A 144,179-nucleotide genomic window follows, 5' to 3' on the forward strand; every position below is an offset into this window, starting at 1 on the left:
AGTCAGAAATTGTATCATTACATAAGCCGAGCCTTAGATAAATGAGAAGGAACTTCAGTGAAAAGTTGCACAAAATATACTTTTTAGGTAGAAAAAAAAACAACAAAAAACAAAACAACACACACTGAGCAGTATAAAGGATTTAGGCTGCGAGGCCCCTGGGTGAGATGCAGGGGGCAGTGTAACAAAGGAGGAGATTGGCTGCACCCCAGGAGGCTGTGCACAGGTGCCCAGGACCAGCGGGAACTTCCCTTTGTAGAATAGGTGGATTATTCTTTTTTAACAAGAGAACACCTCTCTTCACTTTATGTTAATAGACCTGTTAAGGGGGAAAAGTACTGACTGAATAGTGCAGACTAGAGCTTCAAAACCACTTCTGGAAAGAGACAGAGGCCATCCCCTGATGGACTTAACAAGCTATAAGGAAAAATTGTTTCTGACCTATTTGAAATAAATGAATAAACATCTTAGCAAATCAACACTCAATAGTTTTAGAAATATAATCAATTTTATATTTATTTTAGTAAAATGTAGCATGATAAACTATTGGATATTTCCCCACAACTGGAAAATTATTATTTGATCACAAATCATTTGAAACTTTATTTTACCCATGCCTGTGCACATTCAGTCCACATATTGCTAATTTTAAAAGTGTTCAGTCATTTCTGCTGAATGTCCAGGCACTACCGAATATTGTTACTTAAAAATAAGCAGAATAAAGGATTCGAGTTTTAACAGGAACCTGAAAATTTGTTAGGAAATACTTCAAAAAGCAAACAATTATAAAATGATAGTGTAAATATGTTATAAACACTACCACTTACATACAGAATCAAGACACAAGTACTTTAGCTGTTGTTTGTACAGTTTAAAATTCAAACATGTTCTTAGTGGGAAAAGAGATATGACCTATAGAGCAATATTTAAAGTATGAACTTGTGAATGTTCTAGCAAATGATGACAAACAGCTAACATTGTTCAGGAAAAGCACCTAAAAGAAAAAGAGACTAACACACATCCTGTCTTTCAAGATTTGCACCAGGAGGTCTCATTAAAACCCTCCCAGATGAACAGATAACACTTTTAATTTCTTCAAGGTGACTAGCTAATCTGTCACTTTCATAACTATAATAGAAACGTGTGCTGTTACTTAATCACATTTTTGTTCTGGCAGGTTTTTCACTTTTTATTATACTGCATAGAATCAGGTAGGAGACACTCTGAAATCAACAACAAAAGATTTCACCTTTGAAGATGATCCACTTATACTTTGATCATCCTGAAGGACATTATCAGGTAGCTCTTAGCAGTTAAGTTTGCATTAGGGTTTTAAATCAATATCATGATTTCATTCAAGCTTACATAAAAGTGCAACCTCAACATTTCCACGATGATTCACTAAATTTTGCTGAACAAAGATGCAATTGCCAGATTATGTTCATGTTAGAAGATGAAGACATGCATTGTTCCTGCACTCCAGGGATGCGTACAAGTAGCCATTACACATTTTGTTGTTGTTGTTCTGGTACTTTGTGATTTTATTTTTAAATGGCTTAAAATTTTCTTTCATAATTTGCATGTACAACTTTTATGGAAATAAAATTTGGCAATGTTGATCTTAAATTTCCCTGTGGACAGATTCCGGGAACCCCAATAGTGCTATGCCACTCTTGATGGAACATGTGTTCCAGGGAATGCCAAATTTCCCATCATTATCTTCTATTCATTGCCTACCCTTGCTGTGTGATCTGCATAGCCCTGGTAGGGGTGAGAGAGAGCAACTCTTCCAATATAATAACCACCAAGGTAGAATGAAAAACTGGTAAGAGCTTCTTAAATAATACAAACATACTGTTATCAAAATTCTTAGAAGAGAGGGCTTTTCTAGTTTGTTTGTGTGTTTGTTTCTGGCTGACAATGTCTGTTCATCTCAGAGATGACCAGAGAGCTGAAACATGAAAAACAAGTTCAATTTTGATTAGTGAGAATGGATAGAATGGGTAGTCTATGACAAATCTAAGATATAAGGCACTTCCAGAAATGGAAAACACACAATTTGTTATGGTAATCCCTATGTCTGACCCAAATATAAAAATTAGTAAAGAAATGGATGATACATATTCTGGGTGCAAACAGTTCAGATGTAATCACCCACAGGCTTTTCACACCTTTATCCCATGCAAGTATCTTCTAAACAAATTTCAAGCATGTGACTAGAAGATAAAATATAAAGCCAGAATTATGTGGAAGATTAAAACACTCTCAATGAGTAGGACCCAACAAAAGCACTGTTTAAAAACCAATGATCTAATTCCATCCTCTGGTAAGAAAAATGAGACCCAGGGAAATAAGTTATCCATTCAAGATCATTACTAGGATTGGAAACAAGAGGTCCTTTACTTACTTTGCAGTAATATGTATAATGCTGTTAATTCCAGCTGTATTTTCTGGCAAGGTTCAGGGGAAATAAGAAAATAATGTCAAATATCATACTTTGATATGAAGAAATTAAGAATGCTGGATTGTTTTTCAATATTCACTTAAATTTTATTTTATTTTAATTATTGTCTTTATGTTGGATTTGTGATTTTTTTAAAATTTAAGTCTAAAAATCAATAGTAGAGTCATGCTGCAGGATTTAGCCCAAGCTGAGAGCTTTGCTGTCTTTAACAGTTTCAGCATTCAATAGATGGGGTTCCATCATGGCCACAAATGTGTCAGTCAAAATGTGTCCTTCTCAAATGAGAAAAATGAATTTCCCCAAATTTGGACTTAAAGTTTGTTATTAAAAATTGACAAATATTTTTATTATTTTGATTAAAAAACCAAAAATTATCTTCTATACCATGTAAATGAGCAAAAGAGTATCTATTTAATAATTAGACATACATTCAATAAGAATTACATTGTTCTGATACTGTACTGGATTTTTCCCACAACTAAACTGTTATCTAAATACAAAAAGGCTTGGCCCAGGTGACTCACACCTGTAATGCTAGCTGCTCCTGGGAGGCTGAGACAGGAGGATCACAAGTTTAAGTTCAGCCTGGAAAATTTAGTGAGACCTTATCTCAAAATAAAAAGCAAAAAAATAAAAGGACTGGGAATGTGGCTCAGTGATAGAGTGTCCCTGGGTTCAATTGCCAGTACCAATAAATAAATAAATAAATACACAAACAAATTAACAAAAAAAATACTTTGATCATTAGGAATTTTTTATCATATTAATCATTTACTTTTGTAATATGCTTTTCCTTTTTCAGGTAATTTAGTACATCTTAATCAACTAAAATTGTTATGAAAGACTATTTTCCCCAAACTGATGCAAATAAATTTAAAAAATATTGATGAATAATCTTGTAGAAACACATTATTGACCAAAGATACAGAAATTTAAAAGGATATTTTTTTCTTTTTTTTCTTTTTCAGATCTTGGCATATAATATAGTCCTTCTTCATTTCCATAGTAGCTAAACAAATCAAACAATTGTTTTATTTCCTCTTCGTAAATAAACTGTCCAACAAATAAACGCAGCTATTTCTTTATACAAGACACACACACACACACACACACACACCAAAAACATCACTCAGATCAAGTGGTAGAATCTTTTTTTTTATTATTTTTTTATTAGTTGCTCAAAACATTACAATGATCTTGACATATCATACATTTGATTCAAATGGGGTACGTAATCTTATTTTTCCACGTGTACAGATTGCAGGATCACATTGATTATATAGCCACATTTATACATAGGGCCAAGTGGTAGAATCTTATTGACAATGTAGTCCTGATAATTTCTAGACAGGCTTTTATCTCTGAGGAGTCATTAACAAGTGTATGACTCTAAAGACAGTCTCCCCTATTTCAAATCCTGGCCCCACAGAGACTATGGGGCAGGGTGAGGGGGAACATCTCCAAAATAAAGCACTTGATTCCATTCATGTTATCAGCAAAATATACAAGAAATAAAAATTTTGATTTGCACCAAATGCAGATATGTGGATCCTCTGATGGTTCAGGGTCAATCACTTCTATTCCTTTAGGTAAAACAATCATTTTTTTCCCACTCATAAAAAAAAATAAAGATATAATCAAAGATGGCAATCTGTTTTGTTATAGGGTTATATCTTGGTCAAGGACACTTGAGAGAGTCCCCTTTGAAAGGAGAACATTGTGCGTAACAGATATCAAGGGCAAATTCTGAGCCAAGCACTTTGTGAGGTCCTCCATCTCCCTTTTCTCATTTAATCTAGGCTTTTGAGGTATACATTACTACTTCCAGTTTTATAATTGAGTACATTGAGACGTAAAAAATATAGTAACAAGCAAGGGCACATACTACTGACCATTCCAAGATTCTAACCTAAATTTGTCTAATTCCACAATGTATTCCCATGATACCACATCACACATTGGGACTCCAGAATCTAAGGAGCCATCCTATTTAAAATACTTACAGGTTCAGAAAGTAAGTGTTTCTGTCTTGTTTGTATATCCATTGCTCTTCTGTTCCCTATGGATTTGTTTCCAAATTTGGTCAACTACAAATTAACTATTATTCACCTTCTATGCATAAAAAAGACCTAAAGGGTTTGATTTTAGATATAGAGTGCAATAAATAATAGTACTGATAAAGACTAATAATTTTCATTTTCTGTAGTGTGATTCTAATATATATTTTAATACTAAAAGTACATAGCTCAAAATTAACTTAGTGTCTTTCTGAAATATAATGCCAGGCTCTGGCCTCAGCAAACACATATACACATCAAGTCAAATTATTTTCTTTTTAATTTAAGAATAATCCTTAGAAATATATAAAATTGCTGGGTGTGGGGATTTACAACTTTATTCCCTGCTACTTGAGAAGCTAAGGCAGGAAGATAACAAGTTCAAAGCCAGCCTCATCAAGTTAGCAAGAACTTTTCTCAAAATAAAATAAAAAGTTCTAGGGATATAGCTCACTGGTACAGCACTTGCCTAGCAAGTACCAAGTCCTGAGTTCAATCCCTGGAAACACAAATACACACACACACACACACAATTAAAGTTCTTGAAGCATAACTGGCAAATGCTTTTATTTCACTCCTACAAACTCTACTAAAGGTGCTATCAACTAAAATTTCAAGATATTGATAAGATCAGGGGTTTGAAGGGATCTAATTAATTCTGAAGTAAAATAGTCTTCAGATATAGACAAGTCAGGCTTGAGATGGGGTCTTGCTGTGTTGCCCAGACTCAAATACATGCTCCTCCCACCTCAGCCTCCCAAGTAGCTAGAATACAGACACCTGTCACCATACCCTGCTCAACAAAAATTTTATATTTAGGTTTCAAAAGGAATCCACTCATGGATATAGAAATAGGAATACTTGGTCAGGAGACAGTTACTTTCCACTCTGACACTTCTGTTCATGAAACTGCAACTCTTTCTTCACCTCTCTCCACTCACTTATACACCTGACCCTGAAGGAGGTGAAAGGACTTATAGTTTGGCAAATGTGGGAAGATTAAATTGAGATTCCTAGCTCCACCCAGTCCTCTTTCTTTGGGGCGCAATCAGCACACAATTTCCACAGACAGTTACAGAGAAAGGAATCCCTGCCATCTGAACTGAATAAAATATGACATGAATAACCTACTGTATATGCAAAAACAAAACAGAGACAAATTTTAGGAACTACACTTGAATTATATTGTCTCCTCACAGATGCTAAGTGACACAACCAGTTAATTTTTCAGTATGTTCAGCACAAAATTGTAAAAAGAAACATAAATCTACAATTGAATAAGCTGGTAGTTAAACATAAACTCAAACTAAGAAGTTCAATAATCTGCATTCAAAATTGAAAGTAAATTAAAAAGTGATATAGAAATTGCCAGATAGATACACTCAACACGTATTTTATTTCCTTCTCTCTAATAAAAATTGTATTTCTATGGTTTGTTGTAAATGAAGAGTAAGACTGGGAACTGGGCATTTTCTTCTTGGCATTTTAAAATAAAAACAATGAATGAATAAATAAAAAACCTCATAGAAGCTGTAGGTTTTCAGCACTCATCAATATAACTGATCCATGAGCCATTAGTGGGTCATAAAATAAGAAAGCTCAATAAAATAATCATAACCTTGCATGTTTATTTAGTTCTGAGTCTTAAATGATGGACCTTTGTACCTGACCATGCCTAGAGACAGAGTTTTGTCACACACATACACACCAACACACTTAGGTTGTGTTTCCTCTTTCTCTTCATTATTATACAGGCTCACATACACGTGTCCTCACGGGACAACATCTATAATGCTTGCCACTATAGAGTTTCTCCAATCAGCAATAAAGGAATAAGTATAATTTGCTTTCCACTTAAAAATAAATAACTTAAGCTATGGCTTTTTTTAAAAAAGTATAATCACTTATCATTCTTGACTCCTGAATATCAGGCAATACTCAAAAAAGAAAGACTCAGTTTATGTGGACATATTCCAACCCTTTGTAATTAGATTTCCAGTTTTCTGAACATGATTCATCATTATACAATTCATATTAAGTACATTGAGGACTGGAAATTCAGCACTTTCATATAATATTCACTCTTCTTTCTAACTTCCTAATTTACACATAATATGGAGACTACTCAAAGTTATGTGATTTGTAAATAAAGAATATGCTTCTTGAAACAAAGTAAATGTTTTTATACACTTAAACATGTCAAAAAACACACAAAAAAATGTAGGCTAAAACCACATCACTCATTAAAACTGCTGTTTTGGTCAATCTCCAACTTAAAGAAAGATGTTTATTAACTCTTTTTTTTTTTTTTTTAAGTTTCTGATACTTACATCCAATATCCCCACCATCTCCTTTGGTCTTAATCACTGGGTTTTAAGGGAATAGGAATCTCTTTTAAAGTAATTCCTTTAACTGGGATTTTGACACCTTCCCTAGATGTTTTTCTAGTCTGTGTTCAGAGTCCTCTAAGAACTAACTATTCCTGACTGACCATGGAAAGACTCACCTCTTCCCTATCTTAGCAAAAACTCTTCCTAAGTTTAAGTCTTTTTATCTTTTTTCTCCCTGAGACAGAACTTGCATGAAATTGTTTACAGTCCTATCTCCATTCCATCACCCCCAACTCATTTTTTAGCCTTATTCTGAACCATGACCAAGAAATTAGTTTCCCCTACCAGTTGTCACCAGGGAAGACCATAGCAGCATTATCCTGAGCTGCCTCTTTGCTTGCTTCTGTATCTGATCTCCCCAGTTCAAATCTACTCCTGACAGACAATTTTTTAAATCTTAGTAACGTAGTTTCCCAATTTTCTTTTGTATGGAGGGGTGGGGGCAAAAAAAGTTCCTCCCACTTTTTCAAATGAATCCGCTTCTCCTGAATAGACTTCACCTTGATTTCACTCCTTTTCACCTCTGATTTAACAAAATTGGTAAACTGGCTACTTTTCTACAAAGTATTCCCTTGCTACCTCAAACTTTAGTATCCATTTTGTCTACAGCAGTATTTTTTAAAGATTTTAAACCATGACTTAAAGTGAGACATATAATTTAAATTACAACCAAGAATACACATAAGCACGTTTATTGATGTTTTATCTGTATCATGTCTCAACCATTTATGACAAAATATCACTGTAACTTTTTATATGTAAATCATGACCCACTTTATTATTTTCATTGCCCAATAATGAAAAGCAATGAACAGTTTAAACACTCATCTAGATTTTCTAAATCATTACCCTTTTGCCAAGACTAGCCCTATTATATATTTCATTTAGCCATTCCTTCATTCATTGAATTTAAAAACATTCTCTAGCCTTCATGGAGCTTACAACGTACCATTCCCTAAAACAATGATCACTCATGCTCCTCTGGAGGTTTCACCTGTTCTACTCATCACAAAGCTATATCATGCCACTTTAGCTCTCTTCGTCTTTTATATATAAATTCTATCTACACAAACAGACCATAATATTCTTTAAGAAAGGATAATAATTATTCATATTTGCTACCTGGGCCTTCACTTAGGAAAGGAATCAAGAGAATAAAGACAAACAGCAAGTGTGTTCCAGTGTTAGCTTTCCACTTACCAGCTTTGCAAACTCAGGCAAGTCACTCAACTGCTCTCAAGCTCAGTCTCTTCATCTGTAAAAATGAGAAGATTGGGATACATCAGCAATTTTGAAAATCTACTGCACAAAGTTTTCAAGATTCAACGGGGGTTCCAAAATGTACTAAGAAGGGGTCTTCCCTCAAAGGGACCAGCAGGGTACTTAAATTCCCATCTCTTGCCTCCCTGAAATCTATAATTTGCTTGAAGAAAAAAATATCAATGCTATATATTCTCTAAATTGCTGAATCCCAAATTTGTACAATCATGCCATCGCCCCCCACCTTCTCTTTCCAACACAAATTTGAGATGGGAAGAAGAGAGTGGAAAGAAAGGAGACATGGCAGGAGGAAAATACTTTTTAAAGCATATCATCATGTATCAGAACAGGGCTGAGATATGCATACAGTTATCTTATTTTCAACGACTTCACAAGATAGATTTCAATATGCCCTCTTTACCTATAGGAAAATGAAGCTCAGGAAGATTAGGTAACTTGCTCTAGTGCTGTCCTTAAGAAGTAACTAGACAAAGGTTGGCTCTCTCTCCATTATCCCGAATTGTCCTTCAAAGGCAATATGGACCTTACTTCTGCTCTTTCCATCATTCCCATATCTTGCCTGACAGTCCTCACCACTTGGAGAGTATACTTCAGCACTATTATCATTTTGCCAATTAGGAAAACAAGGATTGGAGGAGTAAAAGTGATCTCCCAAATGTCAAAGCAATTCATTGAAGCAAGTACCTGTATTCATATCCTGTGTTCTTCCCACCACACCAAACTGCCTCCTTTAAAAGAAAGAAAGAGAAATAGGGAAATGGTAAGAGGGAAGGAGGCAGAAGGTACATGGTACATGTTGGAGAATTATAAGAATTCCACTGATTGCTTTTTTTAGATGGCTATTGAGCCAAATGAGATAATTTAATGGAAAGCACCTTGAAAAATCTGAAACACTACCAATATAAGGCATTATTATTAACTATTCAAACAGTGAGCAAAGAAGATGACATTTTATGCTTTTGTGAAGTTCTATGTGGTAATTGCAGATATAAAAGAGCTACGACATAATACATTAATTGCTTAGACATCCTACAGAAACGAATAGAAAAGAAGGACAACCTGACATTCCTGAGATTATGATACAGCATTTGGTTATATATGCCTGCTTTCTGTTCATGATATACAGTCCCTACTGGCAGTAGAATAATTCAAATTTTCAATTTTTCTTGAATTTCATCACAAACTCAATCAAAAGCACGAAAGTCAGTATTTTAATATCCCTGCACTGTGTGAAAAATAACAGTATACCCCACTACCTGAACTCTGAAGACATTTTTTATTTTGATTGTCTTCCCATTATACTGAGAGATTGTCAGGATTTTATCAGGAAGATCATCCAAACAAACTAGAACATTATTAAGGTTCCAGCAGTGCTGTAAGTCACAGAATGTATGAGTGATTAAAAGCCATATGCTTTTGACAAGGACCATAAGGAGATCAGACAAAGAAGTTACTTGTCTTTAAAAGAAAGAGGGAGGAAAATAAGTTCAGAATGATTTAACCCCTTATATCTTTTTCCAGTGTAAAAGCTGTAGCATTTGATTAATATTTAAAGACTGTGTGATTGGATTACTTGTAACAAATAAATTCCAAAGGTCAAAACTGTAGAAAACAAGAAGGATTCAGGAGAATAGCATAACTACTGCAATGACACAGTGCCATGATTAAGAAAATGATGTTTAATCTAACAAGATGCCTTGGATAAGTAAAACATTACTTATTCTGTAATTTGTCATTTACTATAGTTATACTTTCTCAGTTCATTGAATCATTTGGATTTAGTGAGAAAGTTTAAAGAGAAAGTCTTGAAATCAGCATCCTATGTAGATTGAGTGGTGAACATGGAAGGAAAGTTAGAGGTTCCCAGGAAAGAAAGCAATTCGGCCAACCTGTGAAGGGTTTTAGATGCCAAAAGACATTTGAATTTTATCCTGCATCAGTGGGCAGCTGAGGTCCCTAAACTTTGGACACATTCAGATTTTTAAGATGCTTTCATATGTATTTCCCGATTGCTAAAGATATGAAACATTTCTTCTTGCTTGCTTTTCTTTTTTCTGGTACTGGGGATTGAACTCTGGGCAATTGTACCACCACTGAACTACATCCCCAGCCCTGATGTTGAACATTTTCATACAGGTGTTAACTATTTGTATTTATTCTTTTGAGAAATGTCAGTTTAGTTTATTTGCCCATTTATTGATTGGGTTATCTATTTTGTATGTGTGTGTGTGTTTAATTTTCTGAGTTCCTTATTTATTCTGAATATTCTCTGACAGAATGAATGTCACAATAAATTCCAGTACCATGTATAATTATAATGTACTAATAAATTTTTTTTTAAAAAAAGCTACCACTGTCTCCAGAGGTTTGTAAAATAGACGTCCTGGTTAAAAGTAAAAACTCTGTAGTGGAACACAAATTGAGTGAGGGGATTTGAAAGGTGTGTTGTGTTGGAACAGACAGAATCTGCTAACTGGAGAAAGAAGAAAAGTTTGAAGATAACTCAGGAAAGGGAGACTTGATGATGGGAAGTTAAGGGGCAGCAGGTTTGGGGTAAACAAGGTAAAATGTTTGATGCATCTTGAAAATCTGGTGCTTGAGCAATATTCAATGTACAGTTTAAAACACAGGTCTGATCCTAGAAGAGAGGATGGGGCCTTTCCCCTGTATTCCACCACTACTACAGGAAGTCAACCAACTTTAAAACATGAGCAAGTGAATGAGTAACATTTTGATAAGTGAAATTCTTTTAAAAAAAATTTAAGGTTGTTTCTAATTATAGCAAAACAAACAAAAAATCATGTATAACAAGAAGACTCACACCTGTATTCATATATTTTACTTCTGATAGATTATATTATTGTCCCAAGTATTCAGTTCCATATACTTGGATTATACGCCCACACCCTGTGCTATGTAATTTTACAGTGTGTCCTACTATGGGTGGAGTCTACTTCCCCATCCTGTTACTGGTAGGCTTGGAAAGACTGCTTTGACTGATAGAAGTCAGTGAACATAATGTAATTACTTGCATGGTTTGGTGTGCCTCTGTGATCTACCACAAAAAGAATTTACCAGTGTCTCAACTGCTCATTCAGCCTGCACATCAGGCCTGAAAACTAATCAGAAGCCTGTAGTATAACTTTGATTCAGAAGAGTGTAGACTGGATCAACCAGATTAGAGACCTGCAAAATTAAAAGTAAATAAACACAGTATACATTGAGAGTCTCACATTTGTTTTGTTATGTGGCCTTATTTTTACAATAGCTGCATAATAGATCTTTTTGTAGAATAAAGGAAACAAAGGTGCTGTTTTTGTTTCTCAAGTCTCTGGTTTTCCAAAAAATCAAAATCTACTCAACTTGCTTTCTAGATCACAGGGAGGTGATAACAGGAAGGAATTGTTAATGAATTAGTTACACAGGAAAAGGAAAAAACAGTGACTATTCAAATAGTTTTATCACTGGAATGCACTAAATACATGTTGTGTTGATCTTAATTCATAAAATTTATGTAAAGTGGGAGATGCTTTTAGCAGTTTCTTGAAAAATTCCTAAGTCACCTCTGCAGAACTTTCAATGTTGAAGAAAAAAAAAAAAAAACAAAGAACAAAACAGGAGTTTTGTTTCTCCCTCCCTGGAGAAAAACAGCATTTAACTTTTAACTGACTGATAGAAAAGTAACCAATGAGAAAGACTGGGGAGAGGGGAGTGGTCACATGGAGGTAAATATACAAACAGGAAGATGATTGTGTATTATGGAATTATATGTAGGGAAGAATGCAAGATGAGGAAATGGGTGAAGTACTAAAAGGTATTTATTTCCTTATTTTTTATTTATCTTCTTTTTGTACTGGGGATTGAACCCAGGGGTACTTCGCCCCTGAGCTACATCCCCATACCTTTTTATTTTATCTTATTTTTCTTAATTTTGAGATATGGTTTCATTAAGTGGTATTGGGGCTCACTAAGTTGCTGAGGTTAACTTTGAACTTCCAATTCTCCTGCTTATGCCTCCCAAATTGCTGGGATTACAGACATGCTTTTGCTATTTCCTTTTAAGTATCATTTTTCTCTCAGGCAAATAACCCAAAGACTATTAATAAGAAACTAATGAGATTATTAATAAGAAAAGGATGTAATCATTATATATATACACATATGTGTACACACATCTACATACATATATTTACATATATTTATTATATTTACATTGTTTATTATTAATATATATTATATTTTCATATGTATATAAAACATTTATAATACCAAGAAAAGGAACCAACCTATAGCAGTAGTTCTTAAAATTCACTGTGAATACAAATCATCTAGAACATTTGCTACAAATTCAGATTCCACAATTCAAGCCAGGCACAGTGACTCAGACATATAATTCTAGTTACTTGAGAGGCTGAGGCAGAAGGATCACAAGTTAAGAGACCAGCCTCCTCAATTTGGCAAGATCCTGCCTCAAAAAAGTAAAATAAAATAAAAATAAAAAGGCTAGGGATTTAACTAGCCCCCTAGGTTCAATTCCCAGTAACAGAATTTTTTTTTTCCCACAAGTCCACCCCAGTAAAACAGATTTGGTGACTGGATTAGAACTCAGGAGTCTCAATTTTAATAGTCCACAAGGGTAGATCTGATAAAAGTGATTTGGGAATGAAGTTTCAAATATACTGATTTTTTTTTTAATCTGAAAAAAGGAGCATATCGATAGATAAAAATTTCTGATCTCAATGTGCTATTTCCTTTTATAAGATTTCAGAGAAGACCCATTTCATACCAGATAACAGGCTCATTGCGCATTGAATGATAACAGGTGTGGTGATCCCAATGAATTGGAGTGCAGGTGAAAATAAGTCATAGATAAAATGTTAGGGAAAATGCTTAGCACATAATTAGCACTCATATATTGCTCGAATACATAAATAAATGCTTTGACAGAAAAATATTCTCAGGAAGATCTGTGAATTGGTCATGGAAACAGGAGTGATCTTAAGCCAAGAAAAAGAATAAGAATGTACCGGGAGATTATTATGAAAGACTAAAAATACTATAAGGAGCGTTTTAATGGAAATATAGGGCCAGGCTGGTTTGTTAAACTGTTATGTGTGGGATGTGAGGTGTACATGCCTGAAGCAAAAGGCATTATAAAATCCCGAAGACAAGATTTGTGGGAGATTTGAAGATACCTCCTGGGCCTTTAAAACCAAACGGAGCTATGAATCATCACCTCATCCATGATAGCTGTGCTAGATAAATATTTATAAATATAAACATAAAATAGAAATATAGAGGTAAGAATATGGTATATGGTTAAATATGTATATGAATATGTTAATGTACATATATATAAAACACAAACCTTTATTCATATAAATATGTCACTATAAATACCAAATGAAATGTTTCACAACACAGGGCAGAAGAAAAGATTTAATTATACTGAAATAGAATATATATTTATATACATGTACAGTTGTATGTATAAAAAAAGATAACAAAATACACAGAGGTAAAAATAAAGAATATAAATACATATATGCATAAAATAATTAAAACTTTAGAAAAACAAACACAATCTCAAATACATATACACAAACTAACATTCGGGTCAGGAATTCTGAAGGCAAAAGACTATATTCCTCCCTCCATCCCTGGGAGGTAAGGGAGAAAAAGTAAAAATGGTCAGCAAAGTCAAACAGAATCAAGGAAGTGGACTTTTTTTACAGAAAGAATGCCATTCAAGGTAAATTTCTGCAGAGCAGTCTAGAAAAATAAGTTAGAGAAATAAGAAAATCCATAAAAATGGCTTTGATTACTAGCAGAACATAAGTAATTTGAAGAAGGCTGTTTCAGAAAAAAAGTTGGAGATTAAACAGGTACTCATCACTTGACAAACATGAGGAAAGAAGATGAGATATTAACGGAATAATTCTTGAAAAAAAGGAAATTTGGGTATGAGTTAGGAAGCATTAAGTCTCAAATGGAGAAGCTAGACAATTTGGTATTCAAAGTCTTACAAACATCTAGATATCAGAACATAATGAACTTCTTTTAAAATTCCTTCCAACTAACCAAATAACAAATATTAAAACTGATAGTAAAAGAAGATAAATACTGTCCAGTTCCTAATTTTCATACATGTTACTTTGTAGACATTATTCCATCAAATGCGAGCATGCACAAACACACACACACACACACACACACACACACACACACACACACACAATCTGACTAGGAAGGAACAAGAGCCTGGAGTGAGCTGATTCTGTTCTCTCAGGCTGCCTTCCTTGTTTTCAGTAAAACAGGGATTTCAGAAACAGAAGCAGAAAGATTGACCGAAGTATTGAGTTCTTAGGAAGGACATAAGTCCACTTTGAAATGGAGGTCCTGATTTACTTGGATGTATGTCTTGCTTTTTTCATTGATGATTTGTTTTCACTTCCTGGTTCTCATTCCTACTAGTTGAGCTTACCCAATAAGTTTGCTTCTTTTGTCTTTCCTTTCTTTCTTTTTAAAGAACTCTTCTCCCTCCCCTCCTCCCTACCCCCCCTCCCTAGTTTTTGGTATAAAAAGTGTTTTGAATACTAACTCTTTGGGTTTCTAGTACATTTCTTTTATCTCACTACTGTGAATTAAATCTAGGAATCGATTACCATTGAGCTGCATTCCCAGCTCTTAACTTTGAGCCTGGGTTTTGCTAAGTTTCAGAGGCAGGCTTCAAACTTGTGATCCTCCTGCCTCAGCCTCCCCAGTAGCTGGGATTACAGGTGTGCACCACAGTGCCTTCTAGTGCATTTTGTTTGGGTTATTATATATTTAATCTATACTTATTTTACTTTATAAAAACTATGCAATATACCATACCTCCATAAAATCAGATACAATATTATCTTCAAGATTATCTTGGATATATTTATTCGAGTAGCATACAGATATTTATTTGAACTTACTAATATTAACTAAAAAATACAGTTTTGATTTTCACTGGAAATGCTACTACTATATGGATAAATTTGCAAAACTGGCAGTCTTGATATATTGAGACATTTAATTCATGACCATGATAGATATAGGTATAGATAAAAGATTACATCCCACTATATACATTATCTTCAATTTTAAAGTTTTCTTCATAGGCACACACACACACACACACACGCACACACACACCTGTATGAGGTTAAATGTATTCTTCTATGATTTCCCATTACCCTCTTGTTGCCCCACTATAAGTCAACCAAAAAGTCACATTAGGTTAGTTCCAATTAGAACAAACACAGTGACCATCCAAATTTTCTCAGATGTCTTGAGAAATTCAGGAAGACTCTGTTGTGCCTCTGTTTCACCTTAATCCAGCCAGGGGTTAGAAGATAAGTTTTGTTTCCTCTGCACAATACTTCTTTCCATTTCTTCTCTCAACATGTCCTATTCTTCCTTTTGCATCTCATTAATGAACCTCCTTCACACTCTGATGGTGGCTCTTACATCTAGAAGTTATTATTCAAACACTTTCTGTCTGATGTTTTCCTGTGACTCCTTCAGGAATAATGGCAGCCTCAGAACCCAGCTCTACTCTGGAAGAGTCGGTGGGCCATATGGGTAGACGATAATAATGGCTACTATATGAAATGACTAACCTATAACCTGATGGGCTCTAGAAAATTTGATATTATAAGTGCACAAAATTATATGAACTTGAGAAAAACAGAGGATCTTATCCAAAAAATAAAACAAAGTGACCTATAGAATCCCAGCCCCGTAGCATGACTGGAGAGGCAACCAACCAATTCTGAATGTAGCAGGAAAAATTATTGAGAGCCCTACAAGGAAGTGTGTGAGACACAGGAATCTGACACGTTAAGACTCTCCGAGGATAAATAAAGGAGAAGAAGGTAAAGGCAAATTTGGTTTAGGAAACAGAAAAGACATCAAAATTTCAGGATAGAAACGAGTCTATATGAACACATCAAGACCAAATAAACCAAAGAAAACATCCTTGAAATGATTATAAAGCAAATATAAATTTAAAGGAAATGTAAACTTGGAATGATTTCAAGCAGCTGAATTTAAAAAAGAAAGGAGGAGGTGGAGGAGGAGGAAAGAAAGGGGGAACAAAAGGAGTGAAAAACATTCTGTGACTCAGCATTGAGTGGCACATTGTTCACACATTTCCAATTTCTGAATTAACATATATATATATATATATATATATATATATATATATATATATATATATATATATATAAAAGAAGAGTTGGTGGTCATGATGGTTATGGGAAAATTATAAATATAAACAAGCTGTTAGCTAACTAAAACCAGAAGAAATAAGTATAGACAGCGAAGAGCATAGACCCTGACCCTCTTGATTAAATGAAATGAACTTTTAACTATATTAAGTTGTAAAAGTAATCAACAGAGGAACAAAAATAAAAATACGAATGTAAGATGTTGAAAGAAGAGGCAGGGAAAGATGCAGTAGGTTAAAACGACATATCTTTAACTTTCACACCAGAGTCAACGATCCTACTTCATAGTAGTCAAGCATGTAATAAAAAATTATAGCCCTAGTAGAGGGGTGCATGCCTGCAATCCCAGTGAATCAGGAAGCTGAAGAAGGAGGATCTCAAGTTCAAGACCAGCCTCAGAAATTTTGTGAGGCCCTATTTTAAAATAAAAATTAAAAGAAATGTTAAAGGACCCCTGAGCTAAATCTCAAGTACAAAAAGGAAATTTTTAAAAGGTTGGAGGAGGCGAGCCCTGTGATTGTAACTCAGTGGCCGAGTGCTTGCCTAGCATGTGTGAGACACTGGGTTCCATCCTCAGGACTACATAAAAATAAATAAATACAAAGTAATTGTGTCCATCTACAACTAAAAAAGAAAAATTATAAAGAAAAAAAGAATCATAGAGAAATATTACAGGAAAATATTTAAAATTTGCCTCTGAGAATGAGATCAGAGTCAATGAAGGATGAAAGAGAGATAATGTTTTATTTCATAACTCCATAAAGTAAGATTGTGATTTATTTTTAAAAATGAATTTTAGAAGGCTGACAGGATGCATTTTTGATAAAATGACTAAATTAAATTTAAGAAATAGTATAAGGGGGGGAAATGAGCAAAGCAGATACTAGAGAAAAAGAACAAGAACATGAAGCAGCAAATACCCATCGTTTAAGAAAAGTAAAACCTACAAAATGTTCCACATATTTAGAAAATGAACAATTTTGCAAGTTTAATTGTAAGACATTATTTATAACATCTGTGTGCAGTATATACTATTTTGTTGGTTTTCTTTAACTTTGTTATTTTCTGAAAATGTGGGTAACAGCACAAGCATTTTTTTAACACATACCAGATAAGTATTTAAATGTGTTGCCATTTGTATTGAGGAATAACATTTGATCTATAAAGACACTGCACCCAGAGTTTCATCTAAGTTCTTACAGTAAAGTAGTGAGGCTAGAATATTTCTGGATTCAAGGCTACTTCTATTATTTTATGTTACTATAATCATTATAGTAATCTTGATTTTAGTGGTTATATTTTTGGTCCACAAAGTTATAATACAAATATCAACATTAAAATATACATACAACTGCACTATACTCTCACCCAGGTCTTTAACTTGTGAGTAAGCAGAACAATGACCTCCCAAAGATGTCCTAATGCCTGGAAGCTGGGAATAAGTTATCTTATATGCCAAAAGTGACTGTAGATGTGATTACAGATCTTAAAATAGAGAGATTGTCCTAGATTGCCTGGGTGTGCCCCCATATAATCACAGAGTCCTTAAAACGTGGAAGAGAGGTAGAATGGGAGATGAGAGGACCACAAATGAGGCTGGACGGATGAAATTTGTTGTCCTAGAAGATGGAAGGGGCCAAGGAATAGAGGAAGCCTGCGAAGGCTAAAAGAAGATTCTGTCTCCAGAGGATGCAACCCCTGTTCAATCCTGATCTTGACCCAAGGACACTCCTTTCAGACTTCTGATCTCCAAAACTAGAAAATTTTAAAAAATAATAAAATAAAGTGTGTGACTTCAAGACACAAGTTTGCGGTAGTTTGTTACAGCAGCTACCAGAAACTAGTACAGGTCTATCATAGAATCAAAATGCTGTGTGATGTTGAGCAAGATTCTAAACCACTATGAGTGTCTGTTTCTTTATCTTCAAAGTTGAGGTCATAAAAACATCTATTCACACAAGTGTGGTAATCATCAATCTACAGTCAGAATACATTAAAAGACAGACATTATTATTATTATTACAAAGCGCTAATTATGGAAGAAAATATAAAATTTGTGAGAAAAAAATGTAAAAATTATTATCTGCTTCCAAACCCCCAAAGTTAGCTAGCCAGTGATTCTTCATAACATATTGGCCACGAGTTGAAATATGAAGGAGGAAAATTGTTCCAATATTGAAACCACTTCATGATTTGAGCTCATTCACTCCACTCCTTTAATATCTAGCCTCTTTGGGGAAGAGGCAATATCCTTGACTGGCTATAAATCTATGAGTGTAGTTGCTTTTATGGCTCTGAATGTAATAGAGTCTAAGTAAATACTGATAAGTTCTCTATTCTTCTGAGAAGTTTCCACCCACATAATATTGTCCTATCATTGGAAATCCCCACAGTTTTGATAAGAACGAAGGCAAGAACTCTTTTATATATAACACTTGTCAATTAGAATCAGAACAGCATTCATCATTTCAGTTGGAAAGGCTATGGGTTTTTGTAAAATCCCACTTGAAGTATGTATAATGAAATTTTACCCTTATTGTCTTCTGAGTGCCTTCAGTTGGTTTGGGAGGTTAATGCTGGTTTTCATGTTTATTTTTTTCAAGCCTCCTTTAACATGGTTTGCATTTAATAATGGTAAAGTGAATTAAAAGAAATAAGTATTTCTATCACCACAGTGTCCCCACGTAAATAGGCCTGAAATAGAACTGAAAGACACGTCCATGTCCTCAGTGCAGGGACAGCTACCATCTGCATTAATGAGGCCTGAAGGGAATTATGTTAACTCTTTAAAACCACTTAATTACTAGTCATTTTCAGGAACTCTGTGTACAAGGTATTTAAATAGTTTTTTTTTTCTTCTGAAGCTATTTATTGATTTAAATTTTCTGTATACAGGATCATCATGTAGCACAAGTTAATTAGTATCCACAAGGCCTCGCAACAAGGCAAATTCTCCTGGAAAGCCATGATTACTGTAGAAGCTATAAAGTATGACTAAGGAGAAATGTTGAAGGTATGTAGACTGCTTATAGAAACAACCTACATTATTTGACAAACAACTGTTTGGGACCCTGTGTGCAGCCTAGAAATGAGAGCATTTCTAAATGGCTCCCACTGTGAAAACAAGTGCCTGTCCCTGTCATCAGTGTCCCAATCACACCAGTGACAGAGGTACAGATAAACGTGTGTCTCACTAAAGAAGTGAACAAACGTTTTCAAATGAGTATATACTTACAGGTAAACACACACACACATACACGTGTGTGTATTAATTAGTTCCTGGATTTCACATAGGAATGTAGCAAAGTCTACTCCTTTTTTGCTAATATGAAGCCAAAGTACACAGGTCATTTATAAACACCACTATACAAGCAGCAATATAAAGTCAAAAGTAGGATAAATCTTTTATTTTCCATAATCCTACCATCTAACATATCACTGTTTTATTTTTTTCTGTGTTTCTGCTGGTTTTCTAATTTTATATAGTTTATTTGTTTAGCATATAGAAATCAAAGGGTTTTTTTTTTTCTACATAGTAAGAAAAAACCAAATAGAAGTTTAAAATCTGACACATATTCTTGACAAGTTGCAGTGACTCTTCTTCTAAGAACTTATATTTCATGACTACAGAAGTAGTCACATACCATATTGAGACATGCTCAGTATTATTATTTAGTCTGCATTCAATTTTATATGCTATTTACTTAGCTAGCAGGGAGCTCTCTCTTACTAGAGCATAGGAATCACATCTCTCTATATAATCCTGTCTTTCCTTGAAGAGGGAGATAGATGACAGATATAGAAACATTTGTTCAACAATATAGAATGAATGTAGACACTGTAGGTGAAGAAAAAGTAAATGGGAAAATATTTTTAATAATTAAGATTTTATAATATTTATCTTGAATATAGGTTTATTTTATAATTTTTATTACTTGAGGTGAAGACCACTGTTATCCCTTAAAATATATATACTTAAGGGTAACCAACATGTTTTCTTAATATCATATCCACTAAACAGTATTTCAAATATCAAAAAGTCATTAGGAAAATATAGAGCTAAAGAGATTATTATTATTCTCTTTAGTTTTCACTTTCTATTTAGGAAGTATCTATGAGATGGAAGCTGTGTTTCTAACTTTGACCCAGTTACAGTGGTGAGGTAAAATGAACTCTACCCCGGAATGCCAACCTGTAAGTGGAGATTATTGCTTCTTCCCACCAGGGTGTCAGTTCAATTTGATAAATCCACCACGTGTACCAGGCATTTAGGAAGTGAAGAAATTAAGAAGGTAGAGTTCCCATCTCCCCAAAGCTTGCAATATAGTGGGGACATTTTTACATTTTTTAATATTTTTTTTTTAGGATGGTCAAAGTCAGCACAGGTTTTTCTCTGTTTGAATGGAAATCATGAAAATTCTATCCCTGCTTCTTTTGGAAAAAGAAAGTCTTTTAAAAATCAGTCTTTTTTTTTTTTTTGCTGTCAGAGTTTTTCTCATTTTGACAACTATCCCTCCATGATAAGTAGATAAAGTTTAGATCCTTAACTATAAATGAACAGCTGTCTCTTCTTTCTTGATTATTTTCTTCTATAGAATTCTATTGTTTTCCTGGCATCCTTAATCTAAGACTTGGTGTTTATTTCTATCTTACAGGCATACTAACTTGATCTATGTACAACAGAAGCAGCTACAATTTTTCCCACCTCAGGATGGAACCCAGTAGCACTTTACCACTGAATTCCATCCCCAGTTTTTTTATTTTTATTTTGAAACAGGGCCTTGCTAAATTGCTGGGGCTGGCCTTGAACTTGAGATTCTCTTGCCTCAGCCTCCCAAATCACTGGGATGACAGGCTTGCAACACCACATCTGGCCTACAAGGTGCCAAATTTATATTTCTAATACAACCACCTACCAGTGAGCAGGTTAGTCTTAATGTGTGTGTGTACACATATGACATACAATTCCTATATTTATGTGTGTGTGTATATATATAATATGTGTTGTGTGTATGTATATATGTGTGTGCATATATAATAAATATAGGTGTGTATGTCATATGTGTGTATATACACACATTTATTTATATATACATACATATATATTACATACATATATACATAGAGATTTATAAGTATATATATGCATGCACATTCATATTTATACATGTGTGTGCATTTTAAAATATAACCACTCCTTTCATTCTGTATGCTGCATCTATTATGACCTCATTTTTATAATTCCTCCACAATAGTCAGTTTTTATTTTATTCAAAATTGCAGCTAATAAATAATGCTACCTTACTTACAGCCCATTTGCCTTTTCAGAGGTTTTTCTCTATAACATATTAAGCCCCATGGAAGTGACTAAATCACTCTTCAAATAATTCATAGTACAATCCAGGGGCATGGCATTAGAGTTACAAAGAGTCATGTTTTAATTCTACTTCTGCTATTTCCTGTCTCATTCTAGGCAACTTCTGTTTCTTCATTTAAATAATAGTGCTTAATGATTTTACCTCAGGACTGTAGAAATGGATAGGCATAAAGCAATGTAACCCATAATAGGTACCAACCTCCCTTCTATCTTGTTTACACCAACTTATGCCATTATACATGTACTCTTTTTTTTTTTTTTGCATTACAATTCTTAATACACATATATACCACAATTTTTCATATCTCTGTATATAAAGTATGTTGGCCCCAAATTCAAATTCCCTTCTATCTTTAGGCCATGACAGGGGACCACATAGCTACCTGACAAGACACAGCACTACGTCATTGTGCCAAATATGGTACAAGGTGCTGGGCATTAATGCACATCCTTATCTTCTCACTTTCTCTTAGATTAATGGTGTAATGGTTAATTTGAATTGTCAACTTGATTGGATTAAGAGATGCCAATGATTAAGAGGCTTCTGGGTATGTCAATAAGGATGTGTCTAGGAATGATTGTCATGTGGGTAGCCAACTGAATGGACACACTCTCTAAGCATGGGCAGACCATCCAATAGGATGATGGCTTGTATAGAATAAAAGTTGGAAGAACAAGGAAGAAGCAGCAGATGCAAGTTCAATTCTTCTTGAATGTGTTCTTGATTGCTACTGCCATCATCTGAGGATACCGGACTCCAATTCTTCACTCTTCCAAAGTGGACTCTGCCAGTGATTCTCCAGGGAGTTTTTCAGAAGCCTTTGGTCAGACTAGAATATAACCATTGATCCTGCTTGTTCTGAGGCTTCAGCCTCTTGGACAGCAAAACTACTAGTTCCTCTAGCTGTCTAGCCTACAGACAGCCATTGTGGACTATCCAGCTTCTGGTCACATAAGCCAACCTAATAAATTCCCTTATTATAATTATACTTCCTGTCAATTCTGTTCTTCTAGAGAACCCTGACATACAAATGGCATATAAGAGTTATCATCTTTCATCATGAAAACTGACATACATGGGTTCTCTTTATGATAGGCCTGCAGATCCATCCATGGCTATAATAGAGTCTTAGAATATGCTCTGAATATTAAGTTGATTGGTAAACTGCTGAATTAATTAGTCAATGGATCTATTCTGGGTATATTAAAGACTTTGAATAAGTTTTTAAATAAATTAGCTAATTAAAATATAATTTCTTAGATGTGGCTTTTATAAAGAGTTTAATTTTATCATTTTCTGAAGTCCAGAAATATATGTGCTATCATCCTGGAAAGAACTATCATTCTTATACTTCCTAAGGACATATTTCTGAGTCAATTCCTTCTATTTAATTTTTTTTAAAATCTATTCCTTTAAAAATGGTCTAGGCATGATGCAACACTAAATATAAAATTGAAATGAAAACTAAATGAACCAACAAAACACGAAAAGGGCAACATTTTTCAGAGGATCGTGCTTTCAGGGAAAATGGAAAGGAAATTTGTAAAGCATTACCTCAGGCATCAATTCTGCAAATGCTTGTGATATTCCCATAATTACCTTCCTGAACCATGTTATATCTGTGACCTATTATCACCTTCAAATATTTTTTAAAATATTTTTTCAGTTGTCAATGGACCTTTATTTTGCTTACTTATATGTGGTGCTGAGAACAGAACAGTGCCTCACATATGCTAGGCAAGCACTCTACCACTGAGCCACAGACCCAAGACCACCTTCAAATATTTTTGTATTTTTGTTCATGGGAGGTACTTAATGCATCTAGGATTAATCCTTTATTTTTTGGTTTACTTCTTCATACTAAAAATACCTTAAATTTTAAATGATTTCATTAAGATTTTATAAAGACAATAAAATGTCAGATGTGCAGAAAATGAAACTTTTAGATACATGAGGCTCTGGACAGGTTAATAAAATTTGGGGTATTTCTGAACAAAGAAGTCCCCAGCCTTGCTTAAATAAGCAGTATATTTTACAACTCCCAAAATGACTAAGTAATTATTTATAAGATGATAAAGTCCTATAACTTGTTGCAACCCAATTTTGCAAACTAGTTCCATAGAATCATTACCTTATTCAATTAATACATTTTGCTTTGCTGGCTTGTGTTTTTTGAGTTTGTTTTGCCTTTTTAGAGATGAGATCAAATTGGTCTCAGAACATATGCAAATATTGCAACTACTAGTATTTTAAAAGGAACAAAATAATATAGAATAAATTAAGTTTGCCGTACATCATGATTTTTAAAAAATGTTTTTATATCCTACTGGAAAATGTAGAGTAAATTATTACTTCTATGAGTTATTTTAGAACTATTTCATTTCTTCAATATATGAATATGTCTGCAATGTTAACAGAAGATATTTTTTCTGTATATTAAGTTTTATTGTATGCTCAACAGACACATTAATCTTGCCATTAAAAACAGATATTTTTAAAGTTATTTTGCTTTACTTCAGGTTTAATTATCCAGAAAACCATATTTTTCCATGTTCAGGGGTAGCAGAAAACACTAGGTTGTAGAAATTGATTTAATTATTCTCTAGAATACATATTACCTATACCTTACTCTGCATACTCATTGTCTTTGCTGTATATGTGTGTAACTAAAGATATTAATACTTTATGTTTTTACCTTCTAAAAACAATGTACTTAAAAAATCTTTCTAGATCTACAACAAATTCTTTTTAAAAAGCTTCCTAAGGTTTACTTTTCAAGACTATATTGTATGTTCTGAAAAGAATATGGTGCCAGGCACATTGACGCATGCCTATAATCCCAGCGTCTTAGGAGGCCGAGGCAAGAGGATTACAGGTTCCAAGCCAGCTTTCGCCATTTTGGAAAACCATAAATTACCTAGTGAGACCTTGTCTCAAAATAAAAAATAAAAGAGCTGGGGATGTGGTTCAGTGGTTAAGTGCCCCTAGGTTCAAACCCTGTTACCAAAACACACACACACACACACACACACACAGGAATTGGTATTCATTTCCTAAGAAGTCAATCCCACCACATCTTACAACCAGTGTTTTATCACTTTGACAGTTGATGCACTTAATATGGAAGATAAATTATTGTTTGTTTTTTGGTGGGATTTATACGTTTAAGGAATATGTTTTTTACAAAAAGGCATGAGAGAAGGAGGGATGCAAGATCTGTATCTCATTATTCATGTATAAATGACAACTGTCCCTACAAAACATTTTACAGTGCAGTACATATAAACAAATGTTTCCAAGAAATTTGATTCTTACTAGCAGCATTTTCTTATACAATTCCTTTCATTCAGGTAGTTGAAAAATAGGTTTGATAATGCTATAGACCATGTACACTGAAGATTGTCTTTGCCCTCAGGGACCTAATTGTTTTTTTTTTTTTTGTTTTTTGTTTTTTTGTTTTTGTACAAGGGATTGAACACAAGAACCCAGGGACTCTCGACCACTGAGCGGCATCCCCAGGACCCCCCCTTTTTTAATTTGTTCTTTTTAGATATACATGACAGTAAAGTATATTTTGACATATTATACATAATACATGGACTATAACTTATTCTAAGTAGGATCTCATTCTTGCAATTATACATGATGTGAAGTTTCACTGGTCATGTATTTATATATGAACATAGGAAAGTTATGTCCAATTTTATATTTTATTTTGAGAAAAGGTCTGAGAAGTTACTTAAGGCCTCTCTAAGTTGCTGAGGCTGGCTTTGAACTTTCAATCTTCCTGCCTCAGCCTCCCAAGCCACTGGGATTGCAGGCATGCACCTGGCTCATGGACTTCATTCTTGACAGCAAAAATAATTAAACTTCCATATCCAAATGCCAGTGACTGCTAATAAAATGAGGAGAAATGAAGCAAAATGGAGCAATAGCATGATTGAGGCTAGTTTGATAGGCTGACTAGAGAAGACCTCCTTAAGACTGTGGCATTTAAAAAGAGATCTCAGTGAATGACTGGGGAGAAAAGGGCCTCTGGAGAGATCAAAGGTAGCAAGATACCCTCACAACAACATCTTCTGTGACATCTGGAAATTTGAGGAAGGATAAGGTGAGTGGACAGAGATAGTGCAAGCTGCTGGAGAGGAGACAGGGCAGTACTAAGTGGCCTACTGTGTGCCTTTTATTAGTGGTTATGCAAACATATGCCAGTCAATCCATTCGAAGCTAAGGATAATAAGAACATCATGTATGCAGTCCTTAGGATGTATTAGGAAATGTACTAAGTATTTTACATTTACTTAACCACCTTACTTAGTTATCTTGAGCCACTATAACAAAACACCAATTGACTGGGTGGCTTAAACATTAATTTCTTTATTTTGATTCTGGAGGCTAGAAGTCTGTGGTATCAATCTGATGAGGGCTCTCTTTCTGGTCTTCAGAGACCTGTTTTCTTACTATATCTTCAAATGGTGTGTGTGTGTGTGTGTGTGTAAAGAGTGAGAGACTGAGAGAGAAAAAGAGATATCAGATTTTCCTATTATTATTATTATTATTATTATTATTATTATTATTTAGACGGACAGCATGCCTTTATTTGTTTAGTTTTTGTTTTTTGTTTTTTTATGTGGTGCTAAGGATCGAACCCAGTGCCTCACACATGCTAGGCAAGCACTCTGCCACTGAGCTACAGCCCCAGCCCATTTCCTCTGGTTCAGAGATATGAAGTAATTTGCTCACCAGGGAGGCAAACTAAGAACCTAATCCATAAAGACCAACTCATTTTTTTGTTGCTTCCAATGAGAAAGTACCCTGACATAACACTACACTCCTGAAAGGAGTCTGTCTGCAGATATTAGAACTGCCTGGTATAGGAAACAAATCTGATGTTGAGAAGGGCCAACAGGGCTACCTACTCTGTTGGGTGATCCTGAGCAACAGTTAATCTCTTAAAATTAGATTTATGTAATAACTCATTTTCTCACTAATTCATTCTGAATATAGATATCAAAGGCTTAATATAGACGAGGCTATGAGCTCAAGAACCCAAGTGAATGATAATAGGATGCAGCTCCAAGAACCCCTCACTGAAATGGAAAAGCAAAACATATCCACTCTGCACAGCGGGGTTCTTATCTTCATCCTCCACTAGTGAGGAGTAGAGGCTTTGAAACAGGAGTCCCTAGATTGGAATGCTGGCTCAAACATTGACTAATTGCATACTTAGGGCTTTAAACTCTTTAAAACTAAGATACTCATTTGGAAAGTATTGACAATAATTGTACTCAACTCTTGGATTATGTTAGGACTAAAGGAAATAAAATGTATAAATTGTTTACCATGATGCTGAGTACTTACTAACATTACAATGATTATTTGTGATTCTTGAAAGTATTCTATAGCCACTGATAACAGGATAGTCCTTAAACAGTTTATTATAAATTTTGCTCTTTGGTGATATTTATTTATATCACTTAACATAAAATTTAAAAAAGCTATTTTTGAACTGATTTAATAGTTAGGTAGAAACAACCACTAGTGCCTTAACATGTTCTCCCTCCCTTTATAACAAGGGATTGGTAAGTGAGCACCTTGGAACTGGGGACAACATTTTCTAGACAACCCTGTGACTGACTGCAGACATGTATGTAAGTTTCCAGGAGTGGACTGTGACCAGAAATGATGTTTGCTACTTATGTGCCTGGATCTTCAGACATTGTGTAAACAATCCTCTATGCTCTGTCCTTCCTGAAAGCTGTAATTCAGATGTGCCTGGGAACAGGCTTCAAACACCAATGTCCTATGGCAAAAGTCATTCACTTACAGAGCTGCATGTTTTTGCAAATAAAGTTGTATTGGGGAAAAAGAAACAAAAATCAAAAACAAAGCTAAAGCACCATAGTATCTTATTTCAAATATTGATACAAAGCTATATTATTCAAAACAGAAAGATACCTGCATAAAAATAGATACCTACAATGAAAAATAAATTAGAGAACGCAGAAATAAATCTATATTTTTATGGTCAACTGATTTTTTTTTTAATAAAGATTCCAAGAATACATAGGAAGAAAAGGAGAGTCTCTTCAGTAAGAGCTCCAGGGAAAATTGGGTATTCACTTGCAGAGGAATAAAATTAGAACCTTTTCTCACACTATAGGCAAAATTGACTCAACATCAGATAAACACTTAAACGTAAGGCCTGAAACTTTGAAATTACTATAAGAAAATGAAAAGGCCCCATGGCATTGTTTCTGGTTAATGTTTTTGTTTGTTTGTTTGTTTGTTTGTTTAGATATGATCCAAAAGCACAGGCAACAAAAACAAAAAATGGACAAATGGGATTGCAGCTAATTAAAAATCTCCTTACAGTAAACAATCAGCCCAGTGAAGAGACAGCCTAAAGACTGAGAGAACACATTTACAAACCATTATATGAGAAGAAATAATACACAAAACATATGAGAAACTCAAATATCTCAATCATAACAAAACAAATAACCTGATTTAAAAATGGACAAAAGACCTAAATAAACATTTCTCAAAAGAAGACCTACAAATGGTTAACAGATACATGGAAAAAGAAATGTTCAGTGTCACTAATCATCTAAGATATACAAATTAAAACCACAGTAAGATATCTCCTAACACCTGTTAGACTGGCTATTATCAGAAAGAAGAAAGGTAAGTATTGACCAGGACGTGGAGAAAAGAGAACCCTTGTGTACTGTTGGTGGGAATGGAAATTAGTACAGCCACTATGGAAAACAGTGTGGCAATTCCTCCAAAGTGAAGAATAGAACTATCATATGAACCAACCACCCCACTTCTGGGTATGTATTCAAAGGATCTGAAATCATTACATTGAGAAGAAGAGGGCATTTCCATGATCACTACAAAATCATATATAAAGGTGAAGTACGGAATCAACCTAAGTGTTCACCAACAGATGAATGGATAAAGAATAGGTGTTGCACATACACAATGATATACTACTCAGCCTTAAAAAAGAAGGAAATCCTGTCATTTGGAACAATGCAGATGAACCCAGGGACATTATGTTAAATGAAATAAGCCAGACACAGAAAGACAGATACCACATAATATCACTTTTATATGTCATCTAAAAAAGTCAAACTCATAGAAACACAGATGTAATGATGGTTACTAGAGACTGGGGTTGGAAAGACTGGAGAGATGTTAGTCAAAGAAAGCAAAATTTAAGGTAGACAAGAGGAATATGTTCAATAGATTGATAATATATCATGGTGACTACAATAAATATTTTAACTATCACTACTACTAATTATTATAATAATGATGATACTAACAGACAAGGAAAATATTAAATAACTTAGATTTTAGCCACCACTAACAATAATAATAATAAATAATGTATATATTAAATAGCTTGATTTAGTTATCAATTATATGTAGACATGTATCAAAATATCATGCACACCATAGAGATATACAGTTTTAAACTTATCAATTAAAAATAAAATTTAAAAAAAGTTTTATTGGAACATAGCTATACTTGTTTATTCAAAGCCACTTTCATTTTACAATTGAAAAGTTGAGTAATTGCAACAGAAACCATATGAACCCTAAATCCTTTAGTATTTACTCTCTGGTCCTATACAGAAGTTTAAAAAAAAATCTAACTGGTATCCTACAAAATGACAAAGAAAAAATGACAGAAGGAATCTGGCTCCCTGAATAACCATGTGAAACAAATTATCATCCAACTGAGACCTGAGATTTGGGGGTTTATGTGAGAATAAAAAAATAAACTATTTCATTTAAACAACTCTTTTGAAACTTTAGTTACAGCAGCATAATCTTTATTCAAACGAATACACCAAGAAAACTCAGTGTTTTCCAAATTATGCTATTTGAGTTTCTTTGTCACTTTTAGTGAGATCATTTCTTCTTAAAATATGAAATCTTTACTGTGTTAGGGATTTACAGCTACATCCAAAATACACATAAAAATAATGACTATAGGTTGTTGTTTGATATGTATGCTTTTCCATAAAGGTTTTAAAATATTTTCTTTCAAATATGTCATTACTACTTCTTATAAAATTGGCTTTGCTTTTATATTTAGAAAGTTTTCCTCGTCCAAACTCAGATAGTTTTCCTTTTCTTTACTTCCATTTTATTTTACTCACATTTACTCCAAATGCATATTCCAAATAGTATCCAAGCGTATTTGTTGAACAGTTTCTCACTATGTGTATTATAACTGATATTAAAACCATATTCACATTTATATCACATAATCATATAGTAAAAATTCATAAGCATTAATATCTGTCTCAGAGCTTTCATATTTTTCCATTTTTCTATTCTTTGTTTCTTACCCAGTATAATAGAGCATTATTATTAGTTTAGAAATCAATTAATATCCAGTATAGCGAGTCACCCTATTCATGCATACTTACAGTTGCTTTTTAGGAGGAATGAAGTAAAGCGTGTCTTTAAAATATATACATATTTTGCAAAATGATAAATATAAAATGAATGCTAATTTATTTAATTCATTAATTCCAACTACAGGAAAGATTGACATCTTTTATGTTACACCAGTGAAAAAAATCAGATGAGACACGTTACAACCACACGTTCTCAAACTTCAAAGCAAACCTGTAAATACTCTAATTTCATAGAACTCTTCATTAGAGTGAAACTAAGATAAACAATTTTCTTCTAGTAATATATAACATGTTTTCAATATATATTTTCTCATATAATTACTGCCATAATTCAGAAGTTATTAATGCTATTGTTATTTATGCTTGTTATGGTTTGGGTCTGAAATGTCTCTAAAAGCTCATATATTAAAGGTTTTGTCCCCAAGGCATTAGTGTTCAGAGATGGAGCCTTTGGAAGTTGATTGGATAATGAGTGCTCTATTCTCATCCATTGATAGATTCATAATTTAATAGATTACTGGAGATGAGGGGAATTTAGGAGTTGGGGCCCAGTTGGGAGTAGGTCCTTAAGGGCAAGTCCTTGAAGGCTATAACTTGTCCCCCGCCCTTACCCATCTCTCTCTTTTTCTCCCCAAACCCCTCATTGCTTCCTGTCTGCCATTAGGTGAGGAGCTCTGCTCTAGAACATGCTCCCTATCATAATGTTCTGCCACACACACCAGAAACAATGGAAAAAGGTTTCCATGATCAGAAACCTCTGAAATTGAGCATAATCAAATCTTTCCTCCTTTGAGGTGATTTTCTCAGGTAATTTGTCATAGTGACAGAAAAATGACTAACACTATGCAGTCAAATGATTTGATTAAAATTATGAAGTCAGTATTGTAGTCTATTTGGACCACTATCACAAAATACCATTAACTGGGGCACAACAGAAAAAGTATATTTATATCCCACAGTTCTGGAGGTTAGAAAGTCAAAGATCAATGCACTGGCAAATCTGGTGCCCAGTAAAGGGTAGCATTAGGTTCCCAATGGTGTCCTTGAATGCTGCAAGGGACTGGCTAGCTCTCAGGTGTCTGTTATAAAGGAACTAATCCCATGCATGAGGGTGCTGCCTTCACAACTTAATTATCATCCAAGACTCCTAACACCATTTGCTTTGAATTAACATTTAAATATATGAATTTGGAGAGCACACACATATTCAGATCAAGCAGCAAAAAAGAAATAGGAACTGAGGCTCAGTACACCTGCTCTTTGTCATGATTCCAATCACCGTCATTTGATCATTAGTTCTAATGGTTCTACCACTTCACTGAATGTGGACATTTTATTATGCAATTTGATTCTAGAACACCTTAAAAAAATTTTATGTTGTTATGATCAAACTTTTATACTGTACCTCAGCATTAAAAAAAATTTCCTGTTTTCTTTGAAGGTTTTAGGAATATATCTACAATATGACCATAGAATAGTTCTACCATATGACCCAGCTATCCTTGGATATATACACCTGTGAGTATATATCTGAGGTATATATCTGAAGGAAATGACATCAATATCCCAAAGAGATACCTGAGTGCCCATGTGTGTTGCAGCACTAGTCTCAATAGCCAGAATATGAATCAAGGTGTCCATGAATAGATGAATAAAGAAAATATGATATATGTACACAATGAAATATACAGTCATAAAAAGAATAAAATCCTATCATTTGCTACAGAATAGATGAAACTGGAGGATAGTATGTTACATGAAATAAGTCAGACTCAGAAAGACAAATACTGCACCTTGTGTCTCAAATGTAAAAGATAAAAACAGTTGACCTGTGCATAGAAGACTGATTCTTAGAGTCTGGGAAGGGCGGGAACTGGGTGACTGAGAGTGTTAGGTAGAAGGAATAAGTTCTATTGTTGTACAGCACAGTGGGGGGAATATAGTTCCCAATTACCTATTATGTTTTTTATGAATAAGTACAAAAGAGGAGTTCAAGGCTCCTTTGGCTAAGTATTGCTATGGACTATGATTATATGTTTCTTCAGGTATATAACATGTATCTTTGTTATTTTAGTCATAACATTTTATTTAGAAGTAACAAACGAATGACAAAAAGTACCAAGTGCAATAATAATTCTTTCATTAACTGCTTATGAATATGCTTTCAAATGAACTATCTATAGAGATTTTATTTTCTTTTTCTCAGTGTTGTTACCTCTGATTATATTTATTAAAAGGTAATTTTTGTTTAGTGAATCAAATGATTAAAAATGAGTTTGAATTTATTTTTTAATTTTTTTCTACAGGTGTCCTATGACATTTCTTTTTTTTTTTAATACTTCACTTTCTCTTGCTATATACAAAAGATTTAAAATTTGTTTTTTTTTAAAAAAAAATAATACTTTGTGCTGGATAGTTGGAGAAGCACCCCTGCTCTAAGGTATACTTAGCAATGGAATTGCTGGCTCTTGGTGCTACTAATTAACTATATGAATTCAAATCATTTTCTAAAGTAACTGTGCAAAGATATAGTTTCATCTACAGCATATGCCAACTCCTGTTGCTCACTAATTTCTGATATTGTCTGTGATGGTTAATCTTGGTTGTCAACTTGACCTGATTGACAGACACCCAGAAAACTGGTAAAGCACACTTCTGGGTGTGTCTGTGAAGTTGTATCCAGAGATGATTAGCCAGTAGGCCAGTGAAATGGTAGTCAGTGCCTGCCCTGAATGTGGGTGGCACCACGCAATAGGCTGGGGACCTGGTTGGAGTAAAGAGTGAGAAGAGGGAGAACCATGCATGCATGTGTGTGTGTGTGTGTGTGTGTGTGTGTGTGTTTTGGACTTTTCTTAAGCAGGTGCAGTTTGGGATGCTGCCATTGCCCATGGAAATCAGACTCCAGATTCTTCAGTCCTTTAATGCAGATTTGCATCAGGGACTCACTAGGGGGTTTCCAGGCCTTCAGTTTTGGAGGGGCAGCATAACTTGTTCTTGTTCTGAGATTTCCAGCTTCTTGGACTGAGTAGCTACTGGTTTCCCTGACTCTCTAGCCCATAGACAACCATTATCCAGTCTCAGTCATGTAAGCCAATCTAATAAATATCCTCTGGTTATTATATATACTATATATAGTTCTGTTGATTCTATTCCTCTGAAGAATCCTAATACATTGTCATATATTTAATTCTTTTAAACATGTATGATGTAATATTTATTATAGCTTAAATTTGCCTTCTCCATATTACAGATTAGTACACAAACATTTACAATTATTTTGAGTCTCTTTTGATTTCTGTTCATTAAAAACCTGTTCCTGACTTATTCCTACTTTTCTGTTGTTTGTTTGTTTGTTTTTTCCTTTTACTCACACCAAAACTTTTTATACATTCTAAATTCTAAGTTTGTTGGTCATAGGCTGTGTATGTATTTCCTTCCAATTTGGGGATTACGTTTTGCTCTTTCTATGGCTCCTCTCCATAAACAAAGTTCTTATTTTGAATGAAGTAAAATGCACAGATCTATAACTTTGTGGTTGTACTTCTTTTTAAACGTCATCCGTTGATGGAAAGAGCTCAGAAAGATATTCTTTTATATATACTTTCAAATTTAATTCATTTATCTAAGTGGATTGAATTTTATATTGAGCTGAGGGTGTAGCTCAGTGGTAGAGCACTTGACCAGCTTGTGCAAGGCCCTGGGTTCCATCAATGTAGGCTTAGAGAATTGAGTGTATAGGTTGTTTATGAATGAAGCATTCTGGTCCATCATTCTGGATCCGAACTAACAACACTGCATAAATATTACAATAAGGTTAAAATAGATCTTGACATCTGATAGGGCAAGAGATCCTTCCTTGTACTATTTTTTTACTATCTATAACCTATAACATCGTTGAATTGAAAAGGTGAGCCAACAGTTGTGGTTCAAATCTCAATGACTTGGAAGCCTGAGGCAGGAGGATCAAAAATTCAAGGCCTGTCTGGACAATTTAGAGAGACTGTCTCAAATTTTTAAGAGCAGAGGATCTAACTTATAGGTAGAAGTCATATATATATATATATATATATATATATATATATATATATATATATATATATACACACACACACACACACACACACACACACACACACATTTACGGTATGGGGCTTATATGAAGGTAAAATTAGGAATTTTCTTCAGGTGAAACTCTCATACACCCAAAAACAAACTCTCTCTCCTTCTTTCTCTTTCCCCCTCTCTTCTTCTCATATACCTAATGAATTCTCATAAAAGTAAAGAATTGCCTTGCAGGGGTCCTATTCATGCAGAGGACTTTCCAGTTCAATCTGCCACCTTTTGCCAAAACATATTCTGTTCACCAAAAATGGACACTTATATCCTAAATGATCTGCCATGAAGTACCACCTATATCTCCAGGGAAATGGGTTTTCGATGGTTGCTCAGGTCTCTTCCTTTCTGATTTCATGCTGGTCCTGGACTTTCAAAATTCCCCTTACTTTCCCACCAACTCAGCTATGCAATTAAACAATCTTTAAAAATACATATTCATTCTGGAATTTTTAGGTTTTTGCTAAAGGGAAGATATCTCTGTATGTAAGTTGATAATATTGTCAGAAATTAAATGAAGTAATAGCTTTGGGACTTCTGATTGGAAGAGAGCAAGGACAGGCCATGATTCTAGTCCTTTTTTAAAAAACTCACACTTTCATCCCTAATCAGCTTTCCTTCTTCAAAGGGAATAAACAACCATGCCTTTTTGAAATGTCAAAGTTTTCATTAATCCTGGAACAAATCTACTTAGATACTATTGGGTTCATTATGAGACAGTATTATTTCAACTATGGTGAGTAGCAAAGAAACAATAATCCTCTACTGTGTTAGATCCAGAGTCAAGGATTTCCATGGTGAGAAGAAAGAGTGATGGTCAGAAACAGACAGACAAAAACACTACCTTTGTATTCAAATGTCTACACATTGTTCAAAAGAAGAAAAAAAAATGAAAGGAGAAAAATAGTCTTATGCTATATTGAAAATTCTATTAAAAATAGTACAAATACTATAAAAACAAACTTGAAAGATATGTGTAAATTAGATCAGTATCTGCAATCAGACTTCTAAAACGTACAGATGTTATACACACAAATCTGATGGTGAACAGTCCCGTTAGCCTGTGGTCTTCTTCCTGTGCTTTCTCTCTCTCTCTCTCTCTCTCTCTCTCTCTCTCTCTCTCTCTCTCTCTCTGTGAAGGGTACTGCCAGCCAGCCATTTAGCAAGTTAGAAACTTAGAAATCACTCTTGTGAAATTTCTTACATATTTGGTATGCCTGATTCATTACTAAATCTCTTATATTTTTATCCTCAAAATCTCTTGAAATCAGTCTATTTCTAATCTATCAATATCTTCATCCATGCTATCATGATCTGTTACCTGGAGTATTAAAATAGCCTACTAATAACTATCTCTGCTTCCAATCATTCAATTGCTCAGCAGTAGTCAGAAATGATCAATTCAGGCCTGTGGATGAAGCACTTATCTAGCATGCATGAGGCCCGGAGGAGGAGGAGGAGGAGGAGAAAAGAGAAAAGAAAAGAAAAGAAAAAAGTAAGAAAGAAACAGTATATTTGCCATATGAATCTGTTTACATCACCTCATGCTTGAAACATCTCAGTAGTTTATCATTGCTAGGGGAAGGTAAAAACGTTAACACTATCTATAAGATTCATATTTTGACCTTTAACTCCTTCTCAAATAATATTCTTCACCAAGCTCCTTTCTCTCTTTGCATCCACTATATTGGCCTTCTTTCTTTCCTTTTTTTTTTTCTTTTTTTCACATTCACGGTGTTTCACCCTGTACCACAAGATCATTGCATATATCAGTCTCCCTATGAGGAATATCCCCCACCCTTTCTCCTTTTCCAAGTTAGTTTCCACTCATCACTTAGGTGTCATTGCAGTTCTTATTGGTGCAGATCTTTTTGTACTTTTTGGATTAGATCATATGACCTGTTGCATAGGCCATGGCATCATGTACTTCTCTTTGATAAACCTGGAGTAGTTGCAATTATTATACTGATATCTCTTTAACTCTAGATGAAAACACCATGAACACATTACTATTCCTCAGAAATTATTACTTTTCATTTAAGTTGTAAAATATATTTGAAATAGGAAAAAATACATATATGTTATATATATATATATATGTGTGTGTGTGTGTATATACACACACACACATATATATGAACATTTGTACAGGTTACAGACTAATAATACACAAAATACAAAGTGACATTTACAAAGTGAAAAAAAGAGCACTGCCTGCCTGTGAAAGGCCCATTTGTGCCTTTCTCTAATTATATGCCCACTTGCCAAGTACACATCAAATCATTTAAATTCACCTTCAATTTTGCTCATCATTTCTACTCTGCCCTTTATAAAACATATGTAATATTATTATCCATTACATAAGCAAAATGTGTTCATATGTTCTACTTTTTTTCTAATACACAAAAGGAGTAATAGTGTATCCTTCTCCAATTTGGTCCTCTCACCTAATGCTATGTCTAGAGTTGACCACGGTGGTGTGCTTCTGTACTCACTGTACAATACAGTTTTCCATTGCATATATAGAATGTAGTGTTTTACTGGTTATGTTATTGATAGAGACTGATGTGATGTGTTGATTTCTTCTATTTAAAACAATGTTGTCCTGACTGATACTGTTTTACATGCCTCTTCTCATTCATGTGTAAGATCTTGTCTAGAGTACATACCTGGGAAAAGAAATGTTGACTTAAAATGCTACATAAACCTTCAGTGTTTATTTAAATTAGTAAAATATAAGTTATTTGATATGTCATACATATATAAGTATATATTTATCGAAGTATTATATAAATTTCTATATTTTCTATGTTGTTCTCAATACAACCTTCTATTATCTAAGTCAAAGAAGCACACACTTTAAAATTTTGACCTACTTCATTAATTTATTCAACAAATATTTATCAAGGCACCCCACATGTGTCTTTTATATGAAAAGTTTAGTGTTGTATACCCTTATCCCAATAGTTAATTAGAATCCGGATACTTTTCAGAAGCTCAACCATAGCCCACTTGCTGATCATCAAAAAGTAAGATTTATTTTTTAACTGAGAACCACAGGGAGATTATGAATAATAAAATACCTACATATAGCCAGTACACTGCATGCTGTAAATTGTTGATAAATCTGTTATTAAAAGATTACTTATCACCTCACTTCTAATGTAATAGCAATATCTCTGAACATTCACTCTAAAACTTTCTTCAAAAATAAAATCGCTTAAATAACAGTATGGAAAAGAACACATAGATTGTAAATGTTTAAATCTGACTTTTGTCTTGCATTAAAAATTAATCATTACATGTCCACCCCAAACCTGGAAATTATATTACATTATGAAGTTTTAACAAGTGACTGTAATATTCCCAAGTACTATACTAAACATTAACTTACTTCGATCAGTGTCAGGGAGTTCCATAGTACTTAACCAATCATTATCTCTTCCCATCTACTCTTTTCACTAAACAACCTTTTATCCTCCAATAAATAAGAATTGCAATAATGGAAACATTGTCTGTTCTGTACCGCACCAATATTATTAAGCTTCACACCTTGGCTATAATTCAGGTGTCTTGGAGAGAGGAAAATATTTATTGCTGGCACACCCTAACAAATAAAAGCTGCTTAATGACTATGCATGACAGCCTGTTGGAATTTTTTGAAACTCACTTCCTGGTTTAGAGGCATAAGATAGTATATAAAAGAAGTGTTGATTAATTTAGAGAAAATTTTACTGTAAGATGTCCTGAAGATATAACTTACAAAAGCTTCAAATTTTTAAAACGTGTTGTTCTCACAACCTTATTTGAAAAAAAAAAAATGCTTTCATAATCATGCTTACTAATATACAGGAAAACACAGGATTGCTGTGTGTGGGCATGCATACCTAAACTACTTACATGAATGTAGTGTTAAACACAGTGCCAGGGTATAGCTTTAATGCATTCTTTAACTTAAAGAAGTAACTGTTTGTCAGTGGAGAATGTGTGCTCAGGACTTACAAAAGGTGAAGCGGGTACAGTGGGGAGGAGATTCTAGGCAGATACAATAGCATGAGCCATATCCATGAAGAAGGGAAATGAAGGGGTAAACCAAAATACTAACAATAATTAAAAATCCAACAATTTAGGAATATATTTTTGTGAATAAGTAATTGCATAGTTGCAAATACAGTAAATTCTAACATAAAGAAATGATCAAAAGTGTGTGTAATTTGTTGAGTTTCTAGATGATTCTAATACCACCTTCTTAAATTATTTAATCTTTCCCCTTTGAATGACAATATAATATCCTTACCAATTTACAAAATAGATTTATATTCATATCTTAAATAGTTTTTTTTTATCTTAACAAATGAATATTAGCCAAACATATATATTTGGAAAATGTACCTTAAAATTTCTGTTAATGAGATCTTAGATCCAATAAAAGAAACATAAAATATGTTCATGAAAGGTTTATTTGTGATAACCCCAAACTGAAAACAATCCAAGGGACCATCAGTGGTAGACATGGTAAATTATTTTCAGTTATTCAACCAGTCACCTACCACAGAACAAAGAGCAGTAACAAGCCGCTGATGCACTCAGTCACATAGTAAAATAGGCAAAGCCTATCTATCCAGGTAGGAGTCCAATGGTACTTTGTTGACAGCTAGAAAATGTCTCTTTGGTATACCAATGGTTACACAGTATATTCATAGGTAAATATTTGTATATACAATTAAATTTAACTACAGCTCAAAAATTTTATTCAGTTAATTGTATAATCTGCTAGGCACAGCGGCACATGCCTGTAATCCCAACTACTGGGAAGGCTGTGGCAGAAGAATTGCAAGTTCAATACCAACCTGGGCAACTGAGGGAAATTCCATCTCAAAATAAAATAAAAAGGCCTGGGAATGAATTTCAGTGATAAACAGCCCCTGGGTTTAATTGCCAGTACTGCCAACAAAACAAAATAAAAAACTAAAACCAATAGAAAAATATGTCAAAGGCAGGAAAAGGCTAATTTTTTGATTTACTAAATTAACCTCTAGAAATTAGTGCTAAAAAAATTGACTTTTTAAAAAAATTATATTCATGACATTTTTTACAAAATTATAAACAAGAAATAGTTAAAATCAAGCTGTATAGGGGCTGGGATATAGCTCCTTTGTCAGAGGGCTTGCCTCACATGCACAAGGCCCTGGGTTAAATCCCCAGCACCACCCAAAAACAATAAAAATAAAAAATAAAAAAATCAAGCTATATAATAATAATTTAAAAAATGGTATATTAAAATATTTCACTTACTCTTTTCCCTAAATTAGACTGTTTTAAGAATATTTAAAACTCAGCTTATCGAAGTTAGTAAGTTAGTACATTGAAATTGATAATGATTTTTCTCATCCCTCAGAAATCTGACATTAATTTTACCTAATATTCACTGAGACCTGATTCCCACAATTCCAGCTTTAAAGAATTCAGCATAATATTATTAGCATCATCCTGTTCATATAAAAAACAATGGCACATATTTCCACACGACCTTCACAGCTAATTTAACACTTGAAACTTGGTAGATATCATGGTCACTCAAAACAGAAAAATCACAATGGGGGAGGCCTGAGGGTAGAGCTCAATGGTAGAGCAATTGCCAGTGGACTCCATCTCCAACACCACTAAAAACAACAACAATAACAACACAACAACAACAACAAATCACAGTGGGGAAAATATTAGCTTTTTGGTTGAGCGTACAACAGAGCTATTATTACTTCACCAAAAGTCTGTCATCTGGATCGGAAAAAAAATAGACATTGTCCAGTAAAATACCTTACTATTTCCCCACCCCTCACAGCATAAGTGGTAAAATACAAGGAACAGGGGAAGTTGATAGTTACCTTCTTCTGTCTACCCTCCACCCATCACACACAGAAATAAAGGAACAAAGAACAAGAGAGTGGTATCCAGGGTCTGCACTACCAACCTTAGGAAGAAATGGAAACGCAGTGCTGCTCAGAGCCATCCCAACAGGCATGTGCGCCTGCAGGGCAGATGGTCTCTGCAAGGAACAGCCTCCACCCCCAGCAGCGGCAGCACCTGGCACCTTGCTGGAAGTGCAGGTGTTACCCCAACTTAGACAAACTGATTCAAAATTTGTGGGGGAGCTGTCCAGAAATTTTCAGGATCACTAACTCCTTTGGTGATTCTGATGCCCACTAAAGGTTTTGGGGTTTTTGTTTGTTTGTTTTGTTTTGTTTTTTGGTACCAATGATGATTGAACCCAGGAGTGCTTATCCACTGAGCCACATCCCCAGTCCTTTTTATATTTCATTTTTTGACAGGATCTTGCTCAATTGCTTTAGAACCTGGCTAAATTGCCTCAGCCTCAGAGTCACTGAGATTACAAGCATGTGTCACTGTGCCCAGAGCCTATCAGAACTGGAAAAACTCGTGTATATGCCATACCACCTCATAACTAAATCTTTCTTTCTTTCCATATTTTTATTGGTGTATAATAGTTATACATAATGATGGGAACTTTTGTTACATATTCTTACATACATACATGTAAACAATAAAATCTGGCCAATATCACTCCCCAGCACTTCCCTCCCACCCCTCCACTCCCTCACTGGTCCCTTTCCTCTACTGATCTCCCTTTGATTTTTCACCTTTATTTTCCTTTTTCTCTATAGCTTCCAAAGAGAGCATTGACCTTCTGAGTTTGGTTTATTTCGCTTAACATAATGATCTTAAGTTCTATCCAGTTTTCTGCAAATGACATAACTTCATTTTTCTTTATAGCCGAATAAAACTTCATTGTGTATGCATACCACATTTTCTTTATCGATTCATCTGTTAATGGACACCTACACTGATTCCATAGTTTGGCTATCATGAATTGTGCTGCTGTAAACATGGGTATGCAGGAGCCACTATAGTATGGTGACTCTAATTCTTTAGGATAAATACAGAGGAATGGCCCAGACAGGTGGTATGGTGGCTCTATGCCTATTCTTTTGAGGAATCTCCACAACTAAATCTTAAATGTAACAAAGTCAGGCTGCACCATCAGCCTGCCAGTATAAACTAACTCCTTCCAATCCTATTTATCTTCAAACATAATTAAGATAGGATGACAGGCTTTCTGTTTTCAAAAATGTGAGGAAGTACTTTCCCATAAATTTATTTGTAAGTCTTTGAAAACACAAAGCTAATGTATATAATCTAAAAGACCAATTCGAAGTTACATTGTCATAAAATTAAATTTTAAAAAATCCCAGACAATGGAGGAGTGGTATAGATTGAACCTCCTTTGCATAATAGCTTTAGATTTGGACTAACCAACAGGGGAACTGCTAGTCCACATGTGGATACAGAACATTTGAACTGTGACTACTAGAAATTGAGATGTTCTGCATGTGTAAACAATGCACCAGATTTTTGAAGATTTACTATAAAGAATATAAAAGATCTCACTAATAATTTCTACATTTAAACTGATTTCACACTGAAATGCTTATATTCTTATTTTATTGGGATACATAAAACAGCATTAAAATGTTTTTCTTTTGTTTCTATTTTATTTTTCTTTTGCAATATAGCTATGAGAAAAACTTAAAAGCACATAAAGGGTTAAATTATACTTGTATAGATTAGTGCTGCTTTAGAGCTCAAAACTATCACTTAGCAATAATGATATTTCAATCCAAATGAAAAATTATGCCCCAAAATACAAATTTTCAAGTTATATATGGAATAAAGAGCACATTGGACATTTTTTTTTTTTTACCTTATTAAACACTTAGTATCCTGATTTCCTTTCTTCTCCCTTGGCCTTTGGTTTTATCTTTTTCTGACTACATTACTCAAGCCTTCTGAAACCTTCCAGACAGCTGGGCCTGTTTGGTTGTTGGCAGTCATCAATAAACATGGAAGATGTACACAAATTAGAGGGAACTCAGAAATTAACAACTAACAGGTGAGGATACACTCGTGTGATGTTTATGTCTAGGAGGTAGGAATAAGTTTGGAAGGAGTATCCAAAGTACAACAGGAAACCAGTTGGATGATTTTAAGTGACAAAATGACATGTTTTTACTTATGTTTTAAGAAAGTCACCTTTGCCAGGTGCTTACCTATAATTTTAGCTACTGGGAAGGCTGAAGCTGGAGGACACCAAATTCAAGGACAGACTCAGCAGGTTATCGAGACTCTATATCAAAATAAATGGTGGCCCACACCCAGCAGCTCAGGAGGCTGAGGCAGGAGGATGCCAGTTCAAACCCAGCCTCAGCAACAGCGAGGCACTAAGCAACTCAGTAAGACCCTGTCTCTTAATACAATACAAAATTGGACTGGGGATGTGGCTCAGAGGTGGAGTGCCCATTCTTCAATCCCCAGTAGCCCCTTGCCAAAAAAGTAAGTAAATAAATACAAAGGGCTGGGGATGTAGCTCAGTGGTAGAGGGTCCCTAGATTCAATCTCCAGTACTGTAAAAATAAACAAACAAATAAATAAGTAAATAATTGTCATTCTTTAAAACTGAGAGCAGATAATATAATCTGCTAGAGTTGTCTAGATAACCCAATAAATGTGGCTTGGAGAATATAGTAACAGGGAAAGTAGAAAATCTGAGGCTCATTCAGAGTCAATATTGGTATATCTCTAAGATACTAAATTAATAGAAGGTATGAGAAAAAGATAAAAATAAGAAAAATCCCAGGTTTAAGTGAAAAACTAAGAGAGTTTTTTTTTTTTTCTTTCTTTCTAATACCTGCTCCCAATGTCATAAGATGAGATTAAAATTCATGGGGAAGAAAAAAGTATTTCTATTTATAGAAACAACTATCCACTATCAGATATGATGATGAGTGGTACTTATTTATTTTGTTTCATTTAAGATTCTCAGGAACACTATGGAAGTAGATGGTAGCACTATAGATGAGATGGGCAACTACAGCCCAAAGGAGTCACACTGCTTGTCAAAGTTCTCCCAGGCAGCTCAGCCTGCAGTCTAATTCCCACTTCCCAAAAGGCTTTACACCAAGGACTTAATGATTTTCTCTAAGTTGATATACTACTGCTCCTAAGATTTTATTGCAAGATGGCTAAAGACATAACCCAGCTCACCATTTTTACTTTTAAAACAGATTCACTGCAGTGAGTGCACTGTTCCAAATAGCTGTGATTTGCAATTACCTATACTGTTAGCAAAATTAAAGTGTTTGAAAGAGTGAGCCACAGAGCTTTTACTGCCATCAGAGCTGTTAGGATTCTACCTGAAAAACTCTATAACAATCTGTTTAATGCATAACTTCAAATACAGAAACTGCCCTTTGTACCTTCAAGGCTGTGTGTATTTGTTTCTCTCAATCAGGGCAGAGGGGATGCCACCATGGGTAAGCATCTCTTGAAATTGGTCTGACATGTTAGCAGTTTTGCTAGCAGCACAAACAGTATTTTGCTGGGGATTTCTTTTCCATTTATTCAGCTTTATTCATCATTCAGTTTACCTGCCTCTGAATTATCATTTGTGTAAATTCAACACTTCAACTCAACCCATAAAAATTAAAGTGATGCATAAATGCTGGCACAAGGATCTGGACCCAGCAGAGTAGGACACACAAAATCTGCAAAAAGGACACACAAAATATTTCTCCAAAATGTAGTCTCTGTCCTATTTTACAGTTCAGATTACTTTGGCATCGCTTATTTTAATTTCTGATAGTTTCAGTAATACAAACAATACCCACTGAACTTCCCTCTGTGCTATTTAATCAAATACTGCATCATTCACTCGAAGGCCAAGATGAGGAAATAGTTGTTCATATATAAGAGGTAGACAGTAAAAACAAAAACAAACAAACAAAATATTAAAAGAACAGACATTTCTAGGTTATTCATGACAGATTCTTTTTATATTCTCTTCAGTATTTTCGGATATCATCTTAAAGCAACATCAGTTTCGCATTTTGACTTAGCTGGAGGAACTGGTCTAAAGGAAAGAGACAGGAAGCCAACAATGAGAGAAATGTAGATCAGGGTGGGTGTTAAGAGAGAGGAAGAGGGTTAGGGATGTAACTTAGGGGCAGAGTACTTACCTATAGCATGTATACTTTGTATAGGGCCTTGGATTAGAACCCCAGCAGCAGCAGGAAAGAAAAAGAAAAAGAAAAGAAAGAAAAACAGAGAAAGGTGTCAACATAAATGTTTTGGGTTCTAAATGTTTGGACTGGGTTGATTTAATATATAGTCTAAAACAAATATATGCATTGCCCATAAGAAAGATTTAAAATATCTAAAATTATAATAAAGACTAAATCACTTTATGGTTACCCTGTAGTTATGGGATGAATGGCGTGTCTCCCTCAACCCCTACACCCAATTCATATGTTGAAGTCTTAACTCCCAACATCTTAGAATATGACTGTATTTGCAGATAGGGCCTTTAAAGAGATAATTAGGGTAAAAGTGAGGTCATATGAGTGGGCCCTAATCCAACCTGACTAGTGTCCTTATAAAAAGAGATTAGGACACATACAATCACAAAGCAAAGAAGGCCATCTGTAAACCAAACAGAGAGGCCTCAGAAGAAACCAAATCTGCTGACACCTTAATCTTGGACTTCCAAATCCCAGAACTGTGAAAAAACAAATTTCTATAGTTTACGCTGCCCAGTCTATGGAATTATGATTGACAGCCCTACTACACTATTAGAGCTACCTAAGAAAATAATTTAACTTATTCTTTTTCTAAGTAGGATAAAGGAATGATTTTGAGGTAAGTTCAGTATATTTTCCCCAATATCTGTAATAAATTATACAAAAAGATGATATGACATATGATCTCCTCAGCTACAGAAAGGAACTGACATAATTCTAAATTTTACTAATGTACCACATTATGATCCTATTTTCTTCATTTTTTTAAATTATCTTTGCTTGTTCTGAGCATTATCTCCCTTTTGCTTTTGTTTCACTTTATTTTAAATAGACAAATTGTTCAAGAAATAATAATTGTCAGAAAGCTACTTATAATAAATAATGAAAAATATAAGGTATCATCATGAATGCTTAGACTCTGTTTTTAGTCTAATTAAATTTGGAATGAAAAAGCTCATATATTTGGAATCTAAATATAAATGTGGATATAATAATACATTAGTGTATTATTTGTATGTAATAAACACATGTATGTATTTTTATTAGTATCCTAGATAAGTGATTTGCATATTACAACTTACCATAAAGCAACTTAAGTCTGATTTTTTTTTTTGTATTTTTTCCCAAACAGTATCCTAAACTCTAAGGATCCTATTAATTCTTTAAATCTCTTAAACCATTACATATTTTGAATGTAACACTCATTCGGAAACTCCCACCTAATTGAATTATAATCTTCTTTTATCAAAAATGCATTTTTATCATACCTATTTGTTTCAAATTAATCAGTTCAATTTTACAAACCAAATGGCAGGTTTTGAACTCATTTATTAAAAAAAATGTGCTTTGTGTAGATGGAAAAACACAAAGTTATTCAAAATTATTCTGGCCTTAAATGTTACATATTATATATAATACAACATACTATGCACGCAGAATATTTATTCTCCATTTCAAGTACAGTGTTTAAGGCTGTTTGAGGATATATATCAAAAATATACTCTACTTAGATGACAATTACTTTGTGAGTTACACAAGTTTTAACTTTCTGGGAATCCATGCACAAGTAGAAAAAAATATGATCATTAAAATTCATAAAGCCACATGGTAACAGAAAATAGTTCAATATAAATTACACGTTATACACAAATATACTCACTTTTCCTGTTTAATGTACCCATAATGAGGAGAGTTTCAGGGAGCAGAATTCTTTCTTTGGAAAGGTGTTGACTAATTAATATAAGAAAGAAAGAAAAATCAGCTTTTAAGACTCCTAGGCTCTTCAATTGTAAATGTTATTTCCTATTAAATTTCTTGATTAAGCAATTACTAACCAGAAGGCTTTTAAAACTAGTATTTATCAGTGATTTCTAAAAGAATGAATAGTTTATACACATTTATAATTAACTGACTATTCAAAACACTTCATTTCCGAAACTAGATGAAATTATTAAAATCAATACAAAAAGCATCATATTTTATTTCATCAAATGTATGACTATTATGATTTTTATTCCTGGTTCAATAAATTAGTTTCAATTGAAAACTCAAGTTCAGTGTTTTACAAACTATGCTAACATGCCTCCTTGATTCATATTAAATGCTGACACTAGCTATGAAGTCTGATGAGTGCTTAATTTTTCCTTGACTCTGTTTCCTCATCTATGTTATAAAAATAGCAATGGTTTATATCTTATAGTTATTGTAAAGATTAAGGGATTAAACATATGTGCAGACCTTAGAGCCTACTACACAGAAAGTACTTAATGTTAACTGGCCAAAGTAGTTAATAATCATAGTAGTGTGTAAGCATATCAAATTAACATACATAGGTCTAAATACACAGGAATACTAACTTAATATAAAGAGTCAAGATAACAATCTTAATATTTATGAAGCATGTTTGCCCTTATGCCAGACTTTTTGCTTAGCAGTCTAAATGCTGTATTATTTTTTTTCAATCTTACACATTCTATGCACTGAGCAAGGTGATGCTCAGAGAAGTTGGCAAATGTGCCCAAAGCTCTACAGATTTGAACAAGTCTACTTGACTCCTGTGCCTTCATGTTTTGTTTTGTTTTGCTTTTTCATCGCCCCAAATAATCTAAAAAATGTGTACTTGAAGAGAATGATTTTGCACATAGGTTTTTTTTAAAAAAGCTCTGGCCTACAGGGCTCATCTGTAAGAAAATAGTAGATTCCATGCTAGATTTGCATGGGTATACCATACTATAATTGAATCGTTTTAAAGTGATTTTGAAATAATTTCAGTAAAGACATTCAAATAACATTCATTAATGTGTGTGTGTGTGAAGCATAATCAATTATGAATTAATTTTTTACTTTCCTTGTAGGATAATATTTGGATATGAGTAAGCCCAAAAGTTGAGAGTGTGATTATTTAAGTTACTCTGAATTACAACGTCCTTGTTTTTTTTTACCATGGGGGGAAAAAATGGGAGTTAAAAATGGGTGAAATTTAAAAAAAAAAAATTAAAAGGAGCAAATGAGAACATTTGGAAATTTCCAAGTGAGAGGAAGGAAAGTTTCCAAATCATGAGCCCATTGAGCATGTGATTTTACTCATGTTCCTTCAGTTGACCTAAGGTACAAATTTCATGTCAGTGATTGGGAGAAAGAAGTCAGGCCCTGAATAGAACAATGAAAACAGATTATGTTGAATCAAAAGTTTATGTTTGAAAAAGCAAGTTCTTAAAACTCCCCATGAAAAACTATAAAATTTAAAACTAAAAAAAAGAACGAACTTGGGTCAAGTGTAGTGGCACACCTATAATCCTAGCTAATCAGAAGGCTGAAGCAGGAGGATGGCAAGGTCAAGACCAGCCTTAGCAACTTAGCAAGATCTTTTTTGTATCAAAACAAAAAAGAACTGGGGATATAGGTCAGTGGTAAAGTGCTCCTGGGTTTTTCCCCAGTGCCAAAAACAGAGAGAAAGAAAGTTGTGCTATATTTTTCTTCTAGCAAACACACTAATGAAAAATATAATTTTACTGTATTTATCCATTTTCTAAATGAAGGACAACTAAAAGAAAATCCAAAGAATCTAGAATTTCTTCTTGGATTTTGGAATTTTTGTAAACCACACTATTATAGCTGTGAACTATCATTTTCAAAGTTCAGCTATGTACCCCAAACTTTATCACGGCCTATTGTAACATCTGACAAGTCTTAACTGAGCTCTGCACCTTGCCCTGCTGGGTAAATGCCCTCTTGAGCATGAGCAGACCAATCCAGCTGTCACTCTTTCCTCACCTCCATTAAACTTATACACACACACACACACACACACACACACACTCACACACAGTAGTTGAAAATTCAAAACCCCAAAACCTGCATTTAATATTGACCGTGCATGTGAAAGAATACTATCAAATATATAGCTTAATTACAGGCATCAACATTGTTATCCTATCTATATTTCTTAGTATCAGTACTCATAAAAAAGAATCTAAAATCCATAACATGACACAAAAATATCTTCATGTTCAATCTTCTTATTTTTGTAACCTCACTTTTTACCACCTTGTCATATTTCATTAATGATTGGAGCTTCATAAAATCAACTTTATCTTTTTCATTTGCAAATACTATTCCTATTTATGATCATAACACCCTTTACTCTATTTTTGTTGTTGTTGTTGATCAAATCTTACCCTTTGTCCAGAAAAAAAATCCATGCAGGGAGAAAACATTTTCAAAGTCCATATTTTATAAAGGACTTCAAACTATAATTGTTTAGCAATAATAAAACAGTTCAATTTAAAGGGTTTGGGGATGCATAGAATTGGAAGAAAAGTTCACTAGAGAAAATTCATTCATATTATCTAAGCTCAGGAAAAGATGCTCAGCATCATTATTCACTAGGGAAGTACAAATTAACATTGCATTGAGATATCATCTCATACCTTTTACCATATCTAAAATCAGAAGATTGACACTACTAAGTGTTGATAAGGATGTGAGGAAATAAGAACTCTCAAACAGTACTGGTAGAAAGATAAAAAGGTACAACTACTTGGGAAACCAATTGGATGACTTCTTCCATATGACCTACCTAGTCTATTCCTAGCTAACTATATGAGACAAATGAAAGCATGCGTCCACATAAAAGCTTTGTACAGGAATGTTCATAGCAGTTTTATTTATAATAGCCAGATTGGAAATAAGCCAAGTGTTCATTTACAGGTAAATAAACAAATTATGGAATATCTATACAATGTCATGCTGTTCAGAAAAAAAATATTTTAAACATCAAAAAAGAACTATTGATATATGCAATAATAGTAATGTATCTCAAAATAATTAGGCTGAATGAATGAAACTAACAAAACAAGAAAGAGTTCTGTAGATATAAGACAGATATAAGATGAATGAATTCCAAAGTAATTATGCTCAATAAAAAAAAACAAGACACAAAATCCTTTATCTGAGGTATTTTACCTGAATAATCCATATTAAATTATTCCACTTGTATATTATTCTGGAAAAGGCAACACCAGGGACAGAAACAGATAGGTGGTTGCCTGGGGTGTTTAAAGGGTGCTGACTACAAAAGGGCCCAGAGAACTTGAAGGGTGGGGGTGCAAAATGTTCTCTATCTTTATTGTAGTAGAGGTTACATAACTGTGATATTTGTTAAAATTCATTGAAATGTGTACATAAAAATATTTTTACAGAATGTAAATTTTATCTTAATAAATCTGACAAAAATAAAGAATCCATAATTTTCTCTTATATAAAATGTCTCCAGGAAAAGTGAGTGGGCCTTCCGTTACACTTCTCCAATACTTCCCCAGTACACAACAACTCCATTTGTCACAATGAGTAATCATTATTTGTATACATCCCCTATCAGACATGAGGACCATAGTAGAGAATTTAATAATTGTTTAATCCACTGTTATAGAATGAAGTGCTTACCCAATAAGATTCTTAATAAATGTTTTAATTCTATTATTGCTATTTAATTTCCCTTCTCCATCACGACTATTCATTCAGTGTACACACACATACACACAAACCACATTTCAATAAAATGCCCATCTAAAAAGGAGGACAAGAATAATAACAGACTACCCTCAGCCACTTAACAGTCAATGAAAGATCATCCCACATGAAACCATGATGTGTGATAAGTTGATAAGAATCATGATAGACAAGGAATAAGATTCAATTAAATTGGAATATTCCAACAGAAGATAAAGGGAACTTTTAAAAGAGGTATTTTGAGCAAGATAAGTGGAAATTGGCTTGGAAGGATGGAGGCAGGTGAAAAAAACCAGAGGTGGTAGTTGAAAATCTCCAGTCAGTAGAAGTAGCACGTTTGACGTCGCAGAGCATAGGGCTCTGAGGAACTAAAGAATCATTATTCTACTTGAAGCCTGAAGTAAGGAATTTCAAGCAAAGAGAGATGAGGCGTGGAAGAGAAATCATGGACTGCATTCTAACAGGTCTAGTGATGTGAACACACTTGGATTTGAGACTCTGGGTATTACAAAATTACAGATAGTTTTAAACGGAGAACAGATAAAATGTTTGGGTTTCTTCTCTGCATATCACTCTGCTATCTCAAGAACTGACCAGAGGCTGGTAAGACTAGAAAGGGCAAACAGTAGGTGACTGTAACAATTCTGGTTAGAAATGATAATAACTTTGCTGAAAATAAGCCAAAAGTAAAAAAATAATATTCTTCCTAATTACTTTACAACCTGGCTCAAATGACCAAACCAACTTTAGTTTTGCTATACAAAGTTTTAATACATGAACAATCTCTAGGAATATAATAATTGAAAAACTACAAATCATGACTGACTATGGTCAAATGCACAATCTTAAAGAATATATGTGGCTTTAGGGTCAGTTTCAACTCCTCCTATTCCCTCCTCTTGCATCCTCTAAATCCTTAAATTCAGTTTAAAGACCTTCAAACATCTCTAGATTCTATCTGCTTCTCACATCTGCATCACAAATGCATTGCTGAGAGAAATTCCTATTCTTTCCCTTGTCTCTTCTCTCTCCCTCTTTAATCCAACCACCAAAAGGCTGCCAATCTTAAAAAGAAAAAGAAAAAAAAAATCACAACCCAGCCTACTTAAAGACTTTTGATTTTTGATGGCTTCTCATTGCCTAGCAAACATAGCTCCAATCATTGTCACCTGCATTCAGGATTGTCAGAATCTAACCCAGTGTTCTTTCCCCATTTCATTTCTGGTCATGAATCCCACTCCAGGTGCAATCTCCTCTGCCTCAAACATGTTTCTGATTCTTCCCTACTCCAAATGTTCTAATCAGAAAACTATTAACCCTTCACTAAATCTCCCCAGGCTACTGTAGCTACATGCATCCTTTATGCTTCAGTTTATCACAGTACTATGCTAATTATCATCATATATACTAGGTCATTTTATGTGTTAGACTTCCCAGTAGATTATTTGTGTTTGAGGCTGGGAACACTGCTTTATTTATATTTGTCTTCCAGGTACCTAGTACAATCCCTATAACTTAATTCCTGCCAAATTAATATATAACTTTATTTGCAAACTGTAATCATGACTTTTGAAAAATAAAGATGCAAATAAAAAAGAAGGAAATTGCAGATTTCACAATTTTTAATCACAATAAAAAAAATTTTACAACACATTAAGCAAGCTTAGAGGAACAATATTCCAAGAGTCAGAGTATTTTTATTTTATTTTTGTAGTGCTGAGGATTGAACCCAGGGGTGCTTAACCACTGAGCCACCAACAGCTTGGTCTGGTTTCTAGGGATCCAAAAATTCTTAAAGACATATGACTTCTTCTGTAAATATAAATATAATAATCTCTAGAGGGAGGACCAATAAAAGCAGGTAATACTAAAAACTTACTATAAGTCAAGCAGTACTTTGGATGTATTATTTCAATCTATCATAACAAAGCAACACAGAGCACATATAGAGTGCTCGATATATGCCAGGCATTGTTCTAATTAATTTCTACAGATAACAACAATTCTACAATCTAGGTATTATAATTGCATACATTTAAAAAATGAGAAAACTGGGCCTCATAGAGGTTAAAAAGTTAACTCCCACTCCATTTAGTAAATAACTGAGCAGGGATAAAAACCTTTCCATCCAACAAAAATGTCTGGTTTCTTTACTTATATGCCGTGTAGGTACCTGTGAAATTGGTCATCCTCAAAGGCCTCTTCATTCCCCAAAATGATAAGTGTCATGAGGAAAGAAAAAAAAATTGAACTTCTGAATTTTCTAGCAAACTATCTTGATCAAATGCAATGCAATCACAGGAATATAACATGAGCAGTTATCAGTTAATTCTACCATGTAAAGAGCATAGACTCCATGTCTTAAAATACAGAAAGGAAGTCTAGACAGTAAGGCAGGTTTGCTCTTTAAGGTATAGTCATGGTGAATGGGCTAGATGGTATTGAGTTACAAAGGTATTCACACTAGCACCCTAATATGTATATACATGTAGCTCCTCCAAAGGGAACATCCCATATGATCTGGAATACTCAGCCACAAGCAAGGGGACAGACATGGCTTTGACTGTGGGGTGTTAAGGTTTTAGTCCTCACTCTCCCTCAGTTGGGCACCCCTATGCCATAAACAATCCAATGACTTACAGGGAGCAGCCATAATTACTTACATGGCCTGGAGCCATGTGCCTGCACTGGAACCTCCAGCTCTACTTCTTATAAAATGTGTGACCTTAATCAACTTATTTAAAGAATCTAAAAAAGAAAAAGTATGTAAATGGCTGAGAAAGATACCTAGTACATGCTGAGTATTTAGTAGGTGCCACCTAAAATATATAAACATACATTTGATTTGATTTGTCCAGCTATAAAAGCATGCTATATCTTAAGTGTTCCTTGTATCTATTCATGAGTGGCAGGACTGATAGCAACAGTTCAACTCTACATATATGAAGGATGAAGGTGAAGTGAAACAACTTCAGAAGGCTGTATCATTATATGCCCAGTGTTGAGTTTGCACTGATAGCTTTTAAAGAATACAAAGCTATTTACCTCATTTCAAAAAATTGTGCTTCCACCCCAGCAATGTGAATCCTCTTTCAGCAAAGTGGCAAAACACTTTTTGCAAAGTGGCAAAACACTTATTACCTCTGGAAACTGTGATGGAGAACCACAAAAACACAACAGCCCCTACTAAACCAAAAATGGTCCATGTGATTGCAATATAGGAATTCTCATTTATTATCTACCTCCTGCTGTCATGTACCATATCTCCAGCTATTCAGTACACATGCAAATGGTAACAAATTCAGTAGAATCTTTTACAAGTTCAACATAAAATGGCATCTTGAAATTTATTTTAATTATCTTTCCATTTTTAAAGCAAAATTCTTGAATTCCTCAAGTCAAACATTCCAGGACGGGGTTATCTAACTTTCCAATATTAAACTCCAATATTGAGAAATCAATTTTTCAACAACAGAATTGGCAACTTTTAATTCAATCATTCTTATTCAGTATTGCAAGCATGCTAAGTATACTGTGGTTACCAAGGAAGTTTTTTAAATTTAAAGTTTTTTCAAATTTAAAGTGAACATCCCTTGGAGTCAACAATTCTCATCTCAGAATAAATGTTCAGCTGTACCAAATCAAAGATAATCACAACATCATTGTTTGTGATACTAAAAGCTTTAAAAAGCCAAGTGAGCATTCAGAGAAGATTGGCTTACTACAAGAGGTACAAACACCGAAAAATGAATCTTCATATACAGACACAGAATTATTTGAAGGATATTAAAAATATATAAGTTTCAGGGTACTAGTATATGAATCATTTCAATTTTTGAAGCAATGAAAGAAATATTTCTGTACTATATATACACCGATACTGGAGTAAAACAAACCCAAACATCAACAGGGGTTAAATACACAGAAAGTGAAATGAGAAGGAATGTCTGCTTTATATTTTACTAAAATTTGCATGCTGTTTTATAAACTAGTATTACCTCTGGAAACCAACCATAAATATAACAAGGATTTTAAAACTAAATGGGCTGCTAAAAATGAAAATTATTGTTTGCAGGATATGTACGTAAAAATATCTCAGTAATTCCTGAAAATAATCTGTACTATCCCATTTGCTTTTAACCACAATTGCAGAATAAAATGCCTATAAAATCATAATAGACACACCTTAGTAAAAGGGTGTCCCTTCATAAAGCCTGTTAAGAACATTTCCATATTTATAAGACTATAAATTGGGGTTAAGAGGAACGAGTAGAAGACAAATAGCTCTCAATTTCCACAACACTTTGAAAAGTGAAAAATGAGTAATTTAGTAGCACTCACTACCTCTTTCTTCTCTGCCTTCCTCTCACCCCAAAGAGTACAAGAGAGGAGCCCAACACTATTTGGTCACTGGTTTCAAACACACCCATCAGGTGGCCTGAGTGAAACTGCACAGGAGATGAAAACAGGGAGGTGTGGTTAGAGTAGGGACAAGAGGACTATTCGGGAAAAATGGTGATAACTGAGGAGGAAGAAGAATTTAATGATGAATCAATGCTCCGAAGAGAGAGAAGAAACATGTAAAATGAGACAAACAGCAGGGGAAAGTTATTTAAGACCAGAAAATATTGCTACCTATGAGGTGCTTAGTTTGCAAGACATTCCATGAACTTTGGAGCTTCTGTATTCTGTATTCTCTAGAGCCCTTACCCTCAAGTGAAAACTTGTAAAGTTATTGTGGGTGTCGGAGAGGAGTGCTTTCACTAGCTTTTCAAACAGTCTTAAAAGCACAGTGCATCAGGTATAAATTATTACATTTAATTCTAAACTCTTTTGACATGCTGGCTTATTCCCGTTAGACATAGAATGATAACTTGTACTTATTTTAACTAAGCTTCCAAAACCACATTTCCTACCAAAGGAGGCTAAGATAGCTTAATAATATATATGAAATCTCCTCCAACAGCATCAGGGGAAGATGCCCAGACTTCTAGGAGAGAATGGGTGGACAGGGACTTGAGCAAAGGCCATGAGGTGATGCTCCTGGACCAAACACCACCCCCACAAATCCATATAAATATATATCCTGGCCTTGTCCCAGTCCAAAAAAATATTCCACCAAAGCCCCCACAGAATCTTGGGGGTCACGTGACTCTCGACAGCCACCACAGCTTTCTCTGCACCCAAACAAATACAACTTGTATTTTTCTTTTCCTGGGTGAATGACTTGCATATCTCCCCATCCCCCCCCCCATCCCCCGCAGCCTCCCTTCCAACGCTTTCTGCTTCCTTCCACCTCGGGCTAGGAGAGGCCTCAGGGTATCTGCTTTCAACACTGCCTGGCCTAGGGGTCCTAGGGCTCAACCCCTCCTGGGCGGACGCCCCTCCTTCAGCCGCCCGAGGGGAACGGAGACTCTTCCTGCTAGACACCCGCGGGGGAGGTGGACTGCGGTCAGCCCCGGGCATTGGGCGCAGGCGGAGAAACTTACCTGCGCGGAGCCGCTCCCGGAGCTCCCGCGTCGCAGTCAGCTGCGCGGCAGCCACCGCATCTCCCAGCAGCAGGTCCCTACCCACCCACCCCAGCAGCTGGGGTGTCCTGCGCTGCACTTTTCTGAGCCTGGGAAGTTTGCTGAAAGCCAGGAGGTGGGAAGTGGGGGTGGGGCTCTGGGAGAGGAGGCTTAAGGATTTTGTTGTTTTTTTTATTATTATTTGTTTGTTTGTTTTTTCCCCGATCTCTAGAAAAGATTTTAGACCATATGCTGGGAGAATATTAGCTTTGCTCAATGGCGACAGGGCAGCAGCCTGACTCTCACAGTTTGATCGATTTACTAAACAAACTGAAACGTGGGTGTGGATGTTAAACAGTAACCAGCAGCTTCAATGAAAACTGAAAGCAGTGAGGCCGCCACCGCCTCAGCGCGTTCATTTCCCTGTTCCCGGGGCCCCAGGGCGACTGGCAGGAGGGTCAGTAAGTCCCAAACCCCAGCCTCCTTTGACTACAGCCACTGTCTTGGGGCCTCTGCGAGGCCTCCAGGCGGTAACTGCCACACGCCGCATGCTGAAATGTCCAACAGAGAGAGGTGCACCGCAGCTGGACGGCTCCCAGCCACAGTTGACCGCTTCCCCCGTTTTCCACATCCAGTGGAACCCCGCAAGGTTCCTCCCCGCAGCCTCAAGACACCGCGCCTTTCCCGCGACACGGGTGCTGTCAGCACCCCCCCACCTCACCCCCGCTGGGTCACGCCTTGTCTTGGGCGGTGTCACCCCTTGTGTTTCAGCACAAGCAGTGGCAGAGAGAAGCCTGCTGACCCTAGAATGCGGATCTAATTCTTAGCCAATGAAGTCCAGAAAGGGGCGGAAATATCATTAAAGGGATTTAAATGGTTTCCTAGGGGAAGGACTGCGGCCACACCGCTAGGGGACCGTGCAACCATTTTTTAAAATCGCACTTTGGGCCACTGAGGTTAAATTTTCTCTGATGATCCTAGCCACCTTGCTCTGCAAGAGTTCTAGGAAGAAAAGGCAGACTAGTTTTTCGTTCCTGGCCCTTCCAGCTACCTGTGGTTTTATTCATTAAGTACGTTTTCACATATGTATCTGATGGAAAACTTCCCTTTCTCCCTCCAATCCCCAAGACGCCTTCTAGAGCCTTCTTCGTCCAGAAAGGATGCTCAGATTCATCCATGGTGCGCTGGTCATCTTGTCAGACATTTGTTAACCAGAAACGTAGTTAGAGCTGTGGCTTTTAAAAATATCTCAGCAATTTAACTTCGTGGTTTTAGGAATGAATGACTTCGGGTCAAACAAGTAATTATCCTCATGAGATAAATAGTTACTTAATCCGTAGGGTATTTCTTTACCAACCAGGGGATTGGCTGTTATTTTAAGACTGTAATAATGCCAGGGAGATCAAAGAACTAGGTGATTTTCTTTTCTTTTCTTTTTTAGGTCGGGTTTACGAAACTTTCTCAGTTTCCTTCTTCTGAATATCTTGCTGAAAGACTCTTTTAAAAACATGTAGTTGGCTCTTTTAGAAATAGAAACAAAAGAGAGAGATCATATATTATTTTTTTAATCGAGCTTCTAGAGAAAACACATTCTTGGGATATCATAGCCCACGCGATCTGCAAATCATGTCAGAAAAGTGGCCTCTGTCCACGTCTCTCCGGAGAAATGGTCTAGATACAGCGGAGAAGGAAGAATTACAATTAACGGGTTGCATTTATTATGCAAATCTTTCATTGCTGTGTTGTTTACAGATCACCAGTGGACATTCTCTTTACAAATATTTCCTGATATTTGGATACTTGTCTTATTGTATGCCAAAATGCAAATATGTAGATCCCATAAAAGACTGAGTTAGGAGACAGACGTGCTCCCTCCCCATTCATAGAAACTTTAATGACACCTGACATCTCTTGTTCCCAGCAGAGAAATCATATTTTAACTCAAAAGTCTTTTTAATTTGCGATGTCAGTAGGTTTGGTTTGGGATGATCAATTTATTACTGATGTGTGCTGGGATCACTGATCTACCAGGAAATAATCACATGTTCTGTGTTCAAAATGATTTTGACCTATTATGTAGAATATTCGCTAGAGAATCTTACCAACATTTTTTTTTTTTTTTTTGCACTAATGATGACAGAATGAGAGAAATTGGTGGGGGAGGGCATTGAAGAAAGGAAACTCTGTTGGTTCTCCGTTATAATCTATGAGAAGGATTGCATTTGTTCCATCTCGGAGAATCTCCGTGAAAAGTTTATGCAAAACGGCTGGGTAAGGAAATAGAAGGGAGTGGTTTCAGATGGATGAATGAATGAATGTCTGATATTAAGAGAAAAAAATTAAAAAAAAAAAAAAAACCCTACAAGTAGATAGCTTTGGTTTTGGAGGTTGGTAGGTTTTACTAGATAAACCAATGCCAAAGGACCCAGCTTTAGAGCATCACTTACTTTGTTCCTGAAACTAATTTATTACGATTCTCCATGGCATGGGTTTAAAATGCTTGAAGATGAAAAATGTGCTGTATGGATAGTTGTCTCCTGCTGTTTGGCAGTGTGGGGGTAGGGAGTGGATAACAATGAGAAGGAAGAGATCAGGATAATTTTTCAGGGAGAGGTTCTCAGAAAATATAAAGTTTCATTTCGCTCGTTGACGCTTAGGGATGAATTATACACACATGTATTTATGTCCTATCTGCTCTTTTAACCTAAAACCACACACACACACACACACACAAAATGTGGCAACAAAAAGCCCTTTACCTCACTTTCCTATTAAATGTTTCCTTTAGCTTGTGCTTTTCCTTCCTGCTTTGGTAATCTTTTTAATGACATTTATGTCTTTCCCCCCACCCCAAGCCACCCAGGTTGTCTGGATAAGAACTCCAGGTTCTCCCACTAAGGGTTCTAATACTATTAATTAAAAGCAGTGGCCTCCCGCAGAGCGCTCAGGAGGTGGGGTTAGCGCGGGCAGCAGCGATGAGCCTCAGGGAAAAACTGTCTTCCTGATTTAAGCATCCAGAGACTATTTGTGAGAGCAATTCTGGACCCCTTGCCCTGTACACAAAATCATCCCAAGATGATATCTAGGCGCGGTTGGAAAGCTACCACCTCTGCTAACCAGGTTCAAGAACGCGATCCTCTCCGATCTCTGTGGTACCCAATCTAGAGTCGGCCACCGCCCCGCACAGGCGCAATCAAAGTGGATAACCACCCACCCTAGCTTGTTTATCGGAATGAGAAAAAAGAAAAATGAACAGCTCAGACAGTTCTCTAATTCCCGTTTTATTTATTTATTTTTTATATTTTCCTTCAAATTTGGGCAAAGCCTAGTGACATCTTCAAAGTCACTCGTTTTTGCAAGAACGCAGGTGAATTAAGAGTCCCGAGCTGTTTTGAGCGCGTCCCGCAACTCCACTGACCGAGCTGTGTTTGACCCTGGGGCGAAACAACGGATAAAACAGCCTCCGCCAGAATTTCAAAAACTCCCTGGAGGCCTCTGAATGTTTTATGCATCAGAAGGGAAGGCCGGGATTCCGGTCACAGGAGCTGGGAGTTGGGGGGAAGGGCTAGACCATCAGGGAGAGGGAGAGGGAGAGAGGGTGAGGGTGAGAGTAGGGTGGGGGCGGGTTCGTAGGTAAGACACCCGACAGGCCGCTTACAACCCAGCTTTTTCTCCTGACCCTCGCTCTCTTTCAGCGAAAGCACAATCCTTTGGCTCCCTAGCGTAGCCCAAAGTGAGGGCACAGATTACTACTGGTGCTGTAAAACTGTCCATTCGCGCCCTTAGGAAGGAGGATGCCAGGCCATGTCATTTCATCTCCAAACTTGTATAGTAAGATTCCACTGAGGTCTCCTTCCCTCCCTCTCTCTCTCTCTCTCTCTCTCTCTCTCTCTCTCTCTCTCACACACACACACACACACACACACACACACACAGGGCCTGAAGCAATAGCAGATTGTGACTCAGATCCAGGGACTCTGGTACCCTCTCCTGCCTGTTATTTCCCTTCTCAGGTTTTTCACTAGGAGCCCACCTTTTAGCAAGGTAAAAGAGAAGGAAATTTAATATGGTAAAACAGAAGGAAAAAATCAGAATAAACAGATTAAACACGGCACAGAGTTTGATTTTTGCTCTCCTACCACTAGTATCATCCTGTAAAGGGAAAAAAGTCCAGACACTTGCCTGGCCTTTTGAGAAGAGAAGCTTAAAATCACTAAAACTTCAGGCATGGCATTTAGAGGGCCACCTACTTGGCACCACATTGACCCAGATAAAAATTACCATTTTTTTTTGTGTGTGCTCAAGTCGCAGATCAGGAGCACCAGTTTTAGTTCATGTAAGGAGGGCCAAAGGAATGTTCCCAGACTCCGTTACTTGTTAATAAAAACGCAAAGCCAAGATTTCAAATTGAGCATCTAAATTGAAACTGCGCTGTGTCTGTTATACATCTGACTGAGACACTGTGGAAATCAAACACTTAATAATTCTCAATGTCAACGTATGATTCTTGTGCCAAAAAAGCAAACTCCTGGGCTGGGTGCTTTCCCCACAACCCTTCCCTTTGTAAATTTCCTGCTGAAGTATTGATTGCCAAGGTCTCTGCAAGATTTGCAAACTTTTACAGTCATTTATGGTGCATGCAATAAAAAGAGGTGATATGAGCACGCTAGTTCAAGGTGTAATGCAAAGATGTATTCCGTGCCCTTGGCAACTATCTGTGGGATCTGTTTGTCTTTGTAGAACACACCCTTCTCTGCAATGAACCCCTCTGTAACAAAGATTGGCTCTTTACATTTCCAGGGCCTTGCCCTTTAGTGGAAAGGTGCACACGTTCAAAGCAGAAAACTCAGTTATTTCAACCTCATTTTAAGCCAACAAAAAAAAGCTCCTAAACAAAACCGGAAAAACAGGAAAATGAAACTCTTTAAAATTCCCTACTTCTCTACTTTTTCTTTAATTAAGAAAATTAAAGTAAATCGATTACCAATTTACAGTGCAATCTCTAACTATCCCTTGCATAACAGGGTTCCACAGGAACTTCCCTTGTGAGAAAATAAAAGGATTAAGATTATGCCAAGTCAACACACTAGTTTGGATTGTATGTGTCCAAAGGGGGGGGGAAAAAAGATCTTTGAATGTTTCACTTGAAAATATATGAAAGTTAAATACTATTTACTATTATGCAAGTTTGCTGGATTTTATTTTTACAACTTAAAAAAAAAAGAAAACGAATACTCAAAAGCCCTCTTGTTTTCTCTGTAATTGTAGATAGAACTTAAATGCTTTATTAGAAACCGTATACCTTTACCAGTTTTACCAGTCTTTCTTTTTTTTAAGCTACGTTAAAAGATTGGTGGGAGGGGGCGGGCAGCAGATACTCATTTCTAAAATTCCCTACTTTGGACCAAATCGGTTTTCTCATCTAGTGCTGCAAATAAGAATGGGTGACATATAACTCCTGAAAGGTATTCAGAATCCTATACCTGCCATCTAGTGGGCATAAGAGAAAAAGGCTGATTCCAAGTATCAATCTAGACAGAATCTGGCTGTTTTCTTATTTACAAACAAAAACAAGTCAAAGAAATATACGGGGGGAAAAAGTAAGCTTATAGCTAAAGAAAAGGAAATAAATTATTGTGTTATGGAGCTTTATAACACAATCATTCAATTGTACTCCGTTTTCTTTGGTTTTTAGTAATAGGGTTACTGATCCTTTCTCAGATATTCAATTTATTATTATGCAAGTTTTCTCCTGAATATCTTATATTTCTTTTAATTTTTTTCTTTTTTTGCAGTACTAGGATTGAAACCACAGCCTTGCACATGATAGACAAGTGGTTTACTACTAAACCACATCCCCAGTTCTTTTTATTTTATTTTGAGACAGGGTATCCTTAAATGGGCCAAGCTGACCTTAAACTCATCAGCCTCCTGGGTAGCTAGGGTGGGTAGCTGTGATTACAGACCTATGCCATTGAGTCTAGCTCTGTATGTTCTGTTTGTGTAGATTTTATTCTGTTTGTCTTCTTTTAAATTAAATTCGCTATCTGCTTTGGATCTAGTTGAGATGCAAATTATAAAAAATTTTAAAGAAAGCTAATAGGTATATCCTATTTGAACTTTTAAAATATAGCATTGTATTTTAAAAGAGCTATTCCCCATTTTTGCAAGAGAGAAAGAGAAAAAAAGAGAGTTAATTCCACTTACATACTTGTTTTTGATGCCTTGGTATAAGTATTATAATCCAAATTTGACTTCACTGAATATTAAAAAAGTGGTTCCAAACTACTTGGTATGGCGAATTAAAACTATATTTTGTTGAGGTTCACACTATAAAATATAGTACACATCAAAAGGTGCTGAATGCAATGGTTATTTGAATGATAGCTGACTCCCCAGTTCTCATTTTGGAGTGCTTACTGTGGGATTTTAATTAGTTAACACATTAAGTACTTAGGACAGCTCTAGAAGATTTGTATCATTGACACCATTTTTACAGGCAGGCGAAGAAGCTGAGGATAGAAATCATCAAGTTGTGCAGACCAGGTGAGGTCACATATGTCTTTCATAAGCCACATTTTCTGCAAAATATCCTACATACAGCTAAAAATAAAACAAGGTCAGTTAATTTCCACTCTTTGTAAAAACCAAGTACTAAGAAAAATATATTGTAATAAGCAAATGACATTATTTGCCTCTTTTATTTAATAAAATTGTGGAGCAAATTACAATTCAAACCTTTAACAGATTAATCATATAGTCTATGATGCCCTCTTGTACTTGAATTTCAAGTTACTGACGCTAAGGCAGACAGTTCTTGAAATCCCTCCAAAAGATTGCCAAAGACCTATCCCTGAATTGAACTGGCTCTGTCAGCTCAATTCTCTTCTCTTCTCTCCTCATTCTAATTTCATATCTCATTTCCTAAGCAAAATTCACGTATGTTCTGAACATATTTTTCTATTCTCCATGCAATCTATTCTTCCTTCTCCAGGACAGTTACTTTATATATATGATCTAGTCAAAGATCTTAAATGATCACAATAAATATAATCAAGTTACCTCTATTAATTTGAATTTGTTCTCTTTGTCATGTGGACAAGTTTGATCTTCTAGGTCATATTGATAATTTTAGAAACTGTAGGTGAGTGATCAGTCAATGCCACCAAGTGCATTGTTTTAATCTACAATATTCGAAACATTAATGATTAAGTAGTACAGTGTTTTGTAGCTATTAATTTAAGAGATGTGAATGCTCTCAAAAGCTGACAGACAGCAGCTGCCTCTGGATTCCTGCCATGGTTTGATACTCACAAGTGAGGCCACCAGTTCTGCCTTCCTGATCTCTTGCATGCCTCCAATCAAGATCAGACAGCAGATAAAAGCTGAGAATACAGCAGTCAGGTCCTTTGTATCTCTCCTGTGTATCCATGTAGATCTAAGTGCACTTTCCCCTTTGCAGGAAGAAATATTGATGCTCTCACAGGAAGAGGAGATTCAACTCCTGTTTAAGGTTAATCCCTCCACCTGTGTTCTTGATCCCGTCCCTTCCTGCCTGTGCTTGGCCTTGTTCTCTCAATTATTTCTTTTTCTTCTATCTTCAAACTCTCCCTCTTCAATAGCATCTTCCCTGAAAACTATAAATAAATTCAAGTCTTGCCAATAAACCAAAAATATTTTAAAAAGCAAGAACAAAATTTCCTCCCTCTATTCTGTCCCTTCTGCTGTTTCCCTATTTTTTTTTTTCTTTTTATCCATTGCAGTTAAGATTCACTAGCCAAGGTGATGTATGGTTTCCTTATCGACACCTTCCATTCACTCTTCCAATGACCATAATCCAGCTTTACTTGGTTTCACTCCATGGACTCTACTCTCTGAAATAGCCTTTGTGGCATCCTCATTGGTAAATCCAATAAGGACAAGTTCAAACTTTATATTAAGCCCACCAGACTCTATGATTAACCTTCTCAATATTCTTACATCTGTATTTCTTTCCTCTTTGCTCTAACCAGCTCATAACAACTGGTATTTCCTGAGATTTTTTTACTTAGATATTTATTTCTTCTTCTCACTCTTTCTTGAAAACCCATACATTCAACATTTTACCTATGGGGTAGGGAGGGAATTGGCTGTTGACTCTTTAAATTGTATTCAAACCCAAGTCTTTCTCCTAAGTATCATTATTATAGAAGCTTTTGCTTATCACTTTAGACAACTTCACTATCAGATTCAATATTAGATGAATATTTACATCTCCTTGGCCAGAACTGGATCCTGAAGACATCATTACAGCTGTGGATTATAGGAAGGTGTCTTTGGCTGAAAGACTGCCAGATCAAAAGCATTTGGGGTTTTGTTAATTAGTAAGTTGTATTTTACTGCATAATAAAACACCTTGCAACTTAAGACTTTACAACAATAACGATCACTATGTCTTAATTTGGGGGGAGGTTTACAATTCTGAGACAAGCTGGGTGATGTGTATGATCTCACACTCATGGTTATGATCTCATCTGGGATGCCTGGAACTCCCTCTCTTTCAATATGAACTTCCTATCCTCCAAAAGGCTAGGGCTTTTTCCCACAGTAGGCAAAGAGTTACAACAAACAAGAGCAAACAAGCTTCAATGCACTAGTCATTAAACAAACAAACAAACAACAACAACAACAATTTATTTATTTATTTACTTACTTACTTACTTGTTTCTTTGTTATTTATGGTACTAGTGAACCCAGAACCTCTTGTATGCTAAGCATATGCTCTACCACTGAGCTACATCACCAGCCCAAGTATCTATTTGTATCCCATTTGTTAATGCACTATTTACCAAGTCAATCATAAGGCCAAGCCAAGAATCAAGGATTAGAAAGATAGATCCTATTTCCTGGTGGGAGACTAGCAAAGTGACAACACTTATGAGTGGGAAGTTATAGTGTGGATCGGGAATGTCCCCCAAAGTCTCATGTTTTGAAGGCTTTGTTCCAAGCTGGTGGTTCTGTTGGGAGGTGGTCAAAACTTTAGAAGGAGGATCCTAGGTGGAAAAGGTGGATCACAGTAGGTATGACTTTGACTTCAAAGTCATTTGGTCCCTGGATTGATAGATCGAAGGATCTATCTATCTATCTACCTATTATCTTTCTCTCTATCTTTATCTGTATCTCTATCCCTCTATCTCTCTCTCCTTTCTGGTTGTCATGAGATGAGCAGCTTTGTTCCACCACACCCTTCCACCTGGATGTTCTGCCTCATGTGTAGGCCAGAAATAATAGAGCTAACAAAGCATGGATGAAAACTTCTGAAACCATGAGACAAAATAAGTCCTTCCTTCTTTACAGTGATTTTCTCAGGTATTTTGTCATAGTAATGAAGAGCTGACTAACAATAATAATAGAAATTTGTGGCCACCCCCTGCCCCAACTATTGTAATAAATAAATACAGGTGAATAGGTATTGAGTAGGCAGAATTAGTGACTATCTTATCTTTCAAATTCTAACTTATAGTATCTTAAATAATAATAGTTTTTCAAGACAGTCTATGCACTCTAAGCAGCCCTTTAATTTTCTAGTTCATAATTTATCTTCATATCAGTGATTGTTAGATTTTCTTAGGTTTGGATCACTCTGAAAATCAGATGAAAATTTTGGTACCCTATAAACTAAATGTTTGTGTTTCCTTAAGTTCTTAGTTTGAGTACAATAAACTGGGGATTAGATTGGCCTAGTGTGACTTCATTTGCAAATGGGCTCTCTAGCAAAATAAGCTTAAATGAGATCATAAGAGTAGGACCCTAGTCTGATAGAATTAGTGTTCTTAGGTAGCTATCTGCGAGTCAGAAGATAGCCCTCACTAGAAATCAAATTGGATGGAGCCTTGAGCTTGGACTTCTAGGCTCCAGAACTGTGATAAATACATTTCTATGCATAAGGCTATGGTATTATGTTATGGCAGCTCTAGGAGACTAGTACAGCTACCTTTTATCTGATTAAGAATTCTTAATGTTCATTTTTGTTGTTAAAATTTCAAATAGGGTTTTAATCTCATGAGTGGATCATGACTGATAAAGGAGAATATGGTGGCATGAAGGGCAACTGGGGATTTATGTGTGAGTTCTCTACTATTTACAACTTCCTGAAGATTGAAGTTTTCAAACTACTATGTTTGGCTCATAGGAAGTTATACCTCTCTATACATCCATTTGGTATTTCCCCTTCATCTTCAGGAACATTTGGGTAAGCCATATTATTCATAGGAAGAATTAGAATGTTGGCAGTTATCTTAGGTGGCAGAACTGTGCTCCTGTGTCAACTGGGCTATGTCCCATTTACAGTTGGTTGCCTTCATGGTGGCTGGGTGCATCCCTGTGGAGTTGGTCATTCATCATGGTAGTGGCAAGGATTGACCCATATAGTTGTGATGCAGATGGAGAGTACTCCATCAGCCTGGTTGCAAAATCAACACAGTAAGGAAGAGACTCTCAGATGTTCCACTAAAGGATATTTACATAAGGAAGAAAAAGAAACCCTGGTTGTTACTCTGAAACATTTGGGTTTGTTTGCTAATGTGGAATAAGCTAGCCAATTTTAACTGAAACAGAAAGTGGGGTTCTACTTTGCAAAACACTAAAATCTTCTTAAGTATATGGCAATAGCAGTTAGAGGGCTGGACATACATAGTTGGAGAGAAAACTGGATTCAAAAACTGGAATCCATTAAATGTGTCAGTGGGGCATTTGGTAACTGTTGACTATATTAGTCTTTTCTTTTCTTTTTTTTTTTTTCCCTGCAGAAATGAGGATAGAACCCAGGGTCTCATTCATGCCAGCAAACACTCTATCACTGAGCCACATCTCCAGTCTTGGCTTCATTAATTTGAAAGTCAGATTATATACTGAGTTAAATTGAGCTCCAGGAAACATGTCCTGAAAATACATGTTAGCGGAAATGTTTGTTGCCATTAGCTTTGTTTGGCAAGATTACAATAGAAAATATTAAAACATGATTTTACCCATGTATAAGCAGAATCAAAGGGGAATAAAATTAGAGTTGGAAGATTCAAACATTTCTTAACTCCAGCAAGTAGAAGATACACATAGCTCACCCATCATAGGCAGGTGAAGAAGACACCTTCCTGGTGGGTAAGTGGAATGCAGATAGTTAGTGGCACAAGCTTTGCAAAATGACCGCTAAAGGTATCAATACAGATGACCTGGGAAAAAAGTCCCCTCAAAGAGAATTTCTATAGAAGATATGATAATGATGCAGGTATTTGAAAAAAATATGGGGGTACCAATGCCTGCAAGGAAAGCTAAGTTCATTAATTACTGTTGCATTTGATTCATCCTGCAAAAGAATAATGAGAGAGTGAGGGCTGTTGACCAGCAGAAAATAAAGTCGTGTACTGCATGATGACATTCAGGAAAAGGATAGGGAATATATACTATGGTGGATAGGGAATATATACTAAGGCAATGGAGCTGAAAATTTCCATCACTAGTGACATCCTGGACAACACAACATCATACTGCAACACATTATGCGTTTGTGGTGATTCTGGTGTAAATGAACCTACCGTGCTGACAGACATAGAAAAGAACAGTATAATTATTTACAGTACATAATACTAGATAATGATTATAAATGACTATGCTACTAGTTTCTGTATTTACATACTATACCTTTTATCCTGATCTTAGAGTGTATTCCTTCTAGTTACACAAAAAGAGTTTTCTGGAAGACAGAATGCCATGGGACCTTGGCAGATCCTCATACATCTCCTGTTTGCCTGTTTTTGATTGTATCAAGAGGTCACATTGCCTGATCCACCCAGACCATCTAGTTGTGTGCATAAACACTCTGTAGGGTTTGAATTATGACAAAATTCGCTAAAGACACATTTCTCAGAACACATCCCCATTGTTAAGTGGCATACACATCTCTAAGTTTGGAAGCCTGAGATTTTTTTGTTTTACAATCAGACACTTATTACCTGTAGAGGCAGGGCAGACACAGTGAAGGGTAAGCTGAAGACCTCAGTGTCAGAATACGGTATTCCATAGACATTTCAATGATTAACCATGACAGGTTGGTTACAACAAAGTCAGGGCACTGGTTGAGAAAACTTTGGACTTGAGTCATACCACACAGTTAAGCAGACAGATTACCTAACGGTTGTTGTCCCATGACTCCCCTGGACCTTCTACTGTTACAGAAGTTGCTCACTCTGCTCTAATAAGAGCTAGCATTTCCTTTATGCTGCAGAAACCTCGCCTATTCAGGGCAGCCAGCACCTCTCTTCCTGCTTAGGAGTTGCTCATCCTCCCTGGTCTGTATGCCAGGTTGATAACTAGAGGTGTCTCCCAGCATAACACAAAGTGCCAAAACTAACTAAGAATGCGGGAACAGGCCCATAACTGGATCTCCTGTCATATTTCATACTGCACAACTGGAGGCAGCCAGCTTCACTAAACTATAGATAATTGAAATACCACCTTGGAGGAAATACCTGGAAGGATGGGATGCCATCCTTCAGAATATGTGTATTTATTAGACCAAAGACTTTTACATGGTGCTGTGTCCAAAAGAAGAAAGATACCTGGGTCCAACAGTCAAGAGGTAAAAGCAGAAGTAACTTCTATACCTATCGTTCCCATTGATACACTAGGAAATACTGCCCTCCCTTTAACATGGTGATGACACTATCCCCACAAACTCTGGGATTCCTTTCTTCACAAACTCTGCAGGGTTGAAAGTCTTGGTCCTTGAAGGGGTGTACTTTTGAGGGAAACATAGCAAGTTACAGCTGCTACCAGGGCACTGTGAATTTCATGTGTCCAGGGACCAGCTGACCAGGAGAAGAATAACCCATAAGGAATGATTCCTGATCAGCAGGAGGAGGTAGGGGGTGTGTATACAAGTACCTGCCAGGAGATACTGAAGATGGGAGGAGTTAGAGTACTTGGAGAAGAAGGGGGAAAATAAGTACCAGTGCTGTCCCCAAGATCAACTGCAATGCAAGGGTTTGTCATTCATCTCACTACTCTTCATTTTCTAGGTTCCTCTTAAAAAGAAGGATCTGCAAGAATAGAAGCTGCTCCCTGAACCAGTGTGAGAAGTGCATCTATCTGCATGACAACGCGTGTTGTGTTGGCCTTGAGAATGTGCCTCACAGAGGTCCACCTGCAGGGAGCTTAATTGACCAGGCTGCTTCACTTTGGTATCTATCTGTCGCTGTTTGTTTCAGGAGCACACTTCCCACTGGCTCTCAAGGTTGTTGACTGAGTGTACCATGAGTGCTAAAGTGGAGCCATTTCTCCTAAGGCAGGCTCATTTGAGATAGGAGATTACTCTAATGGCTGACATGAGCTCCAGAAACCCCTGGCAACCTGGTTTGAACCTTCCTTTGGCTGCCTGGCCTTTGAGGATGCTTCTAACCAGCCTTCCTTTCCTGTTTACTCAAAATGGGACTCACGTCATACTCGGATGTTTCTCCCAGTCTTCTCTGGCTCCTTTTCCATATTCTCTTGCAGGTATTTCTCATAATAAGATTACTGCATGTTCACCCCAATCATGGCACTTGCTTCTTGGAGGACCTGAATGAACACACTATTTGGGGGTAGAAGTCCCTTGCAGAATTTGCTCAGCAGGATTTCACACTTGTTATAGACCAAGGACTTCTGTGGGAGCCTTATTCCTTTTTCTAGATTGAAGCATTTCTTATGGATAAGCATCCTTTCCCATCATTTGTTACTAGGATGAGAGTAACTGATCCTTCTTTCTTGGTTATCTGGATGAGAGAGAGATACACCCAGGCCTGCTATAATGTCTCCCACAGCTCACCCCCAACTTTATAAGATATTTCATCCAAACTATGTGGCCTTTGAACTCAGTGCCACATTGGATGGGACTTTTGTTTTATTTTTCTTGGATAGTGGGTGTTTTATCTGCAGAAAGGAGAACAAACCAAATATTTGGTTATCAGATTTATACACTGTTGGGGTTAAAAAAATCCTTCACTATTTCTGATCTCCACCTTCTAGAAATATGTTAGATAATATTTTCAACCCTCCTGGAATTGAATGAGACATAGTAACCAGATCTAACTAATGAGTTCTAAGTGGAAGTTACATGTATATTTCTAGGATAGGACATTTAATCACCAGAGGTTTCTTTTCCCCTTTAAAATGAGAGCAGCAATGTTCTTTTAGCATAATTCGCAAGTGAGACATCATAGAAAGGAGCAGCCAGGTAGCACATGAAAATATCCTTCTGGATGACTATTAAAGCTCTGCCTCCTAAGTCATAAGACTTTTGTTATCTGAGCATAATGCAGCCCACAGATTTTCCAACTAAGTATGCATTAGACTTACCTGAAGGATTCATTAAGACACATATTTGGAAGCCCCAACTTTTGAATTTCTGATCCAGTAGGTCTGGGATGGGACTCAGGAAACAGAATTTCTAAGAGGTTCCCAGGTGGTGTTGATGCATGAACTTTAATCCTGATGCATGAACATATTAACCTTAACATTCTTTGGCAGCCTATATAACTATGAGAGTGAAGCAGTTAAGAACATACACGACAGAGGCCACTTTCTGCTTAATGGGAATTCTATTTATGTCTGAAACAATTGGAAATTTTCTCCCCCCTCAGTGGAAATTGGATAGAATCCCATATGCAGTCTACAGTGGGGACATTCTATTGAGTCAGTCAAGGCAGATGTAGAAACAGATAATAATTTAGTTCATGCAACTAAAAAGGAAAGCATTAGTAGCTGTATCAGTCAACAAAGAACAGGATCTAATAAATTTAGCAAGAATAGATTTAGTACACAGTATTAAATGGATTACAAAAATGTCAGACAAGGTAAAGAAGGATTGTGTATGTCCAGTGTCTTCAGTATCTACAAATGCTTTGCACTTGATATATATTTTTGATTATATAATAAAAAAACAATTTGTGATTGTTATTATTCAAGCTGCTGCTGCTGCTGCCATTTTTTTTTTTTTTTTTTTGGTACTAGAGATTAACCCCAGGGGTGCTTTACCACTGAGCTATATCTCCAGTTCTTTTTATTTTTTTATTTTGAGACAAGGTCTTGCTAAGTTACTGAGAGTTTTGTTGCTTTGCTGAGACTGGCCTCAGATTTGCAATCCTTTTGCCTCAGCCTCCGGAGTCACTGGGGTTACAGGTGTGTGTCACCATGCCCAGTTGATTCTAGCTTCTTATCACTCTGCTCCTTATGGCTGAAGATCAGCAGAAGGTGGGTGGGCAAATGTGTGGAGCCTATTATTTATTCTAACCAAAAAACATGTTTGACATTAAATTGTTTTCACAAAAAGTTCATCATTGTATTTACTCTACACTTGTGTGGGTGGTGGGTAGGATATGGACTGTACTTGACATTAGAGTAACATTTCTCAAGGGGTGAGTTTAGAGATTCCGTGGATAATTTTATAGAAGAATTTTACTGAAAACATCCTTTTTAGAGAATCACTAAATATACCTTATATGTTTTTTTTTAATGGGAATGCTTTCACTGAACTATATATTTAAAATAAATTTATCTATCATGCATCAGGTATACCTCAAAGGTTACTTTTGAAAGTAAAAAAAAAAAAATTCTTTTTTACTTTTCCAGGGATTTGCAAAAATATTTACATATAGCTGAAGACCTTAAAACTTAAGTGAAAGTAAAAAACTAACAAAATATTACAAAAAGAAATCATTTTTTATTTAACAAAATCATCTTTAAATGAAATTTTGTTCAGTAATGGAAATTGAATCCATGGTTTAATTTATTTCTCTGCATCTGTTTTTTATATATCTCATTTATAGAAAAATTTCACTTATTAAAAAATGAAGTCAAAATGAAGCCTGTGTTCAAGAGCACAGTTTAACTGTATTAGTAGTATAACATTAAATTAATTTTGTTAAAAATGTCTAGCAGTCAGGGATTTAAAGCATGAATGATTGAGAAAGAGTTAGAAGAAACCCCAATCAAGTTATCAGGTTCATTTTTAAGCAGCAATAGAACAATAAACATGAGAAGCATACATTTTTTTCATCCTTTTTATTTATGTGAATAAGTCAGTACATGAAAATGTCACTTACTATATGCCATTATGTAAAAATGTGAGTGTATAACTGATGTGATTCTGCAATTTGTATTTGGGGTAAAAATGGGAGTTCATAACCCAATTGAGTCAAATGTATGAAAGATGATATATCATGAGCTTTGTAATGTTTTGAACAACCAATTAAAAAAAAAGAAAATGTCACTTACTATCCAGCACTATTCTTACATTATTATGTGATGCAGTACTCAGTACACATAATGCTAGTTCACTTCCACTCTCTGTTAACATCAGTAGAACATAAATTGGTAATTGTGTGGTAACTATGCAATTAACTCATGTCACCACTGTACCTTTTCATTAGCATCAACCAAGAGTAGTATTACCCTCTCAGTGACCTCTACATAAATGATAATATCCTTAGCTGTTAAAGAGAGAGAGAGAAAAAAAAAGTGAATCTAGTGTTGTGAAGGGTGATGGAGTGACAGCCTGAAGCCTTTTTTTTTTTTTTTTTTTAAATCTACCACATGGTACAAATAGTGAAAATGCAAACCTCTCTAAGCAGCCTCATTAGTACATCTCACCTCTTTTCTTTAAGAATAGAAGATTTCTTACTTATTCCTTTGCTTGATAAGATGTCTGAAAAGTTACACATCAGTTTGTAATTTTTTCCATAAAGGTTAATCTCTGTGAGAGACCTTCCAAAATCATGGATTCACACATTTCCTGCTCCCAGATAGTACTCATGCTCACCAATACACTTGGTATATCTTAGGCACAACTTAAGCTTTGGAAATTCTTACTATTAATTATCAGTAAGTGTCTGCTTTGAGTATTACAAAAAAACTATTGAATGTTAAATTACTCAGAAAAAAATTCATTCTTATATTCAATTTCTTGTCAAGTTTTTTGTTCTTTAGGTTCATGTTCTTATTGAAAATAAAATTGAACAGATTACATATTCACAACTATAGGGCAGTGGATAAGGAAACTCTTAAGCTATAGGGTGAAAAGCATCTTAGTGATTAGAATCATGAGCTTGGAAATCAGACTCACCTGGGTTTTGGTACAGGTGTTAGCATTCCCTGAACGTTTGAAAAGATACAAGAACTTGAAAGGAGAAGAAAATGCTTCCTTGAAGAAATACATTTTTACCTGTGATATGAATGAGAATCAGCTATCACAGAGATAAATATTCTAGACAGACAAATTAAGAAATTGGCACATGGCAATGGCCATATATTGAGAGAAAACTTGGCATATCCAAAGGAACAAAAGAAAACCACTGAGATGGAAGTGATCTTGAGGGTGAGGGGTCTTTGTGGGCAGAAACGCTGCAGAGATAGAGAGTTATCATGCTCTGGATCATGCAGAGCTGTGGTGAAGCTACAGGTCTGTATGTTTTGAGCAGTTGGAAACCAACTGTGGGTTCTAAATATGTAGAATTTAGGGTGTGTGTGTGTGTGTGTGTGTTATGTGTGTTTAATCTTAAATGCAGTGGGAAGTAATTTAAGGGTTTTAAACAGGAGGAGGAGAAGTATTAAAATCAAATTGGGGGATTTGTAAGATGATTCTGGCTTCACTGTCAAAAATGGATTAAAAGCCCAGGTGTGGTGGCACATGCCTGGAACCCCAGTGGCTCAGGAGGTTGAGGCAGGAGGATCGAGAGTTCAAAGCCAGCCACAGCAAAATCAAGGTGCTAAGCAACTCAGTGAGACCCTGTCTCTAAATAGAACTGGGGATGTGGCTCAGTGATTGAGTGTCCCTGAGTTAAATCCCCCACAGCTGCCCCCCTACCCGCCCCCCCGCAAATGGATTAAAAGGGACAAAAGTGAATGCAAATTACTAAAAGAGTTGATACAAGATACTGTGGACTCATCTCCTCTCAGACACCTGAAAGTCATCTTGAAAAGTCTCAGGTCTTCTCACACAAACCTGTCTTACTTTAGTGTCCCCCAAGTGAGTAGATAAAGGTAAGCTTTTCAAGTTGAAACCTAGAGGCTTCCCTCTCCTCAGGTCCTCACAGGCAAGCCCATCAGTTTTGCTTCCTGGGATCTCTGTATTCATTTGCCCATCTCTACTCACTGCCACCATCTAACACAGGCTACTCTCATTTCAAGACAAAAGTATTGTAATAGCTTTTTAGCTGACCCCTCACATAATTTTGGTCCTCCCTATTATTCACACTACAATCAAAGTGATTTTCTAAAACCACAAATTTTATCAAAAATGTTCTAGGGCATTTTGCTTTCCAACTTTTAAGTCCGAAAGCAGGCTACACTTACTTAGTCTGCATTACAATACAAAGAGCTACAAATTTATAGCTGCATGTCTGCAAGTGGCTAACCTGGATGTATTTTCTGTGCTGGAATTTAGGTCAAGGTCAAGTTTGCTCTCCCATCACTGCCATTTTATTTTGTGTTCTTGGGTCTCTATATTTGCAATATCAAATATCATTTTTTACTTATTTTGGTTTATTTGACTCTTACAGAAGTGTTTTATAGATAGAAGAATTATGTGACCTAAATTTGAAAGTATCATGGGGTATAGAAGAAAGACATATATGATAGTTAGTAAGAAATAGGCTTCCTCAATGTGGTTATGCAATTTCAGAATTCATCTGGAGAATTAGCAAGTCCACAGATCTCAGGGAAGATGGTAATGACCTGGCATCTGTAAGACTAAATGAGAATACATATGTAGTAGACATTATGCCATTTTCTTATTTTATTTTTATTTTTATTTTTTTTTTCAGGGATACTCAGCCAGACACTGAGCTACATCCCCAGCCCTTTCTCTTTTTAATTTTGAGACAGTGACTTGCTAAGTTGCACAAGTTGACCTCAAACTTTTGATCCTCCTGCCTTGGCCTCCAGAGTAGCTGGGATTACAGGTATGTGCCACAGTGCCTCCCTATTCTTTTTTTTTCTTAAACTACCTTCAGAGCAGTAAGGAGATAAATCCTGCTGGAAATTCCTAACATTCTATTTTGCTTCTTTGCTGTCCACAAACATCAACTGAAGAAGTGTGTATTTAGAGGTATGATTGGTATTATATAATTTTAAAGAGAAGCAAGAGGGATGTCACTTTTCATTAAAAAATTTAGAATCTGAGACAGCAAAAACATCCTCCTAAGAAATTATTAAGGGCATAGATCTTCATTATTCTGTGATTTTAAATAAATTATCAAATGGCTACCTTGTAGAAAAAAAAATTTAGTAAACAGCATAGGGTTACTGAAAGGAGAGGTCGATGATGATTAGAAATCTACTGGTGGTGGCAGTTGAAAGGGAGGCATAAATTATACTTGGAATTATGGATAAAATTTAGAGAAACAGAGAAGAGAAGTCATGCCAACTCTATCACTAAACACAAGTGTATTTTTCTATTTTTATAATATTCAGGTATTCTGAATTCAATATCTTTACCTCACCCTCTAAACATTCTTTCTTCCTTTGATTTTTCAACACCAGTGTCTATTTCACCAATCTGGAAAAAACATAAGAATACTATTCCTTCATCGAGCTAAATATAAATACAAAATAAAATAAAACAAAAAGCCATAAATATTTCCTGTGATCTGACAGCTCCTGAAACCACTATTTTTTTTTTTTTAAAGAAAAGAAATACTTGGTTGTGAGGCAGATACTGAAGGATGAGCTGAGATTTCTACTTTCTAGGAGATTGTAGTTTTCATTTGTTCATCGCTCTTCCCTTTTTCAGGTAACTTCCAACTCTACCCACACACATCCTTTGGGACCTACTTCACCCCACCCTAGGAGGTCTAGAAGGTTGCCATGGGTAGCCAATCACCGTAATCTGCCCAGTGTGTTTATTCTCTATGTGTTGAGAGGCACATGTGTCAGGCTGGGCTAATGATACTTGCATATCCCTTTGATCACAATATCCAAATGGCAGACATGTGACTCAAGTGGGCAATTAGTGTCCTTCCTTGAATGTCCATGGTAGGGGGAAAACATAGTTCTTTTGTCTTGAATCACAAACTTGTAAGACATGAACACTGACAGGTTCTGTTATATAGAGACACCTGAGAGAGACATACAAAAATAAAAGCCTAGACTAGTGATGAGGTAGTAGGTGAAGAGAGAAAGGAGAAAAATTTTAAAAGAGAGTTCTGATGCTCCAGAACTCCAGCTTTTACTGCTGAAATATACTCTAATCCTGTCTTTCCATTATTTGGTTTTGTGAGTCAGTAGATTTCCTTTTTACTTAGGTTACTTTGTGTTGAATTTCTGTCACTTGCGACTGAAATTGTCATCATACAAAATTTGAGAGGTACATGGAAGAGTTCTAGGATGAAAGAACATAATAAAATCATGCAATTAAATAAAAGTTCATAGAAGTGAGGGATATATGTGGATTGGTATCTTAGCTCATTCCAGCTTCTATAGCAAAATGACTTATAATCTATTTCTTACAGTCTCCAATGCTGGGAATACCAAGATGAAGGTGCTAGCAGATTTGGTGTCTGGCGAGGATCTGCTTACTGGCTGTCTTTTCATTTTGTCCTCAAAGGGCAGAAAGGGGAGAGGGATTCTCCAAGGCTCTTGTAAGAGCACTATTCCCATTAGTGAAGGTGGAGACTTCCAAAGGCCCCACCTCCAAATGTCATCACCTTGGAGATTAGGTTTCAATTTAAGGATTTGATAGGGTTGAGTGAAACCAACATTCTGTCTATAGTAGATGGAATCATAACAGAAGGAATCATGGTGTCCTAAAATCTTGATTAGGATTCTGAATAGTAAGATTTTGTTGACAAAGAACCAATTATTTTACATAAGTGTGAAAACAAAGGAAGAAGGCAGAAAGGCAGTTGAAATATACATATGAATTACATCCACACAACTAACTATGACTACAAAGTGTTAGTTTATTTTGTCACACTACCTGAAAATTCATTAATCTGAATCTCATTGAGGGAAATTATCTCTTCTTTTAAAATAGTAAGGTTCTTATAATATTGTTAGTCATTTATACTATAACATAATTAATGTGGCTACTTCAAGTCCTCCAGAGCTTTGTCATCAATCCAAAAGCTTTGTCCCCTTTGAATGCTATATATGTTTATTTTATTTGTTGAATTTTTTTTTCAGTGCTGGAAATTGAATCCAGAGCCTTTTGCATGCTACGCAAGTGCTCTACCACTGAGCTGACTATAGTAAATTTAAGGAAAAAATAATATTCACTTTACATAAAATCTTCTTTAGAGTAGAAGAGAAAGTCTGAACATTTCACTCTGTATGTATTATACCTCAGGTTAAAAAAAAATTGTATGTTAAGAGACAACTATAAAAAGAAGTAAAACAAGCAAGCCCCAATATGATACACGATGTTTGCAACATGCTTTATAAAGCTCTAGTATCTGTACTATATGGGCAATCCCTATAAATCAGTAAGAAATGAAGAGATATTTTATAAAAGAGAAATTACAAATAGCCAGCAAGCACACTGAAAGATGACTAACCCTATTTGTAGTCAAGGAAATGTAAAATTTAACCACAATGAGAAGATAACTCGCTAATAGATATAAAAATTGAAAAGTTTAATAATAGCAAATTTTGAGGAAGGTATTTAGCAAAGGAAACTCCTCCCGTGACAAATGTGACTGCATACTGGGGCAACTACTTTTGGAGAAAAAGTTCTCTGCCATACAGTTGAAAACACACATATGGAAACCAGCAATTACCCCCCAGGTACATGTCCTGGAGATAATCTTGCACGTAATCTTCATATTACATGCACAAGATCCTTTATAGTGATTTGTTTGCAATGACTCTAAGCTGGAAATAACACACATGGCCATTGATAGTAGAATGAACAAATACATTTATATACATAGTCATTCAACTCTATAGAGCCATGAAAATTAACCCACCACAGCTACGCACAACATAAACAGATCTCACAAATAAATGTGAGAGAAAGAATCAGGACACAAATAAATGCATATGTTATGATTCCATTTATATGAAAATCAAATCCAGGGGAAAATATACTGTGAAACATTCATGCTGAGATGGTAAAACTGGCAGAAAATGAAAGATAATATGGGAAGGGTAAATGGTGGAGCTTTGCTTATAGGTAAAGTCCTTTCTTGACTTGTGTGATAGTTATTTGATTGTTCACTTTATAATCATTAACTTATATATGATGAATGTGTGCATATGTAAAATATTCTCTAATTTCATAACCAAAAAAGGACATACTAAATTTAAGATAATTCTCAACATGGGCTATTTCTTAAGCAATAAATTTGACATTCAGACAGGGAGTGTCTGACTCTAGAATCTGCACTTTGATCCACTTATTAAAACATGCACAATACATTCATACACACAAATATCCCATGGATCCAAGAATAGAATTAAATGCACAAAACTCTTGTGATAGAAAATTCAATTTGTATCATATTCTCGACAGAAAGCTTAGCTATTTGTGGACAATAAATCTCTGTTTTATACATATGATTTTAGTTCTTCCCACACATATTTGCTTATGCTTGAATCCTTAAAATTTGATGCTTCCCTATTTTTCTTGGCTTGAGAATTGCACGTAGAAATCAGGAATTCAGGAAATGGGGGTTGAATGATCTCTGTTCTGTGTGACTTCCAGAGATTGAATCTAAAGTCCCAGTTTTAGTGAGGAAATTATTGTTAAATTAGCATAAATTAGCATATTAAAAACATTAGAATCCAGGCCCCACTTCGGCTGTTGAGCTTTGGAGGCATCGCAGCCTTTTCCTGGGCTGGCAGTTAGCCATGTCGCTGAAGATGGCGGTCAGCACGGTGAACAGGACGGCCACGGCCGGCATCTGGAGCTCGGGCTCTGCAGTCCTGCAGGCGGCGGCCAGCAAGTACGAGCAACTCAAGAGCGAGTGGAACCGGAAGAGCCCCAATCTCAGCAAGTGCGGAGAAGAGCTGGGCCGCCTCAAGCTGGTTCTGCTGGAGCTGAACTTCCTGCCCACCACGGGGACCAAGCTGACCAAACAACAGCTCATCCTGGCCTGTGATATTTTGGAGATTGGGGCCCAGTGGAGCATCCTTCGCAAGAACATCCCCTCCTTCGAGCGCTACATGGCCCAGCTCAAATGCTACTACTTTGATTACAAGGGGCAGCTGCCGGAGTCCGCCTACATGCACCAGCTCCTGGGCCTCAACCTCCTCTTCCTGCTGTCCCAGAACCGGGTGGCTGAGTTTCATACAGAGTTGGAGCGCCTCCCGGCCAAGGACATCTAGTCCAATGTCTACATCAAGCACCCTGTGTCCATTGAGCAGTACCTGATGGAGGGCAGCTACAACAAGGTGTTCCTGGCCAAAGGTAACATCCCTGCCGAGAGCTACACCTTCTTCATCGACATTCTGCTGGACACCATCAGGGATGAGATTGCAGGGTGCATTGAGAAGGCCTATGAGAAAATCCTTTTCACTGAGGCCACCCGGATCCTCTTCTTCAACACACCCAGAAAGATGACGGAGTATGCTAAGAAGCGAGGGTGGGTCCTGGGCCCCAACAGCTACTACAGTTTTCCAGCCAGCAGCAGAAGCCAGAAGACACCACCATTCCCTCCACGGAATTAGCCAAACAGGTCATGGAGTATGCTCGGCAGCTGGAGATGATTGTTTGAGCCCATTGGCCCTGGGGCAGGGCAGGGCATGGTTATTTAAAATAGTCACAGTGCAGGCTGCCCGCCAATAAGTTAGATTGACATTCCTTCTTCCAGGGAAAAAAACCCCAAAAGTGTTGGAGTTGAAAAAAGTTGTTTGGATTATTTTAATATTTTTCTTTATTTACCAGATTTACTGTCTTCAAAGATTTAGTCATCACAGTTCTAAAATGTTATTGCTTCTATACACTCTTGACATAAGAAAATTCACCATTCATAAATTACGTGAATGAAATTACATGAGAAAAATATTACACATTTGAAAATCAATTCTGAGCAAGGGTTTCATCTGTGTAGACAATTGTGTAGACAATTCTCCCTGTTTAAATAAACATTGCATTATATCTCATGTATAATGATGTCACAAGTATCTAGCAAAAATACTTTACCAACAATAAAAAAATATTGTTCTGTGCAAATGTACTGCTAACTTTGTAAACTTGCTTTTTGAACAACCCTTTTTTAATTTTAATACATTGAGAATATTATTGCTTTTGGGGGAAAATATACCACATGGATTATTTTTCATATCTATTTCTTTTCTTTTTTCTTACATAGACATATAGCAAAATATCCTTCAAGGAAATTTACACATTTCTTTTGTTTTTGCCTGTAAAACTTCAGTAAGAATATCCATAATAAGTTTGTCATTTTGTTATGGTCATGTTGGATTATAAAATTGCTTTTATTTCAATGTTTAGAAATAGCTGTCTCAAAAAGAAAGTGTTCTTTCAGAAAAACCATATTCAGAATATTTGTGGAATTTTGTAAACAGGCTACAGTATCAGAAAGCAATATATGGCTAGATTTGGTTGGGGTGGGGAAACTACCTGTCTTTTAACAACATACTATTTCTCTCTTTTTTCTTTTTCTTTCTTTTCTTTTTTTTTTTTTAAACTGAGAATTGAACCCAGGTGCACTTTACTATTGAGCTACATCCACAACTCTTTTTCTTTTTAATTTTGAGACAGGGTCTTGCAAAGTTGCTTAGGGCTCGGCTAAGTTACCTTGGCTGGTCTCAAACCTGCAGGCTTCTCCCTCAGTCTCCAGAATGGCTGAGATTACAGGTGTACCACCATGCCTGACTGAGCTGTTTACAAAAACTGGCATTTGCATTTTCATATGATCATGAATCCCAGTGCTTAAAAGTATTTATGCATTAATGTTTGTATATTAGTTGGAAGGAACTAACTGCCTGGGAGTCATATATAATGAGTATTTATTTTACAAATTCAATAATTATATAATTTATATATGGACATTCTGGGCTTACACTTTAAAGGAGCTATTACCTTGAAAATGTGATAGTGACTTGATTTATAATATCAAGGACAATGATGTATTGTGCCTGATAAGTACATAATAAATTGAGGAAAGCTCTATGCTTTTAAAAACATACACAAGCAAATGAGCATTCTTAAGAAATTGAAATATATGATTTTTAGAATTATTTAAATATTAAATTAGTGAAAGAATTACTATTTATTTTTTAAAAATACCAATTTTCAATTATTTGATGGAAACACAGGTGTATTTCCTGAAGTAGCCACCAGATGGCTATATGGACCCTTCCTTAGTTAAGGGTTCATTTTTTGTTGTTTTTTTTTCCCCCGCTGCACAACTAAAGATTCTTTACATAATTTTTATGGGACTTTGAAATGACTTAAAATATAAAGATATAATAGATATTAATGCAGTGACATTTGTGTGTATAATTGTTTCCGATGATTTTAGTGTAAGTAATGAAGACTGACAAGGATGAATCTCACAGAATCCCTAAATCACAGAAATTTCAAACGTTTAATATTTAGCTATCTTTTACTCCAAAGTCTTAATTTTACAGATTAAGAACATGAGATCTAAAAGGCATTCATTTTTCCCATCATTTTGGGCTTAGTTTCACTGGCAAAGTCTAAGTACATTATTCAGATAATTCAAATGCAGGATTAGGAAAAGACATCAAAATTACCTCTAAAACTACTCTGCAAATAAATGATAAGAAGTCCATCTCTTTGAATTATTAAGGAAATTATATTTATATATGTTGCTTCCATTCTGTCAATGCACTTACAAGGAAAAAATAGGTAAAATAAAACAAAGCCTAAACACTTTTTCTTTTTTTGTTTTTTAATGGTACTGGGGATTGGGCTCAGGGCCTTGTCAATGCTAGGGAAGAATTCTATCACTTATTTACATTCCCTGGCCTTTTTTGAAAAATGTTATTTTGAGACACGCTGTCACTAAATTGCCCATGCCGGCCTCCAACTTGCCATCCTCTTGCCTCAGCCTCCTCCGTCCCCTTCCCCACACCCAGATAAAATATTATTTGATGATGAAGCCTTACCACATATTTTGTTCTGGAATATAGTTATCTTAGAAATAATTAGATTTATGTTACCATAAAAAGAGCTAAAATAAGAGTATTGCAACTCTGTCAAGTATGACTATTTAATGCAATTGGTATTTTAAAATATTGGTATATTATAAATTTAGTATTGTGTTATTTTCCAAAAATAAGATTCATTTTGATATGATTTTTCTGGACTATTTCTAAACACTTTTATTACTTTGTATTGGACATATAGTTCTGAATATGTTCTGACATCTTTATAAAATTGTGCTTAAAACTATAACCATTGATACTGAAATTTAGCATCAACAGCTCATATTCTCCTTTTGGTGGGAGAGTATAGCTGTGCATGCTAACAACTATGAAATTTAACAAACAAGTTACCTTTTCTCCTCCATAAAAGCAATTGAATGCTAACCTTGGAATGTTAGGGCTGCCTTACTCTAGTCTCCCAGCAATGAATGGAAACAGAGCTCAGGGAGCATCACAGAATGTCTGTCTTATGCCACTTCAGTCAGAATTTACACATTACAACTCAGAGATGTTTAAATATGGTGAGATTTGTTTTCTATAACTGATGTCATCTTGATCTCAGTGACTCAAACAGGAAAAAAGAGAAGAGAGAAATAAAGCCTTAAATGTGATGTAAGTCAGTGTTTATTTCTATTGCTAGTTTTTTGTTTTGGTACTGGGCATGGATCCCGGGGTCACATAACCACCAAGACACATCCCCACTCCTTTTGATGTTTTATGTTGAGAAAGGGTCTCACTAAGTTGCTTAGGGCCTTGAGAAATTGCTGAGATTGGCCTTGAACTTGGAATACTACTGCCCCAGCCTCTGAAATCTCTGGGATTACAGGTGTGAGCCACTGCACCCAGCTGTTCCTAGTGACTTTCTTTCTTTCTTCTTCTTCTTCTTCTTTTTTTTTTTTTTTTTAACAAAGAAGCCTTTTTTATTTTTATTTATTTATTTTTTTGTGATGCTGGGGATTGAACCCAGGGCCTTGGGCATTCAAGGCAAGCACTTTACCAACTGAGCTATATCCTCAGTCCCTCCCCCGCCCCACACCACCAGTGACTTTCTTATAGTCATTTCAAACTTCATCCCATTTGGAAGGGTTTTTTCTTGCCCTTTTCTTTTCCAACATGGTGTATTCAATGCAGGGCAAAGATTACCTATCTTTTAGTGGGGAGGAAAACTCTTCTGGTTATTTTCTGTTTTCTCAGTCCATGATGTCTCCAAAGAGTTGATCCTGGGACCTTCATACCGTTGGGTGTTTTACAGTAGTTCCATATTGAAAATCATGGTCTGTCAGACTTCATGTCATCTCTACATACCCTCTCTAAGCCCTTAAGGACCTGGGAAGCTGGGTGCAGGGGAGCACACCTCTAATCCCAGCAACTCAGGAGGCCGAGGCAGGAGAATCGCAAGTGCAAAGCCAGCTGGTTAAGAGAAAAGAAAAGAAGAAGCAGCAGCTATGAGTGTGCTGTCTAGGTCTGTCTGCTTCTGCTGAACCATGTTGCTACAATGTGCTTTCTGATGGTCTCCTCTCAGCTCTCTTGTATCTCCTCTCTCGGGGCTGACTTGAGCGGTCGATAGGATGCTGCTTGAGTATCACAGTGTGCTCTCCTCTAAATCTTTCCAACTCATGCAGATGCCGATGGTTGTCTTTCCCTTTTGATTTGCTCTGGGAAATTTCTTACACTCTTCAATCCTCTTAACCATGGCTTTTATAGGAAATTGTCTCAAGATTTGCTCTGGTTTTGCAGTAAGAAGTTTGTGTGTGTGTGTTTCCTTTTTTTTTTTTTTTTGGTACTAGCAATTGAACCCAGGGGTGCTTAACCACTGAGCCACATCCCCAACCCTTTTTATATTTTATTTAGAGACGGGGTCTTGCTAAGTTGCTTAAGTCCACACTAACTTGCTGAGGTTGGCTTTGAACTGACAATCCTCCTGCCTCAGCCTCCCAAGCCACTGGGATTATACGCATGGGCCACCGCACCCTGTTGCAGTAAAAAAAATTTAAGAATTCACAAAAAGATGGTTTCTTTCAACATTGCTTAATATTTCAAGCTTTCAGTTCTCTATTAATGTATGTACATATAAACATATAAACATAAATAAGTATAATACAAATATTAACATATATATAAGTTAATTTGAGTTTCAAAGTTGAACAATAATCATTTCATTTTAGGATCTGTGCACCTTCCTTATTTGAAGTAAGGAATTAAAGAATTGAAGAATTGAATTGGTCGGAAGACATGGGAAACCAGAGAAAAGAGGAGAAAAAGTATTGATTTAATATCTCAAAGACACTACCATTATTGCATTATTAAGACCAAGTGATAAGAATTCTCATGCTTAGTCACTGCATTCCTGATACTGTTCTCCAACTCTTTAGTATTAAACACTGAAGTGGCTTAAAATTTGTGTTTGATTGCTGCTGTGTTTTGGTGTTTTGTTGTCTGACCATTTAGTAAGGCAAGGGAAACCGGAACAGTCTGGCTTATGTAAGGGCTCATTCACTTATTCATTCATGTATTCAGTCAGTGAGTGCTTGATGAGTCTGAAAAAGAAATACTACAACAATAGCAATACCACACAGTCCCATTCTTATCCCAGATAGTCCCACTATACCACATCATAGTGTTTAAAGAAGTTTCCAAGACATTCAAAGGGCAAAATCAGGGCATTTGTTTATGGTTATTTTTTTTTCATGGTGCAGTTAACTTGAGAAAATTCTCTGGGAAAGAAACTAGTTCTGTCGCACTTCTTATTACTTTTATAATCAGGAAAAAGAGCATCATAAAAAGACATGATTTTGACCTCACACTGGCCCAGAGTTTGGCAGCTCTAATTAAAAAGTGAATGTACCCAATGTCTTACAGAATAAAGCCCTTTTATAACAAATAACCTTTTGATGGGGAAACCACACTGTTTGTACACCAAAAAGTAATTTTAAGGCTTATCTTGAGTTAATGCCAGGGTAAATAGAAGCGGAGGCTTCTTGCCCTTCTTTTCTCTTTACTAAGGAATCAAAGCAGATCTATTTCAGCATTCTGCTTTTACAAATATTCTACTGTAAATTTTATGCAGTTTGTAAGGACAAAATCCCTTCCAGTGACATTTTGGAACAAAAACGAAAATTCTGGATCTATGTTTGTGTGGTGACTAGATTTTAACAATCTGTACAGAAGAAGCCTTGTTGTGAGCAAAGCCAAATTTAATACTGCAGTGTTCCAGAGACTTGTCAACAGTTCATTTGAGGAAACATTAAGGAAACATCTCACTCTTGAAATTTAATTTTGACCCATTCTATAAAAGTTGGAAAGCCTGAGTATTTTTGTTTTAGTTAAGGAACATTTCTTTTGGAAACCCGAGTTTATCTCCATAACTTACTGTATGGAACCATGGATATATTAAAGGTTGGTTTCTTTGGGTAGGGACTTCAAATTACACACCCTCCAGTTACAAGTTAACAGATTGGGGTAATTTCAACAGCCATCAAAAAATAAGTTTGACAGACTTTAATCTTCAACAGTTGCTCATTTTCTTGTGATAATTGAATAACAAAAGATGATGGGAAATTCATAGAACTGTACTCCTTGATGTAATAACACTTCAAACAAACCTTCACTAGTGCACAATCATGGGTGAAACTCAGAGTTTAAACAGTTAGCTCTTCATATAGTACTTTGTTTATATGACACCTAATATCTCTGTCGTCCCTTACAATTTACAAAAATGTTTTCATGCATTTTATCTTATTTTATTTCACCTATTTGTCACAGGCTGACAGTTCTTCTTCAAATTTATATTTTTTTCTCATTTTACAGAGAAGTAAATCATGAGAATTAAGTATGTCGACCAAGGATATATTACTAAACAGTGTAAGAATGAGAATACACTCAAATGAAGGAATTTTGATCTCAAATTCTTGGCCAATACTTAATTTTCTCTATAGTATAAACACATAATTCACTTATAAATGCATTTCTTTCTTCTTTTTTGATATTTAGAATACCAAAACATCACCCCAGTTTCATTTATTTAGGCTAGGTGCTTTGAAGCACTTTTTAGCCTTTTACAACCAGGGAGAGCAAGTTCTGGGAGGATAGGAAATGTATCCAGTTTTGCTCACATTAAATCTGTACACTCAGTGAAATATATGGCATAAAGTAATTAATAAATAGCAGCTAAATGATTTATTGGATGAACAGGAAAAAAAAGACGGGATACTTCTTCACCTGGAAAAAAAATTGTGTACTTGTTCTCAGATTTCTACTCTTAGTTGTAGTGGGAAATTGTGAAACTTTGGAAAGGAACTTGCCTTATCCCTTCAAAAGAATTATAATTTTTTTCAAGATTCTGAATTTTCTGCTTTTTAAGTAAGTTCATAGTCAGTTTCTGTTTAGGTCTTAATATTTCAGAATTTAATAATCAAGTGCATTATTTTGATAATCACCAGTTTCATAGCTCTGGTAATCTCAACTATCAATTCATGAAAAAATTCATTAATTTTATAAAATAGAAACATTCTACTTTAGAGGTCCAACTCACACACAATCATAGTTAAGATTTTATTATCTGGTTATTTTTTAGTCATTTACTCTTTAAAATTTTAAGTTACTCTCTGTGGGCCCTTTCCTCTTTCTGTGTTATGCAGACTGAAGCCTTCTTAAGCCAAAATTTTGTAATTTTTATTTCTATAGGTATGGCTTTTGTGAATCTCCTACTTAGTCATTCTTCCTCAATGATTCCCCTTTTCATTATGCTTTCAATTATTTTTAAAAAATGAGCAAAATTTTAAAAACCTTTAATCACATTAGTCTTTTGTTCTTAAATGTTCAGTGCTTTCTTATTCTCTAGTACCGTGATTCTAAATTTAGGGGACTCAACAGCAAAAACTACAGGTACAATTTTTAACAATTCATAGGTGATCTTGAAACATACATATTTTTTAAAGTTAATTTTTAAGAATGTTATTGGTACTTTTTAGTTACACATGACAGTAGAATTCATTCTGATATAATTATACAAACATGGGCTATATCTTATTCTAATTAGGACTCCATTCTTATGGATGTATAGGATAGTAGGATCCACTTTAGTGTATTTATATATGTACGTAGGAAAATTATTTCTATCCTCCCTTCCTTCGCTTCAATTTCCCTTTGTATAATCCACTGAATATCAATTTTTACCCTCTCCCCACTTAGTTTGGATTCGCTTCCACATATCAGCAAAAACATTCAACCTTTGGTTTTGGGGCATAGGCATATTTCACTTAGCATGATAGTCTTCAGGTCCATCCATTTACTTGCAAATATTATAAAGTCATTCTTCTTTAAAGCTGAGTAATATTCTATGGTGTGTATAAACCACATTTTTAAAAATTTATTCATCCGCTGAAGAGCACTTAGGTTGGTTCAATTAGCTCTTATGAATTGAGCTGCTGTAAACATTGATTTGGCTGTGTCACTATAGTATTCTGATTTAAAATCCATTGGATATATACCAAGGAGTGGGATAGATGGGTCAAATAGTGTGAAACACACTCCTATTTGAGAGCAGTGTTCTGAAGAATAACATCCACAACTCAAGTAGGTTCTTCCAAGACCTTAGCCATTTGGACTCATCCTACCTCTATCACTTATGTCTACCCTATCTTCTGTTTCCCTTCATGTGACCTCTCTTTCAATCAAACCAACTCTGTTGCCATCCATGGAGTTTACCAAGACCCCTCACCACCCGAATCTGTGCCTTCCTACATGCAGTTCTGACTTCCTGAAATTTTGTGCCACACAGATTTCTTTTGATTTAGTATATATTCAGGTTCTCCTCAGTATCTAGCAAAGTAAAGAAGACTTAATAGAAATATAATAACTAATGAATTTGAATGCTTCCTGTCACTATGCAAACTTTATAGACTTTCCTCTGTTTGGAATTCAATGAATTATAGAGTTTGTACCAAAAAGCTTCACACTTTAAGTAAATGCATGTTATTTTCAGACATTAGATTTATTTTGCAACATCAAGTATTTGGAAACCAAACAATAAGATAGGGGGAAAAAACTTAAAAATCAAAACAGAATTTCTAAGCTGATGTTTATAAACTTAACTTACTGGAAATGTAATAACCGAATTTGGGAAGAATTTTAATAAAGTCATTTGTCTTATCTCCTAGTACACATAAAATTACAATCAGAATTTAGAAAAGGGGTTTGGATGAAATACAGACATTGTGGTAGGTACTATAAAGCCTAGATATAAGAGCTGACTGCCAAAAAGATAGAAAATTTATTTTAAAGAAATTTTAAGAGCTCAGAAAACTCACTAGTACTATAGGGATCTTTAATACAATGGAAGATATTCTTTGCTCTTTAATTCAAAACTTTTTCAATGAATGTATATTCCTAAAATATATGTAAATGAGTAAGATTTGTTTCTGCTATAGGAAAGCTGAGTACTATAATTATATCAGAACATCCAATGATGTTTACACATGCTGATATTAGGTATATATTGTTTATATTAAATGTATTCTGTTTATGAAGTCAGGAAACTAATACATTTGAGAAAGGTACTAATTGAAGTTATTTAAATAACAATAGAAAAAACATGCCCTTTATATTTATTTTATGAGTGCAATGATCTGATCAACTTGACCACACAAGAGGCCCTTGTTGGATTTGTTAGATTCTGAAGAACCATCATGGGCTGAAAATGTTATAAGCAATCCATATATACTTTTCCTTGACTGCTAAACTGATTAGGAGCTCTGAGTACTTCAAAGATAAATTTAAAATATTAAAAAAATTATTTGGATGAAGATGGTAAATCAAATTCCAGCATTCTCTTCAGTTCTTTAGATGAATATGTAACAAGTAGGCCGGTCCTAATTAATCAGAACCAGTGTTCATGGTTAAAAATACCCAAGAAAGCAATCAAGCACCACTTGTAGTACCACATGTACTATTGGTATTACTGTAGGTCCATTTCTCATGTTTTCACTTTAGACCTTCTCACTTTTCAGCTGATCTACTTTCTCTGATCATATTTTGCTTGTAATTTATCTCCTTTGATTGTCAATCTGTTATAGACCCTAACTTTTGGTATTATTTCTAAATGTGATTCCCACTTCTGAGAAATGCAGTGCCTAATGAATGAATGGTGTCATGTCTTGGTCTCGGTGTATGTCTACATACACTGCAGGACAGGAGATCACCCTCTAATTGACTGGGGGAACAACTTATTCCTAAATCTACTCCAGCTCCTCATCCTCTTCACCACCAGCTACATTTTCCCCATCTTTTCAATTCTTATGCAATTAAGGAGAGAGACTGAGGAATGCAGAGTTTTCGTTTCATCTTCTAACCAGAACTTCTCTTAAGCGTACTTTACAAAACTTGGTTTATATAGTCACGTAATGGAATAATTATTGCATTAAACAACAATGATAATGGCAAAAACAAGAAGAAACCAAATTCTCTAAAGCATTCCATGTTCCTGGAATAGTCACTCATTTACTTCTTCATGCACTTCCTTATTTAATCCTCACAGTTCTCCGAGGTATAATGCAGTTTTGCTGTTAAAGAGATTTGCAACAGCAAGTAAGGAAAATATATGCCATAGGGTAAAGAAGTGTGTGATTATTCTAAGATTAATTGTTTTATAAAGCTTTAGTTGAGAAGATTGTAATTTGCATCATGAAGATGTGGTGACATGATGTGTGTGAATAGGTATAAAGAAAAGAGGAACAATTGCAGACCAAGAAGACTGCAAGATATCAAGCAAATACACTATACAACTAATGGACTCCCCAGTCACAAAGTTGTGCAGCTGGCCCTCTGGTCCCTTCGGAGAAGCCACAGATGAGCAACAGAGTGCAACAGAATGGTGACCTGGGCAGGCTAGAGCACACCAGAGCCCTGCCATATCATGGACTACTTCCTTCCTTCCTTAGCCAAGCAAAAGTGGGTGTCCTGGGTTGCTGTACATACACAGGGGGATGCAACCCCATGGAGCTCACCATGCTAGCCCAAGGCTGAGGCTCATCAGCCTGAAGCAAGAGGGCCAAGACAAACTAGGGCACACCAAACTGTCATCCCGACATGGCCTGGTCAGGAGCAGATACCTACTACATGCAGTGCTACAGCTCTTGACCCCAGAGCATGCAGGATCCACTGATTGGAACCTCCTGGGAAGCTGGGATAGCAGATGAGCAGCAAGAAAGTGGAAGTGGGGCAAATCTAAATGGAAGTTTGGACTCAAGTGTTAATCAATAATAGTGGTTAGTACTTTTCCAAACCCTATTTAGCATAACTTTGGACCAGTAGCATTGGTACTTTTTCAAACCCTGATTAGCATAAGTTTGGACCAATAGCATTGATCCAAATGTTGTACAAACCTCTAGACTAGCACACCCACACAGAAACCTGCTATGAAGTCCACTCTTGCCCTGTGAGAGCACTGTTTCTATTCTTGAATAAATCCTACTCCTTTCACGTTTGACTTCTGTTATCCATAGAGTTTCATTCTTTGTATTTGTGAAACAAGAACTCAAAAAGAAGAAATTGGTGGTGAGCTGCTGGGGTTTGCTGCAACACCAGAGTGTGTAGCCCACCATTAAGAGCTGTAACACACTTCTCACCTGTAGTGTAACAGACCCCATCCACCAGCAGAAGCAGAGAAACTGGGGTTTTACTACAACTCTGTCAGCTAATAATTTTATCCATGGCAGACACTGATATTAGAACCCTCCAGGATAACAGAGGAGTTCTTGCAATCTTTCTCAATAAAATGAATACTATTCAATCATGATTGACATAGGAGGTGAAGCTAATCTGCCATGGTTGAGAGACTATTGTGTTAATATTATAACATGATAAAAATACACATTTATTCTTTGTTCCTGGTTCCTGACACAGAGGTCCTAATTCCTCTGAAATTTCCTGGGTGATAAGAGGATCTTTTGTTATAATGAGGCAACTCTTGGTGGGCTTTTGGATAGCTTCAGGATAGAGGCCAGTCACCAGAAAGTTTAGGCCATGGGCGGGAACTAGAAGGTTCCAGGCCCGCTGTCCATTCTCTGAGGAAAGAGGGCTGGAAATCAAGTTAATAATCACTATTCCAAAATGATGAAGCCCCCATGAAAACCCCAAACTGATGTACTCTCTTGTTATTCCAGATTAATGAAGGCATCAAGGCACACTCCAACCCCATGGGCACAGAAGCTCCTGTTCTTTGGACACTTTCACATTTTATTCACATCTTACTCTATGTATCTCTTCATCTATATCATTCATTAAATATTTTATTAATATAACAAACTAAGTTTTAATAAATCTAAGTTTTTTTTCCTGAGTTCTGCTATATCCTAGCAAATTAATCACAATCAAGGATGTGGTCATGGGAACTTGTACCTATAATTGGTCTGTCAGTAACATAGGTGGACAACCTACTACTGAGAGAAGCATCTGAAGAAGGGAGCAGTATTGAGAGATTGAGACTTAGGCTTCTGCCATATGACTCTAACTACAGGTAGACAGTAGCAGAATTGAATGGAATTATAGACCATTCAGTGTGTGACCATTGGAGAATTCTGTGTAGGAAAATACATCTTGGTGACCAGGAGTATTTTGTGTTGTGTTGAGGGTTGACTATGTAAGAGAAAAATGAATATTTGTTTTTCTGATACTATTTTTCAGGAATAATAAAGGAAATATCCAGTAATAATATAGCAACATGTTGGGCATGATGACACATAACTGTAATCTCAGCTACTTGGAAGGTTGAGACAGGAAGATTGCAAGTTGGAAGCTAACCTGTACAATTCAGTTTCAAAATTAAAATAATAAAATAAAAAAATAAGAAGGACTGAGTATGTAACTCAGAGATAGAGTACCCTTAGGTTCCATCCCCATTACTGGAAAAAAATATATAGCATTATGTTTAAAAACCATTTTTAAAAAGTAGTTAAAAGAGGAAAGATACTGGAGCTTTAAGGGTGGATTTCAAATTGCACTAAAAGATTTCCTACCTTTTAATATTATATTTGTATTTTATATTGGAAATACAATATTTTATTCTCTGGTTAACTCAAAACTTGATACCATAATACTGGCATTATTTTAACTTTTACAACCTCGTCATATTTTATAGTCTCCACTTACCCTTCTTTCTGGATATTAAAGATAAATACTAATTTAGCAAACACTTTTTTCAGTGCCCAATATGTATTGAATACAGTGCCAGAGACTAGAGATGTAGCCATGTGGTAAGATGGGGTCTGTTTTCTGGAGACCGATGATATAGTAGAACAGAATTAACCAAATGATTACATGTAAGATGTTTTATAATGAAGAAAGTGCAGAGTACTTTGCTTTTATCCAAACTTACTATTGCTATAATTCCAAGGCACTTTTAAAATCTATAATTTTCCTGATCTTTTGTACTCATTTTTTTGTTCCATAAAATTTTTTATTTGTCCCAGAATATTCAGCTGTACCTTATATTGAAAGACAAATCCATTTTTTGAACTTTGTGATCGTTCTTAAGGTTTTCAAACACAATAGCTCCTTATTCTTGCTTAAGAAATACAAGGATACTCTATTTCAACTGTGTTTTTATTAGGGTGGTGAGACTAGCACTTATAAAATTCAACTGGACTCAGGCTGGCTGGAAAATTATCTTACATATTAGGAGCAGGTCCTGGTATCCATGAGATAGAGTGCATGTGAATGCTTAAGCATAAGCAGTGACAATAGGACAAGTGACCCAACCAAGCAGAAACATTCAAGTTTCCTTGAAAAAAACAGTGTGATAATATCCTGCTTTTCCCCAACCTCCTTCATGATTTCCTGTGGTTACAGAATAAACTTTTGTGCTTTCTAAATTTAGAAGAAACTTTTCACATCTCAGAGATGAAAGTGAGATTGGGGGTTACTATCTTATTTCCAATGAGCCATCCATATTTCAGAACCATGGTTTAATTTTCATTTATTACTAGACAGAACAGGCAATACCTTCAGAAATATGAATGTAAGTGGAATCTACAAGCAAACATAGGTAGCAAATGTTTTAGTACCCTACACATCTTTATATGAAATTGCATTTCAGAATATATTGAATGTTAAAATCCTGATTCCTTATTATCATGATGAGACAGGAATGGAAAATGGCAGAGGACTACAAGCAATTTATTTTCATGACAAGCCTGCAATATCATGAAGAATTGTAAACATAAACCATTCTCATTGCCATCTCAGGACTGTAATCTTGCCCTCCAAAGATGTCACACCTGGGCCTCAGTTTGTTTTAAATGACTCATTTCATATTTTCAGATATTCTTGACCAGTCTAGTTATCAGGTCCAACCATTTCTAAAATAAATGAGTATTATTCTTGTCGACTTTATTGAAGAAAATAGTGTCAACACAGAATACTAGTTTTGAATATTTATGAACCATCCAAGCAACTTGAAAAGAATTAAAGTGGCCTTGTTAAAGTATGGTTTTTGAGTCCACATTTTGATGTGTATATAAGTAAGTAAATTCTAGAGAAGATATTATGGAATATATTTTTCAAATGATTAGACCCTAGAAGTGTACATGTGAACATATGTGTGATCTGTGTGACATAATTAAAGCTCTTCTGACCTCAAGTGCCTAAATTATATCTGCTGACATGCCAAGATAGTACCAAATAAGTGTTAGAAAAAAAAGCTCAAATAACCTTACAGTAGAGACTTAAATTATTTTTATAATTCAAAAGACATACATATTCATTGTCATATGTATTCAATATAGAAAAATCTTCAATTTTAAAGGTAAAAGATTATTTTAAGTTTCCATAAATCTACTATTATTCTAGCTAAAAATATTGACCTAGATCTAATAATACATATATTTGTTCTGGACCTTTGAGAAATACAATTTTATTATTACTTTGAGATAAATATTATTATATGCCTATGAATTTCTAAATTTCATTTATTATTACAATTCAGCTGGAGTGGTTAATGAAGGAACAGTAATTTCATTTATTTCTGCTTGGTTAATTTACTTGCTCTCTTATTACCACCTCCAATTCTTCTTCTCAGTTAAGAAAATATTCAGCCAAATAAAAAATACTAGCTGGATTCCTAATGTAACAGTAAAGAATTTTTTAAAAAGTACATTTTTAGATCACTAGGGAGCAGTACTTGATACACAAAAGCATAGCTGGTAACCATTTTATAGAACAAATAATACTTTTAAAATACATCATAAGGATGGAGATCCTACATTTGTACACATGAACAAAATTCTGCATGTACTTTCTGCATGTACAGTTTCCTTAAAGTATAATGTATGTCCTGGTTATAAAATTCTACATGGACTAACTGTATAAATGTGGGTAGGCTACTAAAATTCATTGTGCCTCATTTTCCTCATCTGAATATACTAGAAAATTTTAGTATTTGTCTCTTGAGATTTGGAAAGATTGAGTTATCATGTGTCAAAAGGTGAAGTTCAATACTTGGCATAAAGCAGTTTTATAAAAGCTTTTTTTTTTTTTTTTGAGATGGAGTCTCACTGAATTGCTGAGGCTATCTGGCCTTGAATTTGGGGTCCTTCTACCTCAGAAGAGATAGAAGTCACTGAGATTACAGGTGTGACTCACCATGGTTGGCTCTAAGATTTTTCTTTTTACAGTCATTGTAAAATGTTATAGAGAGAACAAACAGGTAAGTTTAGCTTTTGGTAAATTCTACTTTATTAAGGTATTAAATTTGGGCTAAGCCTTGAGACTCTATGTTGATTTGGCAAAGAAAGAAGAGTGTTCTCAAAAAACTGTTTTGGCACACACTTGTAATCCCAGCTACTTGGGAGACTGAAACAAGAGGATGGAGAGCCTGCCTCAAAATTAAAAATGCAAAGGTCTAGGGGTATAGCTCAGTGATAGAGCCCCACTGAATTCAGTCTCCAGAACTGCATAAACCACCACCACTACTATAAAAAAAATCCAAAAATTGTGAATATATTTTTGGAATTAGACAAATTTTGTGGCATGAGTCACTAAATTGTACTCAAAAGTAGAAGACTCTGTTAATGGAACGAGGGATAACAGGTGTAGTGGGGAGGTGTCTCTGGAGCATGAAGGGCCATGTTGAGGAAGTTTAACTGGGTGAGTCAAAAAAGGATCCATGTTCCTGTCACATAGCTTCCTATCTTCAGCCCCTTTTATTTCTATTTCTAACTCAAACCAGCTGCAACAGTAAGGAGCAGAATACTCAAGCTCAAACTTGTTAAAAGTAGTAGATACTAAGTGGTAAAGAGAAATATTTCCAAATGTGTATTAAGGAATCTATGGAAAATGTTGCTAAAAATAAAACATTACATTGAAGAATATTCTAGTTATGATGAGTACAGGGGAAGAAAAAGTTCCAAGATAGAAAAATAGTTTGGCCTCAAATGTGAAAACTTCATGTCAAGAGTAAAGTCATTGAAGGTACCACGTACCACTGCATCCCATGCATTTAACTGTCAGGAACTTTTTTTGTTCTGAAAAACCTTAGTGTCTACCTCTTTTTCTCCCTTGAGATAGACATCATCTTGGCAAGCCAGTGGCATTTATTCATCTCCCAGGTAGAGTGGAGAGTGGAGAAGAATTACAGACTGGAGAAGAATTACAAAGTTTGAGGCAGAAAAGAATGAGGTGATGTTCATGGTTTGCTAATCAAAATGGAATTCTCCAGCAAGGATACAACCTGGAGAGATTTCCCATGGCTCCTTTTTCTCCTTCCCCCCATCCAGCATATTGGGAAGGAATCCAGAAAGAAGCGTTGTCTCATAAGTGGAAAAGATATGTCTTCTGTCTTTTGGGACTGCTTTCAAGGTAGTTAAGAGGGTAGGACAGAAAAGAAAAGAAGGAAAATCTCACCTGTTATCCTGGCATTAGAAATGGAAAGAGAAGCAAATGGAGGAAGAATTAAGGGATTTTCCCTGTTTTATCCTGAAGTTTTGATGTAGAAAGGAGACATGTGCTAGATAAGGGGAGGGAGGGAGGGAGGGAGAAGAGAGCAGGAACCCAGTTCTGGCTTCTTGTTTGGCTTTCTAAGACAAGACCATATTTCTATCTTCTTCCTGTGCACATCAATGGGTAGAGAGCCTGATCCAGGTGATATCTCTCTTCTTGGGACTGTTTTAGTGACCAGAGGAGTAAGTTTTATGTTCGATGGACCTTTTTTTTTCTTTTCTTTAGAGCAAGTGGGTGGAGTCCTAGGAATGAAGACAGATTACTTAGAGACTCAATAGAAGGTATGATATTATTTTTATGTGTATTTGAATATTGATGTGAGGTAAAGTTACTCAGTCTCCTTTTATATCCTCCATTTAAAATGCAAAGTTGAGGATATTTATAGATACTGCACTTATGAGGTTTCTCTATTCTATATTCCATTGCCAGCACACAGAAATGTAGCTGAAGTCTTAGAAAATGGATGCCCTCTGCTGGAAGAACTTTCTCTTAGTACATGTATGCTTAAGCAATAAGCAAATTAATAGTAACAAAATAAGCTGCTTTAATGATAAGTTTATTCAATTTTGGTTATATTGATTATTTTCCTACTATAATAATATATTTTATAGTTTTATTTTTTTCCAGATTATGGAATTTTCTACTTTAGGAAACAATGTTTTTAAATAAAATTTTCTCCTAGTGCTCGTTATGTGCTTTACTTTACAAATTCTGTAGGTAAGTCTGGAAAATTCTCTATAGAAAACAATGAGGTAAAAAAATCATTTTGGACATGGAATTTTTCCACAAACAATACTTGAAAAAAATTATTTCAAGTTGTTGGGGGAGGGTGATATAGAACACCTCTGAGGTGTAGATTATAAATAGACTACATACGAATTTCCCATGTTCTTAGCAACCGTTATACTGGAGAAGAATTCTGATTTTGCAAATGTATGAAAACAAAATATTGATACTTTGGAACTGGGAAGAATTCCCAAACTGAATAAAAACTGTTCATATTGTCTATATTGTATTATTGTTTTTCACATAGTAGGTTATTAAAAAGTGTTTATTGAATGGATCAATTATCGTTGAAATCACCTGGAATCTGTTAGCCTAATACAATTACCTGGACTAAAGTGCATTTTTCCAGAGCTGAAGATTTGTCTATAGCACATTTGAATAATACAGCCATTTCATTTCCTCTGTTTCATTTCCCTTCTCCTCCAATCTGGGGTTTCTGAAAAATTCCTTCAACTGTGCTGACAACTTCACCACCAGCTACTCTGTGCCAGCGTGGAGTTTTGAGCAGTAGTCCAGACCCAGGCCAATTACTCCTAGGCATTTCCCTCCAGTAGCTTGAACATTCAGTTCTAGAGTTGGGATTAAAATATCAGCCAACAATATACTTAAGGTACAATGGGCCTTTGAATTTTTTTCTCTCTCTCTCTTTTTTTTTTCCTTGAAGTGATTTTTTTTATACACTAGTTACATTGTTTTTAAGAGTTTGCACTCTTTTCAAAATTCTTCCTCACTGAATTTATTTTATTTGATGAACCTAGAAAGAACTCAAAGCAGGATTGCAAAACATTCTCAATTTTATTTTATTAGTTTTGTTCCTGTAGATACAGAAAGAGCTCCTAACATAGTTTTTTCTATGTAGATTACTGTGTTGAAATTTCAATAAGAGATTCTATATACAAAACTAGGTTTCCCTCAGTTCCTCAATTTACTAATTGAAGACAACCTACAACAAGGGGTCCTTGGAGTGAATTTCTACACTATTTTGTAAAAGTTGTGGTCATGGAGAAGTCACTGGATCCCTCAAGTTCAACTCCCTTTCCCCTCCACCATTGTTACTAGGAGAAAGCAGTTATCTGCAGACATGAGACAGTGTCTAAACATAACCCTGGGCATGTCCAGCTACTGAGATTTTGTTAAGTGTACCAGTGGTATGCGGAGTGGTATTCTCATCTGCAGTAATTGCATCTTTCAAAGCAACACAGTGTTAAGTACTTCCTGAAGACGAAAGAATCTGTACCTTGTCCACAGGTAAGTCAATTGGCAGTGATGATTTCCTTCTGTTGTGGATTTTGAGTGATTTTTGTTGTTTCCTTAGAAAAGGCAAGAAGAATAAGTCCCTTCGCTACTTCTTTTTCAAATGTTTAGTAAAGTGTCAACCCAAAGGTGGGCAGGAGTTTGTATTACTCAAAGGTGATAGCTATCAAGACAGGGAAAATGATGGGTTTTCAAGAGGCAAATTCAGATTCAGGTCCTTCCACCAGATAGCTCTCAGACTATAAATAAGTCCTTAACCTTTCTGAACTTCTAACTTCATCTGTAAAAGATAGTGATATCTCCCTTAAAAGTTATTATAAATAAAAATTGTAATTTACAATTTGTTAGGACATGGTAAATTCTCTCTGCAGGATACTAAACATTAAAACCAGAAAACTCATAGTGTGTGTGTGTGTGTGTGTGTGTGTGTGTGTGTCATTGAAAAATTGAAATCTAACAAACCTAAATGGCTAGTCCAAAAGTCACATAATTACTTAGCTACAAAGACAGTTCAATAATCCACTTCTCTTAATAAGATGTATGTAATGCCCCTTTTATTTCACAATAATGCCTCCTTATAAAACTGAGTACTACCAAGATCATATTTGTGACCTGGAAAATGATTACATTTCCCGGTGTGATAAGGGTGCATTTCGGTAATCATATTTTACATAGGAGATTTATATTAAAATCTTTTGTCTAGAGACAAATTTTGTTCAAAAACAAATGCATTAGCAAAGCATAATTTATTTAAAGACTATATAACAAAATTCAAAACAACTTGATTCCCCTGATGGATACTCTGAGCTTCACTCTAGCAATCAAGGATAGTATATTTAAAAATGATTTAATAGTATTTAGTTGATACAATATTCAATTTATTGTGTAATGCACTCACACAATTCCATCATTATAGTGCAAAAGTGAATCTACTGAAGTACCATGGTTTCAGGTACTACTTTCATATTATAATGTAGTTTCCCCTACTTTATTATCCATTTCATTTGCTACCATGATCATTTGGAAATAAAATGATATTTCTTACTTTCTTACCTATAAATGTATGCTCATATCATGTCCAATATAATCAAGATAAAGCAGTGTTTCATACAAAAGTCCTTTCAGGTTCTAAAGACATAACTTTGTAGAATAAAGGTCTAACCAAAGCTATGCACTATGTATATGAGGTCCCAATGGTTTTCTTAAAAATATTTCTGTCAGAAATCATTTTGTTAGAAACAACTTTGAAAAATTAACCACACTCCTAAAAAAAAAACTGTAGTTGTTGTAAGGTATAGGCCTTCTGGTAAAGAAAGTTTCTTGGCCTAATATTCATGTGGAGAGGTAAAATATTTAAAATGGAATTTTAATAGTCATTGGTGCATTTGCAATGCCAGGATCTTCTTACAGTAATTAGCCATTACAACTTTGAGTAAATCACTTAACCTCTCTGAACCTCTGGTTCCTCTTCTCTATCATAAACTATAATCCCTGCTAAGAATAATGAACACTTAAGCTTTTTTTTTAATTCTTGAAGGAAATCTGTGCCTAATTCATTTTTCCCCTGGGCCTTGTTTCATCAGTGACACTTTTTGCCTAGTCACTTCCAAACCCTTCTTCACCTCATCTCTTTTAATATTTCATCAAACCATAACCCTAGTCTATCTTTCCTCCATTAGCTCTAACTTTCTCTTTCCTCTTTATAGCTATTTTTTTTTTTTAGTTTTCCCAAGTCAGATGGAATCACACATGAGAGCAGAGAATGTTAGAACAACTGTAACTCATATTTCTTATGCCTGGAGTAGAAGTACAGACAGAGAAAGTAAAACTAAAAATATAACTAAGAAGATTTCCAGTTTCCAGTGCTTCATGTAAAGAATGTGGGAGTTATTCTTCCACCCTAACAGTAAGTGAAATATTGACCAAATCAACAGCTTTCTCAGATCTTTGGAGAAATGAGGTCACAGGGCAAACCACCCTAACCCACAAGCTAGAGAGACGGTCACATGGATACAGAGAATCACAAATCACAGGAGCTGAAACTATCAAGTGGAAATGTTCAAGGGAACCAAGTGAGAGCAGGAAAACCTGAACTGTAAATGGGGAATTGCTGAAGGCTCAGGGTGGACAAGTCTGAGAGGTAAAAACTTCAGAGTAATATAGTCACTGTGGGGAAACCTTCTCTTTTGCGAGTTTAACTTCTAGGAGGTCCACCTGGTTTTCACAGCAAATGTCACAGAAAAATTCCTTGTGGTTCTGAAAGACAGAAAGGAAAAGGAATCATTTTGAATTATAATAGAGCCTTCTATTCTTTACAGGTCCTATCCTAAGGAGAGACTACTTAACTAGAGCCTAAAATATCGTGGTTCTATGAGAGCCCAATCCATCTGGAGCAGACAAATGCCCAACTCTTGTCTATTGTAGCCATCCTGTTTCACCTATGGAGGTCACAAAATTGAGAAGCACTTGTGGAGCTCACCATCCAGAGTCACAGGCTCCTTAGAAGACAGAGGCCTAATCACAAGACTGAAGCACTCAGCTCTCCCACATGGGACCACTACTTGGCCTGCTTGTCACAGTTCATTCTACCTAGTATATCATGTTCAGAGATCAGGAAAAAATTAATAGTCACTCTAAAATACAAAGCACAGTTTGAAGTGACAGAACAAGTGCCAGAATCAGACTCAGCTCTGGTAGGGATGATGAAATCACTAGACTGAACATTGAAAAACCACTGATTTTTAATGTGTCAATGGCTTTAAAGGAAAAGTGGACAACATGAAAGCAGAGGTAGAAATTATAAAGATTTTTTTTTAATACCGGGGATTCAACTCAGGGGCATTCAACTACTGAGCTACATCCCCAGCCCAATTTTTTGTATATTATTAGAGACAGGATCTCACTGAGTTGCTTAGCACCTTGCTGTTGCTGAGGCTGGAGTTGAACTCATAATCCTCCTGCCTCAGGCTCCCAAGATGCTGGGATTACAGGTGTGTGCCACCATGCCCGGCTAAAGAAAATTTTTATAAAATGGTAAAGATGAAAAACACTATAACAGAAATGAAAAATAATTTTGATGGGCTCATTAGTCAACTGTCATGACTGAGGAAAGACCCTCTGAGTCTGAGGACATGTTAATAGAAACTTCCAAAATGGAAAAGCAAAGATTAAAAAAAATGGAAAAATGTATTCAGAAATTTTGGAAAAACTACAACAGCTATAACATGTATCTAATGATAATAGCAACAGAAGGAAGAGAAGAAATATTTGAAGCAATAATGACTGAGAATTTTCCCAAATTGATGACAGACACCAAATCCCTAACCTAGAAAGTCAGAGAACACCACACAGAATAAATTAAAAAAAAAAAAAAGCATATAGGAAAGTCAAATAAAGAAAAAAATCTACAAAGAGGCCAAAGAAGAAAATAAGTACTTTGACTATGTTTCAACATAGATAAGAATTACATCTAACTTCAAAAATCATGCAGCTAAGAAGGAATAGAGTGAAGGTGTTGTCAACCAAGACACCATAAACCTGGACATCTGTTGTCTGCAAAATTAACTTTAAAAAGTGAAGAAGGAATATTTTATCAGACAAACAAACATTGAGGGAATTTGTTGCCAGGAGACTTGACTTATAATAAACATGAAAAGGAATTCTTCAGAGACAGAGACTTTTTGATAGAAACTTGAATTGCATAAAGTAAAAAGAAGGAATAATTGAAGGAAAAAAACTGTTGTTTTTATTCTTATTAATTGATCTATCTAATGTTTGTTCAAAATAATAGCAGCAATGTATTGAATTACACATGCCTATGTGTATACTTGTGTGTTTGTAGGCTTAGGTGTAAGTGAAATGACATGGATAAAGCAATGATTCAAGGGACAGAGGGAAGAATTCTATAGGAATGATGCTATATGTGAAGCCGTATAATGTTATTTGACAGTGGACTTACATTACTTATTATTGTAAAATCTACAGCAACCATTAAAATATGTAAAAGAGAAAGTGTAAGATATGCTAAGAAAGGAGGAAAACTGGAATCATAAGAGATGCTCATTAAAATCATAAAAGGCAAGAAAAGAGTGAAAGACAAAAACAGAAACAAACATCTAAATGCTAGCAAGGATGGGGAGAAATAGGGCCTTGTTCATTGCTGGAGAGAATGTAAAACATTGCAATAAAGTTTGAGTTTCTTACAAAACCGAGCATACTCCTAACATCTAGTAATTGTACTCCTTGGAATTCACCCAATCTAGCAGTTGTGCTCCTTGGAATTTACCAAAATGAGGTGAAACCATAGGTCCACACCAAAACCCCCACACAGATGTTTATAGCAGCTTTATTCATAATGCTAAAACTTATATGCAACCATGATATCCTCTGTAGGCAAATGGGTAAACTGAGGCTCATCTAGAAAATGAAATATTAGTATTAAAAAGAAAATGATCTATCACGTTATGAAAAGGCATGAACGAATCTTTAATGCATATTACTAAGTGAATGAAGCCAATATGAAAAAGCTGCATACTGTATAATTACAAGTATATTATTTTCTAGAGAGAAAAAACAAACAAAAAAAAACCTCTGGAAATAGGAAAGAACCAGTAGTTATCAGGAATTACTGGGGGGGGGGGGGAGAATAGGTCAAAGACAGATTTATTTATTTAGATATACATAACAGTAAAGTATAGGATTTTTAAGGCAATGAAACTATTCTGTATGATATAATTATGGTGTTGCATATATGTTATGACACATTTGTAAGAATTTGTAGGATGTACAACTCCAAGAGTGAAATGTATGGTATGCGGTGATGATATGACATAAGGCATCTGTAATAATACTGACTTCTTTCTGCTTGACAATTTGGGAGAAAGAATAAAGTTATGTGTGATCAAAATGAGTAAAAAGAACTAAAAATAACTTGTACATATTCACATACTTGCATATACATCCATGTTACTTATGCTGCCCTGTGTCTTTGTAAATATTCTTTTTTTAACACTATGGTACACAGCTTGAAGCATGATTATTGTGTTCATTAACATTTCCAGTTATATTCTTTGTTGATTCAATCAACACTGTCCTCAAACATTTATGTGTTTCTACACAGTCTGATGCCTTTTTTTCCTTTCTCTTGTCTTCCACATCACAATCTTCAAAGATATGATTGCCTATTTGAAGGAAGATTTCAACTTCCAGATAGTTTTGGATTTTAAAGAGATAAACTATTCTAGAATGCTTTGAGAGGCTGAAATGTATGATGTTGGACAATGTTTTGCTACAGGCTTTCCTTAGCACTCTCTGCAAGACTGGTCATTCCCTCATGGATATAGGCCAGAATGTTTTAAAAATATTATTTATTTTCTTGAACATCATTTGCGCGCTCTCTCTCTCTCTCTCTCTCTCTCTCTCTCTCTCTCGGATGACCACAATCTTCTTCTCACACTGGAATTACAATTAATTTAAAATAAGGTAATAAGAACATTTCTTTTGGAGGGATAATTTCATTAAATTCAGCTACCCACATATTTTTTTAGTTGCTTACATCTTATGCACATGTAATAATTACATATGTCAATACTGTAAGATTTTCCCACTAACTGTTTTTGTTAGTGAAAGCAAAAACATTGAAGTTAAAAAGTCCACACGAGAAATGCTACAGTTGTTTTATTAAGGAAAAATAAAATAGTACTTAAATTAAGGAATATTGCTAGAAAAATAGTATTTCAAAATGATAAAAGGCTTGATATACCAGAGAGATAAAATGGTAATAAAGATACAAACACCTAATAATAGGTCTACAATGTATATATGAAACAAAACCTGAAAGAACCAAATGAAGAAATAAACAAATCAAAACACATAGGTAAAAATTCTAATACTCCTCTCCAGTAGTTAAAATAACTAATAGAGAAAAAAAATCAATTTGAATATCAAAAACTTAACTAATGAATCAACTTATTCTAAATAATGTTTATAAAATATTTCATCCAACATCAGAATGCACTCTGTTTTCTGTCAGTACTTATGGACTATATTCAAGGCCATAAATCTAGTCATATATTTTTTTAAAAAACTAAAATATTATATAGTATATGATTTTTGATTATAGTAGACTTAAATTAGAAATCAGCACGAATAAAGTGAAAAATATCAAACTATTTTAAAATTTAAAAACATTTCCAAATAGCTCACAGTTACAAGAAGAAATCACAAGGAAAAATATAAAATAGTTACAAGTGACTAGAGATTAAAATGAAATCTATTAAAATTATTTTATACAGCTATAGCTGTGCTTAGAGGGAAATGTATAGCTTTATATTAGTAAAAACAAAAATGTTTAAAATTAAGTTATATGAGTTTCCACTTTAGGAAGCTGAAAAAAAAAGAAGAAAAAATGAGAACAAAATTAAACTCAAAGTATTGAGAATGAAGGAAATAATAATGCATATAATTTAAATACTGACATAATCTCTGACCTATGATAGTTCAAATTGCAATTTTTTGCTTTTTGATAGAAAGTAATACATATTCAGTATGAAATATATGGCAAATTTTAAATTTTGAACTTTCCTCAGTCTAGTGATATGCAATATGACACTTTCTTGTGATGCTGAGCAGTGGCAGTCAGCTCCTTGTCCCATCCATGTCATCACAAGGGTAAACAACCAATATTGTTCATTTTACTGTTTCTGAGCTATGTTTGGTGTGTTAGGCCTGCTAAATGCATTTTCACATTATGATATTCGGAATTTACAATTCATTTTTGGGACCATAACCTATCATAAGCTGCAGAGAAATATGTAAGTAAAATGGAATAATACATAAAGAATAGAGAAAAATCAATGAAATAAATGTAATCAATTTATTGAAAGGACCAATGAAATTAATAAAAAATTTAACTAGATCAACAAAAAAATTACTAATTTTATCATTGAAAGGAGGAACATCTCTGTTGTTTCTTCAGACACTTGAGTTACAATAGATTTTTGTGAGTAGCTTCTAATATGACCTTCAATGTTTCCTGCCTCCTGATATTCATGACATTGTATAGTAAATATTCTCCTCTTGAATAACTTACTTCTAACCAGTAAAGTACTTCAACATTAAGATGTATCATCTCATTATATTATTGTATAATAGGAAATTGTAACTTCCATCTTCCTAACAAAGAATATTATTTGTTTCTGGCTTAGATGAGATAAATTGCTATATCAGGTAAGTCCATGTGTCCCTGTCGGCAGGCTGTGGTCAACAGTTCGAAAGGAGCTATGTTTTCCCAAAAACCGCGTATGTAAACTTGGAAATAGATCTTTCCTCTGTCAGTCTTTCAGATGAAATCCTAATCGACACCTTGATTAAAGCCTTATGATCTAAGCAACAAACATCAAAGACATGTCTTGATTTCTGACCAACAAAAACTGTGAGAAAAGTGTTTTTTAAGTTTGTAGCAATTTATTATTCAAAAGGAATTAGCATATAAAGTCATACTGTGAACAAGTATATGCCAGTAAACTTAACCTCTATTTTATTTCTTGAGACAGGATCTTTCCCATAAAATTACTCAGGTTGGCCTTGAACTTGCAACTCTTCTGCCTCAGCCTCACAAGTAGCTGAAATTACAGGAGCATGCTAGCATGGCTGATTTATAATGCATATTTAACTTAATTTCTAAATCTATTCTTTATCTGTTCTCCTCAGATCAATGTGAAGAATTTAGTATGCTTTAATGATGATCTACATTGCCTGCTTTATACTATGCTCTTTTCTATTGTCTTGTTTAATTTTAATCCCACATTTTAGATTATCATTATTTTATGTAGTCAATATTTAGATTCACCCATATATTTACATTAATCTCTTCTTGCATCTAAATCTTTATGAGCTGGCAAGAAAGAACATTTCATCAATTCTTCCTTCATTCATTATACCCAAGTTGATTGGTGGGTTATTAACTGAATCAACAGTTTATAATCATTTAATATCATTTTGATGCATAATCCCTTTGATATGATTTCTATGATTTTACATATATCTTGATTATTCTTTGAGTATTTACTTATATTATGGCTCAGAAATATTAAGCTGTTTCAGTCTTATTTTATTTTCTTTTTCTTTTCTTTCTTTTTTTTTTTTTTCATGAACCAGAAATGTATTTGGACAGGGCTTTCAAAGAAACCTTAAGTTGCCTGAGTTTAACTGATTTTTTTAAATATCTCCTTTGACATATCCTAAATTCCCAGGTATACTTAAGTTTGTTTCTTGGTCCTCTGCTGGTTGGTTGTCCCTCCACAAGTACTATACTACTGCCTTAAAGATTATTGATTTAAAATTAGCTTATTCTAAAAACGCTGATGACATTGTGTTATGTACCAGGTCCTATTAGAGAAACAATGGATGGAAGTGTGAGAAAAAAACAGACAAAATTCACTTGCAGAAGATCACCAAAAAAAAAAAAAAAAGCAAGTCAAACAGATGGCAATAAGCCTATCTTGGAAGGCCAACTCTACTCCTTTTTCAACAATCTGTTCTACTCGCTATGAATTTCAGATGATTTTTCAATCTCCATTAACATTTTGAAGGTATTTCTTGAGCGTTTCTTTGGCTATATACATAAATTTGAAGAAGAAATGACAATTTGATATTCAGGTTTGTTTGCCATCAACACATATAGTTCAGTAATTTAAAAGACATGTTGTTTCTCAGTCATTAGTAAACCTCTTGAACTATTTTTTTGTTTTAAGGCAATGACTGCATCTTTTTTTTAACCTTTATTTATTTATTTTATGTGGTGCTGAGAATTGAACCCCGTGAGGTGAGCCCTCTACCGCTGAGCCACAACCCCAGCCCCCTCTTGAACTATTTTATAATTCAATTTTTATGAAAGTCTGTTGGAATATAATATACTACCTTCTAGAATACAAATGCCATTGTCTGAAGAGCAATCAAAAATTCTATGTTGCTCAGTGATTATAGGAAAGTAAATACTGCATAGTGTATAGTTATGTAATAAAGTAAGGTGAGTAATAAATAAGTTGAGATCCCGATTGGAAGAAGGACAAGTAGGAGAAAGGTGAAAGAATCAACAGAAAAGTAACATAAAGAACTCCAGGAGTCTATGTTATGAGATGTAAACTTAGGAATCTTTATGTGGCTTAGTAGAGAGTATTGAGGACATCTGATGTGTTAAAGAAATGAAATGTTAAATTAAATTCTTTTTAGGCAAGAATAATGAATAAAGTGTTTGGTGTTTTTTGAGTAATGCCAATTTGGTTTAAAAACTAAATTTTGTTTTAGGTTGTTTTAACTTTTCAATATTATTACAAAGAGAAAAACCATGTTCCCACACCCAGTTTCCTCTCTTGTTAACATCTCACTTTACTATGGTACATTTGTTATACCTAATTAGTTAACATTGATATGTTATTATTAACTGAGCCTCAAACTTTATTCAAGTTTTATTAGTTTCTCCCCAATATCCTTTTTTTCTGTTTCGGGATCCCATCAAGGACCACTAGACAATTTATTTAAAATTAATCTGCTGCTATTGCTGGGCTCAATTCTTTTAATAAAACACTGTCCTAAGGCAGGCTTCCAGGCATGAGCAAAGCAATCTGGCTTTATGTAGATTATTCAAGGACATGATAATTTAATACTCTTTATGATTTTCTTGCTTTATAATCAGATGCTATTTTTTTTTTCATTCCTAGAAGGCACCACATTTGTTTCAGGGTGTTGGGATGATCATCTAAAATTATTGAACATAAGCAATTAAATTGAAAATCAGAACGTAAGCCAGAAAAGCCACTTTCATTGACCTCTGAAGCCAGTCATTGTGCTCTCTTTTAACCTGTGGTTGAAGTGCGATGAATATATTTCTAAGTACTAGTGTAACTTCTATTGCTTTTAGATTTTTGGTGAATAATGTGAAATGCTCATGAATGTCACAGATCAAGGTTTGAGTACTAAAACTAAGGATCAGAAGGTCTGGAAACTGCCTGGAAGCAGCCAATGGTGATTCAGCTACATGCTTGAATGCAGGGGTGAGGAACTAGAAGAAGCCGTTCTGATACCTGTGACGTGTTCAGCAGCCCCTAGCACAGCAGACCCATTGAATTCTTCACTCAGTTTTTCTCCACTGAACCAAGTCACCTGTGGTCGTAGAGCCAGAATCTGGGGAGATATTTCCCTATGGTAGACATCCAGTGCATTAGAATACTAAAAAAAAAATAAATAAATAAAAAAATAAATAAATAAATAAATAAATAAATGGAGTAAATTTCCATAGGCTTTTTGTGTCAAAATTCTTTCAATATTTCACTAATGTTGATTCTAACAAGATCTTCTGGAATATATCAGAAAATATGCTACCTGGATATTAAAATGTTTGGTGTCATTCAGATATACATATATTGTGACCTTTTACAATATGTTCTGACCACTGTATAAGCCTTGGAGTTTCAATGATGAATCATCACAAGAAAAAAAGGATAAAGGTGTTTGTCTTCATGAAGCATGTTTTCTAGTTGGGGAGTCTGCAGTTGAACAGATACCTATAGCACCTGTGAGTCTGAGAAGTGTATCAAAGAACCTTGGTAGGGTATGGTGTCCACCTTGATTTATACCCAAGTAATTATCATCACTCCCAGTATAATACAGATTTTATTAAAAACAAAAATTATGAACTAGATATTCTTAGGTATATTTTCTTTTTTTTTTTGGGGGGGGTAGGTAACCACTTATACTTCAATATTTATAGAAAAAAACTTCTCTTATGGCCATGAGCATCAAAAACCCTTTATTTTCTTTATAATCTTATTACATTAACTGTTCTAAATTTTCAAAGGATGACTTACAGCTACAGTTTAGGGGAGTTTAATGAGCAAGTTGGTGTTTAGCAAGTAAACAAGTATTATAACCTGGCAGCAAGTCTTACCAAACTTCAAAATGTGAATATTAGATGATTTCCACATAAGTAGATAATTTGACTAGCTCAACAGTCATAACCAAATCAAACCAAATCTTGTGCATCTATCGATGTTGGCTGTATATATTTTGGCGTACTTTTTCAATTCCTCCACTGCAGAGCACTTCTAAAAGCATTGAGGATGGGTTACAAGTTGATTCCATCTTAAAGAACATGTTTTTTCAGTGTACAGAATTATGTTAATAGATAAGTACAGCTGATATATTAACAGTATAATTATATTATTTTGAAATGACTGAACACAGAATAGTCTGCAGTAGTTGAACTCTTAAACTAGAAGATAGCTCCTATAGCCTTATGAATATTTACTTATGAATATTTCTGCTCTTTAATGTTCATAAATTTTAAAACATCTTTTCAATATTTCCCATTGAATTCTAAAATATTATGACCTTTGTAATTTATAGTTTAAAGTTAATTTACAAGACTGAAAACATAAACAAAGTGAATTACCTTATGTACATTATAAAATTAGAACTCCCATATAATGAAGCGTAGTTTGCCTATTTCAAACTATTCACAAGCAAATCTGATAGTCTTGTGGGTCTTTCTGAGTTTTAAGATATGATATGTCCACAGATGATTTACCATCCCAAATAAAGATTGCATAGAGGTTTTGCTTATGCTCTGAAGGCTGTATTTGTAGAACTTTTCTAGGTGAATTGAATAGGTCAAGAGAAAGAGATCCTGTGTATCTAGGCATGACATAACACTAGTAGTTATAACAGATAGCATTACAATTTTAAGATGTCATAATTGTAGCTCAGAACTACAAAATAAATAACATGTAAGTGCACGGAGACTTCAAAAATTTAGTTTTTGTAAAGAATGTTTATATATTTAATTAATAGTTCTTTATATCAACAGTTCCTAATTTTGTTTTAAAGATTGTACACTCAGTGAAATAAAAAATCACATTTTATTTCTTAAATATTATAAAGAAGGTGAAATGATTTAAATGAGAAAATTAAATATGCTAATAGCAAGTCTAGAATACCAAAAATCTCCGAATTGTGTGGCTCCCAAATACTCAGAATTTCACATAAAAAGAAATTGTGAAGGAAAAGAAAAATAAAATGTAATAAAGAACCCAGGGATTTGTACAGATTCACATTAATCTCTCTCTCTCTCTCTCTCTCTCTCTCTCTCTCTCTCTCTCTCTCTCTCATACATACAACACTGAGTTCATCTTTTTACATGTTGTGCACCTACCACAGACCACAGGAATACAAGAACTTCAAAAATGCTTGTAAATAATTTGACTTCTCTATTTGAAAGCAACTGATGAGCAAATTTTCACAGAAATTATAAGTTTAAATTAATGCATTTGTTACTATAAATAAATGCAATTTTAACAAGCTGTTGTTGGTACTTTGTCACTGTCCCCTGAGTTTTATAGAATCACTTGTTTGCCTCAGACAGTGAACTAAGAAATGAGTGTAAGAAATACAGGGTGAAACACAAAAGTCACCACTGAGCAAATGTATTCTCTGACTATATTATCTCAAGTTCTGTGTTTTTTCTATTGTTTGTTTGTTTTGTTTCTTTGCTGTTCATTGAAGGCTTGCTTCTCCAAGGCAGACTTCATCTTCACTTCGTTCAGCTTTCATTCTTTTTTGCCAGACCTGTTTCCAATGCTCTTTACTGGCCTGATTTCTCTTTCAGTGTAGGGTTTGGTGCTGCAAGAAGTCAAACAAGTGCTTCAAAGTCAACGGGCAAGGCAAAACTTGACCTCTGCCAGAAGGGTGTGCTACCTGAACCTGGCTAGCAAACTTGTTGGGCAGGCAGTCTCACCGGTTTATGGACCTAATGCAGTGCTGCCCTTGGCCCTTATTGGAGGACTCAGGGGTACAATCTACTCCAATGGCTAATTTTAAAATTAGGGCGGGCAAAAGGAAGGGCTAAAATTTAAAATGACTACAATTAGATCCAATTGAAGTCAAGTACTATATTCTGAAAAGGAATCACCAATCAATATCGGATCGGCTTTGCTTCTCCTACACCATGCAGTTCAGAAGCATCCCTGACAAATGCAGATACTCTGCTAACCCCGAGCTTGCCCTATAGAATGCTCTCTGAGGCTGAAAGTCAGAAAATGTGAGTGTTCTCCACCATTTCTCTCTCCAGCATCCCTGGACAGCTGCTTCAGAGGTCCTATTCCTTCTCATTCTGACAAAATGGGATAACTAGACAGAATGAACTTCATTGACAGGCATCTGAAAACTCTGCTGCTTCCTCTGAAACCAAAATACTTTTGTTGCCCATTTTATTCATTTATTTTGTGTTTCTTTCAGTAATGGATGCTTGAGTTTATTCATACATACATATATTTATTTATTTTTAATTGCTTTTCTTTTTTAAATACATGACAGCGGAATGCATCACAATTCTTATTACACATATAGAACACAATTTTTCATATCTGTTTGTATATAAAGTATGTTCACACCAATTCATGTCTTCATATATGTACTTTGGATAATGATGTCCATCATATTCCTCCAACATTGCTAACCCCCTGCCCCCTCCCTTACCCTTCCACCCCTCTGCCTTATCTAGAGTTCATCAAGTTCTCCCATGCTTCCTCTCCCTACCCAACTATGAGTCAGTCACCTTATATCAGAGAAAACATTCATCATTTGTTTTTTGGGGATTGGCTAACTTCACTTAGCATTATCTTCTCCAGCTGCATCCATTTACCTGAAAATACCATGATTTTATTCTCTTTTATTGCTGAGTAATATTCCATTGTGTATATATGTCACATTTTTTAATCCATTCATCTACTGAAGGGCATTTAGTTTGGTTCCACAATTTAGCTATTGTGAATTGTGCTGCTATAAATATTGGTGTGGCTGTGTCCCTGTAGTATGCTGTTTTAAGTCCTTTGGGTATAGACTGAGGAATGGGATAGCTGGGTCAAATAGTGGTTCCATTCCAAATTTTCCAAGGAATCTCCATACTGCTTTCCATATTGACTGCACCAGTTTACAGTCCCACCAGCAATGTATGAGTGTACCTTTTTCCCCACATCCTCACCAACACTTACTGTTGTTTGTCTCCATAATAGCTGTCATTCTGACTGGAGTGAGATGATGTCTTAGACTAGTTTTGATTTGCATTTCTCTAATTGATAGAGATGATGAACATTTTTTTAATATATTTGTTGATTGATTGAATATCCTCCTCTGAGAAGTGTCTGTTCATGTCCTTGGCCCATTTATTGATTGGGTTATTTGGGTTTTTTGTTTGTTTGTTTGTTTTGTTTTGTTTTGTGTGTGTGTGTTTAGCTTTTTGAGTTCTTTATATACCTTAGAGATTAGTGCTCTATCTGATGTATGAGGGCTAAAAATTTGCTCCCTAGATGTAGGCTCTCTATTCACCTCACAGATTGTTTCTTTTGCTGAGAAGAAACTTTTTAGTTTGATTCCATCCCATTTATTGATTCTTGGTTTTAATTCTTGTGCTATAGGAGTCTTATTACGGAAGTTGGGGCCTAATCCCACATGATGAAGATTAGGGCCTATTTTTTCTTCTATTAGACAGAGAGTCTTTGGTTTAATTCCTAGGTCCTTGATCCACTTTGAGTTTTGTGAATAGTGAGAGACAGGGATTTAATTTCATTTTGTTGCATATGGATTTCCAGTTTTCTCAGCACCATTTCTTGAAAAGGCTATCTTTTCTCCAATGCATGTTTTTGGCGCCTTTGTCTAATATAAGATAATGTAATTTTGTGGATTAGTCTCTGTGTTCTCTATTCTGTACCTTTGGTCTACCAGTTTGTTTTGGTGCCAATACCATGCTTGTTTTTGTTACTCTCGCTCTGTAGTATTATTTAAGTTCTGCTATAGTGATGCCACCTGCTTCACTCTTCCTGCCAAGGATTGCTTTAGCTATTCTGGGTCTCTTATTTTTCCAGATGAATTTCATGACTGCTTTTTCTATGAGTAATGCCATTGGGATTTTGATCCGAATTGCATTAAATCTGTATAGTGCTTTTGGTAGTATGGTCATTTTGATAATATTAATTCTGCCTATCCATGAACAAGGTAAATCTTTCCATCTTCTAGGGTCTTCTTTGATTTCTTTCTTTAGGATTCTGTAGTTTTCATTGTATAGATCATTTACCTCTTTTGTTAAGTTGATTACCAGGTATTCAATTTTTTTAGGCTATTGTAAATGGGGTAGTTTTCCTCATTTCCCTCTCAGAGGATTTGTTACTGATATACAGAAATGCCTTTGATTTATGGGTGTTGATTTTATAACCTGCTACTTTGCTGAGCTCATTTACTAGTTCTAGAAGTTTTCTGGTAGAGCTTTTTGGGTCTTCTAGGTATAGAATCATATTGTCATCAAATAGTGCTAATTTAAGTTCTTCTTTTCCTATACATATCCCTTTAATTTTTTCCATCTAATTGCTCTGGTCAGTGTTTCAAGAACCATGTTAAATAGAAGTGGTGAAAGAGAGCATCCCTGTCTTATTCAAGTTTTTAGAGGGAATGCTTTCAGTTTTTCTCCATTTAGAATGATGTTGGCTTGAGGCTTAGTGTAGATAGCCTTTATGATGTTGAGGTATATTCCTGTTATCCCTAGTTTTTCTAGTGTTTTGAACATGAAGGGGTGCTGTATTTTGTCATATGCTTTTTTTGAGTCTATTGAGATGATCATATGATTCTTATCTTAGAATCTATTGATGTGATGAATTACATTTATTGATTTCCTTTTGATGAATCAACCTTGCATACCTTGGATAAATCCCACTTGATCATGATGCACAAACTTTTTGATATTTTTTTATTTGATTTGCCAGACTTTTATTGAGAATTTTTGCATCTATCTTCACTAGAGATGAAATTGGCCTCATATATCAGGGTGATATTGGCCTCATAGAATAAGTTTGGAAGTGCTGCCTCTTTTTCTATTTCCTGAAATAGATTGAAGAATATTGGTATTAGTTCTTCTTTAAAGGCCTTGTAGAATCAGTTGTGTAACCATCCGGTCCTGGGCTTTTCTTGGTTGGTAGGCTTCTGATGGCATCTTCTATTTCATCACTTCATATTGGTCTGTTTAAGTTGTGTATATCCTCCTGATTCAATTTGGGCAAGTTGTATGACTTAAAAAAATTTGTAGATGCCTTCAATGTTTTCTATTTTATTGGAATATAAGTTTTCAAAATAATTTCTAATTATCCTCTGCATTTCTGTAGTGTCTGTTGTGATATTACCTTTTTCATCATGTTTGCTGGTAATTCTCTCTCTCCTTTTCTTTGTTAGCATAACTAAGAGTCTGTCAATTTTTAGAATTTTTTCAAAGAACCAACTTTTTGTTTTGTCATTTTTTCAATTATTTCTTTTGTTTCAATTTCATTGATTTCAGCTCTGATTTTAATTATTTCTTGCCTTCTACTGCTCTTGCTGTTGATTTGTTCTTTTTCTAGGGTTTTGAGATGTAAAGTGAGGTCATTTATTTGTTGGCTTTTTCTTCTTTTAAGGAATTAATTCCATGCAATGAACTTTCCTCTTAGAATTGCTTTTATAGTGTCCCAGGGATTATGATATGTTGTGTCTATGTTCTCATTTACCTCTAAGAATTTTTAATCTCCTCTTTGATGTCTTCTGCAACCCATTGTTTATTCAGTAGCTTAGTGTTTAGTCTCCAGGTGTTGGGGAGTAATTTTTATATTTTATATTTTTGTAGTATAAGTTTTAAAAATAATTTCTAATTATGCTCTGTATTTCTGTATTGGTTGTTGTGATATTACCTTTTTCATCACACATGCTGGTAATTTGAGTTCTCTCTCTCCTTTTCGTTAGCATAGCTAAGGGTCTGTCAATTTAATTTATTTTTTTTTTCAAAGAACCAACTTTTTAAAAAATTTTTATTGTTGGTTGTTCAAAACATTACATAGTTCTTGACATATCATATTTCACACTTTGATTCAAGTGGGTTATGAACTCCCATTTTTACCCCGTATGCAGATTGCAGAATCACATCGGTTACACATCCACTGTTTTACATATTGCCATACTATTGTCTGTTGTATTCTGCTGCCTTTCCTATCCTCTACTATCCCCCCTCCCCTCCCCTCCCATCTTCTCTCTCTACCCCCTCTACTGTAATTCATTTCTCCCCCTTGTTTTTTTTCCCTTTCCCCTCACTTCCTCTTGTATGTAATTTTGTATAACCATGAGGGTCTCCTTCCATTTCCATGCAATTTCCCTTCTCTCTTCCTTTCCCTCCCACTTCTCATCCCTGTTTAATGTTAATCTTCTTCTCATGCTCTTCCTCCCTACTCTGTTCTTAGTTACTCTCCTTATATCAAAGAAGACATTTGGCATTTGTTTTTTAGGGATTGGCTAGCTTCACTTAGCATAATCTGCTCTAATGCCATTCATTTCCCTTCAAATTCCATGATTTTGTCATTTTTTAATGCAGAGTAATACTTCATTGTGTATAAGTGCCACATTTTTTAATCCATTCATCTATTGAAGGGCATCTAGGTTGGTTACACAGTCTAGCTATTGTGAATTGTGCTGCTATGAACATCGATGTAGCAGTGTCCCTGTAGTATGCTCTTTTTAGGTCTTTAGGGAATAGACCAAGAAGGGGAATAGCTGGGTCAAATGGTGGTTCCATTCCCAGCTTTCCAAGAAATCTCCATACTGCTTTCCAAATTGGCCGCACCAATTTGCAGTCTCACCAGCAATGTATAAGAGTACCCTTTTCCCCACATCCTCGCCAGCACTTATTGTTGTTTGACTTCATAATGGCTACCAATCTTACTGGAGTGAGATGGTATCTTAGGGTGGTTTTGATTTGCATTTCTCTGACTGCTAGAGATGGTGAGCATTTTTTCATGTACTTGTTGATTGATTGTATGTCCTCCTCTGTGAAGTGTCTGTTCAGGTCCTTGGCCCATTTGTTGACTGGGTTATTTGTTTAAAGAACCAACTTTTTGTTTTGTCAATTTTTCAATTGTTTCTTTTGTTTCTATTTCATTGATTAATTATTATTATTAATTATTTCTTGCCTTCTACTGCTTTTTGCTGTTGATTTGTTCTACTTTTTTTTAGGGCTTTGAAATGTAAAGTGAGGTCATTTATTTGTTGACTTTTTCTTTTTTTAAGGAATGAACTCCATGCAATGAAATTTCCTCTTAGAACTGCTTCCATAGTGTTCCAGAGATTTCAATATGTTGTGTTTATGTTCTCATTTACCTGTAAGAATTTTTTAAATCTCCTCTTCAATGTCTTCTCAACCTATTGTTTATTCAGTAGCATATTGTTTAGTCTCCAGGTATTGTAGTAATTTTTATTTTTTACTTTGTCATTGATTTCCAATTTCATTCCATTACAATCTGATAAAATACATGGTAGTGTCTCTACTTTTTTGTATTTGCTAAGAGTTACTTTGTGGCATAGTATATGGTGTATTTTAGAGAAGGATCCATATGCTGCTGAGAAGAAAGTGTATCTGCTTGATGCAGATTGAAATAAACTATATATGTCGGTTAAGTCTAAGTTATTGATTGTATTATTAAGTTTTATAGTTTCTTTATTCAACTATCTAGTGGTGAAAGAAGTGTGTTACAGTCACCCAAGATTATTGCATTGTGGTCAGTTTGACTCTTGAACTTGAGAAGAATTTGTTTGATGAACATAGCTGCACCATTTTGGGGGACATATATATTTATGATTGTTATGTCTTGTTGGTGTATGGTTCCCTTGAACAGTATGTAATGTCCATCTTTATCCCTTTTGATTAACTTTGGCTTGAAGTCTCCTTTATTTGATATGAGGATGGAAACCCCTGCTTGCTTCTGCAATCCGTGTCAGTAACATGATTTGTCCCAACCTTTCACCTTTAGTCTGTGTATGTCTTTACCTATCAGATGAGTCTCCTGGAGGGAGCAAATTGTTGGGTGCTTTCCCCTATCCCAATAACTCTTAAATTTGGTCTTTTTATTTTATCTCATATTTCTTGAATGTTCTGTTCATGGTTTCTTACCATTATCACTCTGTGGTCTATGTTCTTTTCAAGATTACATATTTTGTCTTCATTGTCTGATATCCTATCTTCTAAGTGGTCTACTCTATTGGTGATGCTTTCATTTGAGCTTTTAATTTGGTTTATTATTTTTTTCATCTCAAGGATTCTTTTTCTTTTCTTTTTTTTTTTAGAGCCTCTAACTCCCTGTTGAGGTGATCTTTTGCTTTCTGTATTTGTTTATGTAGCTCCTTGTCAAAGTGATCTTTCTCTGCCTGCATTTGCTCTCTTATATCTTCCCTGATTTCACAGAACATTTTAACCATGTACATCCTAAACTCCTCTGTCATTTTTTCTGTTGTGGCTGACAATGATTCTAATGATGTGGTGTCTTCATTTGTTTGGGGCACTTTCATCCCTTGTCTTTTCATGTTGCTCATCTGTCTTTCTTTCCAGCTCTGTGGGTCTGGAGTGTTATTGTTTTCACCCTATAGGTTTGTAGTGCTCTTGTAGGGTTCCTTTGTGGGGAAGGACAATGTTAACAGATCCCAAAATCAACAATATACCACCTATGAACACTTTGTTGTTATCAAGACGTTTACAGTTTAGTCTCAATGTACAGAAATGTTGGATTCAATTATCTAAAATATAATCAGTAGTTTTGTAAAAAGGTTTACAGTTTCTATGGTGGACAATAAACTGGGAGTGGGGCATAGGTGGATACGCTGAGGAGGTAGGATGTGAGGATATAAAGTTAATATCTTAGGAAGTGTGAAGGAGAAATCTAATGAAGAGGGTTAGTAGCAAGAGAATAGATAGGAAGTAATTTAGGGTAGGCAAGTACGTGGGATGACAGTAGAGTATATAAAACAAACACACATATGTATTTAGAAAAATACAGATGTTAAAACAGTAAAATTTGGAGGGGGAAAGAAAAATGAAAGAATAAAGAGGAAAAGAAAACAAGGGCATATACAACAACTGTATATATTATATTATTCAGCTGACTCAGTCCTCCAAGTCCTATTTCATGCAGAGTTCTTGCCTTCATATATGTTGGGGATGTGAGGGTTGGAGGATAAAGGGTTAGAAGAGAAAAAACAAACAAACAAGAAACTCAAAAGAAGAAACCAGGGTTGTAGCTAGCTTTAGAGATCTGTATCTCTCCTTCTTCTCTTCTCATCAAATAGGTGGGGTCATGTGTTATAAGCTGGTGACTCTGCTCTCTGGATGGTGGAGGTAACCAGGGTGGAAAGACTGGTCCTGGCACAGGGCACTTGGATGTGGGGAGTGGCACCCACCAATCCCTGCAGAAAGACTGCATCTCACGGGTCTCTTTTTGGGACTGCTCATATGACCTGAGTGCCCGGTATTATCTCCCTCTCTTGCCTGGAGATTTCCCAGTTCCTGGTCTCTCTGTTAAGCTCCAGACTTTAACACACTTCCTGGTCTCCCTCTCCCCCTGGGGCTCCTGTGAGCAGCTCCCTGGTCGCACTGCACACCTGTGTTGGGCAGCTACTGTGTTGGGTTACCCATGCTGGGGAGGGGGAAAGTTGGAAACCTGGTACCTGGCCACTGGAAATCTGATCTTGGAACTGCTCCTAGCTAATATGGCTAGAATGTTGAGTCAAGATGGCGGCGGTCTGTCTGCCTTAAGCTCTGGGGTGTTTGGTGAGGTGGGAGGAGTCTTCTGAGGGGGGAGGAGTCTGCTGAGTTGGGGTGAGCCTAGTGAGGTGGGGGAGCCTGCTGAGGTGGGGGTAGCTGGACTATGGCGTTGCGCTGAGGATAGGAAGCAGCTGAGTGACCTGCGTGGGAGCGGAGCAAAGTCTTGGTGATCTGCAGATGTGTTGGTAGGTGATTCTTCTAAGGGGCTCCCAGAGTCTTTCATGGGCTAGAACTTTGGGCTTTGTGTCCTGCTCGAATGCAACCACACTTCCTACTCAAACGCTGAGACCCGGAGCCCCACACGGGGTCACAGCGCTGGTGATTTCTGTGGAGAGCAGCTGGATAGGCAGCCTCTTACACTCTCAGAGATGGAGTATTCTGACTAGTTGAGATCTGGGGACCCGGCAGCGTGGGGCACAGGGTGGCTCACTTGCTTCCCACCGCTATGTTTTTCTGTCTCTTAAAGTTTGTTCTAATTAGTTATCCATAATAGTAGAATGCATTTTAACACACCATACATATATGGAATATGTAACTTCTCATTCTTCTGGTTGTATGTGATGTAGACTCACATAGGTTGTGTAATCATATATGCACGCAGGGGAATAATGTCCTATTCATTCATTCTACTATCATTCCTACCCCCCAAACCCCTCCCCTCCCTTAACTCACCTCTGTTTAATCCAGAGTACCTCTATTCTTCGCTACCCTTCTATCCTTATTATGAATTAGCATCTGCATATCAGAGAAAACATTCGGCCTTTGGTTCTTTGGGGCTGGCTTTTTTTCACTTAGCATAATATTCTCCAGCTCCATCCATGTACTGGCAAATGCCATAATTTAATTTTTCTTTAAGCCTGAGTAATATTCCATTGTATATATACCACAGTTTCTTAATCCAGTCATCTGTTGAAGGACACATAGTTTGGTTCCATAGCTTAGCTATTGTGAATTGAGCTGATATAAACATTGATGTGGTTGCATCACTGTAGTTTGCTGATTTTAAGTTCATTGGGTATACGAGTAGGATAACTGGATCAAATGGTAGTTCTATTTCAAGTTTCCTGAAGAATCTCCATACTGCTTTCCATAGTGGTTGTACAAATTTTCAGTCCCACCAGCAATGTATAAGTGTACCTTTTTCCCCACATCTTCGCCAATATTTATTGTTGCTTGTATTCTTGATAATTGCCATTCTGATAGGAGTGAGATGAAATCTCACTGTAGTTTTGATTTGTATTTCTCTAATTGCTAGTGATGTTGAACATTTTTTCATATGTTTGTTGATTGTATTTCTTCTTCCGTGAAGTGTCTGTTCAGTTCCTTAGCCCATTTATTGATTGAGTTATTTATTTATTTATCTATTGGTGTTAGTTTTTTTGAGTTCTTTATATATTCTGAAGGTTAATGTTGTGTCTGAGGTGCATGTGGTAAACATTTTCTCCCATTCTGTAGGGTCTCTCTTCAGGTTATTCAGTGTTTCCTTTGGTGTGAAAAAGCTCTTTAGTTTAATTCCATCCCATTTATTGATTTTTGATTTTACTTCTTGTGCTATAGAGATCTTGTTAAGGAAGGCAGTTCCTAAGTAGATATGATAAAGATTTGGGCCTACTTTTTCTTCTATTAGGTTCAGGATCTCCATTCTGGTGCCTAAGTCCTTGATCCACTTTGGGTCGAGTTTTGTTCAGGGTGAGAGATAGGGTTTAATTTCATTTTGCTACATATGGATTTACAGGTTTTCCAGCACCATTTGATGAAGAGGCTATCTTTTCTCCAATGTATGTGAAACAAAAACATTTCCCACCACTTTTCTGCTTTTCCTCCAATATCAGAGGACATTATTTCTTTTTTTAAGCTTAACCATATTAGAAATACTCAAAATCAACTGTCTCCTTTTCATCAGTGTTTTCTAAAAAGTCTAAAATTATTTTTTTATAATTTTAACACATTCCAAATTCTTTTCTTAAAAACAAAAAAACTTTACTTTTCATTTCCATCTCTTCTGGCAAATTTAAGGAATAATATCTTTACAAAGTGTTTGAATTCACCATCCTCTTTTTGTTTTCCCTCTTCATTATTTTTCTTTAGCAGCTAGCATTTTCTCATCACTAGTTAATCCATTAATTAAGTGGATTAATCCATTTGGAGAATTAATAATTTGAAGGGATTTACTGGGAGGTGGTAAAAACTACAGGCAGGTGGGACATGGCTGGAGGAAGTAGGCCACTTGGGGCTTGGCCTGCGGACTACATCCATCATTAGAGCCCTCTCCCTCTCACTGTTTAAGCTTCCTGTCTGCTATGAGCTGATATTACCTCCACCATGCCATTTTGTCATGATGTTCTCCCTTGTCTCAGACCCAGAGGGATAGAAGCAGAAGAACATAGACTAAATCCTCTGAAATCATGAGCCAAAATAAATCTTTCCTTCTCTAAGCTGTTCTTTTCAGGTATTTTGACCACAGAGACAGAAAGCTGACATAACCCCAGTGCTTCGCAATGTTTTATTTATCCCCAGTTCTTTAATTCAACATTGTTTTCTGAGGTCTATGTTGGGGCTGACCCTGTTCCCGAATGCAGTGCACAAAGCACAACTGAAACAAAACAAAAGACCTGCCTTCATGTAGCAAATGCTTATGAAATAGGTTTAGTAGTACATGATCAAGTGATCAGGACAATGTAAATATAAAGATAAAGCAGAAAAAGGATAGAGAGTAAAGGTTAAGTGGTTTTGTGTTTAGTGAAGTTTTTAACAATGGTCAATAAAAGCTTCATCATGAGGATCAATTTGAGCAGAATTAAAGGAAATAAGGAGAGATCCATAGAGAAACCAGGGGGAAGAATCTTTGAAAAAGAAAAGCCAGTGTCAAATCCTGAGATAAGAACATACAGGCAAGCCTGACTAATGGAGTAAACTAGGAAGAGGGAGGGTGGTATGAAGTCAGAAAACTAAAATAAAGATCACAGATCATTAATAATAGATGGGATCCAAGTGCTGGACCACACAGATGGGAGTCACTTGTTGGGGACAATCCAATTCTGTTCTGAATAGTAAATTGGAGTGTACTGGAAAGACAAAACAGTATGTACAAAGGTGTGTCCATGCCAAAACTAGCCAAAGAGATTTATATAACTGCCAGATCTCTGCTCTTTTGAGGAAGGGAAGGAAAGATAAGAAAGGATGGAAGGAAGATTATGAGGGTAAAATAGCCAAATTTCAATCTGCAGGCAATGAGTAACCATCAATATCTTAACAAAGGGATTAGGTAAGTCAAGTGACTTTAATGACATGGAGAGAGAAGTCTGGACCAGATGTCAAGGTTCCCTGAAGGACAAAGGTCCTCCTGGGATTTCCCAAGTATCATCCGCAGATGGATTCGGATCACTGCACACACCCAGACACTTCTCCAGTCTGTGGCCCATCTTGCCTGCTCTGTTTGTTCCCTCTACTCTATTGTATTAGCTACTGAGCTCCTGTCTCTCACGGCCTTGTAATTCTGTTTTATGACTGTGGACTTGGGCCTCTGCAAGCTACATCTCCTGTTAGGTTCTGTCAAAGGAAAGAGATTGGAAGGCTGGAGGAAGAAGAGGGGGAGGTTTTTTCCTTTTTGCTTGCTATCTATCAGCAACAATTCTTCATCCCTCTTAAACAGGAGATGTCTGTACCAATGATACCCACTGCTTTGTTTGTTTTACATGTAGACCCTAAATATCAGGGAGACGAACAACAGTCACATGGTGCCCAGCTGCTCAGAGGTGCAGGTTAAGCTCCATGAGCTTCCTCCTCAGAGATCCTAATGTACCAGGACAGGTGAACAGAGACAGCCTCTCTTTAGAGGTTACCAGGTACAACCCTCTGAGGACCACCGCCAACTTCCATAGCCTCGTGGCCAATCTTCCTTTTCTTTCATTAGTTCTGCATGTGAATCTCAATGTAATTTTTTTTGCCCTTGTAGTACTTCAGTACTTGTTTAACCAATTTCCTATATTAAATTTTATTAAGTTAACTGGTATATTTATTCTTTACCTGACCTTACTCTGCTGGTACATCTCTTCATTTTTCTTCTCTTGTCAAACATTCTCCCTGAAATATTACATAGATCTTTGTTATACTGAAACTTCAAGGACTCCATTTGTTTTGTTATTTTTTTCCTCAAATAAAAACTCACTTCAAATTAATGAAAGTAGTGCTAGAGAGACTGTAATGGTCAAGACATTGTGCTAGATTCCATAGTGGTACACAATACTAGTCATGGTGGACATGGTCTTCTCTTTCTCTCTTTCTTAATGGAGTAATAACAGAAGAATTCTCACATAGTATATACCCTTTTGTATTCTTAAGTCAATCAAAAAATCACTTATGTCATTTCAACAATTGGTAAATTTTATTAAGTACCATTTTTGTTAATATGTTTTCCCTTTTTAATCTTAAGATTAAAATAATGCAGTTATTTTGTCTTTATTATTTATATATACTTAGCTCAATTATCTCATTCATACAGTGGCACAGTAAAACTTTAACATTAACCTGATTTAAATATAATAATTTTCTTCACACAAATGTGCTTTAGAAACTAGAGTTTTCTCTGTCTCTTTTCTCCATGCCTTTTCCCTCTTCTGTTGGGGTGGAAAGGAAGGTGGGTTTTTAGGGGTTGTTAACTTGCATAAACAAAGCAACTACAGTTTAAAAATTGGCAGAGAGAACTTTGCAGGCCTAGAAGAAAAAAGAGAAAGAAAGAGAGAAAAGACAAAAGGGAAAAAGAGGCTAAGACTGAGGAGTCAGCAACACTGTAAAGAAAGAACATTGACACTAGTTAGAAACCTGGAAAATCAAATTCCAGTTTAAAGACAGTTGGTACATTGGGCCTCTTAGGAAGTGAAGAAGCATTATTCACATCCTTTGTTTGAGATGAATAAATTCTCAAACTGCCAGGTTTAAATGAACTGAAAGATACATTATTTGTGGGACATGTTTAAGAATTCCTAAGGATGATAAATCAACAGGAACTGGCATAATTTATTATATTCCTGCCGATGGAGTGAAGAATAAAGACAATCCTGTGTAAGGCTCACATGAAAAAGGAAGTCAACTGTAAAAGAAATCGGATCTTATTTTTTTCCTGATCTTTAGCCAAACATTCAGTTAAGAGGTGAACTTTTCTTCCAGCAAAGAAATGTTTCTTGCCAAGAATGTGGAGGTAAGCTATCTTATTCCAGGCCAAACTGGTAATGAATTATGAAAGCGAAACTTATATCTTTTGGGAAACCAGATCAACTAAAGATCTGATGCAAAATGTAAAAAAGGAATTGAATTTAGAAAGATCTGGATTCTAACTCAATCTCAGAGGGAATTCAAGGACTTTGTGGTTTCCTCCATTTTATTTTTTGAATCAAATTTTATAGCTCTTCTATTTGTAGGAAAAAATATGTTTTTTGAAGTTTGTATATGCTATGCGAAGCTTTTAACCATTATTTTATTTAAACAACAGCAGATGGTGCATTTAATTTATGACAGTTCTCCTGTACCATGTGGGACAGGGTTCTCTGGATGTTTTTGTAACATCACCAACAATTCCATTGACTTACCAATCAACAACGCCTTTGAGAGAAAAAAATGATCAACGATTCAAATCAAGCACAGTGCTGTTCTTCTTTGATGCTAAGAGTAAAGATTAGAGAAGCAATATGACCCATTCATAATTTGATTGCATAATTATTCAAAGTTGTCTTTATGATTTTAAAGGAAACAAATAAAGGAACAAGTCCAACTATGTTTTTAAAGAGCTAAATAATCACTGTTATTTGGAAGCTGTTTATAACAGTCATATATTTGTGACTGGCCAGCATCAGATTCTTTTAAAATAAGTAAAGCATGTCTGCTAAGACAGTATTATCTAATGTACATAATGCATTTTAAATCTATTCAAATAAGTGTTAGTTTACATACCAATCCTATTTTTTTATGAGTTTCTAGTAATTTTACAGCAAGTTTTGCATCTATGCCTTAATTGAGAACCCTGTAAGAGTAGAAGATTGCACAACAATGTGGATATTAGGAAGCTGAGATCACTGGAAACCATCTTAGATGCTGCCCTCTGGCCACACTCCTCAGTGGCCCCTCTGGCAAAAAAACAAAAGAAAACAAAACAAAACCTCTTATCTGCTTACCTCAAAGCTATGTGACCGTTATGAATGTTAAGTGCTTTTTTTTTTTTTTGTAGAAAATAGGTAAATACTAATAAAGTGCCATTAGATCTATTTCCTGATCTTAAGACTATTTTACTGGAATGGAGTTTGTTAAGGAAGATGGCACTGGTCAAACACAACACAACAGCAGCACACCTCGAGTCCAGGAAGTGAAAATAAGAATGCAATCATTTTATAACTTTTCTTTTACTGATTATTTTGAAAATTGTATTGGTTTTAGTGGATAGAGTATTCGTGTTATTTAAGGTGTCTGCCTATGGTTAGACAGGATTCTGACAGAGTTAGAAACCATTCAACAATATTTAGTCAAAGATTCTATATTAGGACTATTACATGCATCAATTGGTAAACATAATGAGAATTAAACACTGTAGTAAACAGATAAGATGTACAGCAGAGTTCAATTAAAAAGATAAAGATGATTAATGGCACAAAAAAAGAAGCTAATCAACTAGTATGGGAATTCAAAGAATGGTTTGTATGGTCTGAGAGAAACAAAAAGAAATGGCAACTGAAGAGTGTGGTTAATGAACAGCATCTTTCAAGGCTCCTAGAGATCTTGGCTTCCTAATAGTCACATCCTTGTACTGTCTCCCTTTGAGTGTCTCTCAAGTAGTGGAATCTGTGAAGGTGATTAGATGTTACGTTTGAGATTATATTACAAAAAGATGGCAGCTTCTATCTTGCTTGTCCTCTCTTAATGGCTCATTTGCAACAACCCATGTTGCTATGAGCAGTCTTATGTAGGGAAAGGAATAGACTGTGGCCTCCACTCAACAGCCAGTAGGGATCTCAGATTCAGTCCAGTAGTTCAAGGTGGATTGAATCCTGCCAATAGCCACATGTGTGACTTGGAAGTGGGCTCTTTCCTCAATCCTGCTGACACCTTGACTGCAGTCTAGTGACAGTCCTGTCTTTGGGACAGAGGCACCTAACTAATATGTGCCCAGCTTCCTGAAAATAAAGAATGAAATAACAACTATTATTTTATTTCAGCTGTTAAGTTTTGTGGGTCATTTGTTACAACGATAGCCAATACTGAGAGTGAAAAAAAGAGAAGAAAACTCCAGGAAAATATACTTAAGTAGGAGTTTAATTAAAGTGTATTCCCAGTGGAAAGAATAGTATGATAAATGCACAAATCTAGGAAAATTCATGGACTGTATGAAAATAATATTTGAGTTTTCTAGAATGAAATTTGCATGATGATTTTGTAGAGGTCAAAGTTTAAAAGAGTATATTAAAACAGTACACAGAGGTCTGGAAAATCAAATTTAGAAAAAAAAATGTATATATTTTTCCTTTTTGATACCAGGAATTGAACTCAGGGGCACTCAACCACTGAGCCACATCCCCAGCCCTATTTTGTATTTTATTTAGAGATGGAGTCTCACTGAGTTGCTTAGCACTGCCATTTCTGAGGCTGGCTTTGAATTAGCAATCCTTCCTGCCTCAGCCTCCTGAGCCACTGGGATTACAGGCATGCACCACTGTGGCCAGAGGGATTTATATTTTATTTAGTTGAATTATATCTCTGACCTGAGCAAACAAACTTTTCTATGAAAGCTGGTGATGTTTAAAAATTCCATAATTATCATAAACTAAATGTACCACCTTCTTAATAATAACTATTTGAATGATCAAAATTTATTGAATTTAATGATAATTTATCCATATAATATTCTGTATTTATTGGTTTAGAGCATGTTACATTATCTTTAAGACATGAGATTGAAGTCAGGTGTGGTGGCTCCATCTTATAATGGAGCAGGAGGATCACAAATTCGATGTTAACCTCATCAACCTAGCAAAGCCCTGTCTAAAAATAAAATAAAAAGGGCTGGAGATATAGCTTATAGGTAGAACACCCCTGGGTTGAATCCCCAGTACCTAAAACAACAAAAAACCCATGGGATTGAGTATTTCTGAATGATGTAAATCAATATCCCTAAAGATCAATATTTTCTTCTCATGAGAATTCCTTAAGAATCTTACATGACCATATGATTGAATAACAAGAAAAGAACTTTGTTGACCAGCCATTTTTAAAAATATTTACAAAGTTCTTAAAATGTAAATTCAGCTAAAATTCTAGAAACATATAGAAAAAGATATCAGATAGTATCAGTGCCCTCTATCCAAGTACAGGATATTTACATGAAGGAAACATCTGGTTTTTATTTTATTGTTTACTTTTTAATATGTTTTACTTTTTGTGGTACTCAAACCCAGGGCCTGGTGCATGATAGGCAAGTGATCTACCACTGTGCTCTATCACCAACCCTGGCTTCCATTTTAATTTCAAATACTTTCGTTTCATGTACACTTTCTTATATTAGACCATATTGAACTAAGAGGCTCTGTAAAATTTAACACAGTCACTGCTCTTGATAAACTTAGGTGTTTAAATGATTTACTGGTGCTTTGTTTTAGCTGAGTCCTCTTAATTTTTGTTGAGCTCTCTCTTCCCTAGTTAGCATTGTTCATCAGATAAAAAGTAATAAAAAGGGTAGATCCTAAGTTTCTTCCACATATGGAAGAATTTGATTTGATTTATGGAATTCTGTAGTTTCAAACCAAAACTAAGCCATGGTCAGCAATGCCAGCAACTTACCAATCAATGAATAGAGCCTGACCCAAGACCTGCTTCCATGTGTCCAGAATTGAGGAAGCTTTCAGAAGGATGAACTCAACACACGTCTTAATACATGCTAGAAGACACGGAGAGGCAAGACAGCAAGCAAAACAGAGGGACAAATGTTTCATTACAACTGGAAAAATGGTTCAAATCAATGGGTCACAAATTCCATCTTTATTATATGACAGCTCATTATCTTTTATAGGTAATTTTATCCAAGTGGTAAACATCTGCACTTTATAATGATCAGCATTAAGAAAAGCAGAACATTGGAAATTTTCCAACGAATTGGGAAAGACAGGCAATGCACTTTCAACTAATTTGGTCCAACCCAGAGATTTTTTTTTTCTATTCTACCCTTACTGTTCCTTTTATGTATAGGTAAAAAACTGTCATAGACTTTTAATTTTGATGGTGACAATGTCATTAATATTTACCCTTGCTGTTGTCATCTATTCTACATTAAAAAAATTATAATGACAATAGAAAGAAAAACCTGTGAGCTTCTCTGTCTCCGTCTCTTTTTCTCTCTTTCATAAGTAATCACCTTTCCCCATCTGAAACAAATTAATTCCTAGGGAGGGGATGTTCCAAGAGCTTTCACATAGTGGTTTCCAAGGAAACAGCTTCTATTGTCCACATGTGTCCTGCAGCTCAGACAGTAGATTGCTTTGTATCATCAGACAAGGGTCTAGGGAAGCCAGCTAGTTTACATATACTTTGAGAGTGCAAAAATCAAGCTAGAAATCCCACTATAATAAAAATTGGTTATATGTACAAACACACATTATAAAGATACATATATATTATATATGTACCTTTACTTTTTTAGTCTCAATTTACTGTATGGGGTTAAGGAAGATGCTTGGGCTGAGTTTTGAAATATTATTTACTCTGCTATATGTCATGATAAAAATGGCTTCACTTCAGGGACCTCCTTAAGGCTGAGTGTTAACATCCTTCAGTCTTGTGGAGCCCTCTACTGGAACACTGTGTGTACAACTCACAAAGAAGCTATTTTGCTTTCCCAAATCCATCAGTTTAATTAGACTGGTCAATATTATTTAATTTTTCCTTTTTTTGATAAGCTTTGGGAATTTATCTTTAGTTCAGTAATTTTGAGTTACTTTAAACATTTCCCTCTTAACTCGTTCACTGCTGATTTTATCTTCTGTCTGGAGAAAATATTGTTATTAAAAGGTATTCGATCCAAATTCCTTCAAGTAGCCATGAAACACCATTCTAATTTAATCCTTTTAATCTGAAGAATTGAGAAGTTCTGTTTTACTAGGAATGCTTCAAAACAAAAGTGAAATTTAAATTATTTGGATGCTTCATGTGTGTAGTTGTTAGTTATTCTGAGCTACACTTTAAAAACTATATCAATACAACAAAAACATGTTAAAAATGTAGAATAAGAATAAAAGATCACAGTGTTTTTATTTGATTATTTTTGCAGTACTGGGGATTGAATCCAGTGGTACTCTACCACTGTGCTACCTCCCCAGCCCTTTTTATTCTCAGGCAGATTCTCGAACTTGAAATCTTTTACCTCAGTCTCCCCAGTAGCTGAGATCACAAGTGTGTACCACTGTACCCTGCAGTACTTTTTTAAATGACATGATAAAGCTGCTAGTGCTACAATATCAGCATTGCATTTACCAGGGCAAGAGAAATTACAATATTTGCCTGTAAAGAACAGCACTAAGGGAAAGTTCAAAATCCAAAGTAAAGATTAAAGTCTAACAACAACAAAAAAAATGAGTGAAAAATTTTAAGACAGCATTTTATTTTAGAAAATGTCTTATTAGGGATAGGTTACTCTAAGTTATACTGTATTATCCATGTAGTTGAAATTAACTTGAGTGACATTTGATATGACCAATAAAATATTATATTTAATTGTGCCCATATAAGAAGAGATGAATGCAACTTACATTTCCTTATAATTTATGGTTTAGATTTATTTTCAAAAAAATTGACCGAAGTACCTACTAGAAGAGTTGTAGAGCATAGAGAGAATTCTATAAGTATTTCATTAAATTCAGAGGATAGCCTACTGACTTTGAGCCTGTACTGTGTGGATGAATGCAGTGGGTCCATAATAGGTAGGGCAAGGGTAAAGCCTAAGCCCTTTGGATTTTGTGAGAAACTTAGTGTGTTCATGTAATTTGTTTTCCAAATCAGGACACTTTTGAGAGTGAGCGTTCTGAGATTTTTTGACAATGCATAGCACAGATCAAACTGTCTTGGGGAATCAGAGACAAATCACTCAATATGTGACTTGGTACATTTATTCTGCACAGAGGTTTGATTACATGGCACTAAATATGCCTAAAAGATAATATTGGAAATAAGGGTTGTCCTAGGTTTTACTGTATTTTTGCATTTTCATGTCAAATAGCCAGGGGTACTACATTTTGGGACCTGCTATACTACTGGGATATAATAATTCTGCTCACTGTTACATGGTAATAATATTTACCTGAAGTATTTTTTGGTAAGTATTAAGAGAAAAATACATAATAAAAATGTCACTTTGAAGTCAGGCAATCTGTTGGAGATCTTACCTCCATGACTTAATGTTTGGCACTAGAGTCTAGTTTTCCACATCTATAGAGTAGAGATCCTATAAAGACCCCTGTCTAAAGATTGTTATGAGGATTTAATGAGAAACATGTGTCAATAATAATAAAATGCTGTATACATCACAAGGATTCCAAATATGAAAGCTATTATTATTTATTAATAGGAGGAACTTTTATTTATTTAGGTTTTTAAGTATTCTAATAGTTTTCATATGCCTGTTTGATTTCTTTTCCCTGCCTCTGAAGTTTGCATTATTTACTTTTATTTTACAAGTGAGGGTACTAATATTTACAGATATTGCCTGATTTAATCAACTTGGGCCCATGACATATGATGTAAAAATCACCAACAGTTATTTAAAGAAAGCAGTTGTGAGAAAAGTAAGCCAAATAATTGGGTTTGATGTACAGCTAGATTAGAATTCTTTCAAAGGTGTTTGGATTTCCAAAATCCATCATTGGAGAAGGGAGGTCAAAGATTTCTTTGTAAATCTTTTACAAAGAGGGTAAAGTTTCCTAAAATAACTAATTCTCTTGCTACATTCTGGTATAGAGAGTAGGAGTCTCTATCTACCCCACCCTCCATCACTAAAATACCCGCTCACCAAAAAGTTCCACAAAACCCTAAGGAAAAAATGGCTGTGTTCTGCAGGTTTTGAGACCTGGTGGTTGCACGCTGACACTTGAATTTGGTGTGGACTATGATGACCTGAAAAATCTTTTGTATTTGATATGTATTGTAATTTTGTGCTATTAGCCAAATTGTATTTCTGGTTTTCCTTTCACATCCATAGTTAAATTCCTAAATTTGTCATTGTTTTCTCTGTCTTAACCTGTATCTTTCCCTCATTATTGGCTTTAGATAGGTATCAGACTTTCTGGCTTGAAACATTGGCTTTCTCTCTTACTATCTGCACAAGCCTGGGCAAATTGCCTAGCCCTTTGATGCCTCTGTTCTCTCATCTGTAATACAGGCAAATGGTGTATACCTCATGGGTTCTTGTGATGATTGAAAAATGAGATAGCATGATATGTAAAATGCTGAGAAGTATCTAGATCATAAGAAGGATCTACAGTATTATTATTGACACTACTTCTACCTTCCAACAATTTCCTGATGTAATTCAATTCCTGCTGAGCCAGATTTAATTCAATTCTGTGGTACAGAAATTCTAACTTATTCTAAACCTCCTCAGTCTCTTATTAAGATTAAAACTGGAACCACTGAATCATTTGGCTTCTTCTGCTCAATCTCTAAATAGATTTTCTTTCTTTCCTTCTTCCTTCCTTCCTTCTCTCCCCCTCTCCCCCTCCCTCCCTCCCTCTTTCTTTCTTTCTTTCTCTCTCTCTCTCTCTCTCTCTTTCTTTCTATTAAGGGAGTTGCCTAAGGTTACAAGGTAGTAGAACCTGACTCCAAACATTACTTGTTGTTTTTATTAGAGCATTGTACTCATAATAATAGTTGGATTTGTTTTGACAAAATCATTCCTGCATGGAATTTTTTAAAAAAATTTTTTGGGAGGTACCAGGGAATGAACTCAGGTGCACTCAACCACTGAGCCACATCCCTAGCCATATTTTGTGTTTTATTGTGAGACAAGGTCTCAGTTGCTTAGCACCTTGCTTTTGCTGAGGCTGACTTTGAACCCACAATCCTCCTGCCTCAGCCTCCAAAGCCACTGGGATTGGAGGCAAGCACCACTGTGCCCGGCTAAAATGATATTTCTTATTGCTCAAAATCCTGTATTTTGCAGACTAGAAAAGAGGGAAAAAGTGTTTAAATTCTTTTCTTTTTCATCCCACTCAAACATTTTTTCTTATTTTAGTTCATGTAATTATATTATTTTAACACTCCATTTCAGGGCTGGTATCAACTGGCTTCATGGTAGGACACTGCTAATTACATGTGGCTCACAGTGTTCTCTTGCTCACAAATACTACTATCACCCTAGATTATTGTTCTGTCTAGCAACCTGTTGCCCATCCTAACACCACAGCTCTACAGCCAACCATAAATACTTTCAGTCATACCCTGGAACTGCTCAACACTAAAAATTGCCTAACATCTCAAAATATAAACACAAATGTTTCACTCTGTAACATGACTCCACTTCCTTCAAGCTCCTTCACATCTTTATATTCATTGTATCTATTACTTTGACCTTATGAAAATATTGAACTCATAATCCTCTCTTCCAATTCCTCCTGTTTTCTTCTTTTCAACCTTTTTGCACTCTCTTTTCTCACTTATTATTTTCACAAAACCTTATTATTTAAACTAAAAGATTGTTCATCTTTCACTCTCTTATCTACAATTCTCCTGTACAAACTGAAAATATTCTCTAATACCCACTGCCAAAATTCTATCCTTGCATTAGTTCACTTATTGAGACTCTAACAGCCAGATTGCCAAGAATTTCTATGCAAACAAGAGTTTGGATGAACACCATGATAGAGTCATGGTCTTTAATCTCAGCTGGAAATTCAATGATATCCTACTAAAATTTCTTAGGTCCCCATTGAGACCCATCTCCCATTATGGAAAGAGCCACGTCTAACCATCTTTACTCTTATTAAAACTTACATAACATTGCCACAGTGACACTCAGCAGGAAACCTTGCTTACTAACTCAAGGAAATAGAGGCAAAGAAAAATTCTTTCAATTCTTGTCTCTTCCTCACTAACTAACTCATCTGTATTTTGATAAATGATTTAGGACAGGATGGAAGATGTTGGATATTTACCTTCAGGGATAGGTTTTTGTCGCTGAAGATCAATGGCATAATCTTTACTGTTTCCCTGGCCTGAGTGAGTGCATCAGCACATCAACTCAACTTGGTATAATTAGATGATCTGTTCCAGGAATTTAAAACATGGTTTCAGAGATCGTGAAACCATAGTTGCTGAAGATGGTGTAAGCAGACACATGTAAATTCAGGAGTTATGTGCACACAGAAAAGTAGGGGAAGTGACACCAAAGCAGAGGCATCCTTTTCTGTTTCCATTTCCCATCCTTAGGGAGGCATGATTCCTGCTCCAAGGTCCTAGGAGAGACCTCTGAACCTTACACTCTCCCTTTTGTTTAAACTAGTTCAAATGGGTTAATGATTTGCAACCAAAAAACAAAACAAAACAAGAATTCCAATTAGGCAAGTGATTATATCAATTCATCCCCCTTCTCTGAAACTTCAATGGGTTAATCTGCCTTCTTTCATAGTCCAGTCTCCATAGGTGCTCTGAATGGACCCTTCTTCTGCTTTCTGAGAGATCTTATCCATAGGTCATCACACTTTGTTCCCCATTTCTTCAGGCTCACCTGCTATCTCCTTCCACTTGGGCTATGGATATTCTTACACCTCTCCCACCTTGAAAAATAATCCTTCTTGACCTTGTGCTTCTCTTCTGTTTTGCCATACTGTCATAGTCACACTCAGGAGCAAACCCATTTTTCGCCTCCCCCCTTGGAAATAAAGTCTAACCTCTATCTCCAAGCATTTATCTCTTTTTTAAATACCTTACCCACTGTAATTTCCTTTCTGTTCTCAATGAACTCATTGCTAATTTCCAATTCTTAACTTTTTTTTTCTGATATAGCATAGCATTTGAACACAGGTTCCCTCTTTGCTTTTAAAACCAACTCTTTTTCTTGTTTCTGACATATTATACTCTATACTATAAATATTATTTTTTTGTGTGTGAAATCCATCTTATTCATCTTGATGACACAGAAATGTTAATAGAGTGCTCAGACTTCTCTTCTAAGCTTCAGTCACATACAAATACACACATATGTATATGTGTATGTATACATGAAAATATAATCTAAACACACATACACACACACACACACACACACACACACACACTCCAGAACATTTTATTCAGGTATCTCAAAGTCAAAGTTGCCCAAAGTGTATTTCATTGGCTTTATCCACAATCCTCTAATCCATCAGATTTCTAGCACCTTGCCAAGTCACACTGCTATACATTCAATCATTCAAGCCAGAAATCTCAGCCATTAGATTGAGATTGTTGCAGAATCACCTTAACTAATCTCCCGTCTCTGCTATCATTCTTCTCCAATCCAGAATTTAAACAATTGGCAGACGATCTTTCCAAATATATATCCATTCATCTGTGTCCATGACTGTTGGTAATGAGAATGGACTTGGAACCAGAGTTCACCTATCACCTATCTAAAATATTTAATGGTAAAGATTGTAGCAAACTATTAAATAAAATCAGTTATATCATCCTAATTTAAAAATTACACTTTCATAAAAACAAAGTAATAATATTGCAAAGCTCTGTTTTACAAAACTATAAATTATGAAAATTATGAGCTAATAGAATGAATAACTACTGTCCATGTCTAAATTTTTGATGTTGGGACAATTATATTTGGCATAAATAATAAGATAAACGTATACATAGTTCAGTAATTGTTGTATGTTTTTAAAAAATATTCATGCTGGGCTGGGATTGTGGCTCAGCGGTAGAGCGCTTACCTAGCGCGGGACCAGAGTTCGATCCTCAGCACCACATAAAAATAAACGCATTGTGTTGTGTCCATCTACACCTAAAAATAAATAAATATTTTTTTTAAAAATATTCATGCTTATTGATGTTGTTTTAACAAAAACAAAAATTATGTTATTATAATCAAAATTTTATCATATTATTTGTTCTATTGATAATGATACTCAATTAGAAAACATACCTTTAATTATGGTCGCTTATAAATAGCTATTTGTGAATGGCAATTTGAAGAAATATTCCTCTAGCAAGATGGTAACATCTGACACTGTCAATTAAATTATAAAATATTTAAACCAGAAATAAGTAATAAATTTTACATATTATATTCAAACTCTAAAGTGACAACACAAAATAAATTGTTAATATGGAATTAAATATTACAAAATATTTTAATTTTATTATCCAAGCTACTATTAATCATATCACATTTTTGCCTTTCCTTAAAGCAATATCAAAATCTACACATTAATAAAAGACTTAGTGTCATATTCACAACTCTTTTATGGTACATCGCACTTCCTAAATAATTCTGAAAGTTACACATTGTTTATGTAAAATACTTCTCAGTCACCTTATGTACTGTTGCTTGTACCATATTCCTTTCTATTCTCCCTTTCTTGAATTGAAATGCAATGAGAAGCAAGAAAATGGATTCCCATTATTACTGGAAAACAGTAAGATGGTTCCAAGACTCTATTATATTTATGATATGTTAAGGGAAGAATTTGATTAGTTGGTGAAAATTTTTCTTTTTCTCTTATTTAAATATTTCTGCAACTCAAATTCTGCACATATTCCAAAATAGTGTTTTTCTACAATATCAATGGTGGCACATCCATGGCTTTTGAATGCATTCACGTTTGAGAATGTGTGAGGATGATAGAAATATGTGAAGAAGCACTTTTCTGGAGCCTTAATGGGTTTAACTCCCATTCAGAGACACCCTGTGCCTGCACTGAGAGTCAGATTATAAGTGACAGAGTTTAGAGTGACCAGCTTTTCTAGTTTTCCTGGAACTGAGGGGCATTCTTGAAAGGTAGGATTTTAGGTGCTAAAGTAAAAAACTTCCTAGGCAAACAAGGAGGAGTTGACCATTTTACTAGAGGGCCTATAGGTATTTTTTAAATCTTATTTCCAAGAGTAGTTTATTTTATATGGCATTGAAAGCTTCATTGTTAAGATCTAGTAAGTAGTTCATTTATCAGATGAAAATAAGACATTTATCTATGTCTTCAGATGTTTTATCTGTTCTGAATTAGCTGTACATATAAGTCTTCCTTAGTTTTGTCCCAAGAGCTGACAGGTTTTTTTTTTTCTTTTATGAGAGAATTATACTTAGACATAATGGGTTCATTTTGACACAATCATACATGCATGGAATTAATTTACTCCATTCCCGTACCCAGGGGTCCCTCATTCCTTTTCCTCTCCTTCTAGTCTACTGGTTTTCTTTTCACTCATTTATTTATTTTTGATTGGTGCTTTATAGAGAGACATAAAGGTGAAATTCTCTGTGGCATGTTTATACATGAATATAGCATCATTTTGTCAAATTCATTCTGCATTTTCTCCCTCTTTACATCCTTCCTCCCTCCCTCTCAATCTCCTTCTTCTACTCCACTGATCTTCCTTAGTCTTTATGATATCCATGCCCATCTTTTTCCCCTTATATGAGAGAACATTTGACCTTTGAGATTCTGAGTCTGGCTTATTTCACTTAGCATAATATTCCAGTTCCATCCATTTACTGAGATCATATATATTTTAATAGTGTGTGTGTGTGCTGTGCGTGTGTGTTTGTGATCTGCATGGCTCCAAGTCAGTGATCTTTGTTGTTCATGTCTAAAGGTGATGCTATGTCACTCTGCCTAAACATCTTTGGTTCTTTCTCAATGATATGCAAACAGATAAGACATTAGATATAACTCTTCTTCTTCTGGTCTCACTAACCTGTCATAGCCCCTTCTTTCAGCAACTTTGCTCTATACCAAACTTCTCATATTTACCAAGCCCAGTACGCTCACATCCCCATAACTCTGCATGTGGTCTTGTCTTTAGGGGCTGCCATTATCCTAAGTAATTATTGGGTTCTTCCTCTTATTTTTGAAATCTCGTCTCAAACATTACCTATTCCAGGAAACAATTTCTGATCTCCTCCCAGTCTCAATCCAGTGTAAGATCTGAAATCAATCTACTGCATTAAGATCCTGGTCCTGTCTTTAACTAGGCATGTTATCCTGAGCAAATACTTTAGTTTATTTGTGCCTCAATTTCCTTAACTAAGTTAGGATATTACCTACTCATGAGGTTATTATGACAATTAAAAAACAACTAAAAAGAGATTAATATAGCAAATAGTAAGTAAACATTAATGAATTATATCTCAGTAATTATGCCTGATACATATTGGATGATCAACATCCACATGTTTTTGAATACTAGAGGAGTTAAAAATGGAATGGAGAGGTAAGGGAAGTGATTCTGTTTTAAGATTTTAAGTGATCAGGCCTTTGGTGTCCAGATGATCTGAAAGTCTACCTTTTGATACTATAAATAATCAAATGAAAATATTTCCATTTGGCATGACATTTTTTTTTTAGTATCAAGGATTGAACTCAGGGGTACTCAACCACTGAGCCACATTCCCACCCCTATTTTGTATTTTATTTAGAGACAAGGTCTCACTCAGTTGCTTAGCTGAGGTTGGCTTTGAACTTGTGATCCTCCTGCCTCAACCTCCTGAGACGCTGGGATTATAGGTGTGCGTCACTGTGCCCAGCATAAATATTTCCATTTGGAATTTGAAATAAGACTTTAGGGAATTCAGAAATATAGTCAGATAAACAGATTGTTTCCATTCAAAGAATTTACCCCATAAGTCAGGAACTCAGACCTAAATTTATGAGGATAATAAGTCAGTTCTAGGGAGGAGGGCAGAGAAACTGTGCCAGGGATGGATTTTGATCAGAAGTTCAGACCTGAATGGAAACTGTCCTACATTCAAAGCGGGGGGGGGGGGGGGGGGTTAATGTTGGTTGACCTGTGAATTGAAGCACACACACCATCTTTCCCTATTGGCAATCCTGTATTCTGGATCCCATTTTCACAAAAGAAAACAAACTAAACCCTGTGAGAGCATAGCAGATGTCTATAAGTTCCTGGATTTGGGGAATAAAAATTTGCCTTTGCCTGTTATCATGTCTCAGTGCACTGGGCTAAGCATAAGGTGTAAGAACATCAGTGGATCTAGATGTAGGGGACAGAGACCTTCTGATTATTCATGTTAGAACTTCAACCCAGGTCTGAATTCTAAAGTTGTATTTTTGCCATTTAAACCTATACCACACATCATGAATGAATGGAATGAATTTGTTACAGATAGGAAAATGTAGTTGATTTTTTTTCATACTAAACCCTTTTCAACAATTTTTATTATAAACCTGGTGACTTGTTTCTACCAGCAAAGAAAGGGAAGCCATCCTGTATTGACATGTCAGAACAGAATGTGAGCAGTTTTTTTTTTCATTTTAGCCTTATGAAATCCCCGTATGATAGGGCAGTATGTTATATATTATTGCCTCCATGTTCCCTGTGTAAGAAAAATGAAGCACATTGGGGTCAAGTAATTTGTCAAAGGTCACCTAGCTAGCTGGTGAGACTACCATTCTTCCAATACGCTTTCCACCAGACCATGTTAGACCTTAAAGGTCATGGATACACACTTGTTTCCAAGTCTGAATTGCACTTTGGAGCATGGAACCAGGTGACTAATGGAGAAATAGCGTTTGGATACCGTGTTGTTGAGATTGGAAGAAACAGCTCTATTTAAGCCACTGACTGAAACTGAAGGAATAACCTTAATGTTCCAAAGCCAAGTGCTGCCTGCCTTTGTCAAGATGCATGCAATTTAACCTCAGCAGTAAAGAGGGAAACATCTGTTACAGTGGAGTTGCTCCAGTGCAAGGGAGATGTGAAAAAAGGTTGATTATAACATTGACAATATCCACCTAATTTCACAAAAATGTACTATTGCACAAGAACAATTTGCCAGGTTATAAAAGCTGTTGGATTAACCAGGTGGTATTGTTGGATGCAAATCTTCCTTTCCACTTTGCACAGTAGATATTTAAATGTCAACAGATTATTTCTCCAAGTCCCTTTCAGTTCTGTGGTTTATGGAAATGTTTAATTAGCTTTATTGACACCCATCAACCAACCTGCAAAAGTTGGAACTCCAAATATAGCAAGCTTACAGAGGGATATTTTATATGTTTCATATATATTTAAATATTTTTTTTTTGAGAATGATAATGCATTGATCCAAGTGTATTTTTCTGATCTATTTGCTTGAATCAGCAGGTAAACTTCTTTTAGAAGAGCTTCTTTATTGACAAAACCAAGAATCCTAAATAATTGATCAATGTAAAGGGTAAAGGTTATGTGATTATCACCTATTTCTTTCCCTGCTTGATGTCCTATTCCTCACCCAGGCCTGCCTGACACCTGAGCCCAGAATGATGAACACTGTCTGCTCTAGTAGGTGTCTCCTGCTGCATTCCTCCTTACAAAGAGACGTTTTATATGGCCAGGGAACCTGGCCATTCATATTCCAGCATGAGTTTTGCATTCAAGTTCCAGTAAAGATAAAGTAAGATAAACCCTGAGTTTCCTTTAAGTTAGATCTTCATGGTTACTTTTTCTCAGCAATTTTGAGATTAAGTACTAGGATCTCTGATTCTTCAAAACAATGTTCATTTGCATATTAAAGAAAATGGATTCCAAACATAACCAGAGGTTACTTCTGTGTTTTCTTATCATTGTTTACCTTCATTTTCACAGGAGATTGAAGGACTATTTGGAGACTCTTGTAGTTATAATCTAACCTGGTAAATTATACTTTTGACTTATGCTAGAGTTAAATATTAGGGTCTATTATTATGCACTATGTGTGTGTATTGGAAGGAGATGATATTGGATGAAAATATTTCCATTAATGCTCATAGATTATAGCAACATACTGTAATGTGCCATCAAGGACATGTGTATACAATATACTCCTGCTAAAAAGTGTTTGCCCAAGCATGCACATAAGAACATACATCTGTACTGGGGAAACAGACTCTGCATCTGGAAAGAGAGATGCTAGAGGGAGTCATCTGGGCATTGATTCTGATTCTGATTCTCCCCTCTATACAGTAAGGACAAGATGTTTGAATATTGGGCTTGTTTTAAGTAACAGAGGAGTTCAAGTAAAGGCTTCTCTAAACAGAAGCACACCACCTATTCAATACCTTCAATCACAGTAGTGGTGAAAGCCCACATGTATGAAAGAACTGCATAGTGGCAAGTACTGAACTCCTGGGGTATGGTGAGGTATTGCTCTGTGAGATTCTAACTGGCAACGGGAAGCTCCCATTAAGGTTTCTAGGGACTAAGAGATTGCCTTGATTTTAATTATATTCTCTTTTTTATTTATTTTTAGCAAAATAAATCTTGATCTGCCATTGTTCAGAAATGTTGTATCAAAAGGAAATGCATGGGCCCACAAAGGCAAGTAGTAGCTAGTAACAGTAAATAAGACAGCACAAAATAATCTCAGTTTTATATATTTTATATAATGGAGTATAAACCAGTGCTTCCAGCTATCTGTTGACAAACCACTAAAATCAAAAGAAACCACTAGTTTTTATCATCTTTATCACCTATGTTTTACCAATAAATTAATAAATACCAACAAAATAATATCATTAAGATATATGCCTTTGCTATGAACTTGATGCCAATAAAAATAATTTGTGTTGCTTGTTTACATATTAAAAACAGACATAAAGACTATAAAAACTAAAAATTCTATAGTTTTCATCATCTTATATGATATTTTGATTCCCATTAAAAATATGAAATCACTTTTATTACCATACCTTTACAGATGTGAGAACCAAAATAAATAAATTAATTTTCTCTGAAAAGCAACCATTGAAAGTGACCAGAGTAGGGTGTGAGCTCGCCATGTGCTTCTACACCACACCTAGAGTCTTACATCTCTACTCTCAGGAGCACAATAAGGTGTAGTAGTAGTGATTAAATTTCTGCTATGAGACAGAGAAACCCAAAGTAATGGTTTAAAAGACTGGAATTTATTTCTGTCTTACCTAAAAGTCCCTGTTGGTATCAAAGTTCTGCTTCCCAAGGCCGTCGATGGTTCACACTTCTGTTTTTGTTCTGTCACTCTTTCATTCTTGAGTACTGGTTTTAACTTCATGTCCAAAATGGGCTGCCAAAACCTCTGCATTCCAGCCAGTGTAGAGAAGGATTCATGAGAAAACACACTTCTTCCCATTAATGTGAGCACTTCTGTTCACATTTCCTTGGCCACCACTTAGTTGCATGGCCACACCTGACGGCAAAATAAGCCTAGAAATATGGCCTTCTTTCTGGGGCCATATGCACAGCCAGTTTAATGGAAAGAAGGTTATTTAAAATATGTATTTGGCTTTTTAAAAAAGGTGTCTCATTAAAATTCACATGCATTTGAAATTTAAGTAAAGAATTTTAGTTCTATAAGTTAATAAAAGAGAAGGAAGAATAGCCATGGTCTCTGCCATTTAATGAGAAATGACCATAAATTCTTTTAATGTTTCCCTAATAATTCCATTTGTATGTTTAATACTATTTCCCATAAAGGTCTTTAAAGGAGAAAAAAGAGTTGCAAAATCTGTTTAAGAATTAAATTATTTTAAGCAATAATTTCAACTAGGCTATTTTTAATCTCTAGGCATTTACTTTGAATGGTTTGTCACCTGTCTGTTGAATGAGTTTAATGGAAAGAAGGTTATTTAAAATATGTATTTGGCCTTTTTTTAAAAAATGGTGTCTCATTAAAATTCACATGCATTTGAAATTTAAGTAAATAATTTTAGTTCTACTAAAAGTGTGGATGTGAAAAGACCATTTTGTATTCTGCAAGCATGTTGCTAAGCCAGAATCAGAAACAGTAGTAAGTGAAGATGGCTCTTTGCTTCTTTAATCTGAATATGTAAGTAGTTTGTACTCTTGGAATATCTCTCTACCATCAGGAAATATTTATAGTTGGAAAGAAACACCTTGCCAATGGGCCATAACCAGGTTAACTGGACGTGCATTCTTTCTGGATTTGTACATTTTTATTTTCATTGAAAATACAAAAAAGGCAGGATAGCATCTTGAGGCCAACATGTAAGACTTTTTGCATTCCTCTATTTCAAATTTGTCTTCACATGAGATTAGTTACAAAACAGACTGAATTTTCTGGTAACACATTCCTCTGAACCACACATTTTCTGTTTTTCATTCATGGCACAAGTCAGCTTCCTGTGCATGTGTTTTTTTTTTTTTTTTTTTTTTTTCTGTTGATATCAGTCTGATACTTTCCTTTTAAGCATCACTTTAACATGTAACTACAGGGCTTTGGGGACAAAAGCCACAGGTGAAGGGTCTGAAGGGGCAAGGCTTTTTAGCTCAAGATTGGTGTTATGATTTAAGTGAAAAATGTATGTTCTAGATTTCCCTCTTACAAATCAGAAGATATCACAATTGTATGTTTTAATTGTTTCTAAAGATTCAGTCCATTGTGCTTAATTATTTGTGATGGTCTGATATTGGGTGTAATTATAAACTGAATAAATTGGGTGTAAACATTAACGGAAAATTGTGGAGTAGATGCCCAAATCATTTGATCTGTAAATTGGGCATTGAATTTGTTTTAATATAAGTCTGCTTAAAGCCATCTGTCTTTTTTAAGGTTATAAAATTTCTAGAATAATCAAGTTGAAGGAGAAGGGGTAGCTTGACTTGATCTGGTCTCTAACTAGATGGAATTGGGAGAAGTAAAGAAAGAACTCTAAGATGTGTAGGATAGCACTCTTTGGATCACTATCCAGAGTTGCCTAGCTACATTTTTAGCCACTGTGTGAATGTCTATTATTATGTACTTTAGTGTGTAAATCTAAACAGAAAACGAATGCTACACTTCCCCCTAGTTTCTTCTCAATGTAGCTACAGAAAAGCTATTTAAAATTTGAGGCATGGCATTGTTTGGCCTCAAACTCTGCAGCCATTCCCCATTTCACTTAGATCAAAAACAAAGATTCACAAAAGATTTCTCTCCCTGTGCTCTACCCACACCTCTTTGCTTCTTGGCTTGGTCTCCTACTCTGGTCCCTTTCACTGTCTTAGCTCCAATCAGGCTCTGTAGGATCCTTATTTCAGATCTCCTCAGCCCAACACACATCTCCTCATATATATTTGCTTATCTAACTCTTCTTTACTTTGTTCAAGTTTCTGATCAACTATCCATTTCATAATGGGGTCTTCCCTTAACACCTATTTAATTTACTCTCTACCTGAAATCCTGGCAGCTTCCTTCTCTTGCCTTTTTTTTTTTTAACAATCCTAAAATACAATATAATCTATCTATTTGTTGTTTATTATGTATTTCTTTCTACAGTATAAACTCCATTAAGACACAGATCTTTGGTTTATTTTCTATAAACCAAAAAGCCTTAAAAATGGTGCCTTCCACAATATGGGTGCTCAACAGAAATGAGTTGAATAAGAAAACCCAACCAAGCCCCTCTCCTACACATGCTGCTTGCTCCTTCCTTCGATATTTTTCCTGTGTTTCCTCTTTCTCTAATATATGCACATACATTACATTCAGACTGCCTCAAAAATATAACTCACCAATTCAATATCTTAGGCCCTGAGTTAGTAAATGTGTCTCTAGAAACAGCAAATGAGTATTTGATTTGGATAATTGTCCGCTAAATGTCCAAATGATAAAGTCTTGGTCCCGAGGGTGTTATTAGGAGTTGGTGGAACCTTTAGGAAATAGAGTCTTACAGAAGGTCCTCAGATCACTGGGGTGGGAGGTGTGCCCTTGATGGGGATAGTGGGACCACATCCCATTCCTCTTTTTCTTTGCTTCCTGTCTAATGAGGTCACCAGTGTCCCTTTGCTATATGTTCCTTGCCATTATCATCTGGCACTCCTACATCCAAAGCCTTGGGCCTGCCCAATTTTGGAGTGGAACTGTGAGCTAAATACATTTTATCTACATAAGTTAACCACCCCACGTGTTTTGCCATAGTAACAAGGAAGCTGGCTAATGTAGACAGTTGACTCTATATGTCTTCTGGTGACAACACAGTCCGTTGTGGAAGTTACAAAAGACTGACCAAATGAGAAAAAGCAAAGATGACTTATTTGGAGCTTGTGGGGAAGGAAATAAGCCACCATCATTTGTGATTTGGCAGAGACACAAAGCAGGCAAAGGATGACAGAAACTTCCAGTTGAAAAGAGGGAAAACTTCAGCTAAGCCTTGATGGGAGGGTGTGGGCAGACAGAAGCTGGAGGTGGTCAAACTGGAAGTGGGGTGTCCCAGAAGATTGGTTAGGAGCACAAATTTGGCTTTTTCTGGTTAGTCATAAATTAGAACTAGGAAAAAATTAGAGAAGCTTTCAGTTTTTTTTAAGATGTATTTTTTAGTTGTAGTTGGACATAATACATTTATTTTATTCATTTTTGTGTGATGTCGAGGATCAAACCCAGGGCCTTGCATATGCTAGGCGAGTACTCTACCGCTGAGCCACAACCCCAGCCAGCTTTCAGTTCTTAATTAGATTCTGAATATTTTGATACTATGCTACTAATTTCATTTCTAGGATTGGTGCTAAATATAGAAGCTTGAAGTCCTACAATTTGGATTATAGATAGCAGATTAGCTTTTTGGGCTGGTTAATACAGATAATGAGTTAATTTCTTAAAGCTAGTTGCTGCAGGTTGTGTGGGTGAGTT

General features: G+C 35.4%; 1 pseudogene; it reads left to right on the plus strand.

Moving 5' to 3' along the window:
• The first annotated feature begins 78,405 nt into the window (after window positions 1–78,405).
• On the plus strand, window positions 78,406–79,271 carry LOC114101583 (26S proteasome non-ATPase regulatory subunit 8 pseudogene; annotated as a pseudogene).
• The last annotated feature ends 64,908 nt before the right edge of the window (window positions 79,272–144,179 follow it).

The sequence above is a fragment of the Marmota flaviventris genome, chromosome 15 (assembly GCF_047511675.1).
Source record: "Marmota flaviventris isolate mMarFla1 chromosome 15, mMarFla1.hap1, whole genome shotgun sequence".
Classification (NCBI taxonomy): domain Eukaryota; kingdom Metazoa; phylum Chordata; class Mammalia; order Rodentia; family Sciuridae; genus Marmota; species Marmota flaviventris.